The sequence below is a fragment of the Acomys russatus genome, chromosome 11 (assembly GCF_903995435.1).
Source record: "Acomys russatus chromosome 11, mAcoRus1.1, whole genome shotgun sequence".
Taxonomy (NCBI): domain Eukaryota; kingdom Metazoa; phylum Chordata; class Mammalia; order Rodentia; family Muridae; genus Acomys; species Acomys russatus.
Window position 1 is genome coordinate 39,880,437 of NC_067147.1, and position 102,266 is coordinate 39,982,702.

At 50.1% G+C, this 102,266-nt stretch overlaps 2 protein-coding genes across 2 annotated transcripts; one reads left to right on the forward strand and one right to left on the reverse strand.

Annotated features, from left to right (window-relative positions):
• Positions 1 to 975: 975 nt before the first annotated feature.
• On the forward strand, positions 976 to 15,759 carry Tacr2 (tachykinin receptor 2). Its single transcript, XM_051152596.1, has 5 exons — positions 976 to 1,607; positions 7,962 to 8,156; positions 10,914 to 11,067; positions 11,868 to 12,064; positions 15,466 to 15,759. Exons 1-5 carry the CDS (start codon positions 1,216 to 1,218, stop codon positions 15,680 to 15,682), a joined length of 1,155 nt encoding a protein of 384 aa, XP_051008553.1. The 5' UTR covers positions 976 to 1,215; the 3' UTR covers positions 15,683 to 15,759.
• A 13,229-nt stretch (positions 15,760 to 28,988) lies between these two features.
• On the reverse strand, positions 28,989 to 95,956 carry Hk1 (hexokinase 1). The gene is made up of 18 exons (XM_051153128.1): positions 95,635 to 95,956; positions 72,350 to 72,512; positions 65,212 to 65,360; positions 59,909 to 60,028; positions 55,988 to 56,083; positions 55,325 to 55,424; positions 55,046 to 55,229; positions 51,621 to 51,776; positions 49,034 to 49,267; positions 46,099 to 46,403; positions 43,859 to 44,007; positions 43,496 to 43,615; positions 40,213 to 40,308; positions 39,628 to 39,727; positions 34,356 to 34,539; positions 33,266 to 33,421; positions 30,289 to 30,522; positions 28,989 to 29,200 (listed from the first exon to the last, which is right to left on the reverse strand). Exons 1-18 carry the CDS (start codon positions 95,695 to 95,697, stop codon positions 29,056 to 29,058), a joined length of 2,754 nt encoding a protein of 917 aa, XP_051009085.1. The 5' UTR covers positions 95,698 to 95,956; the 3' UTR covers positions 28,989 to 29,055.
• Positions 95,957 to 102,266: the final 6,310 nt, after the last annotated feature.

Consider the following 102,266-nt stretch of genomic DNA (forward strand, 5'->3'; position numbering starts at 1 on the left):
GCAAAAGCAAAACAACAAAAACCCTTGCTGGGCAGTGGTGGCACACGTCTTTAATCCCACCCAGCACTCAGGAGGCAGAGGCAGGTGGATTGCTGTGAGTTCGAGGCCAGCCCAGTCTACAAATTAAGTCCAGGACAAGCAAGGCTACACAGAGAAATCCTGGAGAGAGAGAGAGAGGGAGAGAGAGAGAGAGAGTTAAACACCATTTGTCCAAGCTCAATGTCTGATTTTATACCCAAGGAAACTGAGGCTTGACATGAGAAATGGTCAAATTGTTTAGTCAGTCAAGAAATAAGGGGCAGAGCCAGAGGCCCAGCACCCAGCCCTCATCACTTAAGTGACACCCCAGCAAACTCACCCTTATACCCGAGGGTATTTCTGAACACTAAGATTTTCTTTTCAAGCAGGGTAAATGATTTACCCAGGGTTCCCAAGCCAGCTGGAGTCAGTCTCATTGCCAAATGCAAATGCCAGTGTACTCCAGTAGCTTCCATCCAGCAGAATATAAACAGTGAGGCTGGTACCCTCTATGCCAGCCCCATGCAAGCTGTGCCTCACTCCCCAAGGTCTCTCCCTGCTTCCCAGTGGGTCCTAAATCTTTCAAGAGATGAGGCCCAGCCATCCAAGTAGGAGGGTGTGTGGAAAGAGGGCGGGAGCCAAGGCCCTTGCCTGCAGGGAGGAGCTGGGAGCAGCCGCTGGGGGCTGGCAGCATTGGGAGCCTGCACTACAAGGCTTAGAGGCCATCAGGCTGCATCGTGGAATTGTAGGGCCCACCCCCACCCCCCAGACTCACCATACTGTGCAGAGCTCTCATCTGGAATGTACCCTGAATAGCATTAAGAGAGATCTGAATTCAAGGTCTGGCTTGTCACCAACTTCCTGTATGCCCACGGCTGGACATGGCCTCTCTCTGACTCTCAGCCACATTGTGGTATGAAGGAACGGAGCCAACATATTATCAGGATGCTTCTTCCTGTTCTGCGACTGGAGTCCTCATCTCCACAAGATGTTTGGACAGTCTGACTGGAACCCTGCTTTCTGCTCTGCCTAACTCATTCCTGCTTGAGCTGTAGGCGTGGTTCTCTGCCTACATGTGTCCGCTTTTGAATTGTCCTCACCACCCCACCTCCCCGTAAATCTACACACTGGAAGAGGATTTCTCTTCTGTGGCAACTCCAGAAAGCCAGTCCCTGTGTTCCAGGCTCAGAATCAGCCATGGGGGCCCGAGCCATTGTTATGGACACCAGCATCTTGTCTGGCCTCGAGAGCAACACCACGGGTGTCACAGCCTTCTCCATGCCTGCCTGGCAACTGGCACTGTGGGCCACAGCCTACCTGGCCCTGGTGCTGGTGGCTGTAACAGGCAACGGCACGGTCATCTGGATCATTCTGGCCCACGAGAGGATGCGCACAGTAACCAACTATTTTATCATCAACCTGGCCCTGGCCGACCTCTGCATGGCCGCCTTCAACGCGACCTTCAACTTCATCTACGCCAGTCACAACATCTGGTACTTTGGCCGCGCCTTCTGCTATTTCCAGAACCTCTTTCCCATCACGGCCATGTTCGTCAGCATCTACTCCATGACTGCCATTGCTGCTGACAGGCAAGAGCGGGCATCAGGGAAGCGGAGTGGGGGTCTTGTTGGGGGAGGGGCGGCATCCAGGGGACTTGCCTCTCCCAACTTCACTTGGTTCATAGTGAGAAATCAAGGGGATGTGGGGCCAAAGCTGGGAGAGTTGGGATTAGACACAGAGTGACTTTACCCTAGAAGGCTGCTCAAGACTAGAAAGGGAAGATGTTCCCAGCGATGTTTGGAGTGCAACTTTTACTTATCTTGCTCTCTTTACACAGGAAATCATACACATTGCTTTAGTGTTTAGAAAAAAAGGAGAATGTTGCATGAGGTTAGAATGCTGTATCTAATTAGAACGATGCTATTTTTTTATGATGCTAGTGTGTGTCGGTGGGGGGGGGGCGGTGGGTTAGCTATAGTGACCTTGAGGAGTGGGCTTAGGATGGGGTGGAGGAAGACCACCTTCTTCCTTGAGCCCTGAGGCAGGGCTGGGATTAAAGAGGACTCAAAAGCCTCAGGGAGCAAGAATCTGACCGGGAAGACAATGGGATGGGATGAGGCAGACACAGGGAGTACAGGAGAGACTGAGGCAGAGCCAGGAGACCCTCTGGCACTTGGAGTCCTGATTGTGTTGGTTAGATAGTTGTGACCCTCCCCATCTTCCCTCACCCCCACCCCTCCCAAGCCTCCCCAGCAGCCTTCATGCACAGCCTCTCAACGCCGAGCTTAGATGTTTTTTTAAATGGAGTTCTCAGAGATTTCCTGAGACAATGTTTCCTACTCATTAAAAAATGAAAAGTTTGACAGGGGGCTGTGGATGTAGTTCAGTTGGCAGAGGGCTTGCTTAGCGTGTTTGAAGCCCTGGCTTTGATCCCCCCACCCCCCAGCACTGCATAAATGAGCTATAAGACGGTAGTATATGTCTGTAATCCCCAAACTCAGGGGTAGCAGGAGGAGGGGCAGAGTCCAAGATCGGTGGTCACACACAAGGAAGTTTCAACAGCATCCATATGGGCCCAGCTTCTAACTTTACACCCAAGTTCCCTGGGGAAATCAGAATAAGTAGGGCTACTTAAGGTCAGCCACAGAGTCAGGGCCGAGCCAGGGGTCTGGAACACAGACAGCCATCTGGGTAGTGGTCTTTCTAAATCAGCCTGGTGCTCGCTGAACATCCCTTCCTCCTCCCCAGGGATGTCTGAATGTCCCCTGAGCACCTCTTTTCAGCTATGCTTCAATTTTGGGGTCTCACTGGGAGGTTGGGATCTGAGCAAAGATGAGTAGGAGATCAGGGTCAGCCTGGAGAACTCCATATGCAATTTTCTCTGTGTCAGGCACAGTTCCAGAACCTAGGGAACCCCCACCAATAGGGATGGGGGCAACTTTAGCACATGGATTTACAGAGCCTCCACTTCAGAGCGAGGCCACAGAAAGCTAGTGGGAGCCTGGAAGCCAGGCAGGAGACAGACAGCAGCTGAGATTCACCATTCTTTTAAAACATTTTTATTATACTTATTTGTTTGTTTGTTTAATTAGTGTGTGTTTGTGTGTGTGTGCGCGCTCGTGCTAGCATACACACTTGTCATAGTATACCTGGGAATGTCAGAGGACAACTGGTAGGACTCAGATCTTTCTAGTCCTTGTTAGGGATTTTGTCAGTTATGGGAATGGAACTCGCGTTCTCAGGCTTAGCAGCAATCACTTTTACCTACTGAGCCATCTCATTGGCCCTGTTTCTTCATTATTTTTTCACTCAATAAATACATACTCAGTGTCTGATGGGTAAGTATTGTTCTGGGTTTTAGGTGAGGAAAACCCATGTAAATGTTCCTGGCATGGTAAGAATTTAAATACTAAGCACATAAATAAATTTTATTTTATTTTCGAGACAAGGTCTCTTTGTGTAGTCCTGGCTGTCCTGGAACTTGCTCTGTAGACCAGGCTGGCTGGCCTTGAACTCAGAGATCCACCTGCTTCTGTTAAAGGTGTGCACCACAACTACCCGTCCAATAAATTGTAAGTTGTATTTTGAGATCACAAATGTTAGCTAGAGGGAAAGAATCTCCAGGTACCAAGTTGTGTGTGCCAGGGAGGGACAAGTGACAGGCCATGGTTCTTAACCTTCCTGACGCTTCGCTCCTTTAATACAGTTCCTCATGTTGTGGTGACCCCCAACTATAAAATTATTTTCATTGCTACTTCATGACTGTAATTTTGCTACTGTTACAAATCATAATGCAAATATTTTTGGAGACAAAGATTTGCCAAGGGGTTAGAGAACCTCTGGCCTACAGGCTTAAGCGGACATCTGGGTGGGTCTTGTTGGGAAGTTGGGATCGGAGCAAAGATAACTAGGAGATCAGGGAGTTGGGTGGTGGTGGTGGCGCACGCCTTTAATCCCAGCACTCGGGAGGCAGAGGCAGGCGGATCCCTGTGAGTTCGAGGCCAGCCTGGTCTACAATGCAAGTCCAGGACGGCCAAGGCTACACAGAGAGACCCTGTCTTGAAAAAACAAAACAAACAAACAAAAGTAGGAGATCAGGGTCAGCCTGGAGAAGTCTATAAGTCAGACACTCTAAACAGCAGATTCAATGGTGCCGTTCTCGGGGCTCAATTTAAACACCTCGGATGCTTTGGTGAGGACACCTCTATTCAGCAAACAGGGGAAGCATACAACTCAACGCCACCTTCTACAAGGTCCCGGCCTTGCCTCAGAGCTCAGGTTCCTCCCAGAGAGGAAGAGCCAGGCATTGCCCTTGACCAAAGCCGTCTCTGATGAATTTAAAACAACGAATACATAGGGATATTCTCATTTCTTGTGCTCCTTCCTCCGTATGACCCCCTAGTGCACGAATGACCCATTTTCACAGAGATGGAAATGGAGGGGCCAGGGAACTAAGGCTATTTGTTCAAAATCTTGTTGTCAGGAAGCCGTGTGGCCAGGACTCCTAGGACCTGACCCGCTGCTGATGGGGCACAACCCACTACACCTGGCCTCACATTAAAAGCTATTCCACCCTGGCAGTAGTGGTGCACACCTTTAATGCCAGCACTCAGGAGGCAGAGGCAGGCGAATCTCTGAGTTCCAGGCCAGCATGTTCTACAGAACAGGATAGCCAGGGCTACACAGAGAAACCCTGTCTTGGGGCACGGGGTGGGGGTGGAGGGGGCCATGTAGAGAGCTTACCCTGAGGTTAGGGAGAGAGCTCTGTCAGTGAAGCATGAACACCTGAATTCTATGCCCTGAACCTACGTGGACAAAATGAGCTATGGTAGCACACCCTTGTAATCCCAGAGACAGAGACAGGAGGATCTCCCAGTGCTTGCTGGAGAGTCAGCCTGGCTAAGCTGGTGAGTTCCAGACAGGCGAGAGACCCTGCCTCAAAACACAAGGTCCACAGAATCTTGAGGAACAACACCCGAGGTTGATCTCTGGCCTCCATACAGCGTTCACACCTGCGCAAACACCTGCACACACACAGATATTTCTGCTCGGCATGGTGGTGCATGGCCTAGCACTTGGGAGGTGGAGGTAGATGAATTGGAAAGCCAGTATCATCCTCATGTATATAGAATTTGAGGCCGGCCTCGAGTTACATGAGACACAGTCCTAAGAACCAAATGAAGAGCTGGGCATGGTGGTGCACGCCTTTGATCCTGCACTCAGGAGGCAGAAGCAAGCAGATAGATGTCTGTGAGGTGGAAGCCTGCCAGGGCTACATAGTAAGACTATGTCTCAAAAAGAAACAAACAAATAAATTAGTTTTAGCCAGGTGCCATGGAGCATGCCTGCAATCCAAGCACTCGGATATCTGTGAGTTTGAGGCCACTCTGGTCTGTACAGTGAGTCTAGGACAGCCAAGGCTTCACAGAGAAACCCTGTCTCTAAAACATACAAACAAATTAGTTAATCTTATTCTAATAAAGGGCCTGTGTACTTCATTATACGGCTCACAGACCTGTGACACTTAAGAGTCTCCAATCTAGCCCTCCTTTGTCCTCTGCTGAGAGAACCAAGCCCCAGTTAGAATGTATATAAGGAAAATGAGACTTCATCCTTGGTGGTTGGTGCCTTTGGGTCCGTTAGCCATGGAGAAGCAAGCAGTGGGTCTTCCTCAGTTGGGCCCTAGGCTGACGAGGCACTGAGCTCAGGGTGCTTCCACAGTGGCTGTGTAGGTCCTGGAGTACAGGGAGCAGGGTGAGCCAGGACAAAGTCAGTGCCGCCCATGTCTCCTCAAGTGGAAAATGGAGCTGATGCTCATGGCCAAGGCCACTGCACTTCACCGGGCTCGGGGATCCACAGCAGCTCAAGTCCCCGTGACACCCTCCCACCCCAGAGAGACAGCATCTGAGCCTGTTCTAGACACCTTCATCAAGAAGGTAGCCATGACTTCAGTGACTACAGGGAGGAAGGAGGGCCATGCCAGCTGTTCCTGGGTGTCTTAGTTAAGGTTCTCACTCCTCTGATGAAGTATCATGTTGATGTGATTATTAATACTTAATATTGATTCAGTATTTTAAGAAGCCAGCAGTTACTCCTTGACCAGGTATATACTCAAATAACCACACAGAGAGACTAAGAGATATTTAATTAGCCTAGAGTACAAGACTGAGCAATAATTACTCCATCTTAACCCTCCAAGCTAGTATAGTTTCCTCTCATTCAGATTTCCCACATTATACTTGCTTTGTCCTCATATCCTTGGTCCAGCTCACTCCTCCTGGTGCTTCCGGGACCTCTCCATGTGCATCCTTCTCCTGTCCTTCTCTTCTTTCTTCTCCCCTCCCTAGACCAGGATGTCCCATCCTAATTCTCTGTTTTGCTCAGCATTGGCTAGCTGGTTTTTATTGGCAACACAGAGAACAAATGGTGACATGTTTACAGAAACTTGCGACGGAAGATATTTAGACTAAACATCACAATGCAATGTCTGGATTGAAACCAAATAGTGGGGTAGAGAAATCGGCATTTGAGTGAACCAGGGTAAGTTGTACACAGTCCACAAGAACATTATGCCAACAGTATCGTGACCAAAAGCAACTTGGCAAGGAAAGGGTTTATTTCATTTTATGCTTCCAATTAACAGTCCACCACTGAGAGGAAGTCAGGGCAGGAAACTTAGGCACCAACTGGAGCAGAAGCCATGGAGATGCTGCTTGCTGACTGGCTTCCCATGGCTTGCTCAGCCTGCTCTCTTATACAACTCAGGACCACCTACCCATGGGTGACACCCCCACCATGAACTTGACCCTCCTGAATCAAATACTAATCAAGAAAATGTCCCACAGGTCAATCTGGTGGGGGAGGTTTTTTTTTTTTCCAACTAAGGAGTCTTCTTTTCAAATGCTCTAGCTTGTGTCAGGTTGAACAAACAAGAAGAAGAAAAGCAAGTAGTCAGGACACAGGAAAACTGTGAGAAGGGTCTGACCAAGCACTGGCCATGTGCAGAGACTGAAGATTCATACAGGATACATACATGCCTGCACATGTATGTATAAGGGGTTCAGCTGATAGAGTATACACCCAGCATGCTTGAAGCCCTGGATTCTATCCCCAGTACTGCATTAACAAAGCACGGCAGCACATGTCTGTAATTCATATACTCAAGAGGAGCAGGAGTTCAAGGCCATCCTCAGCTTCATAGCAAGTTCCAGGCCAGCCTGGGCTACAGGAGACTTTGTTTCAAAGAAAATAAAACAAATTTGCTCAGTCTTTTAAAAATTAATTTTTATCTTATGTACATTGGTGTTTTTGCCTGCATGTATGTCTGTGTGAGGGTGTCAGATCTTAGGGTTACAGACAGCTGTGAGTTGCCATGTGGGTTCTGGGAATTGAACCCAAGTGCCCTGGAAAAGCAGTGAATGCTCTTAACCACTGAGCCATCTCTCTAGCCCCAATTTGCTCAGTCTTAGCCGCACTGTCTGTGTTGTCTGCCATATATGGTGAGTGGTTACTAAACAGGACCCTGTGTGTTTCAGAGACATCTACTGTTGCGAAAGACTGGTTTGGTCTTTGTCTGGGAAATGGCTGTACCATGCATAGTGGTGGGAGGCTGGCTTGCAGAGTCTTAAATCGGACTGAGCTTCGAGCTCATGTTGAACTGTATCCCATTCTAGGTTGGGTGACAGTGTGGCTGTCTGAGGACCTGTCCACACCTAGTGGACTGGGTATCTGGCCTACATGCTGGGGTGTTAGTGTACTGTGGCTGGAGACAGGCAACACCTCCCCACTACCACCCTGATCCTCTGCAGATTGGGTGGGACTCCAGTAATGCCTATGGGGCAGCTGTGTGGACAGGAGCTGGAGGGCACGGGCCTGGCAGGAAGAAGAGGAGGGGCGTGTCTGGCGTGAGGATGCCGGCTGCTGATGCTGTGCTCTGCTTGTAGGTACATGGCCATCGTCCACCCCTTCCAGCCACGGCTCTCGGCCCCCAGCACCAAGGCGGTTATTGCTGGCATCTGGCTGGTAGCCCTGGCTCTCGCCTCCCCACAGTGCTTCTACTCCACCATCACTGTGGACCAGGGCGCCACCAAGTGTGTGGTGGCCTGGCCCAATGACAACGGAGGCAAGATGCTCCTACTGTAAGCTCCACGCCAGGGTATCTGTACTTGTATGTTCCCTCATGTCTGTGCGTCGTCCATGCCTTAGGGATGTGTACACTGCTCTGCAGGGACCTATGTGATCCTATGAGTGCAGGTTTAGACAGAGGCTCCCCAACTAACAGTGAGAGGCTCGGGGCGTGGCTTGGTGGTAGACTGCTTATCCAACCTCCAGGAAACCCTTAGTTCAATTCCCGCACCACACAAGTTGGGAGTGCTGGTCCATACAGTACTTGGGAGGTAGAGGCAGGTAGAGGTACAAGGCAAGCCTGGGCTACCCGAGGCCCTATTTTAAAACAAAACAACAAAAACTACAGGTGAGCCTGCACCCCAACAAACGCATTGTAAGTGGAAAATGCCCACAGTAGGTGTGGATAATGTCCTGGCGACTGTGACCTGCCTAACTAGGGGTGTCAGTTCACTGCCACTGCCCAGCTTCTTGATAGAAGAACACACAGAAAGTGTCATTAAATCAAAACAAAGGCGAGGACCGTCCGTACTAAATGCAGTGCCAAGTACCAGGCCTGTTGTAAGCACTTTGTATACACTGATGCTTTTTTTTTTTTTTTAAGATTTATTTATTTATTATGTATACAGAGTTTCACCTGCAGGTACACCTGAACACCAGAAGAGGGCACCAGATCTCATTATAGATGGTTATGGGCTACCTACCATGTAGCTGCTTGGAATTGAACTCGAGGCCTTTGGAAGAGCAGCCAGTGCTCTGAACCTCTGAGCCAACTCTCCAGGCCCTACACTGATGCTTTTAATTCTCTTAATGTTATGGAGCAAGTACTGTGACTATTGTGTTTGTTCATTCGTTTAACTTTAAACAATGCTGACCTTGTCCCCACCACACCTGCTTCATGTGGCACAGGGCATGGAGCCGAGTGTCTGTATGTCCTAGGCAAGCACCCTGTAAACTAAGCTACACCCCTAACTATTTGTTTTGGTTTGGAGGGGCAATCTCATGGAACCTAGGCTGGCCCAGACCTCTGATCCTCCTGCCCTCCATCTTACAAGTCACCGTGACTACCTTATGTATTGTATTTTTCCACCTTGTGGGTGGAGAGAATATTACGACATGATGTTCCCCCAACACAGTCAGTGACTGGTGAAGCAGGGAAACCAATTGCAGGCAACGCCTACCTCAGGGTCCAACCGCTCAGTCCGTCTGCCACCTCAGTAACGATGACCAGGGGCCATGTGCGCCTGCAGATGGAGTGTATGTCTCTGCAGGTCACACACATGCACTGCACACCCGGGTCTGCGTGTAGGCTAGTGATAGATGTGTGTGCCTAGGGGAGTGTGTGTGTGTGGTCTATTTGGAAGTCAATGCCAGGCAGCCATGACAGCCTGCCTGTAACCTCAGTGCTCAAGAGGTAGAGGCTGGTGATTTAAGAGCAAGGCCAGCGGGACTAGCCAAGTCAGAGAGCTCCAGATTCAAGTGAGAGGCCCTGCTACCTCAATATATTAGGCAGTGAGAAATCAAGGAAGATATTCCATGTCAACCTCTGGTATACACACACACACACACACACACACACACACACACACACACACACCTACCAACATGCAGATATCCATACACACATGCCTATCACACACATGTTTAAAAAAAAAATAGAAAGACACAAGTCTCATGGCAGAGGAGGCTCTCGGTCCCATTCCTTGTTGTTTCAAGGACCCGCCCTCAGGAGGCCTGCCTGGAAATCAGAAGGAAGCTTAGCCAGGAGGCCGTGGTGCCCTCAGAAATGGAGCCAGTAACATGCCTCCATGTCCCCTCCTCAAAGAAAATGATGAGCTTCAACACAGCCCAGACACCCTCCCTGGGGACACCGCTGTACAGTGGTATGTGGGCCTTGCTCAAAGGTGTTTGTTGACACAGCCATGTACCCAGGCAGTGTTGAGGGGCGAGAAGCAGAGAGCACAGTGGCTACTGGAGTGGCATTCTTCACTGCCCATCTCTGGGTTATGGCTCCCGCAACTCTACACATACAATATCATATGTGACCTACCTGCTTAATACATGTGTGTACTCACGTGTGCACATACCCATTCCTTCACACACAACATGCCCACGACACAGAGATGATTCTGGGAGAAAACATACACTGTGAGCAGTGGGAGGAGGGTTAACTTTTGTGCTTAATGGTATTGATTTGAAACACGGTCTCATGTATCTCAGGCTGGCCTCTAACTCACTATGAGCCGAGGATTCTCCTTGAACTCTGCATCCTCTTGCTTCTATACTTGGACTGTTGGGATCACAGGCATGTGCCACCATACCCAGCACACCCAGTTTTTAGTAGTTTATATAGGGTAAAGGTTTTTTTTGTTTTTTTGTTTTTTTTTAAATGAGTGAGACAGAGACAATGGCACACAATGGCCACCCCTTCAGATCTACCTGTGGCTTTTCCAAGGAGCCAACTCAGGTCATCAAGCTTGGCAGCAAGCCCCAATTCCCATAGAGCCAGGTCACTGGGGCTGGTGTTATATTTTATATATTAAACAAACAAAATTTGGTTAGCTTTTCCCCCCTGTTAGCCTTTTCCATAACATGGAAAAACTGGAGCTGATGCTGGTGACATTTTGAGAAGAAAGCCCAGCTTTGGCATATATGCTAGCGAATGTTGCCTTAATTTTTCTTTAAATAGAACCCCAAGGTAGGGCCTGCGGGGTGCGCGTTGGTGGATCTGGCCCCCTACTGCCCACCCAGGCTCCCGGCTTTCCCTCCAGGTATCATCTTGTGGTGTTTGTCCTCATCTACTTCCTGCCTCTCGTGGTGATGTTCGTGGCTTACAGCGTCATTGGCCTCACGCTATGGAAACGCGCAGTCCCCAGACATCAGGCTCACGGCGCCAACCTACGCCATCTGCAGGCCAAGAAGAAGGTGGGAGATGGCAGAGAGGGCAGGGTCTGCTCCAGGGAACCATCTGGGGGCCCAAAGCCTGCCCGCTAGGGGGCGCTGGGGATCACACAACTATGTCACACAGCATCTCAGAGAACCCTTTCGTGAACCACAGATCTCAGCAATCTGGCGACCAATGCTAGACCGATTTCTTCATATTCTAAGAGTTCTCGCTATAGCAGGCAGGGACATCTGTGTCCCTCCTACTGGGAAGTTGGTTTCCAGTTGCCATCTCCAGCTTGCCTTCCGGTCCTCAGGGATGCTGGGCAATTCAGGAGTGTGCCTGCAGATGCCAGGCATGGGAGGCGCCAGGAAGGGCTCGGGGTACTTGGCCTCTAGACAGAGGATTAGGGTATCAGGTTGGAACTTCACTGCTACATCGCTAGAAAGGCTAACACAGACAAAGATCCCAGGGAAGGGTCGCTTGCGTCCCAGAGCTTGGACCTCCTAAGAAAGGGGACAGGAGGGAGAGGTGCTCCAAGGGAAAGAGTCCTGGACACCTTATGGGAAAGTGGGCCATAGAACTGGGCAGCCACACAGGAGAATCTCAATGGAAGGACAGCAGTGTGAGCAGACAAACCTGCCCATGGCAATGCCATGAGTGGTGGGCTCTGGAGCATGTGGCAAATACATGTTCCGGGGGATGGAGGCCAGAGAAGCAGATGGGGTCTGACTACAGAAGGCTCTCCAAGCTGGGATGAAGGGTGCCCCACACTAGTTCCAGGAGGGTTAAGACTTGGGATTCAGAGGACAAAGACTGACCTAAGCCTCTCCCTGACCAGTTTGTGAAGGCCATGGTACTGGTGGTGCTGACATTCGCCATCTGCTGGCTGCCCTACCACCTCTACTTCATCCTGGGAACCTTCCAAGAGGACATCTACTACCACAAGTTTATCCAGCAGGTCTACCTGGCGCTCTTCTGGCTGGCCATGAGCTCCACTATGTACAACCCTGTCATTTACTGCTGCCTTAATCACAGGTGACTCCCACCCTGGCCCTGCCCTTCACCCACGGGGACTCTCCTGCGTGGTGAGGGACCTCCACTCTAGCTCCTGCCAGAGCCTGGAGCTGCTCCTGACCCCACATAGAAATACTGCTCCTCCAGATCAGCCCACAGCACAACCCTCCCTGTGGCCTGGATCTAGCCTGAGTCCCATCGTGTTCCCAAAGCCTTGTCCTTTGCGGGGCCACAGTGCCTATACTCTCTGTCTTTCTGTCTCCTCTGGGGTCTGCATCAGGGACAAGGGAGAAGGCAGAAGGGCAGGATCAGAGAAATAAAGGGAAGGAGAGAGTAGGGAGAGGTGGAAGGACAGAAAAAAGATGGTCAGAAAAAGAGATGCCAAGCCAGGTGTGGTGGCACACGCTTTTAATCCCAACACTTGGGAGGCAGAGGCAGGCGGAGCTCTGTGAGTTTGAGGCCAGCCTGGTCTACAAAGTAAGTTCAGGACAGCCAAGGCTACATAGAAAAACCCTGTCTCAAAAAACAAAAAACAAAACAAAACAAAACAAAAAAACAAAAAAAGAAAGAAAAAAGAAAGAAAAGAAAAAGATATGTCTTGGGTGGGGGAGTTGTTTTGGGTTGTTTTGTTGTTGTTTGCTTTTGCTTTTTTTTTTTTTAAAGACAGCTTTTTTGTGTAGCCCTGGCTGTCTTGGAACTCACTTTGTAGACTAAGCTGGCCTCGATCTCATAAATCTGCCTGCCTTTCCCTCCTGAATGCTGGAAATTAAGCTCCCCTCTCTTTTCACCATGTGGGCCTCTGAGACAGACTCAGCATACCAGGGTTGGCAGGGAGTGCCTTTCCCCACTGAGCTATCTCACCGGGCTCAAAAAACTGCCATTTTTAAGTGCCTCTTCCTAAGGATGTGCCTGACCTAGGTGGGTGGGTGTCAGGAGAGGCTAGGGGCTGGGCTGGGGAATCTTTCCTGCCCTTCCCTCTTCCCTCCCCCACTGAAGGAAGAGCTGGGATCTCACTCCTGGCTCTGGTGTTTCTGGGGTTCTGGAGACTGCAGTATGCTGGTACCAGCCCTGGGACTCTTGGTAAGGAAAGAGGTGGTAAGCCAGGCCGAATCTAAGTCCCAGGAGCCCTGCGCAGAATGAGCCTTATAGCCTGGGAGGGGGCAGGTGGGAGCCAGGAGAGGTCAACACTAAGTCAGCTTCGGTCTGATAGGTGTGAGCAGCATTAACTCCGGGCTCTCTTTATTCCTAACTTTTACCAGCCATCTACTCAGGTGTCCAGGCTCCACATAATACTATGGGGGTCAGCTGGGCATGGTGGTGCACACCTTTCATCCCGGCACTCGGGGAGGCAAGGGCAGGTGGATCGCTGTGAGTTCAAGGCCAGCCTGGTCTACAAAGGGAGTCCAGGACAGCCAGGGCCACACAGAGAAACCCTGTCTCAAAAAAACAAACAAACAAACAAACAAAAACCTGCGGCGGGGGGGGGTGTCTTTGTAGCTCAGCAGCCCCACCTACATGGGAGCACACGCACACTCTAGACTGCTTACTCGGTGCCTAGACTCTTTAGCTTCCAAGAGGTAAGTAGATGAGAGTGGAAGGGAGGGATTCCTATTAGATAGATAGAAAAACTGAGCCTAAGACGGGAGGACCCTCCTAACCCTACACAGGCAGTGGATGCAGGATTGGAATCCTGTGTATCTCCAGGGCTTCCCATCCTGTCCCCTTCACACTTGGTCATGGGATGGATGGGAGACCCTGGAGACTGCCCTGTCACACCAGGGAGGGAGAGAGAGACCAGGAGCACGTGATCCCTGAGTACCTGTCCTTCTTCTGTTGCGCAGTTACACAGTTCTTAGACACTGCACTACATTCAGTGCTGCATGCTCCTGAAGCAGCTTCAGAGTCATTGTGTGACGACACCGTCACAGAGGTCTGGACTCTCTGTTCAGAAAATGCTCACTAAGTGGCCACACGTGCCCAGTACTTTAACGCAAACATGATGTTGAAGGCAGGTGGAAAGAGCTGGTGATGGACTTAGATGCTGGGCAGAGGGGGTGCTGGAGTGACTGACTGGGCTCTGCAGCCTGGGCAAGAAGGAATCAACAGCCCTGAGGTTTAAAAAAAAAAAAAAAGAATGTAAAAAGAATCAACCCTGAGAGCTAGACAAGTGGCTCAGTAGTTAAGAGCACTGGCTATTCTTCCAGAGGAGCCTGGTTCAAATCCCAGCACCCACATGATGGGCCACAACCACCTGTAAATTCCAGTCCCAAGAGATCCAGCAGTACCTTCTTCTGACCACCTTGGGCACTGCATGCATGTGTCACTCAGACATATGTGCACACAAAATACCCACAGACATTAATAATAATAATAATAATAATAATAATAATAATAATAATAATAATAATCCCCCAAAAGACATGGTAGAGGTGATGGGAGCTTGCTTGGCAGGCACAAAGCCCCATGTCTCCTCTCTAGCACTCCATGACCTGGCATGGTGGTAAGGAGCTGCAAATGCCAGCACTCTGGAGGATCAGAAGTTCAAAGTCATCCCCAGCTATATAGGCGTCAATGTCACCACTGGGAAAGGTGGAGTTTTCCAACTTTTTTTTTCCTCCTCCTAGTACTGAGTATTAAACCTAGGGCCTCCAGCATGCTAGGCAACGCTCTACCGCTGAGCAACAAACATCTCGGGCCTCGTTTTACTTATTTTGAAATATGCTCTCGCTAAGCTGCCTGGGCAAGTTTCATGCTCTGCTTGCTTGGCCCTCCTCCCTCATTCTCTGGGTAGCTGGGATTGCAAGCCTCCACCCAGGTTTGAGTAAGAGCTGTTTATCTCTTTGAGCGAATGCACCCATACTTGGTAGCTCCAATGTGCCAGTTTCCCTTTGAAGCACTTCCTGGGGGAGCTTCCCCATTCCCCACACACACGGCCCGTGCCCCAAATCTGTCTTCCTAAGGTTCCTCTCTCTGTTAGAAGCCAGTTAACTCACGAGGTTTCTTTGTAATATATTTTAGTTTCTCTCTCTCTCTCCCCCCCCCCCCTTCATTCTCCCCTCCCTCCTCCTCTCTTTCTCCATCTCTTCCTTTCTTCCTTTTCAAGGCAGAGCACCACTTGGCTGCCTTGGACCTTGCTACCATTCTTCCCGCCCCTGGCTCGGAAGTGCTGGTGTTACTGGCACGAGCCACGTTCCGGTGGCATGAGCCACGTTCCCGGCATCTCTGGCTGTTAAAAACAAAAACAGAACAAAACTAAATCCATTCAAGTGTGCATCTCTCAACAGCCCTGAGTTGTCGGTAGGCTCTTCAAAGTGAGGCTCCTCTACACGAGGAGCTAGTCTACTGGAGCACGGGCAGCCATGTGGCAGACGGCTGGCTCCTACACCCCTGGCTGAACGGGACTCCCTCTCGATACCCCTCAGGTTTCGCTCTGGATTCCGCCTTGCTTTCCGGTGCTGCCCCTGGGTGACACCAGCTGAGGAAGACAGGCTGGAGCTGACTCGCACTCCATCCCTCTCCAGGAGAGTCAACAGGTGCCACACAAAAGAGACTTTGTTCATGACTGGGGACTTGACCCCCTCTGAGGCTACCAATGGGCAGGTTGGGAGTCCCCAAGATGGGGAGCCTGCTGAACCCTGAAGTCTTGCCCCTGCCTGCGAGGCCCAGGCTGAGCCCCTTTGAGAAGCAGCTGACGGGGAAAGCCCTGATGTGATAGTGTGTCCATTCTTCAACGCACCAACAGAGAAAAACGAGATGTGTCCGGAGTGTTACAGGCAATGCTGACAGATAAAGAGCTTGGAGCTCAGACACCCATTATATTGCAATGTATATAAACATTCCAGGCACCGAGGAAGGGGCCAGGAAGACTGGAAGCCAACACTCGGCCAGTTTAGGAGCTGCAAAGCGAGATGTCTCCCTGGAGTATAGAGAGAGATGGGAAAACTGGATCCCACCCAAGAAAACTGAAGTAATGAGAAAAGGCAGCCGAGGGAAGGGCGAGATGACGCGGTGAGATGGTGAAAGAGCTCACTGCCAAGCCTGGTGACCTGAGTTCAATTCCTGGAACACACATAGCAGGGAAGAACCAATTCCTGCAAGCTGTCCTCTGACCTCCCCAAGTGTGCAAATGTGTACATCTGCACATACATGCACACACATGCACACAATTTTTAAAAAATTACAAAGGGGGAGGGGGCAAAAGGAAACTCAGCTGCTTCGAGCTGGACCACAGTTGCCAGATTTTCCAAATAAAGCCTGAAATCCAAATGTATATATGGAAGCTCCCGCCTCCTAAATTTGGTTCATGAAAATGCTTAGCAATGCTGGGTAGGGCAAACAGAGCAGACAGGGCACAAACGTGACACCACCTTCCCACCAAAGACAAGACACAAAAGAGGAAGTTCTTCTGTTTGGCTGTGAGTGGATGGAGAGCTTCTCTGCTTTAGAATCTAAAAACTCAAAATTCAGCCCAAAGCAGAGGGCAGGTAATAGTCCAGAGGAGCCTCAGCTGAGATGCACTGGTGAGTCACCCTGTTCCCCTGCCTGATGGCAGGATTGCCATGAGGCTCAACGGAAGTAATGCCCTACCAACCAGCAGGTCACACTCAGATGAGCGCTCAGTAAATAGCTATCAGGGTTCTTCACACTGCTCACGCTGCGCCAGCTATGAAGACACAAAAGCCACCTACCAGTCAGGAACACAGCTCCCACTCTCACTTCCGCAGCTAGGAGCTGGCAGGCGGGAGCACACTGACTGCCCCAGTCCCAGCTCTGAGAATACACAGGGCCTGGCCCAGGCCACACCAGGGCTGTTCATCTCTCTGCTTGCTGGTGACTCATTCACCAGCCTACCCAGTGCCCTCCGAAAACCAAAAGAACGGTAAACATCTGTTCAAAGTTTAATGTCATCTGAGCTCTCCTAGAGATCACTGTGCCAGATGCTGGCTCACCAGTGCCCCCAATAAACCTGCAGTTATGATCCCGGGTCATCTCAGAGTACTCGAAAGGCACTCCTGGGGAATCCACCAAAGGGTGGGGATCAACTGTAGCCTTGGGATAAAAGCAGCGATCTCCTGAGCTAGGATGGGTAAAAGGACCAGGCAGTAAGGTCCCACAGACTGGGTGGGTCCTTAAGTCTGGAGATGGGGGCCCAGCAGGCACTCTCTCTTTGGACTGTCACCACATTCACATGCTGGGAGTAGAGGGCATGCCTCATCACTGGAGGCTGCAGGGAGGGAGGGGAGGCTGCTTGGGGTGCATGGGAAGGCGACAAAGAGGGGGATGGCACAGTGAAGAGGGGTTAGACTCGGAGGAACTTGGGTAGGCAGGGAAATCAAAGGCAAATTCTCTGAGATGGCGTCGGCAGCGGCTTGTTCCCAGAAGACACTAGCAGGGGAAAAGGGGCACATAGTCATGGGGGTGGGTATCTAAACAAGACCAGTTAAGGAAGGGGGAGGACCCAGGGCTTATAAAATAGCCAAGCCAGCTTCCAATTCAACAGCTGTCCAGCTTTACAGCCCCTCTGCTCCCAAAGTGGTAATGTTTACCTTCCTTGGGGCTTGACTTTCAATCTTCCTGAAGGCTTAGTTCTTCAGACATTTCAAATCTTTGTCTGTCCAAAGAAGTGAGCTCAGAAAGCCCACAGATGACTAACTTCCAACACCCCTGTTACATTTCTTGGGATCCCCCAAGGCCAGTAAATCTGACTGAAAACAGAAGAGGATTTGGAAGCAGCTGTGATGGTCCTGCACTCCTAGGACTTCTTCACAGGGAGGCCCTAACCCAAGCCCAACTACACCCAATCAGGTCCCACTTGTACCAGGAGTAAGGAGTATAGGAGACACTGTGAACCTGACCCTGGGGAACTGATCAGTACACTGGCGGAAGGCTGGGGTGGGGATGGGGGTGGCGCGCACTCCTCCATCCACACCTGGTCCTTTGGCCTATGAGCTGTTAATAGCTAAGTGTAGGCACCTGGGAATTATCTGCATAGGGAAATTAAAGCAGTAGGCAAACTCTGAAGTTTACTAAGCTTTCTTTGAATTCCCTGTGGTGGGCTTTGGGGATGGGGTGGGATGGGATGGGGTTGGAAGGGTGGAGTTGTCTCCAAAGTAGGAAAGCTTTGTTGAACGCTGGCACCCCTGAGGGGCTTTGGCTGTTTGTCTAGACCCCACAAGGTTACTCTGTTGTGGCAGGGCAAATGCCTTCTCCATATACAGCCCTTTCTCAGGCCCAGGCTGTCTTGTAATTTGGGCTCTGGCATCCTCAAGCTGATGGGGGACTGTGGTCCTCATAGGCTCATCTCTTTGAATGTTAGGTTTCCAGCTGGTGGACTGGTTAAGAAGGATTAGGAGGTGTGGCCTTGCTAGAGGAGGTGTGTCATTAGGAGTGGGCTTGATGCTTTAAGACCTCACATGGGGCCAGGCTCCTCTCCTCCTCTCTCTCCCTCTCCCTCCCTCTCCCTTTTTCTCCCTCTTTCTCTCTCTCCTTCCCTCTTTCTCCCTCTCCTCCCCCTCCCCCTCCCTCTCTCTCTCCTCCTTCTCTCTCCCTCTCTCTCCCACCCTCTTCCTCCAACCCTCTCCTCCTCCCTCTCTCTCCCTCCTCCTTCTCTCTCCCTCTCTCTTCCTCCCCCCTCTCCCCTTCTCTTCTCCCCTCCTCTTCTCTCTCTTTCTCTGCCCCAGTACCAAGCAACTCCCCGCCATGATGGCCATGGACAGACCCTCTGAATTATAAACAAGCTCCCAATCAAATGCTTCCTCTGTAAGTTGCCTTGGCCATAGTGTCTCTTCACAGCAATAAAACAGGAGCTAAGACAGGAAGAAAGAGTATGAACAATCGTGTGTGGGGGGCTGGGTGTAGGACTCAGCTATGGAAGGCTTAGCCGAACGTGCAAGAGACCCTGGTTCCATCTTCATTACTGGAAATTCTGTGCAGCATAGAATCAATCTGCCACTGATATCAGCTGGGGGCCAAGAAGCTCAGGCTGCTGGGGTGGGAGGCTGGAGATGAGGGGCTCCCCTGGGTCTTAGTGCCTGTGCTTTCCTCTCAGCATCTCTAAACCTGCTACTTTTGTTTCTGCTCCTACCTCACTCTAACACAGTACAAAGTCTCCACAGCTGTGAATGGATCCCGGTGTCCTGTGAACTGATGGATGATTTCACACTGGGAGGAAGACAATAGGTAGGCCAGTTTGCAGGCCCCTGTCTTTCCCTATGGGCGTCTCAATGTCTGCCAAGTGTTGTCAATGAAGGATGTACTTTCAAGGACTACCTCAAAGGGGGCACGTGAAGTGTTGCAAAACCCACCCATTCCGCAGGGGCAGGACGGGAGGGGCTTAGTCAGAGGCTCTGAAGAAACCGCTGCATTTCACATGGGTTTCCTTCCAGATTCTTGCTTCCCATGGCTAGAAGGTGAGTGTGGCAGCTATAGGGGTCTACTTGTTGCAGAACCCTTGGCCTCATGGTTGTGGGAGACAACCTGCGTTGTTGTTGTTGTTGTTGTTGTTGTTGTTGTTGTTGTTGTTGAACAGGTAGCAGTAGCCTGACCACAGACCCACCTAGTACCCGGCCAGTGTCTGAAACCTTACTCGCCACATGTTGGCCCCAGGAACCTGTTTCACTTGAGAGACCCGAGGCTCTCATGGATAGATCACAGGTGTGTCAAGAGTTGTCTCCCCAAAAAGGCGGCTTCTAGCCTGCTCCTCTGGGGACCAGAAAGGGATGTGATGGTCGGTAGAGGCAAGCCTGTGAGGGGAGACACACTGTGGGGAGAGGGTGGGGGGTGGGGGGGGGGTGAGAACAAGCCTGCTGTTGGCTGTGGCTCATAGTGGCCTAGTAGGTGGGCTTGTGAAGGTCCAGAGGGGAGCGAAGACTCTATGAGAGCCTTGTATGTGACTGAGCTGTTTCTGATTGTGACTGTGCATTGGTTCTGTCATCTTAGAATTAAAAAGTATGTAGTTCTCATGGTTGATCTGGGGGGGGGGGTCTCTGCAAATAATTCGGATTTCCCAGCTAGCAGTTGGATGGGTCCCAGGAGGAAGCAGATAAATCTTGGCTCCTGTGCTTTGTCCCAGCTAATGGGCTGCACTAACCATGATCTGTCCTCTCTAGCTTCTCTCTACTCGTCTCCAGCTGTGAGAACCTGAGTGACCTTGGGCTCCAGACTCATGCAAGGCTTAGGCAGAGCCATCTGCTCAGGGAACTCCGAGCTTGCGTAGCTTACCTAGAAAGTGGCTCTTTGGAGTTGGGCATGGTGGTGCACGCCTTTAATCCCAGCACTCAGGAAGCAGAGGCAGGCTGATTTCTGTGAGTGCGAGGCCAGCCTGGTCTAAAGAGTAAGTCTAGGATAGCCAGGACTAAAAGAGAAATCCTGTCTCAAAAAAAAAAAAAAAAAAAAAAAAAAAGAAGAAGAAGAAGAAAGAAAGAAAGAAAGGATTTTTGGGTCAAAAGCAACTGTTTTCGAGGAACTGGTGGCATCAAATATCTTGGAAAACGAAAGGAGGAAACCAGGAGATGGCAGAGGATGGGTAGATTCAGGATCCTACTTCTGAGCCTGGCTTCTCCCCTGGGCAGACTAGACAGCACTAGCTGCTCCCCACCAGCAGGCTAAACCTACCCATCCAGGTGGATGGTGGGCATGAAAGGGCTACCCTGGCCCAAGGCTTCTCTCTTTCTGACTCCGTCTCATTACTGATGAAGACTAACTGTGACTCTGAGATCCCTTCAAAATCACCACTTGGCTACCTTCCCAAACATAGGGCCGACTTAGACCCTCAGACTCTCAAAAACCCCTGATTTTGCATCAGGAAGCACTATCCCTTAGGTAATGGCTCTACTATTCCTTGGGTATTAAAAAAAAAAAAAAAAAAAAAAAAAAGCCACCTCAGGAGACCTTAATTATAATACTGTATTTCTTTGTATTTGTTTGGTTTTGAGACAGGGTCTCACCATGTAGCTCTGGCTGTGCTAGATGTCCTTCTGTAGACCAGACTAGCCTCGAACTCACAGAGATCCAGCTGCTGCCGCCTCAGCCTCCTGAGTGCTAGGATTAAAGGTGGCTATAATGATTTCCAGCTGAACCATTTCTTCAGGAGAGAATGATCTAAGGTTCCGTCATTCTAATTTATTTATTTATTGGTTTTTCGAGGACAGGGTTTCTCTGTGTAGCCTTGGCTGTCCTGGACTCACTTTGTAGACCAGGCTGGCCTCAAACTCACAGTGCTCCACCTGCCTCTGCCTCCCGAGTGCTGGGATTAAAGGCATGCACCACCATGCCGGGCCATTTCAACACTTTTTATACCTTTGAAACCACTCAGAATTGGCCCGCGGTTGTCAGCTAGGTCCTGCTACTTTGACTGTAAGGGGTTCAACTTTGTCTCCCCCAGAAATCTGCCCACCATATCCTTGAGGGCCTTGGGGAGTTGATCCTCAGGCTCCCTAACCCCCCTGCACACCTCCCCCCACCCAGGGCTCTAGGGATGTCTCCCTTGCAGGGGATGGTGGGAGATTTAGGATCCATCTAGGTTCATGGAGCCTGCTCATTAGCAGAACTTAAAGGTAACAGAAAAAAAAAGGAGGGGTGGGGGGAGTCAGGTGTGGTGGTGCAAGCCCTTAGTCACAGCACTTGAGAGTCAGAGTCAGATGGATCTCTGTGAGTTCAAGACCAGCTTGGTCTCTATAGTGGGTTTCAGACAAGACAGAACTACATAGTGAGACATGTCTCAAACAAAATAAACAAAAAAATAAAGCAAGAATTAAGGTAGTTTCACTGCAAATCCTGACCAGTGGTTCTTAACCTTTCTAATACTGCAACCTTTTAACTTAGCTCCATGTGTTGTGGTGACCCTCAGCCATAAAATGATCTTTGTTGCATAAATGTAATTTTGCTGCTATTATGTGAATCATAAATATTTGGGAGGGATAGATGTTTGCCAAAGGGGTCTCAACTCATGGGTTGAGAACTGCTGGTCTAAACAGCCTTTACTACATGACCCAGAGGGACGGCATGCTTATCTTAGATTAGACCTTGACCTCAGTGGAAAAACAGAGGGTGATGGGAAAGGAAATAGCCATTGGTACTGACTACTACATGGCCCAGGTGGAGACTCACAGGCCGCTTTGAGAGATCCATCCAGGAATGTCTGTGACATCAGCGGTCACTGGGAGAAAAAACACTATTGTATTTCCAGGGGCTTCAGGAAAGCCAGGATCCAACCTTTCAGTTACTCTCAGCTGATGGCAATTTACCAGGGAGGAAATGAATCTATCACCTTTCTCCAGAGATTAAAAAAGGCTAACATCAGAAAACATGCTAATGTAAAGTCAGACAGTCCTCGGAGGAGGAGTCTGAAAGACCAATTCTGGACACAGTCAGTGCCGATATCCATAGAGAATTGCAAAAGCCATTCACAGTGGTGCACACCTTTAATCCCAGCACTCACGAGGCAGCGGCAGGTAGCTCTCTGTGAGTTTGAGGCCAGCCTGGACTACATGGTGAATTCTAGGATAGTCACAGAGATGTAACGAGACCCCATCTTTAAGAAAGAAAAGAGTTTTGTTTTGTTTTCAGCATCTGGTGGCTGAGCCAGGCAAGAGCCCAGACCAACTGTTCTAGACAGAGATGCCTTAGTGTATTGTAACCTGGACCATGTAAGGAAAGAAAAAAGGACAAACAACATACTGAGCCACTGACTGCTAATTAGAGTCACCCAAAGAGGAGGCGCCCTGAAGGGCATGCTTCCTCTGTAGACAGTTAGGCAACTTCTAGAGGGAATGCCCCAAGAAGGAAAGAGCTAGAACCTCATCTCTCCCACAAGACCCTGACCCAGTTGTCAAGGCAATCCCCTGAACTGAGGGCTCAAGGTCACCTCCTTCATTTGCATATGGATGGGTCCCAGGGCCACCTTTCCAGGCTTCCATAAGCCTAGTTCAACATAAGGCACTCCAACATTACAAGTGGGACCCCAGTGTCCCCAGGGCCCCCAAACTACCATTTTTGTGGGGCATATCAGGCCAGCTCTGAAGAGATTTTTTTTTAACATGGCCTCTTGCCTGCCAGTAGGGGAGATTCCTATTCCAACACTATTTTCTGATTGTCTGGAGACTCCTGCCTCCATTTTGGACAGGGTTAGGCCCTCAGGTGGGACTTGTCCTGTTTCTGGGAAAGAACCTATGCTTGCCCCTCGTAGAAGTCGGTATAAGATCCCTCAGTATGGGCAGTGCAGGGACTATGGGTCATCTATAGTGCCTGACCTGCTCCAATGCACTTAAAAGGTGACACCCATTTTCCCCCACCAGAAACAACCCACTGAAGCGTAAAGTGACAGGCAGAGCCAAGCCTATCATCTCGGCCCTTAGTAAAACAGAAACTCCTGAGGGAACGAAATGTTTTCATCTTCTACAACTCACTTATTTGGAGAGACCTAATGAGTGGAAAGTTGGTGTAAGGCTTCGGTCTAATTGAGTCTGTGATCCCCTTCCTCCTGCGCTACCCAGTCCCTATACCCCGTGGACCCTGCTTCAGCCTTGAGTAACTTAGCATTCTGTCTGGATTTGAAGGATGCCCTTTTCCATAGCCCTCTGCACCTGGATAATCAGTCAGCCTTTATTTGCCTTTAGGGACCAAATTTTAAAGGCCAGACAGGTTGCTTGGATTGTCCTACACAAAAGATTAAGGGTCAGTCCCTATTCGTTTGTACTGGCATTGGCCCAGGACCCTGTAGATGTTCGAGTCCCCATATAACCTTGCACCAAGATGTGGGGGCATCCAAAGATACAGTCAGGGAACCGAGTCTCTCCTCAGCTCCCCCAAGCCCCCATCTCAACATTCTAGCCATAAGCAGGGGGATATATGATCTATTGAGAAAAGCCCCCAATTCGCCAATCTTGAGTCACATCCCTGGGGTCATACCGGAGGGAGAAAAGGCACAACCCGAACTCTGAATGGGTGGGTCCATCCCGTTCCGTGAGCTCCCCTCCTCACACTGTCGGGCAACTAAGCGTTTTCCCCAGGGCTAAGGGCTTCCAAAGGATATGGATTCCTGGATGTGCAGAACTGGCCAGGCCTCTCTATCACATCAACGGGGAGCCCCAAACTGTCCCTCAGACTCCCTAACATGGCAGTTCTGGGGTTACTCATTCAAGGATGTACTTACCAGAGCCCCCTACTCTGGGGCTGCCCACTTAATCCCAATTTTCATTGTGTGTTGCTTAAAGGGAAATGGCCTGCGCATTCTGACCCAGGCAATAGGACCTCGCCACAAACAGTGGGATACCTCAGCAAGGAGTTAGACTCAGTGACGAAGTGGCATCCAGTATGCCCAGGCAATTGCAGTTTTGAGGTTTCTGGTCCCAGAGGCTCTTAAACAAGCCCTAGAAAAGCCCCTCACTGTGCATTCTCCCCATGACATTGGAGGGAATACTTACTTCTAAATGACACTCGGAGGCTGTTGGTCTCCTAATGTCAGGCTCCTAATGTAGGGGCCAGAGTGACTGCTAAGGTCTGTCTTTATCTTGGCCCCACTACATGCCTCCTTGACAGGGAAAGTCATGAGCATACGTGCCAAGAGGTCTTGCTGGAACCCTTCACTGATGGGCCTGATTTTAAAGACAGCTCTGTCAACTGGTGGGAATTCATAAGGGAGGATACGCTATTGTAGCCGGATGGAACTCTTGGCTCAGGCTTCAGAGTTGTAGTGAGAAACGAAGGGTGAAATATCTACCTTGACTCCAAAGCTGCACATCTGGTTCTGCACGCTCATACAGGTATCTGGAAGGAATGGGGATTGTTAACATCTGGGACCCCCCCCCCATCTAGTTGAGGCAGTTCAACTCACTCATGTGGCAGCCATGCAGCAATGCCATGCGCATCAGAACGGTGAGGACTCGGTGACCTTGGGCAGCCACCTAGCAGGTTCTGCTGCTAAAGCAGTGGCATTGCGACCAGAGGGACTGTTTCTCTGAGCCAGCCCGCTTTATGGCAACATCACACAAGCTAGCATCATGAGGGGAGGAAGCTGCAGTTGAGAAAATGCCTCCCGAAGGTCCAGTTGTACGCAAGCCTGTAAGGCATTGCCTTAATTAGCGACCGATGGGGGAGGGCCCAGCCCATTGTGGGTGGTGCCATCCCTGGGCTGGTGGTCCTGGGTTCTATAGGAAAGCAGGCTGGGGCTGGAGAGATGCCTCAGTGGTTGGGAGCACTGGCTGCTCTTCCAGAGGTCATGAGTTCAATTCCTAGCAACCACATGGTGGCTCACAACCATCTATAGCGAGATCTGGTGCCCTCTTCTGGCCTGCAGATGTCCATGCAGGTAGAGCTCTGTATACATAATAATCTTTAAAAAAAAAAAAAAAAAAGGCTGAGCAAGCCAGTAAGCGTGAGCATTGCTCTATGGCCTCTGCATCAGCTCCCGACTCCACTCTGGTTTGACTTCCTGCCTTGGCTTCCCTCAATAGACTTGTGATTCAGGTATGTAAGCTAAGTAAACTCTTTCTTCCTCAGTTGCTTTTGGCCACGGTGCAGCAATAGTAGCTAAGACACTCTCCTTTGGAAAGACTCCCTCCCTCCAAACCCTATGAGGCCATGCTATACCACCCCTAAAATGGAAGAGGTTCCCTAAAGATGACTGTACCCTGGACCATCATGAATGGTGGGTTGCCCCCTAAGTCATGAATGGCTGCCTGCTTCCTTATAGTAAGGAATTCTAAAATCTCTCCTTTAATTATACCATCTAGGGAAGGAGAGATCCATCCGACTAGCAAAGGAAACGTTTATGGGAAAGGGAATATCAGATGTGATCATTCAATGGCTCAGAGATATGAGACAAACCAAAAGGACCAAATGAATCTGTCTCCCCCTGGTGCAGAAGCAAGTACCCAGTAGAGGGCCAGTGGGTCCAGGGGCACCAAAGACCTATCTTTCCTTGTATGTGTGGACACTTCCCCTGGCTGAGTTGAATCCTTAAGGTCCTTGTCAAATGGGAAAAGTGTGGGGAGGTAATAACTGTTTTTTTGTTTTGTTTGTTTTTAAGATTTATTTATTATGTATATAATATTATCTGCATGTACACCTGCAGGCCAGAAGAGGGCATCAGGTCACATTATAGATGGTTATAAGCCACCATGTACTTGCTGGGAATTGAACTCATGACCTCTGGAAGAGCAGGTAGTGCTCTTAACCTCTGAGCCATCTCTCCAGTCTGTAATAACTGTTCTAAATGAAGTAATTCAGAGGTTTGGGGGTACCTAAGAATATACAGTGACAGTGGATCAGACTTGAAGACAGAATGTACCCAGGACCTTGGAGATCCTTTAATCTCCACTGTGCCTGGTACCCACAGCCTTCTAGAGAGATACAGAAAGCAAATGTGAAAAGGCACGAATGCAAGAAACTCCAAACTCCTTGAACAAAGTTGCTCCCCTTAGGCCTGGCAACTTAAGGACAACTGGAATCAGTCCCTTTGGAAGCCTCGTATGATGAGCTTTTCCTTTCAAGGGATTTGTTGTCTGAGACTGAAACAAACCATCTGGTGACACTGACCATGCATGTCACCAAGGTCCAACAAATCCTTCCTGAATGTCAACAAGGAGGCTTAGAGTGAGGGGCACGAGACCTCCCTGACTGTGTCCCAGGGACCTAACTCCGGCCAGAAACACCCGAGTCCCAATTGGAAGCAGCCTTCTGCCATTTCATCCATGCCCATGCAAGTTAAGGTGGCTGGCACGGACTCTGGGCCCATCACACCAGCGACAAGAAGCGGCACCTAATGGGAAAGTGCCCCCTTTCCAAAAGGAGATTCAACTCCTGTGAGCCACGGAGGCCCTCAAAGTCCCAAACAATCCTGTCTGTTCTCCTCACTAGCCCCAATGAGATTTTATTGAGCCAACTGCCACCATGTGGGAATGGTCACTCTAGGCTGCCCTGTATTCATCTTACTGCGATGGCCTCTGCTGTTCTTGCCACTCGCTCCTTCAGCCTGCTCCTATAGCATCCTGGAGGGGGTGCATCGCTCACCACAATTTGACTACAGCTTCCCCTGAACTGACTTCAGAAGACTACCTCATGGGAGATTCTCCTCTCTCTCTCTCTCTCTCTCTCTCTCTCTCTCTCTCTCTCTCTCTCTCCCTCTCTCTCTCTCCCCCTTCCCTCCTTCCCTGCATGCCCCTACATATCAACTCCCCCTAAACCCTGCCCTGTCTCAGCATCTGTCAATCTCTGGGAAGGCGGGACTGAACAGGATTTAGAGAAACACACACCGGCAGGGTAAGTAAAGGCAGAGTCCCTGAGATAGCAGCTTCTAGTTCCCAAAAGTCATTGCCAGAGGAAGGCATGGGGCCACTAGGGAGAACGGAGGACTCAGAAACTCTATGGAATACACAAGCCAGTGTCAGCTAGGCCGACCCCAGTCTTAAGGACCCCTCCATTCCCAAAGTAACTGCTTTTACTCTCCATGGCTTTGTCTTCTCTCTCTCTCTGGTTATTCAATTGTTTTGTCTGTCCAAAGGACTGACCTTGACCTTGAAAACTCCTGGACAACCCCATTACCAAAGGCTGCATTGCCTACTCACTAAGTTGATCCAGCCCCAGAAGGTCAAGTTCACTGTCCTCCAAGGACTGAAGAGGACAGACATTATTTCTAGGCCATGAGGTTGAGGTTTAGGGTGTGGGGACTACAAGGCAGGTGCTGGGAGATCAGGCCAGAGGCTACTTCAGTGACATCCTGAAGTGGAGAAGCTCTTTTTTAAACCAACCCTAGGGGTTGAAGACTTTTCTTTCTTTCTTTTCTTGGTTTTTCGAGACAGGTTTCTTAGTGTAGCCTTGGTTGTCCTGGACTCACTTTGTAGACCAGGCTAGCCTCGAACTCACAGAGATCCACCTGCCTCTGCCTCCCGAGTTTTGGGTTTTTTGTTTTGTTTTGTTTTTTGGTTTTTGTTTTTTGAGACAGGATTTCTCTATGTAGCTGTGGTTGTCCTGGACTCACTTTGTAGACCAGGCTGACTTTGAACTCACAGAGATCTGCCTGCCTCTGCCTCCCAAGTGCTGGGATTTTATAGGCGTGGGTGTTTGAGCTGGGATCTCATGTAGGATAAGCTGTCCTGAAACTATGTAGCCAACAAGGGCCTTGAACTCCTGCCTCTGCCCCCATGTGCTGGGATCACATTTCTCCCCAACCCAAGGGTTCCTAAAACCCTTAGTCTAGCTGTTGCCATCCTAAGGTGCCCCTCCCCCACAGGAAGCAAGCACCACTCCGGCTTTTTGAATCGGTACAAAGTTTACTAGTCGTACAAGGCTCACTAAAGCGATGGGAGATCCCAATGATGGCGTTGTTTTGTGGGTTGGTTCCTTCTATCAAGGTGGAGACAAGATGCCTTCCCACAGTACTGCCCATCTACCTGCCCCCACCACCATCACCACGAGACAAACAAAATGCAAGACTGTCATAATGTGGCTAGGACTGGTTCCACGGACACACGATTCAGTGGCATCGGTACATCCAGATGGGATGGCGGGCTGCAGCGGGTGCTGGGGGGGAGGGAGGGGGTGGGTAAGGAAACAGCAGTGCCAATGTCCACACTTGCCCTTCAGGTCATGCCCTTGTGGGCAGGAGTCCGGCAGTGTCTGCTGGTGATAATACACTTCACACGAGGGAGGTGACTCCAAGGGTGGGCTTGGAAGGCCCAGAAGGCGGGTCCAAGATGGGGACTCTTTTTCTGGCTGGACGTCGGCAGTAGACGTGGGTGCCGCTACATTCACACATGGGAGATGCATGGCCAGGTCGAACTTGAATCATGCAGAGTGGCAGGGTAGGAGTGAGGGGTCCAGGCGAGAAGTCGTCAACAGCACGCGCTCGGTGTGGCATTCTATACCGTGCTCCGTTACCGCGGTTCCCTTCCTCCCTCTGCGGCATACTGGGTCTCCCAGCAGGGCTTGTTGGGTGGAACAGGGGCGGGGGTCATCGGTTCTAGAGAGGAGTGCTGGAAGGGTGCTGGGCTGGGGGGCTGGGAGGATCCTGGCTCCTAGGCGTTCATACCCTCTCTGAGCCGCACACCCACAGCCGTGATAAGGGCGGCCCCCTTGCCGCTGCCGTCTTCAGACAGGAGGAAGGACACGGTGCACTTTGGTGACAGTTCCTTCACAGTTTGGTGCATGATTTTGGAGAAGCTGAAAAGATGAGAGACAACGGAGAAGCTGGGCTTGACTCACAAGTACTGGAGAAAGGGGAGGGCGGGGGCTGCGGAAAACCAGCTGTGGTTGGTTGGGCTGCAAACTGGGCTTGCTTATTTGGTAGAGCATCTGCCCTGAATTTGATATCTAGTCCTGGGGAGGTGGAGGCAAAGAAGACCAGAAATTCAAGGACATCCTCAGCTATCAAGCTTGAGGCCAGCCTGAGCTAAGACTGTCTCAAGAATATATAACAAAAACCAGGCATGGTTGAGAAGGCTATGTTCAGGTCTGTTATAATAACAGCCTCCCACAGGGAGGTATGTACAAATACAGCCCTCAGACTCCCACCCCACATCTTGGTGGTCCTAGGGGACCTGAAAAATCTGTCTCTGAAACCTGGAAACAAATAGCTGGGCGGTGGTGGCGCACGCCTTTAATCCCAGCACTTGGGAGGCAGAGGCAGGCAGATCTCTGTGAGTTCGAGCCCAACCTGGTCTACAAAGTGAGTCCAGGATAGTGTGGTTACACACAGGAAGCCTGCGTCAAAAAACAAAAGCTCATCTTCCAGAGCTGGCACCCAGAGCCCACAGCAGAAGAGAGCAGCACCCATAGCATTCTGTGCTGAACACTGTTAAGAGTTAGGCTGAGGCTCTGAGCAATGGTTCTTGCCTCTGGTGGACACCAGCTAGGGGCCCCTACTTGAAACATAGCATTTCTAGCCCTGTCAGGAGCTAGAATTGGTGAGGGGTGGCAGTTCAGGGCAGCCTCAAGCTTCCTCAGATGCCTGGCTCGTGTTGTACTGGGGAGAGAACCCAGAGCTCCATGCATGCAATGCACACACCCCTACCTCAGAGAGCCAAAGAGAAGTAGGGAGAATGCCACACCCTGCCAGTGTGAGCTGGCCCAGTGAAACCCATCTCTGGCTTCCCAAAGTTCCATCAAACAGTGGGGGGTGGAGAGGAGGGGAGCAGGGCTAATTGTCTCGGGCTCCTGTCCCCAAATGCCCAGCCACAAGCTGCTATACCTCCCTGAGGAATTGTGTTGGCACCTTGTAACCCGACTGGCCAAGGGGAAGCCGTACTCACTGTGGGTGAAGTTTGTAGAGTGTCCCGTCCACTCCCACGGTCACATTCAGATGGTCTAGGCCTCTGTTCTCCCTAATCTTTTCCACCACAGCTGCCATGCCTGCACCACACAGCTGAGCCGCCCTCTTGGATACTACCCCACACACGGTCTTCACCAGGATACTGTCGTCACATGTGCTGTTTATGCCCAGCTGCTGGAGGATGGCCCGCACCTGGAGCAGCGCTAATCGGTCACTGGGAAGGACAAGAAGCCAGTGAGGCAGATGGAGCAGGCCCTTTAGAGCAAAGGACTGGTCCGATCACTCTAGCATCTTAAGAGATTGATTTCCCATCTAAATAGATTTTTAAAATTAAGTATATATGCACACACACACACACACACACACACACACACACACACACACACACACACACACACACACACACACACACACGTAGGTAGGTGTGTCTATGTGTATCCCACAGAGGCCAGAGGAGGGCGTCAGAGCCCCTGTCTCTGAAGCGATGACATGCTTGGTTATGCTGAGAGCCACACAGTGGACTTTCAGAAAAGGTGAGAGGTTTCAGGTGCCTGTGGCAGCCAGGGGCGTCAGGTCCCCTGGAGCTGGAGTCACAGGTGGCCTGTGAACTTGAGTGCTGGGAACCAAAATCATGTCCTCTCCAAGAGCAGTGTGGGCTCTTAGCCAGCGAGCCATCGCTCTAGCCCATGGCTTTAAATCCGTGTTTCTCAACTTGTGGGTCATAACCTTTTAAATAGGGTTGCTTAAGACCATCAGAAAACAAGGATATTTATATTACAATTAATAACTAGCAAAATTACAGCAATAAAGTAGCAATAAAAATAATTTTATGGTTGGGGGTCACCACAACATGAGGAGCTATATTAAAGGGTCTCAGCATTAGGAGGTTGAGAACCACTACTTTAATGTGTGTGTGCGTGCGTGTGTGGTTTTTCAAAACAGTTTCTTTGTGTAGCCCTGGCTGTCCTGAAACTCACTCTGTAGACCAGGCTGGCCTTGAACTGAGATCCGCCTGCCTCTGCCTCCTGAGAGCTGGGATTAAAGGTGTGTGCCACTACCCAGCTGCTTTAAGCTTTGTAATGAAACCAAATGCATTACATGCTACAGAATATAGAAAACCAAGAAAAATTAAAAAAGAAAAACTAAAATGATCTATTATCCAGAAAGTGCTAATAACTTTCTTAGATTTTCTTTCCCTCCTCTTTTTTTGAAAGAGACAGTTGCCCAAGATGTCCTAGAAACTCACTGCCTATCCACCTCACCACGACACCATCCAGGAAAGACCACTTTGAAAATATGTAAATTCCAGCCAGGCAGTGGTGGAGCACGCCTTTAATCCCAGCACTCAGGTGGGATCTCTGTGAGTTTGAGCCGAGCCTGGTCTACAAAGTGAGTTCAATATGGCCAGGGCTTCACAGAGTAACCCTGTCTTGAACCACCCCCACCCCCACTTTTTTTAGTAACTTCCTAAGATTGATATCAGGGCAGGTGGATCTCTGTGAGTTTGAGCCGAGCCTGGTCTACAAAGTGAGTTCAATATGGCCAGGGCTTCACAGAGTAACCCTGTCTTGAACCACCCCCACCCCCACTTTTTTTAGTAACTTCCTAAGAACGATATCAGGGCCTTGAGGTGGCTCAGTGGGCAAAGCGCTGGTTATGAAAGCCTAGTGAACTGAATTTGACTCCAGAGCCCACGTTAAAAAAAAAAAAAAAAAAAAAAAAAGCCAGAAGCACCCCCCACAGCAAGATGGGAGGGCCCGCCTGAAACAAGAGAGTCACCCCTCAAAAACAATGTGGGAGAAGGGAACTACTCCTGAAAAGTCGTCTGCCATGCTCACACTGTAGCCCAGCATGTCAGCCCACTCACAGTCACACACATGCTATTTGTTACGGCACCATGGTTTAATTTGCCTCCTCCTATTAGTGAGGATGGCCTTCGTTCCCTTGCTTAATGGTCACATGACCTACCTAGTGCACCCCAAGGCTTTCTGTTCTCCTAATAGACAGAGAGCTGAAATAAGACTGGCTAGCCTCCCTCAAGGACGTGCGTGGCATGGTTTTTAATACGCACTGCATGTACACATTCACCGCCTTGGTCTGCATTTGAGACAAGTTCTCAAATAGCCCAGGCTGGCCCCAAATGCACTAAGTAGCTGAGTGTGGCCTAGAACTCCTGATCCTCTGGCCTGGACCACTCACTACACACAGTGCTCGTCAGTCCCATTTTAAAGAGCAGAAAATGAGGCCCAGGGAAACTGAGTCACTGAAGCACATGGTCAAAGGTAGGGCAGATCTCAAGATCAGAACTGCAGGAATCTGCCGCCCCTCCCCCCATGCCATGCCATGCCATGCCTCTGCCTCTTGTCACATACAAAGCAAGTGGTTTCCTCAGTGTTCTGTTTCCCTCTCTCCTCCCAAACACTAACTTTAAAAAGACCTTATAGAACCTATATAACTCTGTTCCATTTTGTTTTCTTCCTTTGCTATAAGGATGTCAGAAACTGGCAGCTTTGAGTGAAGGTGCTGGGAATGTGGAAGAGAGTGGACATTTTAGAAATCAGTAAGGCAGTTCCTCAGAAAAATTTAAAATGTAATTACCGTAGGGTCCAACAAGTCCACTTGTGAGTGTATGGGTGAGAGACATAAAATCAGGGGCCAAATATTTACTCCCCAGTGTTCATAGTATCATTTAGAAGAGGCAAATGGAAACAACCCAAGTTGCCAGACTGTAGTAGAAGTGGGAAAACAAAATGGGATAGGTGCACCCAATGGAATATTACTCAGCCCTGAAAAGGGAGGGGCACAACATGGATGAGCCTTAAAAATGCTACGCTAAGTACAGCACTCCAAACAAAAGCAATCATACTGTAGGCTTCTACTTATGTGACGTACCTAGAATACTCAGATTCCTAGAAGCAGAAGGCAAAATAATGATCAAAACCCAACTCCCTACTCACCTCTCAATCTGAGAGAGGAACTTGGTCTCAAAGATGCCTCGAGTCTTGAGCGGCTCGGAGATCTGTCCCCGGAAGAGGAACCCTTTCTTGGTGAAGTCGATCAGGATGTTACGGACAATCTCACCCAGGTACATCCCACTGATCATCTTCTCAAACCTGGATCAGGGAGAAGGGAGGCTGCTGCACAGGGGGGACCACACTCTCAGCCCAGCAGTCACCCCGGACCTATGATTGCCCACCAAGGGCATGGGCACCGTCACGAGCCTGCCCAGGCAGAGAGGGGTCTAGGAAGCCCTCCATCCTCCCCACACAGATGCCTTCAGCAGTCACAGAAAGCTGTGTTAGGTGTCTTTGCCTATCCTCATCCTATTCCGCTCCAAGCCACAAGCCACACCCCAGGGAGGCCCACCCCAGACTTGCTCTCTCCTATTCCAGGCTCCCTCACACCTTCCCCTTCTACAGGGCACGCACAGACTCCCTTCCTCTCGTCGCCACGGCAGTGACTGGTGGCAGTAGGTGTCTCACTCAGCCAGGTCACAGTCCAACACAGTACACGGCCCTCAGCAAAGTATTCAGGACAGAGTTTCAGACTAAGCAAATGGCTCAGCTGAATCTTAAATGAACAGAGAAAGTTCTTTGCTTTTTTTTTTTTTTTTTTTTTTTTTTTTTGATTGAACACAAAGTGGGGTGGGCCACAACAGGTTCAAGTCAATTTATTTTCCAAAGGACATGACTTGGACCATCTCGTCCTAGTTATGCCATCCAACAACCTTCTTGAGAGACTGGGACCATCATCTCATTTCAAATGGATCCTGCCATTTCAGAACCAATCTGAGATCTGCACTGCAAAACCTGGAGCAGCCGCTAGGGGGCGCAGGAGCTTGCAGAGGGAAAGGCATCTACCTCACCCACTATAGAAAGCCCTCAAAAGCAGTCCCCAAAGGGGAAATGAGGCACTGCATCTACTAGTAGTCTCTGTCTCTTCTGGGAATAATCCTACACCGTGCTAGGAATCAAAAAACCAAGGCCCTGTTGCAGACGCCCTCTGCCTCCACCCACCTCTTTGCGCATGCTCCATCGGGCTGATTACCTTTGTTTCCCGGCGTTTAGAGAATATTCGTCCACCACTTTGTCAAAGTCTGTTCTGATGTCATCCAGACAGCCGCTGTCGCCAAAGGCGCCCCACTCCATGTTAATGCACATCTGTCCCTTGTTCCCCTCCACCATCTCCACGTTCTTCATCTCTTCCATGTAGCAGGCATTGCTGCCGGTCCCTAAGAAGCAGGGCCAGAGGTCAGTGATGGGGCCACACCAGAGGTTTCATGCCTGGCGCTCTGACAGCAGGTAGGGGTTACTATAAAATTATAATAGTCATATATGCATATATTTGGATTAAATATGTCCCATCCCCTACCCTCCAACCCCCCCCCCATCCTCTACCATTTTCCCCTCTCAGCTCCGTGTGTACCTCCCAAAAATACCCGCTGAGCCCAGTTAATGCTGCCAGCATGTGCATTAGGGTGGGACCATCTTTTGGAGCATAAGGAGGCTTCTCAGGGTCCAAATCGCCACAGAAAACTGAGACCCTGACTCTCTGCCCCTGCCCCATGCAGTAGCCATCAATGGCTAATAGCTCCTCAGCTAGGGGTGGGATTTCATGATGTCCCCTTACCACCCAATCTATGCTGGGATTTTGTCCGCCTTGACTTTGCACAGGTCCTGTGCCTGCAGTCCGAGCCTCTGGTTTCATGTGTTCAAATGTCCTGACACGTGTGCAAAAGACTAGTTTTCTAGAGTAGCCAACCACCTCTGGCTCTTATAATCTTCTACCCCCCTCTTCCACAGAGATCCCTGAGCCTTGGCAGGAAGGGACTCTACCAACTGAGCTACATGCCCAGTGAAAGAGAGGGGGGGGGGGGGGGAGGGAGGGAGGGGGAGAGAGACAGACAGTGTGTGTGTGTGTGTGTGTGTGTGTGTTTGAGACAGGGTTTCTCTGTGTGGCCTTGCCTGTCCTAGAACTTAATCTGTAGACCAGGCTGGTCTCGAACTCACAGAGATCTATGTGCCTCTGCCTTCCAAGTGCTGGGGTTAAATTAAATGTATGTGTCACCACTGCCCAGCATATATTTCTTTCTTTCTCTTTTTAAAAAACGTATATTTGGTGTTTGGCCTACATGTATGTCTGAGTGAGGGAGTCGGATCCACTGGAATCTGAGTTACAGCCACGTGGGTGCTGGGAATAACCCGGGTCCTCTGGGATGCTGAGCCATCTCTCCAGCCCTATAGCTTGTTTTTTGGTTTGTTTGCCTTGGTTTTTTTTTTTTTTTTTGGACATGGTTTCTCTGTGTAGCTCTGGCTGTCCTGGAACTTGCCTGTAGACCAGGCTGGCCTAGAACTCACAGAGATCCACCTGTCTCTGCTTCTCAAATGCTAGGATTAAAGGCGTGTGCCATCGCTGCCCAGCTGGGTGTATTTTTTTGAAGCTGAACAAAACATCTTTGTTTTCCTAGTGATTCTAGGACAACTTAAATTTAAATGACAAATCTGAGGTAAACTACAAAGAGGGATGAATTAATTTACCTTTCAAACAAACAAACCAACAAAAACCACAGTTTCTCTAAATAACCCTAGCCGGCCTGGCACTTATTACATTGACTAGGCTGGCCTTGAACTTGCAGCAATCCTTAAGTGTCCACCTCCACCTCCCATGACACCCAACTTTAACTAATTTACTCTATGCCTAAAGCCTCACCTACCTGTTCAGATAGGGCCTGTGTTTATGTTGGTAGATGCTCTTACAACAGAGGAATGCATTGCTAGTGGGAAATATTCAGATCGGGGGTAACAAAACACACACACACACACACACACACACACACACACACACACACTAGCCAGAGGACTGTTACTTTTGTCCCTCACCTGTTCACTTGTCTTCTCTTGTACAAAGAAGTCAGGGACTAGACCTAGTCAACAAGCTCCTGAGTGCTGGAGGACGCAGGCCACCTTTCTAAGCAACCGCTCCTTGACTTGCAGGGATCACAGACTGTCTTAGGTAGGGTTACCATTGCTGGGATGAAACACCATGTCCAAAGCAACTTGGGGGAGGAAAGGGTTTATTTGGCTTAGGCTTCCACATCACTGTTCATTATCAAAGGAAGTCAGGGCAGAAACTCAAGCAGGGCAGGAACTTGGGAAGCAGGAGCTGATACAGAGGCTACGGAGGTGTGCTGCTTACTGGCTTGTTCCCCATGGCTTGCTCAACCTGCTTTCTTGTAAAACCCCGGGACCACCAGCCCAGGGTTGGAACCATCCAAATGGGCTGGGCCTTCCCCTATCTTTTTTTTTTTTTAAGGTTTATTTATTTATTATTACGTACACAGTGCTCTGCCTGCATGTACCCCTGCAGGCCAGAAGAGGGCATCAGATCATGTTATAGATGGTTATGAGCCACCATGTGGTTGCTGGGAATTGAACTTAGCACCTCTGGAAGAGCAGTCAGTGCTCTTAACCGCTGAGCCATCTCTCCAGGCCCTATCAATCACTAGTTAAGAGATGCCCTACAGGCTTGCCTACAGCCTGATCTTCCTGAGACATTTTCTCAATTGAGTGAGGCTCTGTCCTCCAGGATGGCTCTAGCTTGTGTCAAGCTGACATAACCAGACTATCTGCTGCTTCTGAGACAAGGAGCATTCCTCAGGGCGGCGTGTGGTTCCCATGGCTTAGAAGCCTCTGGTTTCTATTCTTGAACTCTCTAGAGTGCATTCTTATCCCCTAGGACTGGGGAAGGAGCGCAAGTCAATGCAGTTTTAGCTCACAAGGGGTGACGTAAGCAAACTGGGAAATGCGCTTTCAAGCAGTTTTATAGTTATTCATTTTAAAATTCTGTGTGTGTGTGTGTGTGTGTGTGTGTGTGTACACACACACACACACACATGTATGGGCCTGCGCATGTGAGGGATTAGAGTTCAACTTGCAGGGGACTTCCGTTCTCTTGCTCTACTGTAGAGTGGACCTGGGGATCTGGCTTAGACCATGAGGCTTGGCATCAGGAACCTTTAGCCACTGAGATCTATGCACTAGCCCGGACAGTAGGTTTAAGGTCATGACCTCAGGCTTGTGGTCACTGGACTTAGTCAAGGAGCCCACATGCCTGGGAACCTGTGTTCATGAAGATCTTTGTCAGGTCTCAAACCCGCACAAGTCTCACCTGGTACTGTGGCTTGGGTCCTCCCACACTTCTCACCCTCCCCATAACCCTCCAACCCAGAGGCCAGGCTTCCCCTCCCCACCTCCACGCTTTTCTCTCCTGTATCACTCAGCCATCTTGTCAACGAGCTCTCTTGGGATCCTCTTCTCTCTCTTCCCCTCCTGCGCCCCTCATCCCCCACCTCACCTCTCATGGCCCAGTCTCTCTTCTGTTGGCCATGTTCAGTGTGGACTCTTCCAGATGCCTCCTGCCAAATTCTCCCTTTTTCTACCATACAGCCCTTCTCCTCAACCAGACCCCGGAGAGGTCATGTGGTCATTTTCAGTCCAGCTGGACTCAAGGGGTCTGGAGTGAGGCTCCCAGAAAGTCTGCCACCTATAACTACACACACCATAGAAAAGCCTTCAGGGATACAGGTCAGCTTTCACTCAGTTCAAAGGTGTAACCCGTGCCCCCTATCCCTGCTGGCCAGACCAAAGGCATAACCCATCTGAAAAACCTATGCAGGATTCCCAGGCACTCCTGATAATGCCACTGGATTGTCTGTTTTCTCAGTTCCCTTCTGTTCAAAGTATGAAAGGGGATGAGGGGTAGGAAGGAACCCTGGAAATAGAAGATTTAAAAAAAAAAAAGCCAAAATATGTAACCTGTATTTCTTGGCCATTAGAATTCTGGGCAAATAGGTCAATTGATGGTAGGAAGAAAAAACTGGTTGGGTCAGAACTGTGCTGTGTTGACCTGGACAGGCTAGAGCTCCCAGGCAGCAAGGTGAGGCCTGGCCCAGAACAACAGAATATGCCAAGTCATACTGGGTTTGCAGGTCCCATCTAAGCCCATTCACGGGCAAAAGGCTGGGCAGGGCTGGGTGGAGAACAGAAGGCATGAAAAAAGTCTCAGAGGTAGACCGCCAAATACCCTTCCCTGGATGGGCTGCCTGATGCCCTGTTTCAACACTGTTCAGGGTGGCTTAATAACAAGTACAAAAGCTTCCCTGGTGCCAGAGGGCAGCCTGTGAGTCCCATCCCAACCTTCGGACACTGGAAATGATCTTCACACAGGGGCAACACTGCAGATGTTGGTGACTAAGTGTTTTGGGGGGGGGGGTGTTTGGGGAGTGCTATAATTAACTTTAATTGTCAACTTGGCACAACCTAGAATCACCTCAGAAGAGAGTCTCAATGACAGATCATCTGCACTGGGTTGAAGGAATGCTAGTTGAAGTGTGAGGACCCAGCCCACTGTGGGCAGCACCATCCCCTAGGCATGGGACCTGAACTGGTTAAGAGGGGAGGAGAAGTCAAGTTGAGCACAAGCAAGCAAGCAAGCAAGCCAGGGAGTCTGTGTGCTCACTTCTTTCTGCTCTTGACTAAGGATATGATGTGACTAGTTGTTTCAAGTTCTTGCCTGTTTGTGACCTGAAATTGACAGCTAAAATAAATCCTTTCTCCCCCCAGGTTGCTTTTGTTAGGCTATGTTATTAAATCAGCAGGTGGAGGTGAGGACATCCAAGGTTATTCTTAGACCTCCACGCACACCGTGTGCACATGCATTCCTGCAAAAACACTGTACGTACGTGTCACACACACACACACACACACACACACACAAACACACTCACACGCAGGCACACATGCATACAATTTAATGCTCTTGAGCTCTAGGTTTGGAACACAAGGAAACAACCAACATGGCTGGGGCCACTTTGACAGTGGCTATCAGCAGGGAACGGTGCTGTGGAGCATACTGGCCCCACTCAGCTAGAACATGGTCAGGAGCGAAGATGGTCTCTGCTTCCATTTCAGCCAGAGAGTCTGCAGCTTGGGGCTCCTCACACACACAGGCTGGTCCCAGGCATCCCACTCCATCTAGCCAGGACACATAAGGGTTTTTGTGGCCTGTTTCCTGGAGAGCTCACTGACTGACAGCACATCATAATTGATGTGCAGCATTGTGGGGTGTTGGTACGGGAAGGGACCTCTACAACCTTCCCTCCAATACAGAATTCTAGAGGTGGTAAAATAAATGGCACCAAGAGATCAACTGCCACCCCCTGTCCTCGCCCCACTAAGGACTGTGCTGCAGAGTCCCTACAAAACAGAAGAGGCCAATGTCCCCTCCCTGGAGAAGGCAGATACCCCTTCAGGACACTTACCTACGATGAGTCCGACTTCACAAGTGGGCTCCTCATAAGCGCAGGTCATCATGGTGCCCACAGTGTCATTGACCACAGCCACCACATCCAGGTCAAATTCCTTCAAAAAGAAAGGGGTGTGGATCCAGGGAAGGGCCAGCTTGACCTGCCTTGAATCCTGCTAGTTCATGCTCTGGCCTGGTGGGTGCTGGTTTTCTGACTCTGTTCTGCACTTGAACACAGGGTAGCAACACTGTCTAAGTCTATTCTGGCCCAGCAGGGCCATGCATGGCTAATGCTTGCGTTCTGAGAAGCTGGGTAGTGTCTGATTGTATGGGCTGTTAGGAACTGCTTCTCTCGTTCTACCCCTGTGAGTCAGGACTTTACCTCTCTCTGAGCGTATCATCCTTTTCACATTGGTTTTGTGTGTGTGTGTGTGTGTGTGTGTGTGTGTGTGTGTGTGTGCGTGCGCATACACGCATGTGTATACAGTGCCACTCTGAGGCTGGCGGTGACTGCGGAACATGTCCATCACCCCAAATCCCTTAATTTCTGTGATTCCCGCCCCCCCCCAAGGCAAAAAATATTTTTAAAATATTAAGTTACCTCTCTCCTTTTCACCGCGTCCCTTAGTAAAGTGGCTACATCGTGACCCTCGCAGTCACTGGCCTTGAAACCCTTTGTCCACGTGATCAAGATTCCCTAAAACAAGAAAGGCCAGAGAGCTTGGGTGAGTATGCTTCTAGTCAGGAGAATTTGATACTCTCCCTGAAGGGACTGTAGCCAGCTCAGGCCTGGCGAGCATGGCTCTGGCTGGCCTTGCCCTTCTCCCCCATCCCCTCTGCCCTTGCAAGAAACCATCAGATTACACTCCTAAAGCTAACCGCCAAGGTGTGCCCTCTTATTTGGCCACTTCCTCCTCCTGAGGCTGACTACCAAGGTCCAGCTAGCAAAATATTGAAGTCCAGCAATCAAAACTCCCTCTTTGGTTCACCTCATAAACATCCCCAAACAAAATATACCATTGTATCCTAGCCCATTCTGATATGGGCCTTCCCTTTTCTCAAGAATTACACTTGCAGGGTCATTGGCTGCTGTTTTTCTGAGTCAAAAAGCAGCCGCTTTAACTTGTCTGCCCCCACTTAATAAAGAAAACAGGTGTTTGGGTATGGCTTGTCCCTAATCCAGGCTCTGAAAGGGAACCGACCACCTTGTGTGTGTTTGGGGGGGGGGGGTCTCCTTCACTCCTTCCCAGGCCATAACCACGGAGGCTGTGTGTCTCGATCCCGTGACATCACACTCAAACAATAAAGCGTGAGTGGATCCCTGCGGGCTGGCCCCTCCCACCATGCTCACGGATATCTGCTCTCTAATCGCACTTCACAGATGGAGAAACTGAGGCACATAAGGTTAGCTGCTGACTGTGTAACTGAAGAAAGGAAAAACTGTGGTGACACTATTAATCACAGGACTAATGTTATGCGCTACTGGGAGGAAAAGCACCACATGTGTGCTCATGTGTGTGTGTGTGTGTGTGTGTGTGTGTGTGTGTGTGTGAGAGAGAGAGAGAGAGAGAGAGATGAGAAAGAGAGTGGGTTGGGGTGGGAGGTGACAGTATAAGCAACCCGCTTCAGAAGAGTCAGCCTGCTGTATGTGGAGGCTCACACCCAGATTCTCAGCACTTGAAAGGCTGGAGCAGGAGTTAGTTCAAGACCAGCCTAAGGTATGTAGTTAAGTTCTAGGCTAGCCTGAGTTATGGGAGAGTGCTTGCCCAGTGTGCACAAAGCCCCAGCACCAGCCGCTAACACAGACCACGCTTGACAGCACACACTCATAATCCCAGCACATGGGAAATAGAGGAAGGAGGATTAGAAGTTCTAGGCCATCCTTGGCTACACAAGGAATCTGAGGCTAGCCTGGACAATAGAAGACCCCGCCCTTAGAACTCTGGTGTTGCATATTTGGCCATGTCCCCTTGATGGGGAGGCCTGATGGCACTCGGAGGAAGGATAGCGGACTACCAAGAAGAGACTTGATACCCTAGCACCATATTCAGGGGGAGGAGGTTCCCCTCAGTCACAGTCATAGGGAAGGGAAATGGGGTGAAAGCAGGAGGGAGGGAGGAATGGGAGGATGCATGGGATGGGATAGAAAATGAGAGGTGATATGAATGATTTTATTTAAAAAAAAAAAAAAAAAAGACCCCTGCACTTAAAAAAATTTTAAAGAGAGTCAATTGCTGATATTTAAAAAGGCTTAAAAGGACGTGTGTGTGTGTGTGTGTGTGTGTGTGTGTGTGTGTGTGGCTTTTGATGTGGCTTGTCTGAAGTTATTCATTTCCTGTGTTTTCAGGGCTGTAGTTAACCTCCTTGGGTTGAAGTTTTTCTGATGACATCACCTTACTTAGCTCTCCCAGTGCTGGCAATCAGGCCCCTCCCTCGCTGGCCATGTCTCCGCTTGTGCCATGCAGGGCTGCCTGCATATCTTCCAGACAGGCTGGCTGGATCCTCCCCCCAGGGATTTGGCAAAATTCCTCTACTCACAATAGTCCCCCCCCCCCACCCCTGGCCCTCTCTGTACAGTGGCTGAGAGCTGGCACATGGGTCTGATGTAGGAGAGTCCCTAAGGACAGAAATTGTAACTAGATGAAAAATATGAAATAAAACGAGGAGGACATGATGACCCCTAAGGTGTGGAGAGGATTCTTATTGTAGATATATAAGGGAGAAAGCAGACAGAAGGAGAGAAGAGTCCAGGTTGAACATGGTTAACAGACTTAATGGGACGATGAGAGGAAGAAAGGGAAGGGAGAGCAAGAGAGAAGCCACCAACCCAAAGAGGAGCCTGGCACAGCCAAAATGGCTGGGTTATATAGGGATCAGGCTTGTGGAAAAGATGAGAAGCCCAGCCCCTGGGAGGGAGGGGTGTAGGGTAGTGGGCGGGGCAAGGAGAGCTGGGAGGAGCCACGGGTACTGAGATTTGTCCTAGGCTTGGGACCTAACAGTAACCCTCCACCTGTACCCAAGCTTTAGTGTGCACACATGCCCTGTCTGGGACGCTTTTCATCCTATAGATTGAGCAAGCATTTACTAACAGTCTCTTCCAACAGAGCAGTGTGCCAGGGCCTATGGGTACCCAGCTCCTGGCCATACAAGCAGCCAAAAAGAAAGCTACCAAGGGCTGAGGATGTGGCTAGTTGGCAGAGGACTTGCCTAGCACATGCAAAGCTCTGGGTTCCACCCCAGCACACAAAAAATCCAGTGTGGTGGTGCACACTTGCAATGACAGCACCTAGGAAGTGGAGGCAGGGGGCCAAAAGGTCGTGGCTATGCGGCTACATAGCAAGTTGGAAGCCGGCCAGGCATAAAGAAGTGGGGGGGAGGGGGGGGATTTAAAAAGAGAAGTGGGGTTAAAGGAGGAAGGAAAGAAAGAAAGAGCTAGAAATTTTATAATGGAGGTCATTCTTTGTGCCTGGAGACCCCAAAAGTTCTCAGAAGTCACACAAACCTTTTTTGTTTTGGTTTTGTTTGTTTGTTTCTTGAGACAAGGTTTCTCTATGTAGCCCTGGCTCTCACTCTGTAGAACTCACTCTGTAGATCAGGCTAGCCCCAAACTCAGAGATCTGCCTACCTCTACCTAAAATCAAAGGTGTGCACCATCATCACCACAACGACCACCATCACCACCACCAGCACCCGGCGAGGTGGTCCCTTTCAGCGAGGGCAGAAGAGTCGAGCGTTAGGGTGTTCCGGGTGGGAGGGCGGGGTGACCTATGGGACATGTAAAACTGGCCCCAGACATCTAAGGACAGCACTGAGGTCAGAGGAAGTCCTAGCAACATGAAGTCAGTGCTCTCAGAGGTCAGCTGTCCACAGGACAAGAGACTCACACAGTCCAGGCTCTTCTGCTTGCAGGGAAATGAGAAGGTGAAGCCCAGAGGCATCCGGGGGCCTTTGATGCCCATGTAGTCCAGGAAATCGGAGATGCAGGAGACGATGTGGTCAAAGAGCTTCAAGAGAAAAGGGATGGATGGATTACCCAGGCTCTCTTTGGTTTCACACTTTCAGCATGCACACATGCACGCATTTTTAGGAACTTCCCAGCCACTGGATTATCATGGGCAAGGTATGGCTCAAAGGACCTGATGCTTTAGGGCCACAGGGCCATAGCTACAGTGTCCCATGGCAGATATTGGTTATCTCATGACCACCAATGCCACTGGCCAGGCATGTGACGTGCCCGCCCACCTTACCTCTTCCCCGGTGCCTTGCATGACTTCTAGAGGAATGGAGTAGATCTTGTTATGCATTTCCACTGTCCTCTTCTTCCCACTACGGATCTTTACCAGTAGGACTCGGAAATTCGTTCCTCCGAGATCCAAGGCCAAGAAGTCGCCGTGCTCTGCCGCAAGGGAGAACAGAGAGAAAGCCGCACGTGGCTGAGTCCATCTCGGTGACCAGTAGTCCCCAGGCAGGCCCCGTCATGCATTACAGGAGCTGCTGGATGTGTTGAGTGCTCCCTGTGGTATACAGCGTGGGCTCCGAGGAGAAGCCAGACCCTGAGTCACAAGCTGAGCTGGCATCAGAATGGTAGCCTCGGGATAGAACAGTGACGAGTGAGTCACTAAACCTCACCAGGGTTACTTCAAAGCCTGACAACAATAGCTTTAGTGACTCTCATATAAAAATGCATTATTTGTATCAACATGAATCCAAGAATGGCCACAGCCTTCCCTTCCCTCTTTGCAGGATGGGTGTATGGTTCTTTGTTGTTTGCTTTGCTTTTGTTTCAAAGCAATGTTTCTCTGTGTAGCCCTGGCTGTCCCAGAACTTGCTCTGTAGACCAGGCTGGCCTCAAACTCAGAGATTCTCCTCCCGAGTGCTGGGATTAAAGGTTGTGACACTACCGCTCTCCTTGGGCGTATGGTTCTTGCCACTGAAAAATAGAAGGACCTGTTGCTTTTCTTCAGGGGTTCTGTGACCCAAAGGGTGTGGCATGAGCCACATTGGGCCAGGCCCGGCCTTGGTCTTCAGATCTTGTTTCTACCCAGTGACAGAGCACAGTGACCCCCTGGTGGGTCAGCCAGCCACCCTGTACGCTGGGTATACAGAAAAGATTGGGGTTGGCTTCCCAGCTGACCCTCAGGGGAGACCAGCAGGGCCTGGCCCAGATGGGCAGAATCGGCCAGCTGACCCACCAAATAGTGGGCAGTAGTGAATAGTAGTTGGTTTATGCTACTAAACTTGAGAGCGGTTTGTAGTAAAGCAGTAAATAAATTATCTGTAAGATGTGTCTTCTCCTCTTCCTCTTCTTCTTCTTCTTCTTCTTCTTCTTCTTCTTCTTCTTCTTCTTCTTCTTCTTCTTCTTCTTCCTTCTCCTCCTCCTTCTTTTTTCTCCTTCTCCTCTTTCTTCTTTTTGGTTTTTCAAGACAGGGTTTCTCTGTTTAACAGCTCTAGCTGTCCTGAAACTCGCTCTGTAGTCCAGGCTGGCCTCGAACTCACGGAGATCTTGTAAGTGCTGGGATTAAAGGTGTGCGCCACCACGGCCCGACAAGATGTGTTTTCTATCCCAGTCATTAGTCTGACTATCCACCCAAGACGCTCTTCAATATTGCCATAGAACTAGCCTCCATGAGGGGTGAGATGCTTCTCCTACCTGCCCAGGTGTGCAGAGCCCCAAGTCTGTCTCCCTCATACATACCCTGCCACCACTTAAAAGATGAAGACTGTGTGAATTCTTCTGTCTCATATAGCACAGGCAGGCCTCAAACTCACAACGTTAGTGAGGCTCAAACCCTAGAGCCTTCTGAGTACTCAGATTACAGGTGTGTTCCACTATACCTGGCTTCCCAGTTTCTAATTCTGACATGATTTTACAGAGCACTAGCCTGGGAGGTCCCACTAGAAAAACTGAACTGCTGTAGGCCCTGAAACACACACACACACACACATACACACACACACAAAGCTGGGTGTGGTGGTACACACCTGTAATCCCAGCACTTAGGGAGAAGAGGCAGGTGGATCTCTGTGAGTTCGAGGCCAGCTTGGCCTGGACAGCCAGAGAAAGCCTGTCTTGAAAAACAAAAAGCCAGGGCTGGAGAGATGGCTCAGTGGTTAAGAGTCCCGCTTGTTCTTCCAGAGGTCCTGAGTTTAAATCCTAGCAACCACATGGTGGCTCACAACCATCTATAATGCGATCTGATGCCCTCTGCTGCAGATAAAGTACTCATATGCAATAAATAAAATTTAAAAAAAAACAAAAACAAAAACAAAAAACCAAACCAAACAAAACCATAGACACACACACACACACACACACACACACACATACACCACAAACTGGGGTGGGTAAGATTCCAGCTCTTGTGAAATTAGGCATGGCCAATGCAAAGGCATCCTCAGGAGAGCCCAGTATGTCCTCCACTCATTCCCATCCCTAACCCCCCCTCCTTCCTAGGACAGAGGTGTGACAGCCCCAACTGGTCCTTACCAGTCCCATCTGGGATGCTCCGGACAAAAGAAGGTAACATCTTGACAGTAGCCTTGGCGTTCGTCGCCTTCTTCAGCCCCAATTCCATCTCAGCCCGCATCCTCTTCTTCACCTCCATCAGTGTCTGTTTGGTGAGGCGGAAGTGGGCCAGGGTCTCCTCAATCTGCCGGTGCTGCTCAGCCAGGCGGTAGGCCACAGCCGTCACCATGGCAGCCCCCTTGCCACTGCCGCTCTCTGAGAGGAGGAACCGCACATCCGAGTCGGGCACCAGGCGCCTCAGGGTCTTGTGGAAACGCCGGGAATACCTGAAGGGGGAAGGTGGGAATGGGTGTGCTGCAACAGCTGGACTGAGCGCTACCTGGTGGAGCACTGTTAACTCTCCAGTCAGCGTGCTTTAATACAATTCTCTATTGCTGCTCTTTCCTTACGCACCCCGCTAGAGAAATCCATAAAACACATACGAGGAAAGGAAATTATCCAAAACTGCTTATAACAAAAACAACAACAAAATGGAGGGGCATCTCATTGTTTTATAAGTATTACCAAAAAAAAAAAAAAAAAAATTGAGGGTCAAAACCATCTTGTCTGACGCAGGACTGTTGCTAGCTCCAGACCAACCTAGGCACGTAGTCAGTTCCAGGCTCGCTGAAGCTACATAGCAAGACTTTGCTCCAAATGAGCAAAAAGTGTGTGTGTTGGGGCATTTCTGTCCTCAGCTGTATTACAGTGCCACAGCAGCGAAAGGCAAGTGCTTCAAAGTCATAGCCAAGACCAAGGGTGAGGGAGTGTTCCTGCTTCTAAGACAAGCGACCTTGAGTCAGTGTTGACCTTGAACTCAGTGGAGACCGTGTCTGGCAGAAGGCAGTAGCGTGCTGGGAAAGGAATGGGTTTAGTGAGGAGCTGACATAAGGAATTAGAGCTAACGCAAGCTCTCAATAACCCCTCTTGTTTTTTTGTCTTTTGGTTGTTTTGGGTTTTGATTTTGGTTTTGGGTTTTGGTTTTGTTTTGTTTTCCATTTGGCTCTTCTCCTCCTCCCTGGAAGAACAGCTTAGGCCACTGTGAGATACAGAACTTGTGGTCTGCTGTATGGAAGGCCACCTGCCAAAGGAAACAGGAAAAACCACTTCCCAAAACACAGGCAGCCACTGCCTCCAAGGAACGGGTTAAGAATGCCTTCTATTCTGTCTGAAACTCTTGTAAATGGTCGCGAGTTTCTAGTCATTCTGAAACGAGGAAAGTTCCAAGTTAGGCTCTGTTTACGCATGTGCTCTCAGATAGGTGCACATATGGAGGTATACATGATTCCACACGTGAGTGTGTGTGTGTGTGTGTGTGTGTGTGTGTGCACGCGCGTGCCAGGGGTTAACATCAGGGGTCTCCCTTAATTGGCCTCCAGCTTAGTTTTAGTGACAAGGTCTCCCGGGAACCTAGGGCTCACCAACAGGCTGGACTGGCCAGCAGGACCCAGGGTTCCTCCCATCTCTACCCTGCCCTGGGGTCGCAGGTGCTCACTGTAATCCCGTGCCCCTGGCGAGGGTTGCGGAGATGTGAATCACGTGTCTGAACTTGTGTAACATGCACTTTCCTGATTGAGCTACCACCCCAGGTCAAAGTGACGCTTTAAAATATGAGGGTGCAGGGGCTGGAGAGAGGGTTCAGTGGTTAAAAGCACTGGCTACTCTTCCAGAGGACCTGAGTTCAATTCCCAGCCCCCGCACAGTACCTCAAAACTGCCTGGAACTCCAGTTCCAGGGGATCCCACAGACACATGTGTAAGCAAAACATTAATGCTCATAAAATAAAAATAAATTATTCTTTTTTTTTAAGGGGAAGGTACAAACGGAAGGCGTTCTGAATATGGCTTTTGTACAGCATAGGAACCTGCCAACACCACGGCATGTGGATGCCCCCAATACCACCAGACTGTATACTGAAAACGAGCTATGGTGGGAAAGCTTGTGTTGTGTGTATTTCACTGCCTAAAGGCATCTTGCTTCTGGTTTTTAAACAGAATCTCACTATGTACACAGACTGGCCTCAAACTCACAAGTATCGGCCTGCCTCTGCCTTCCGAGTGCTGGGGTTAAAGGAATGGGCCACCATGCTCTGCTCTAACAAAGTTTTAATGTGGCATTATAAATCCTTAGGGTTTCTTGTAAAAAGAAAAAAAAATCCAAGAATTCCACAGGAAAAGCTGCACGCAGTTGCACAGACCTGTGGTCCCAGCCACTCAACAGCTAAGGTAAAAGGTAACTTGAAGCCCATGAGTTCAGGGGAAGCCAACACAATGAAAATCCACCTCTTAAGAGGCACAAAGGATAAAGAAAGAATGGTTCATTTTCTCTTTCAAATATCTTTTTTAAAAAGATGTATTTATTCATTATTGTGTATACATGCAGTGCTCTGCCTGCATATACACCCGCAACCCAGAAGAGGGCGCCAGATCTCATTATAGATGGTTGTGAGCCCACAACGATGTGGTTGCTGGGATTTGAACTCAGGACCTCTGGAAAAGCAGTCAGTGCTCTTACCTGCTGAGCCATCTCTCCAGCCCCTAATATGGCATTCTTAAGAATGAAAATAGGAAAAGTAACAAAACTGTGACCTTAGAAGATAATAATCACCCAGCTAGCCTAATGCTAGGCCCTTGGCATCCCGGAGCTACTTCAGTGTAAACCAGCGTTTGTGCAAGTGAAGGTTGAGGGCTTGCAAATGCATGCGTGAGCTTAGGTCCTGAACTCACACAAAACACCGGGCCACGGGCAGAGACTGTTAAGCTTCAGAGAGGACTAAGAGTATACTTGCAGCCATTTATAAACTTTCAGCCACATTTTCAAAGGCCACGGAGACAGTTGAAGCCCAGATGAGCTAGAATGGGGCAGGGCCTCCATCTCACCTCGGGGAACTAGCAAACACAACATAGGGTGGACTCACTGTGGGTGGGTCTTGTAGAGAGAACCGTCCACACCGACTGTGGTCCGCAGCCTGGGTGTGCCCTTGTTGTCTCGCAGGCGGTTCAAGATGGCACCGAGTGTGGCAGCCACTAGGTTGGCCGAACGGAAGGACACAATGGTGCATACGTGCTGGACCGATACACAGTCATCGTCAGACGGCTCCACTCCCAGGCGGGTTAAGATCTCCTTGGCATTTTGAATGCCCTCCTTATTCCTGTGAGGTGAGAGGTCAAAATTTAAGAGTTTGGGATCAAGCCGGGCTGTGAAGACCACCAGAACTGGGAGGCAACGCTGAGGAAGGCAGGACCCACCACTCAGCCTGGCAGGGAGTAGCACTGGGAAATGCCTGAGGTGGGTGTTAAGAAAAATCTGGCTGGTGGAAACACTACCAGGCCCGGTATGTCATGCCAGGCCTCGGAGAGGGGAGACTGCACACATGGCCTGTGAGCAGGTGTTGAAAGAGCTGTTTCCACCTGGGGGGTTAAAGGTTATGGTGAAGGGGGAACTGCCCTTCATGGAGGGTCTGAGTTGCTTACACATGTTCCGATGTTTTCTGTGAAACTCTAATTTGCTGCATATGTGTTTTGTGTATCTTTTGTTGGTTTCACTCAGGGGTACTATGTAGTCCTGTTACGATACATCATTAGTTTTTAAATTCTCTCTCTTTTCTTTCTGTGTGTATCTCTGTCTCTTTCTTTCCCCCTCCCTCCCTATCCCCATGCCCCGTCTCTCTTCTGCCCTCTGTCTCCTCTCTCCTCTCCTCTTCTTTCTCTGTCTCTCTTCTCTTCTCTCCTCTCCTCTCTCCTCTCTCTCTCTGTCTCTCTCTCTCTGTCTCTCTCTCTGTCTCTCTCTCTGTCTCTCTCTCTCTCTCTCTCTCTCTCTCTCTCTCTCTCTTTCTCTCTCTGTGTCATTACAGTTATGGCTATCAGTACCCCTAGACCCAGTGGCAGAAATAGGCCAAGATGAAGAGGCAAGCACTTTCTTGGCCTTGCCAATAGCTCTAAAGTTAAGTTACAGCACACATATGGAATCGCAGGGCTAGGTCTGAAGGAGAATGATCCCGTGACAAACATGTGGCCTGGGCATTAAAGTCCAGGAAAGCTCCCACCACCCCACCACTGCACCACCTCACCACCCTACCACCCCACCCGCTCTCACCACCCCACCAACCCCAGCCTCTTTCTTTAACCACAGAGACGGTTGTGCATGTGCTGTCAGGGCCGAAGCAAAGCTCCACTGGCCCGATGTGACGATCCAGGACCAGTGAAGGCTCACTGTAAGGGATGGATGGCGTGGAGCAGCCAGCTGCCTCGTGTCTTTGCTGACGGCCTTTCATGGCTACATGAAGCCTCCTGAGCCAGGATTAGGGCCCAGCAGAACACAGAAGCCGGGCATAACACAGGGGTCCTTTAGTTAGATTCGATGCTCCTGGATGGCACCATATTGTGTGCCTCTCAAATTGAAGGCCTGTGACTAAGAGTCAAGATGGTGGCTTGAGCATCCTATGGGATGCCAGAGGGCAGAGGGCAGAGGGCAGGATGCTGTCTGGATTTTGTCCTTCTATATCTATCAACTAGAGTTGATCAAATGTGAATTTTAAGGAGCATGGTTGCCCATGGGCATATTCTAAGGCAGATGGAAGCAGGGAGATGTTTTGGGCTCAAAAAAAAAAAAAAAAAAAAAAAAAAAAAAAAGGTTTTGGGGAATAATGGGTTAATCACGGCGGATCAGGTCTAATTAATGAATACTATGAACTAGGATTTCCCACAGAACCATCCAGGCATTGGCTGGACACCTCTAGGTCCCCTAGCACGCAGTTTGGAGAAGGTCATGATATGCCAAGAGGGAATTCCAAGAATCCAGGCCCAGGTTTGGTCAGCCCCTTGCTCAACACTGGAATCATCTGCTTCTTCTACACAAATCTTACCCAGAGAGAGTAGTGAGTAGTGTGTGCGTGTGTGCGTGTGTGGGGGTGTGGGGGTGGATGTGGAGTGAGTATACGGTGTGTGTGTAGGTGGTATGTTTGTGCATGTATGTGTGTGGTGTGTGCGTTTGTTTATGAGTGTTTGTATGTGTGATATATATGTAGTGTCCATGTGTGTGACTGTGTGTGCTTGTGTGAGGTGTGAGGGCACTGTTCTTGAAACTACACACACACACAAAATCATGCATAAAATACTTGTGCTAAGTTTTTTCCTCTTTTCTTCTTAAGATTTATTTATTTTGATGTCTTTGAGTGCTTTGTATATACATGTATGTCTGCATACCACATGCATGCCTGGTGCCTGCAAAAGGCTAGAAGAGTGTGCTGGTCCCCTGGAAATGAGAGAGATGATTGTGACAGCCACATGGGTGCTGGGGACTGAACCTGCTGAGCCACCTCTCTAGGCTGTCCTTAATGACTGTACCAAAAAGAGTCCGTAGGATGACCAGCTGGAGTGCCCTTCTGAGAGTGAGGGGAAATGGGCCCAGACAGCCCGGTTCTTGGGGAGAAGAAGCTCTCTGTGTTTGGCCTCAAGAGGTAGCAGGCCCCATGCCTTCCTCCCGAGCCCCTGGATGGTACGTACATTTCGATGGCGGACACGTCGCTGGTGTTGAACTTGCCCCTCGTGAGCAGCTCTGGAGTGATGCGCCCCTCAAATAAGAGGCCTTCCTTGGCCATCTTCACCAGGATCAGCCGGACCAGCTCCCCCATGTACATGCCGCTGACCATCTTCTCGAACCTGCAGGAGGGGAATTCCACGTTATCTGAGTTCCCGCTCTCCTCCGAGGCCAGTGCTGGCTCAGCAATCAAGGAGGGGACAGCAGAAACGCAGAGGGGGCCCCACTGTGTCTCTCAAGCACCCAGTCTCTGTGGTTGACAAGATCCCTTGGGTGATTCAACAAGGAGGGGACATGGGTGCTTATTATAGACAGGGTGGCCACCTGGGAGGACACTGAAGGGTAGGGACAGGTGAGGAAGGATGCTTGGAGGTTAGGGGAATAGGAGGTTTAGATTAGAAGTGACAAGTGAAATCTGTTACACAGGGCTGTCATTCCTATCAGTGAGCCATTAGGGATGGAGGGATGGAGGTAGACAGGAGGTACCCAGCTTACAAGAGGGAAAATGTATTCTTTTGGAAGATGGGGAAAGCTGTTCTCCATGAGGAAGGAGGCTATTTGTGCATTTGGTCTTTGGATACAATAAAATTTAAAACATTTTTAATTGTGTGTTGTGGTGTGTGTGTGTGTGTGTGTGTGTGTGTGTGTGTGTGTTATTGGTGTGCTGGAGTATATGTGCCCACACAGGAGGGTTGTGAGCCGCCCAACATGGGTCCTGGGATCTGAACTCAGGTCCTCTGCAAGAGCAGTATAGCAGTACACACTCTTATTTGCTGGACCATCTCTCCAGGCCCTGTGCATCTGTTGATCACAACCTTGGTGCTTGATGGTGGTGAGGAAGACACTAGTGATGAAGATGGAGATGACAGGTGTCAGGGGCTGCAGTAAGGACCTCAGTGCAGGGTAGCCTGGGCGCTCCCAATAACATGGGGCCTGAGGGTCTTTCGACCGTGGGGATGCTGGAGCTCAAAGAAGTCAATTCACCTGTTCATGGAAGAACAGCAACGGGAGATCTGAGTTCGGATCTCAGCCCCTTCAGCTCTGGAGCCCTAAATCTTCACTTTAGGGGTGCAGGAGCTGGTAAGTAGCTCAGGGTTAATAGGATCAACTCGGTGTCCATCTCTATTTGATGGTTTTGGTTCTTTAGTCTTTTCTTCTTCCTCTTCTTCTTCCTCTTCTTCTTCTTCTTCTTCTTCTTCTTCTTCTTCTTCTTCTTCTTCTTCTTCTTCTTCTTCCTCCTCCTCCTCCTCCTCCTCCTCCTCCTCCTCCTCTTCCTCCTCCTCCTCCTTCTTCCCTCCTCTTCTACCTCCTCCTCCCCCTGAGACAAATTCTCACAAAGCCAAGCTCATCTTAAATTTGATATGTAGCAGAGACTGGATGACCCTGAATCTCTGATTCTGCCTCTACCTTCCTGAGGGCTGGGATTATAGGTATGTGCTATGAGGACTGGTTTATACAGTACTTGGGTTCCAACTCAGGCCTGTGTGCCTGCTAATTAAACACTGTTTCAACCCTGCTACACCCCCAGCCTCTCGTTTCATCATTTGCCAGTAAAGGACCACTTTGCCCTTTTGGGGACTATGTACTCCCTCCCCACTAATGCCCAGGGGTGGACTTTGAGGAGCTGGGGGTGGGGATGGGGGTGTCCAAGCACCATAGGGGAGCCTATGGATGGAAACTAGCCCACAGAAACACAAAACAGTCCAGGGCCTCTTGGCACTTAATACCGTATTTGAGTCAGATTCAGACCCAAGTATGACTGATCAGGAACCCGGAAGGAGCCTTAAGCCAGGCAGATCAGAGGCCTCCTCTTGAGGGTGGCTGGTTGGCTGGCACTCCCAGAGCTGGCAGTGACACAGCAAAACAATGTGTTCCAGGCAGAGCCACCCAGTAGCCAAAGATGCTGCCGGGGCCCCCAAGCGTCCAGCCCTGGCCCCGTCAGCACAGTACATAGCTTTCCAAACACAGTCTTCATTGTTCCTGTCCCTGACAGGCCCAGGCAGGCCTCCCCAGCTCTAGAGAGTGGCCGCTCCCTGGCAGGAAACCACTGTCTGTGGCCTAGCTGTTCAGCTACTGCCCAGGATCCTGTGGGAAGAGCCCTGTGGAGTCTAGGCTGGAATCCCCGAGCTGGCAGAAGGCAGGCCAAGTTCATATTGATTCTGTCGCCATTGTACCCGTGCGGGCCACAGACTCCTCATCTGTGTAATGGTAAGACAAGGCCTTCCCTCAAGGTTCTACAATGGGCACATGGCTCATACGGGACCCGGCCATGAAATCTGGCTACTATGTGCTTAGGACCTTGCCTGTGTCTGGATCCTCCTAAGAGATTTATGTATACATTTGAGATAAGAGTCCCACATGGCCTAGGCTGTCCTTGAACATGCGATATATAGCACAGGATGACTCTGAACTTCTGACCCTCTTCCATCACCTACTGATGATAGGAATATGGTATTAATGCATCATTGCTCCCAGTTGTTTATGCCTGGCAAGCGCTCTACCAAACAGACTGTTATTTAATGTTTTTAATTACACTATTACTTCACATGTACGGGTGTTTTGACTGCCTGTGTGCCATGTGTGTAGAGGTCAGAAAACAAGATCGGATTCCCCTGGAACTAGGATTATAAATGGTTGTGAGCTGCCATGAGTGTTGGGAACTGAAACCAGGTCCTCTAGAAGAGCGGTCAGTGCTCTAAACCACATAGCCATCTCTCCAGACCTAACTTTTTAGATATGATGATGATGATGATGATGATGATGATGATGATGATGATGTTGTTGTTGTTGTTGTTGTTGTTGTTGTTGTTGTTATTATGTGTGTGAGTGTTCATGGGCACACATGCCATAACAAATGTGAATGTCAGAGAACAACTCTGCAGTCTCAGTTCCCTCCTGCTACCTTTACTTGGTTCCAGGGATCAAATTCAAGTTGCCAGGCTTACCCGCTAAGCGCCATCACCCACTAAGCCATCCTGCCTTTTAAAGGCCCGAACTCCACAGCTGTGCATCTAACCAAGCAATAAGTAGAGTGCGATTGTGCAAATCTGAAGTAGGGGGCAGACTGGGAGTGCAGGCCTGTCATCTCAGCTACTCAGGAGGCTGAGACTGGAGGATCCTAAGTTCAAGACCAGCCTCGGCAACTTTGTAAGGCTCTGTTTCAAAATAAAAACATTTTAGAGGCTGAAGATGTGGCTCAGGGGTAGAGCATTTGCCTAGCATGTCTGAGGCCATGGGGATCCACACCCAGTGCGACCAAAAATAAAAAATTAAAAATTAAAAATAAATAAATAAATGAAATCAATGGGTGACAGCATTTCTGACTACCTGGTTTTCCTATCCGCCTCTCCCAGTCAGTCAGATATGTAGCTAGAAAAGGGAGTCCACTCACAACTGCTTCCCAGGATTGAGGGATCCTCGGTCTAACTCTCTGTCAAACTCGGTTCGGATGTCTTCCAGGGACCCGTCGTCCCCAAAGGCTCCCCATTCCGTGTTGACGCACATCCTCCCCTCGTCACCTTCCACCAGGTCAATATGTCGCAGTTCCTCCATGTAGCAGGCATTGGTGCCAGTGCCTGGGAGAGACAAGGTGGGGAGCTGTGACCACCCAGGGAAGAGGGAGGGCACCTCAGGGGCTGAGCAAAAGGTGGGGCTCAGGGGGGCACCCTACCAATGATCAGGCCAACTTCGCACTGTTGGTCATCGTAGCCGCAGGTCATCATGGTCCCCACTGTGTCATTCACCACAGCTACAATGTTAGCGTCATAGTCCTGGGGGAACCAATAATGAAGAGAATGTCACCGTTAGCTCCCCACGTAGGTGTAGAAATCCCAACCTCAGGGCCGGCTTGGCAGGCATGCTCCAATTCTTGCCTGCCATCATGCTGTGGGAGGCGCTGGCTTCTCTACAGCCAGGACTCAGTTAATTGGATTAGAGAGCGGTGATTACATTACGGGAACGGCAAGGTCCCCTTAATTATCTGGCTGAGGATTCTTTGGGGAGTGGATTTTACTCATGGAGCTACATTCCTCTGCAAGCCTACAGAGGACAGCCTAGGACCACAAGCACATGCGGAGAAGGCAGTGCCTCCATGCTCTTAACCTGCAGGTTACACCTGGATGGTCTCTGCTGCAGACTAGGTAAGTACCTTCGGGTGGCACTTCTGAGAGGTCACCTCTGACCTACTCCTCTGGGCTGGGATTCTTACTTGTCCCCAGTCAGAGTATTCAGACCACAGCTCTCTGTGTCCCTCTATGCCCCGTAACATGAATGTTAAGCCATTTTAAAATGGAGATTTTCTCCCCACGCCCCCATAGAACCCAATAGAAATTACCCCTCGCTTCTTAATGGCTTTATTCAGCAGCTTGACCACATCCGTCCCTTCCACGCCACTGGCTTTGAACCGCTTTGTCCATGTGATCAGTATAGCCTGCAAAAGAGAGTGGAAAAGTGGACTGAGGGCAGGGAGCCTTGGCACCCCGGGGACCTTGGGGGCTACTCCAGCACAGAGACAAAGCAAACACCCTCAGTCACAAGTGGCCTCTACCAGCTCATACTGGAGATGAGAGCCAGATCTCTCCACCACCCCTTTCTATCCACTTAATGGTTTCTCTGAGGAAACTGTTTGTTTGTTTGTTTTTGGTTTGTCAAGACAGAGTTTCTCTGTGTAGCCTTAGCTGTCCTTGGACTCACTTTGTAGACCAGGCTGGCCTCGAATTCACAGCAATCTGCCTGCCTCTGCCTCCTCCAGTACTGGGATTACAGGCGTATGCCACTGTACCTGGCTGGAAACTTTTTTTATAATCATGTATTTATTTTTATTTTATGTGTCTTGGTGGGTTTTCCTGCATTCATGTCTGAGGATGTAGGATCCCTTGGAACTGGAGTTACAGACACTTCTGAGCTGAAATGTGGTTGCTGGGAATTGAGCCCAGGTCCTCTGGAAGAGCAGCCAGTGCTCTTAACCACTGAGCCATCTCTCCAGCCCTTCTGGTGGAACTTGAAGGAGAAAAAACAGAGTCACAATCCCCAGCTTTTATAGGGTTAATGTGAGTGGCAAGCCACTAACAAGAGTGCTCCCAGCCTGTAGCCAGGCCCCATTCAGAAAAAGCTGGATAGATGGCTCAGCAGCTAAGAGCAGAGGACGGAGTTCAGTTCCTAGCACCCATGCTGGGTGGCTCACCAACACCTAGAATTCCAGTTCTAGAGGATCTGACACCCTCTTCTGACCTCTGTGGGGATAGTCGTGTGTGTGTGTGTGTGTGTGTGTGCGCGCGCGCGCGCGTGTGCCCCCACCTAAAATAATAATAATAACAATAATAACGGGGGAGAGAGAGAGCAAGAGCAAAAGAAACCAGTAAGACCTGACTATTCACCTTAACTTTCCAGCCAGGCCTCAGTGTACAAGCTAAACAAGACAATCAAGTGCTAAGAGAACTCTTGCAGGGCTGTGGGGCTGAAGGAATCCTGTTGGCTAATGGGACCTGTGCCTTCTGGGACCTCACACTCCTATCTGTAAGAGATGTGTCCACCCTTTGGATAGTAAGAGTCCACCTTGGTTTGCACGTTGGTGGAGCAACATCAAGCAGGAGAGACCCTGGCAAGGCTAAATTCCCAGGGACTGTGCCTGAGTCTGGACTTAGCTTTTGTATTACACTTTCTATTAATGGTTTATACACATCGCCTTTTAAAATAAAACAGTTCTACTTGGCTTGCTCTTTCTCGGGGGGGGGGGGGGGGGGTTGCTATAGACACAGCAGGTGGAGGTTGATGGCTGCCAAGCCCAGCCATCCTCTTAGGGCTAATGTAAAAAAGAGGGGCCTGACCTCACACCGAGAGCCGTGCAGAGCCAGGAGTGGGTGAACCCTGGTTGAGTTTTTGATCCTTCACTCTGAAGCAGCTATGACTAACCCTGGACGCTGCTTTCTTCCCCTCGTGCCCCCCCCCCCCGCCCGCCCGCCCCCATGAGACAAACAAATGTGGTATTGTGGGAAGAACATGGACTAGGTGGCTCGAGACTCAGTCCTTTCTCCAAGCTCCCGCTTGAAGATGATGGAGTTGCCCTAGATTTGGGCAATGGAGGTCCCAGCCTTGAACCCTTCCCCGTGAGTGAGTCACTGCTGGTAGGTAAGCCACACGTTTGGCTCCTCCTCTGCCCACAATGCCCCACCCCCACATTTGTTTCATCCTGCAGGCTCCTGCTCCCAGGAGGATGTGTCTCCTGCCACATCTTCCTCCCACCAAAGACTGCTTTCTGGAAGCCAGGTCATATCTGCTAGCCGTGCTAGCCACTCTCTCTCAGGGCCTGGCCCGGTGCCTATTAAACACTTAGTCATCATGTTGGTCACTTAGTGGCCATTTCGGTTATTTGATCAACTGCCAGGTCTTGAAGAGTAATTGACTTTTTGAGACAGGGTCTCATGAGATCCACTTTGGTTATGTAACTGAGAATGATTTTGGGCTTCTGATCCTCCTGCCCTCACCCCCACCCCTGAGTGCTGGCTGGGTCATGGCTATGGTGGGCTTACAGGCATATGCCATCACACCCTACTTATGTAGTGCTGGGGGTCAGACCCAGGGCTTTGTGCATGCACGCAAGAACTGAACTAAGTCACATCCCAGCCCAGCGATTTGGGATTTTTGAGAAGCTATCATCACGTGACTCTTATTATAGTAAACTGTTAAGATTTGCTCCATCACTAGTTATAGACTTAGTTAATGTGCTAAATGTACAAACTGAACTTTATCAAAGGTGTGAACATAAAGGAGAAAACATATATGTGCATAGTTCAGCATGATCTATAGTTTTAGGTATCTTCTGGGGGCTTAGGACCTTTCTCCCACACTACCGCAGCACAATGACGAAGCTTCGAGGAGGGGCTGGGAGAGGTACTCTAGAGAGGCCCACCTGGTCTGAACACCTTGAAGGTGTTGAACGGTCAGATATCTCCGGTGTCTAGATGAGATTACTTGAGTCTCAGATAAAGAAAATCTGGGACAGAAACATCTCAGAGGCACTCAAGGGAGCAGGCGCAAAACACAAGGTGAGACCCGGTTTACTGCTCCAGGGTCTATCATGCGTAATCTCTGTCAGCCTATGGAGGCCTCTGCTCTCCACCCTAAGATGAAAGGCTTGATCTCCGGGCTCTGCAAACCCTTGCTGCTGATTCCGCAAGTCACACGTACATACAGCCACCCTCATCAAGAGAAGCAGCCCCGGCAGCGATTCAGACCCTATCAACAAAGGGACCGCCTACAAGTATGCAAGACACCCGGAGCCCAAGTACTGCAGCAAAGTAGACTAGTGTGATAACACATGCTCTGCTGCCTCCTGGGCTGCAGGCAAGCCTCAGTTTCTCCATCCATAAGTGGGACTCAAAAGCACTTAACTCACAGAATGTCGGGTTATGTTTTAGCTGTGCCCTGCATATAAAAACACAGCCTGTTGGACCCTCAGTGCTATCTCTGAGCATTCTTGGTGTTTGTTTATCCATGGGTGTAGGGGTGGCGGGAGTGGGAGGTTCTGTCTCTTCACACAGAGAAAGGAATAGTCTACATCTATTTTCTCCACAGCCTTGCAGCTCTCTGAGGCACAGGATTGTCATGTGGCGGAGCTGAGAGCATCCTTTCCAAACAGATGCAGGAGTGAGCAAATGAGTAATTAAGGAAGGTTGTGAGGCAAGTCAGGGACCTGGTGAGTTCAACGAGGGAATCCAAGGCTTCCCCTGAGGCAGAAAAGAGCCTGATTCCTGAGGTACGGCACCTGCCCCGACTCGCAGTCGCTGTATGGCTTCCGGGTTAACACACGCCTCAACCCCGATGAAGAATCACAGCCATCAAGTCTCATCTTGCTCAGTTATGACGGCTCCATCAATGGCTCCTTCTAAGTGGTGGCTACGAGCACCATAACTGGTCTCTAAAAATACACCGGTCAACTAAAGTAATTGACACTAAAGGATAGGCTGGGGACATGGCTCAGCCAGGAGGAGAGTGCTTGCCCAGCATGCACTAGGTCCTGGGTTCGATCCCGGGGACCACAGACACCAGGCATGATGGTGCACATCTGTAATCCTAGCACTGTAAAGGTAAAGGTAGGAGGATCATGAGTTCAAAGTCATCTTAGGCTACCACTCAGAGGGTGGCCTGGGATGCATTCAACCCTGCAAATGATTCCAGAAGCCATGAGGCTTGGGAGCCACTTATAAGCCAAGGGAAACGTGAGAGCCTGACCGCCATATTGCCAAGGCATCCTTACCTCGTCTATTTTGGATTGCCGGCAGGGGAAAGAAAACGTGAATCCCACGGGTAATTTCTTGTCCTTGATCTTTCTTTTCTCCATGAAGTCTCCCAGGCATTCAGCGACGTGATCGAAAAGCTAGAAGGCACAGAGAAGGGACGTCAGGTTGGGGGTGGGGGCAGGGGAGGGGGAAGGGACTCTGTTCCCAATCATGATGTGATGTGTGCGGCTCTCGCAGAACATCTCCAGCCCTCCAAAGGACATGGGCCCTCAGGTCATGACACTGGTCATCCAGGCACTGAGGGAAACTTAAGAGACACAGAGAATTAAGAGAGTGTCTTCCATGACACACTGGCCATAGGTTTCCATCAGCTGTCCAGGAGGAATGACCTGGCGGCTCCTTGAGATGACAGAGTATATCCTATGGCTGGGGGAGATGGCTCAGCGGTTGAGAACATCAGTTGTTCTTCCAGAGTCTATGCTAGGAAATCTTTTGGCAGCTCCATGGCTAAACAACCATCAAAGCATTGTGGTTTCGCTTTACCTGCTGAAGGAAAAATGAACACGCCCTAAGATGCATGGATCCTAAGTGTGGAGGTCACAGGGCTCTCACCAATAATACCCTGCCAAGAAATACAAAAGTTGCCAGGCGGTGGTGGCGCATGCCTTTAATCCCAGCACCTGGGAGGCAGAGGCAGGTGGATCGCTGTGAGTTCGAGGCCAGCCTGGTCTACAGAAGGAGTTCCAGAGCAGCCAAAAATAAAAAAGAACGGTCTCTGGTCATCACTGTACTACTGGATGAACACGCCATGTTATGAATAGCCCACAGGGTACATCCGACACTGCCATGCAAGCTTGCTGGCTCTGACTCATTAGGTATATACACACTGCAGGAAACCACTAGAAAGAACCAGAAGCCTATCTCCTGGCTTCTGCCTGCACACTCATGACAGTAGTGTGCCTTTGGAAACACAGCCACAGAGTTCAGAGTCCAGAAGAGGACAGTGTCAAAGTGCCAAACCACAGTCACCTTGACCCAACTTTAGAGGGGACCTGACTCACTGCTGGGGCTAGGGGGACACCCAGTCTGTTCTGACTTGGTCCTGAGTCACTATTACTCGGGCTATGCTGCAGCAGTATCTTTGACTGAGTCGACACGTGACCACCCTCCCTGGAGAAACCAGGCTAAGCTTCCTGTGACCTACTTCAGATGGGTACAAACCCATGACTAAGTCAGTCCTCCAGCCTTATGCCATCTGCACCTGGGGCGCCAGGCACACCTGTTGTAAGTGAGCAGAAGGAAGGGCAGGCAGGGTGTGGGGTCTCAAGTGGCTGGCTGCAGCAATAGGACCACACCAGTAACCCACAGATAGCCGGACGCATCCCTGCCACAGCGGCTGAGCAGGCCAAGCTGCCCTGGGAGGGTACCGATGCACACCTATGACCTATGACCTTAGCTGAGGGAGGAGGATCCAGAGTCTCAGGCCAGCCTGAGCCACAGTGAGTTCCAGGCCAACCTAGGCATCTTAAGAGAGGCCCTGTCTTCTAAAGTAAAAAGAAATGCCCTTGGGATGCAGCTCAGTGATGGAGCATTGTCTTGCATCTCCAATGCCATGGAGTCAATCCCCAGTTCCACAAGATAAACAAATGGATGAATAAATAATTCCTACCATCTTCCTGACAACATGCTCACTATTTTTAAAATACACACAGAAGCTGGGTGTAATAACTCATGCTTATAATCTCATACTTAGGAGGCAGAGACAGGATGGGGAGTTTGAGGTCAGTCTGGACTATATTGCAAGGTCCAGGCCAGCCTGAGCTAAAGTAAATAAACAAAGACACATTTCTCCGCCAACGAGATGGCTCAGCAGGTCCACACTACCCACTGAGCCTGACAGCCTGAGTTCAACACTTGGGACCCACACGGTGGAAGGCAAGACCCAATCCTCACAAGCTGTCGTCTGGCCTCCACATATGCACACTGTGACATGTGTGTGCCTACACAGAAACACACGCACATACACCAAAGAAAAGTAAATTTTTTAAGGGGTGGGGAGATGGCTTAGTTGGCAAAGTGCCTTCCATGCTGGCATGGGACCTGAGTCTGGAGACCCAGGTGCGGATGAACAGCAGCCAGGCGAGGTAGCATCCTGCAGCCCTGGTGCTGGTGGCGAACAGAAGAGACAGGAGCAGCTTCCTAGCCAGCCAGTGAACTTCGGGTTCAATGAACCCAAATCGGTCTCATACAAATAATGTAGAGAGTGTTGGAGAAAGATCACTGCTTGACATCAAACTCCGACCTCTATACTTGCGCTCTCACACATGTATGAGCACCCACACAACTTGTACAATACACATCACACACACACACACACACACACACACACACACTATAGACTCAGGACTCAGTCCTACTAACTAACTAACAGGACAAATAATGGAAAACAAAACAAAACAAAAACCAAAAAACCTTTCATTACTATTCAAAATTCTAAAAACTATTTAAGTGTGTGTCTCTGTGTGTGTGTATGTCTATCAATGCGTGTGTCCCAGTGCTCATCAGTGAGGCCAGAGGAAACTATCCAGTGTCCTGCTCTATCACTCTCTGCTTTATCCCCTTGAGACAAGGCTTCTCATTGAATCTGGGGCTGGGCTGGTGACCCTCAGGTCAAGCTCCTGTCTTCGTGATCTGAGAGTCCTGGGGTTGTAGCCATTGGACAGCCGCACATAGCTTTTTATGTGAGTGCTGGGATCGGAATTCAGGTCCTCACGTTTGTGCGGCAACAGCGATTACTGCTGAGCTGTCTCCCTAGTTACCTGACTCGTATTTTAGCAATGTTGCCTTGTAGTTGTTGAGATCATAAAGCTTAAAACTGCAGGAGGCTTTTGAAATACCGTGTAGGGGAGAGGGGAGAAAGGGAGGCCGGGGTGGGGGTGGGTACAGGGTGAACAGAGCATGTGCTCATCTCTTAGGTTAACATCTATACATCACAGAGGGTGAGAATCCCACAAGATTCAGACCCTGGAGACTTCACTGTTCCTAGCCTGTGAGTCTGAGCAAGCTTCCCAGTAACATGAGGGCCTGGGTCACCACGGAGCTCCATGGAAGAGGTGGGTCAGGGATCTCAGGAGATGGGCCACTCGATAGCAGCCGACTGCTAACTCCAGAATGCTGCAGATGTTCGGACCTCATCCCTGTCCATCTTCCCTCCCTGCTCACACCCTGAGCTAAGATCCTATCCACCACCACATTTTCTTATCATTAAAAATCTAAACTGGAGGCTGGGCGGCAATGGCGCACACCTTTAATCCCAGCACTTGGGAGGCAGAGGCAGGAGGATCAATGTGACTCGAGGCCAGCCTGGTCTACAGAGCAAGTTCCAGGACAGCCAAGGCTATATAGAGAGACCCTGTCTTGAGAAAACAACAACAGCAACAAAAACAAACCAAAAAAAAACCCACTTGTTGCTCTTCCAAAGAACAGAAATTTGGTTGGCAGCATCCATATCAGGAAGCTCCCAACACCTGTAACCCCAGTTCCTGGGGCCCAGTACCTTTTTCCTGGCCTCTTAGGGCACCTACACACACGTGCCATATGCTCACACAAGCCACACATTTACACATTTAAATTTTTTGCTGGATGTAGTAACGCATGCCTTTAATCTCAGCGCGGAGAGGCAGAGGCAGGAGGATCTCTGTGAGTCTGAGGTGGGCCTGGTCTTCAAAGTGAATTCCAGGACAGGACAGCCAGAGCTACATAGTGGATCATTGCTTTAAAAATAAATAAGTAAAGAAATAAATTAATTAAATAATTTTTTTTTTTTAAAAAAGGTTCTAGTAGCTGAAACTGTAATTTCCAGTGTGAGACCGCCTCAGAAATGTCAGAATTTGTACAGCTGCTGAACACCTTGCCTATGTGTAAGATGGACACAGCAATATCTACTCCGCAGGGTTGCCATGACGACTAAGTGAGTCACTACATATGAAGCGCTTATACGCCAGCTACTTGCACATAAGCATCTCACCCCCACCGTCGTCTTTTTAGATGACTTAGAAGGGGCGAAGGGACAAATGGCCAGAAGCAAAATGATCCTGGGAATAAGCAGGGAAACTGGGGACAGAGGCAGAGGAGATGCATCCTGGGAGAGAGGCACCCCTAGACAAGTCCTGCTTCTACAAGGCCCAAGGGAGAGGCAGGAGCAGCTAACGAGTGGCTCGCCTGCCTCCGTGGCTAGCCAGAAGGTGGCTTTGCCCACTCCAGACACGGCGTCCTTCCTTCCGGGCCCACTGTGTTGTTTTGGGAAAGAACTCTGAATCCGAGGAGCGGAGTTTGAGGCCAGGGTTGGCGATTATCTGGGTAGGGTGCTCCAACTCTCACCCACAGTAACGTAGGCACCAGGTAGAATCCTACAGACAAGGCCTCTGGGCCTCAACCTCACGATCCACTCCGGAACCACTGCTTTCTCTAGAGAACTCGAGAAACCTCACCATGAACCTACACCTTCCCCAGCAGAAATCTGGCAAGTTTTCGACAGCACCAAGACCATGATGGCCCCCGCATGGAGTGTGGGTGGGCGCACAAGTGGGATGTTTCTCCATAAGAGTAATGGACATGTGACAGGCTGAGGGAAACCCAGAGATTTAAAAAAAAAAAAAAAATCCTGAAGGTACTGCCTGGACCTATTAGTTCCAGGGTCCTGGGGAGATTGGTAACCGCACCACACATCACAAAACAGGTCCTCTCCAGGTATACACACGTCCTTTGGTTGGGAAGGATGACCCTTGCTCAAGGGCCGGGGACAGGAGTAAAAGCTTCGTGTGAGAATGTGAAGAGAGATGGCCAGTTCCAAAGCAAAGTTAAGTCTGTGGTGTTTGTTTGCTGTGCCAAGGGTGTGTGCACACCATTATGTCAGAGTACGGAGCTCCAGATCTGCCAATCTGAGAGCCACTGCACAGGGCCTGGCCTCCGGTGAGTGGGCGAAGAAGCCGGTGGCCTGAGAGAGGGGCATTCCTACTCACAGGGTGGGCTAAGCCTGTGCTGAGGTTGCAACCTCCCCACAGCCTTCACACATACCCCACCATCACCGCTACGCTGCAGCCAGATGTGTACACCGCAGCCAGATGTGTACGCCTCTTCAGGCACAACCCAGACCCAAACAGCTGCCTCATCGCTCCCCTGAGAGCCTTTTACAATCGACACTCTTATGACAGACCTGCCAGGGCCCAGGACACCAGTTTTCAGAAGTCCTGGCCCCTGCAGGTGCTCCAAGGGATCCTTGCTTGCCGGAGCGGGATGAGGAGGGCAAGGAAGGACCCACCTGGCTTCCACTGCCGTGAACGATGCTCTCTGGGGTGTCATAGGCCTCGGACTCCATGTTGACATTCTGGTTCTTCTCGTGGTTCACCTGCACTCGCAGGATTCGAAAGGAAGAGCCGCCGAGGTCCAGGGCAATGAAATCCCCCTTTTCTGACGAGGGAGAAAGCAGGTGTCAGAGTCAAGCATGAGAAGACCACGGGAGGTGCCTATCCTCCGGATCTGGCCCTATCTGTCCCCGTCCAGCATCTTAGGCAGAAAGCACGCTCCCCTTGCCTGGCCCCGGACGAAGAGGCACTGAATGAGCCACAGAGCTCGATCCCGCCTTCTGCATTGCTACCCATAAATAAAGACCACACAATATTGGCTTTTTCATTTTGTTGAGGGGGTGGGGGGGTCCTCACATATAGCCCAGGCTAGCCTCAACATCACTAGATAGCTGAAGATCACCTCAGTCTCCTGATCCTCCTGCCTGAGCTTCCTAACTGCAGGGATTAAAGGTGAGTGTCGCTACATCCAGCTTGCACAGTACCTCAGCACGGAGAAAGCCTGAGCTGAGGTCCATCCGATGCCCCGGGGTTCCTTCCATGTTGGCTCAGATGCCAATCACTGCTTGCCCAAAGCTCCAGTTACTCCTTGTTGGTTCCCCCCCCCCACCCCCATTGCTCTGGCAAGACATACCAAGTGTGAAACTTAGCACTGGGGCCATCTTTTGAATGCAGCAAAAGAAACGAGAGAGATGGCTTCAACAAGATACCAGGAGCAAAAAGACTCACAGAAGTTGTCCTCTGACCTCCACAAGCATGTTATGCAGTAACTAATTAATTGATTGATTGACTGATTAATGCAAGGCCAGGGATGAGGCTTAATAGTGGAGCACTTGCTTAGTTTGCCTGAGGTTGCCTTAGTTACTGTTCTATTGCTGTGAAGAGACACCACGACTAAGGCAGCTCTTATAAAAGAAAGCATTTAATTGGGGCTTCCTTACAGTTTTAGAAGGTTAGTCATCATAGCAGGAAGCAAACAGGCATGGCACTGGAGCAGTAGCTGAGAGTTTTATATCTTATCACTAGGCAGCAGGCAGAGAGAAGACTGGGGCTTTTGAAACATCAAAGCCCACCCGCAGTGACACGCCTCCTCCAACAAGGCCACACCTACTAATCCTTTCTAAACAGTTCCACCAACTGGGGAACCAAGCATTCAAACACTTAGGTCTTTGATCCACTTGGAGCTAACGTCTTGTATGTGGTGATAGGTAAGGATACAACTCGGTCTTTGTGGACACTCAGGGTCCTTGCCTCGCTGCCCAAAGAGACTCTTTTTCCTCACTGAATAGCCTTGGCACCCCTGCCAGAAATCAACTGACCATGAAAGTATGTCTCTGTCTCCCTGTATATTTATTTGTTTTGCATTTTCCTTTGTTTTGTTTTGAAACAGGGTCCTATTGTGTAATCCTGGCTGGCCTAGAACTCTTTATGTAGACCAAACTGGCCTTAAACCTAGAGATCCACCTGCCTCTGCCTCCTGAGTGCTGGGATTAAATCTGTGTACCACCATACCCAGCTTTTGTTGTTTTGTTTTGTTTTTGAGTTAGGGTTTCTCTGTGTATCCTTGGCTTTGTACGCCAGGCTGGCCTCAAACTCACAGTGATCGCCTGCCTCTGCCTCCCGAGTGCTGGGATTAGAGGCTTGCGCCACCACGCCCGGCTTTCCCCATACCCAACTTTATTTTTATTCTTGAAGTAATTTTTCTTTCCTACCAAAATATAATATTCTCTTTTATACAGTGAATATATACTTATATTTGAATCATTATCAACTGTTATCATTGGGAAAATTCTTAGTTGTCAACTGGGTCTCATGTAGAGACGAATAAAACCAAGTAGGGTTCCTGTCACTGACGCCCCAGTGGTGGCTAAGAAGAAGCCAGGCACCCTGGGCTGGCCCACCCCACCCTGTCCTGCTCTCACCCCCATCTCCACTCAGTCTTTGGCTCAGGTCAGGAAGGTTCCAGGCAACTCAGCTGAGAGAAGAAAGGATGACAGTGACACAGCCAGGATAGAGTTTAAAAAAAACAAGCTGGATGACAGTGATGGATTTGTGAGGTACCTCACAGGTGGCTGCTGAGAGAGCCAAGGGGTCTCTCTTGAAGCAGGATCCTCCCTAACTGTGGTGTACCCTGACTCCATCTGAACTGTGTTGTGTGGTGGCTGAGGAAAAAGAGGTCACCCCACCTATTTGAAAATCACTTTGACAGCCCAGGGAATGCTGGAAAAAATTTTAAGTCCAAGCCACAGCTTACAGAGAAGGAAGCTGCAAGCAAGCGCTCCTACCAGTGGCCAGGGGGAACCCTTCCTTCTCACATATTTGATGCTCACTTGTTTGTTTTTAATGTCTTCTTCACCTGGGTAAATGGTAAGCAAGCTGGAAACAGGGCAATTTCACCTGCTTGCCCTGTTTAGCAGAGACTGCAGACAGCAGACAGTTGGAGTGGTTTGAGCTGGTTCAGCTGGTACTACCTAGGTCACTCACAAGGTCTATTTACTCTCATACTCTGCCAGGCCAGGAACAAAGAGAAATGACTTCAGGTAAGTGCCACAGGGCATTTGGTAAGCTCTGCTGGATGCCTGGCATTTCCTTAGCTTAGACTCAGTATCCTCGTGCTTAAGCCTCTTAAGTAGCTGATTATAGGCATGCACCAGCCTGCCTGCCTGCCTCTCTGTCTGTCTCTGTCTGTCTGTCTGTCTGTCTGTCTGTCTGTCTATCTACCTACTTATCCATCCATCCATCCTCTCCTCCCCACTCGCCTCTGACAAGGTGACACGCAGCACAGTCTTGCCTTGAACTTGCTCTGCAGCTGAAGATGACCTTGAACTTCTGATCTTCCTGCCTCCACTCTGGTGCTCAGACTCCGGAGCACTGACAGGCCCATTTCAGACTCACCTGGCCTCTGTGACCAGTTGGGAGGGGTGGAGGTGAGAGGCTGTTGGCTGTGCTTCCCCCTCCCCCTTCCTCTCCTTCCACAACACCAGCCATACCAGCCACCTCTAAAACCACTTTCAACCTACTTCCAGGGGTTGGGCTTACACTGCCCCACGACAGGGTCCCATAGCTGGGAACGCTGCTTAGAAAGGCCCTCCTGATTAACTACAGAGCATAAGGGCGATGCCTACATGCTCCAAGGCCCTGCCCCCCAAGCCTGCCTTTTATGAAGCAGTCAAATCATGCCCTCCATTTTGTGTTCATTATTTTATTTGGTTCAATCAATTTCTTCTTCTTCTTCTTCTTCTTCTTCTTCTTCTTCTTCTTCTTCTTCTTCTTCTTCTTCTTCTTCTTCTTCTTCTCCTTCTTCTTTGGTTTTTCCAGACAAGGTTTCTCTGTGTAGCCTTGGCTGTCCTAAACTCGCTTTGTAGACCAGGCTGGCCTCGAACTCACAGCGATCCAGCTGCCTCTGCCTCCCAAGTGCTGGGATTAAAGGCGTGCGCCACCACGCCTGGCCCTTTTTTCGTTCGTTTTGTTTTTGTTTTGTTTTTTTTAAGACAGTGTTTCTCTGTGCAGCCCTTGCTATCCTGGACCTCGCTCTGTAGACCAAGCTAGCCTTGAACTCGGAGATCCACCTGCCTCTGCCACCACCCCTTAGCTAATCGGTAATTTTTTTGTTGTTGTTGTTTTTGTTTTTTTGTTAAATAGAGGAACTCATGGCAATTCTCCTGCCTCAGCCTTCCCAAATGCTGGGATTGTAACTATGAGTCATCAGACTCCCTCATACCCATTTTACAGGGGAGGCAACAGAGCCTGAGGCTGAGGTAATATCTCCAAGGTCATTAGAGTGAGTGAGGATGCTGGAGACCTCTCCACTGGCTTGGATCTTATTTCTTTTGACCTCCTCCTACTTCAAGGCTCAGCTTCCTGCACCAGCAGCGGGCTTCCTTCCAGCTACTTCTTTGTATCTTTAGTTATAGATCTGCCTTCCCACTGCAGGGGCCTCCAACTCTAACCCCTCCCGGCATTCCCCGCCGTACTGCTGGGAGGGAGGCAGGCTTCAAGAGAAGGCTCATTAAGCAGAGCTCTGAAGGGTCCCGCATCTCATGCGCTTCTAATGATGGTCATTATTACCAGAATATAATGGAAAGCAAACATGGGGGCAGGTGCCTCTGAGCCCCAGCCTGCGTTGCAATACAAGACAAACAGAAAGCGCCTTCCTGAAGTGCCCTGCTCTAGGAAGTGAGCTATAGGCCAGCCAGCCCCCACGGCAATCTTCATCCTAAACCCTACCCCACCCCAGAACCAGCTGGGAAAGCTGGGACCCGCATGGCACCCGAACTTCAAGTCACCCTCAGATACAGCTTCTAAGGCAGCCAGTGCGGTCTCAGACACTCTCTCAAAAAGGAAAGGAAAGAGCATGTGCTAGCTCTCACCTTCAATCCCAGAACTGGAGGCAGAGGGAAGTGGATCTTGTGAGTTCAAGGCCAGCCTGGTCTATATAACAAGTTCCAGATCAGCTAAGGCTACACAGTGAGACCCTGTCTAGATAGATAGATAGACAGATAGTCAGACTGACTGACTGACTGACTGACTGACAGACAAAGCTATCTTTGGGAGGAAAAACCCACAGGTTCATGGCGTTTTGAATGTTTGTGTTCAGGGGTCAGTGCTGCCACCTGTGAGTAGGAGTCAATGTGGGAATGGGGTCTTTGTGATCAGAAGGTCACCAGTGTGGGGCGCTAACCCAATATGGCCGGCATCCCTTAGGACAAATGACAAGGACTGGTTCTCAAGTCTTTGTCGGCGCCTTCTCCTCTCCTCTCTCTTTTTGCTGTCAGTACTGACTCGTGCTCCTCAGAGGCCCCAACACTTGATCCCATCAGCACCAGAGGAAACAAGGAAGGGACAAAGGACGCCTAGGGCCCAGGCTGCTGGCTCAGATTCCTCAAACCCTGCAGCTATGTCCTAACATGGGTGCATAGCTGTGTGACTCGTCACACTTTAAAGATACCATTGACTTTGAGACTCACCATTATTTGATGAATCATTAACGAAGAAAAAAATGCCACTGGGCTAATTATAAGTTGCAAATAACAGAAAGGAAAAAAAAAAAAAAAAAAAGATGGGAATGCTGTACAAAAAACAATGTAGTTTTCAGACTTTGAAAAAAAAGAAAAGAGTGATTCCACATGAAAGAACCTTGGAAGCAGATTTGGGGGAAGGCGGCTGTACTAAAGCAAACAGATCCTTTTCATGCAGGGCTGCTTAGGGCTTTTAGTATCTACCTTGGGCCTCCAAGGGGGAACTAGAGAATGGGGTTTTTCCAAATGAGTGGCCTTGTCCGGAAGCATATTAAAGGGGGGAGACAGCTAGGTTACTAGTGTCCCACTGTGAGACCTTCAACCCTGGAAATGGATGGTGAAAAAAGTGGGGAGGGGTATTGCTTGATCTAAAGGTACTGAAAAGGTGTTGGTGGGAGATGCAAGTTCAGAAATAAAAGTCAGAGACATTTTCTTCCTCCTCCTCCTCCTCCTCCTCTTCCTCTCTCCTACCTCCTCCACGGTAACACAGGACCAGGTGACCTTCCAAGTTCCCAAGCCCAGGCCACTTGCCACTCCCTCCCTTCCCTCACCACACTAATGTGAAAGGCTGCACTGAACTCGGCTCATACAAGGGAGAGATCCTTTGTGGGTCCATCGAGGACTAAAAAAAGTGAGACTGAATATAAGGGATTCCTTTCCCCAGCCACAGGCACCGCGACACACTCAGGGCACAGGAGCCAGGGTCATCAGGCCGGCCAGAACCACTTCGAAAGCTCGACTGTGAGTAACTAGCCCTTGACGAGAGAAATGGTCCTGAGTGGAGACAGTTCAATTCCTGAACAAAGAAACATCTGAGATAGAGAGATGCCAGTGTGTACATAGTGAACCCCACCTACAAAACAGGACAGACGGCACAAGTGGTAAGTGGGCCCAAGACTCACTGAGGACATCCCCAAGGCCATCTATGGCCAGGACTATCCCAGCTCCAGCCAGATTGCACACACAGCAAGGCCAACCCTTGCCCTCTGCTGGGAAAAACAACTGTAAAAGATGCGGCTTTGCTGACATCAGCACACAAGCTGCCTCTTAAAGTCTCCAGACAAGACTGAAAATCTGGGCCTCCAGAGCAGGAAAGCAATCTCGGAAGTGTGGAGGCCACACTCATAGGAGTAAACTCAAAAAAGAAATGACTTCCGGTGATATAGCTCCCCTTGCAGCATAGTGTAGGTAAACCCCATCCCAGTGCTACGGTGGCTTCAGCATCCACTCACGCAAACTAGCAGTTAACTGAGAATTGGCTGGGCAAAATTCTCTGCCCACTGAACAAATGAGGCTGTGGTCGCCCAGCTTCCACTTGGCCAGTGAAGAGCAGTGAAGAGCAGACGCCAGTTCCCTGGAGAGCAGCGCTGTCAGTCCTCAGGGAGTCCGCCAAGGGAGCCACAAGACTGTAGTCTGGGAGGAGACTTCTTGGGGGCTAGCTTCATTTATTTGTAGGGAATTTGTTCAAGCGGGGAACTGAATGTCCCACCTCTGAGTCCAAGACTAACCTGGCCACTGGGCGTGCTGCTTATCTGGGCCACCAAAGGGAAGACTGTCCTAGCGCTTGCGATTTTCCTACAACGAACCATTGGTTTCCTCTAGAGATGTAAAATAATCCACACAGCCCCTGCAAACCCCAAATGCAACACTTTCAAAATGCCACGTTGCCCTGCCCATGAGGGTAGGTCAGCATTGTCCAAAGTGGTATCACTGGTGCCCTGGCACATGGTAAATGCCCAGCAGACATATGACAGATGGTTGCTGTATGGATAGAGGGAGAAGGAGGGAATGGATGGGCAAATGGGTGGGTTGGTGGGTGGGTGGAGAGAAAGGAGGAGTGAGTAGGGAGATCAATGAGAGGACACATGGGTGAGTAAGTAGGTGAGTGGACAAAAGGATGGAGGGAAAAGATGGATCAACTCGAGAACAACCAGGCAAGATGGCAGACAGATCAGTTGGAGAACAGATGGACTGAATGGTGAAGGAGTAAAAAGGACCAAATGAGCAAACACCCATTGGAAGGATGGTTTCCCAGGACGACGTCCAGCCCACGGAGCCTGACCTCGCAGACACTCACCTGAGCCATCAGGAATAGACCGCACAAAGGTCGGCAACATCTTGACCGAGGCTGTCGGATTGTAATCTCGGGAGAGGCCATTCTTCATTTCTTTCTTAAAACGCGTCAGGATATCTATCAGAACTTCGTCAGAGAGCCGCATGGCATACAGGTACTTATCAATCTGCGAGGGACGAGAAGGGCAAAAAATAAGGCTGAGTGCAAGGCAGGTTCAGTTCAGCTCCAGCCTGGCCGGGCGTGACAGGGCCAGAAGCCGGTGGCCTGGACATCTGGACCCCAGACACGCTGGAGCAGCCGAGAGGGAGCATCACACCAGAGGAGGCTGTTTAGCTCCCTCGACCATGACATCCAGAGAAATTCCACCAGTGCTTCTCACCTACAAAAGGAACAAGACAACTCTAAGGCCCCTTACAGTCCTGGGATACCACCTGGCACATAATTTTCTTAAACGTTATTTATTTTTATTTTATGTATGTAAGTGTGCTGTGTTATGTGCCTGGTGCCCACAGATGCCAGAGGAATGTATTATATCTCCTAGAATTGGAGTTATAGATGGTTGTAAGCCGCCACCACGTGGGTACTGGCAATCAACCTAGGGCTTCTGCAAGAATAGTAAGTGCTCCTCACTGCTGGGCCATCTCTCCAGGCCCAAACGTAAATTCTAAGAAGGCAGGGTGGTAGTCAAAGAGCTAGAGCCTTTCAGATAACACCAGCAGATGTTCCCAAGGGGAGACGTTGACTCACTCCCAGGGTCCCCTGCCCATATGTGGGGACTCTGCACCTTACTTAACACACTCACAGCTCCAAATCCACAGGCCCCTTAATTGCAAACTCCTGGGTGGTCACTGATTGGTTTTTTTCTGTTTATTCTCTCAAAAGGCTGGCCTCGAATTCACAGCGATCCACCTGCCTTGCCTCTGGAGTGCTGGGATTAAGGCGTGTGCCACCACGCCTGGCTTCTGTTTATTCTCTCAAAAAGTGTTTTCACTGGCATCTGGGGGTATTACTCCGTTGGTAGAGTGCTTGGCCAGCATGCATGAGGCCCTGGGTCAAACCTGGGTCTGGCAGCATATGCTTGTAATCCTGGAACTAGGAAGCTGGAGGCAGGAGGATGAGGAGGAACTCAGGTCATCCTTGGCTGTATGGACTGTATGAGAGAGACCCTGTCTCAAACAAAATGCAGTATTTACCAGGGAGCTGGTGGTGTGTAGCTCAGTGGCACAGTTCCTTCTTACCCCCCACAAGGCCCAGCACCACAGTGGGGAGACGTGTTTACTGGCACTTCCTGTCCTTTGGTGCTGTACTGTGGTGTCTACCTGGCATTTCTGGGGGGTTCACCATAGCTCTCTTGACTTCTCCGCTACTTATGAGGAGGCCCAGCTAACCATGAGCAAACAATACTGAAGAGTCTTTCCACTCTACCCACTGCCGTGGGAGCCTCTCACAGGGCAGGCCTGGTCACTTCGCTCCCTCTGTCCCTCAGAACTGCCTCCCTGTCCCAGAGGCACCCGCTCTCAACAGCAAGGCTCTCTGCTCTCTCCCTCACCCGGCCACGCTCCCTCTTGTCGCTACTGCTGCTTCTCTGGTCCTATGGTCACCTCACCTGATATGGCGTCCACCTCTTCCCAGCCGTTCAACCCTTCCCAGCCCCTCAAGCTCAAGGTCAGGTGTCACTTTCTCATGAAGTCGCCCAAGTCCCCCAAGGCTGAGGATGACCCCTCCCGTGCTGCTGAGCCTCAGCCTCCCCAGTGCCCGCTTTGGGTCCTTGCACACAGAAGGCTGCAGGCGCTTGTAGCCAGATTTATGACCCAGTAACCCTGACAAGACCTTGATGCTGATTGGCTGCGGAGAATGGCCTCTTATACTCACTGTTCACAATGGCTGGGAGTGTCCTGACTTGAGGACAGAGTCCCTAGGCCAGGTCACTTCTGCATGTCTGCTCTAGTCTCCAGGCCCTGCGGTCTCCTGTCCCCATCTTCACAGACGACCATGGTGCTAGGAGTCTACTAACCCTCTGTGGCCAGAGGGGATCACTGTCCCCTTTCCCCATCATCACCCAGCCAGTCTTTCTCCTTCATGACAAAGCCACAAGAAGGACAATCAGAAATCAGTTAGAGAGCAGGATAGAACTTGCCAGAAGCATGACCCTGGGTGCTTCTACCCCAAGGCTGGCAGCACAAGCCTCGGCATGATGCCCTCAGTCCGGCGGCATAGACAAAGGTCACAGTGCAAGCACGCTAGAGAAGTCCTGAGGGGTGCCACCAGGAAATGTGTCCAGGCACAAGCAGATGCATGCGTAGCCAAAGGGGAATGGAAATCAGTTTGGTGTGGGTGGAGCAGACAGTACAAGAAGTGAAGAAACCGAGCCAGGAATGGTGGCACAGGCCTTCAATCCCTGCACTCGGAAGGCAGAGGCAGGAGGGTCGCTGTGAGTTCGAGGCCAGCCTGGCCTACAAAGTGCATCCGGGACAGCCAAGGCTACACCGAAAGACAGAAAGACCCTGTCTCAAAAAACCGAAAAAAAAAAAAAAAAAAAAAGAAGTGAAGAAACCAAGTGGACCATCCAGAGCTAGCTGCATCACACAGGGTCCCCAGAGCCACACCAACAGATACAGACCTGATCCCAATTCATGGCAAACCCAAATGTGTCAAAGAGGACCCGACAAGATGATGGAGCTTCCGAAGGGGCAAGGAGGTGTCTGCAGGCAGGAGGAACCTGACCCTCCAGAAATAGTCACACGGCCATCCCAGCCTTCTGAGCACGCTTCAAATGCCACCTTTCTCACACAACGTCCTGACTGACTGTCTGTTGATGCACACAAGCCCATCCCTTCGGATACTGTGTAGGTGCCCCCAGGGAAAGGAAGTGTTGTTGAATAGAGTTTTGCAAGTCGCCTGGCACGGAGAAGCAACTCGGATGCTGCTGGCTGCTGTAATCCGTGTGTGGTTTCCACAAACCAAATGCTTTCACATCCAGTGTGACATTTACCCTTCAAAAAGACCTTGTGGGGGAGATGTTCTTAATTCCTGTTTTACAGCTGCGGGGGGGGGGTCCCCCCTCTGCAGGCAGCTAAGTGATCTGTTCAAAGAGCATGGCCAGGGGAGCGCGACCTTACGCCAGCTTGTCTACAGCCCACCCTGCCACCATCCTTGCCCCTTGGGGACTGACCTAAGGAGAGATGTAGAGATCTTCCCCAGCTGTGTAGGAGGAAGCTTCTAGAAAAGGCAGGGCTCTCTGAAGCTCCCCAGGTATCCTGGATCCTAACTGGAAGATTATCTCAATGCAGATACTACAGTCATGAGTTGCAACATTTTAAGTTGATCCTGGCCCATAGACAGGCAAGAAATTCAAATGAAAAAGCAGGTTGAGGAACCTTCTCTCCTGCTCAGGTGTGTGAGTCAGCATGGGACGGAATCCCTCTCAGAAGAGACATGGAAACTAGAAACCGGCGGCCATCCTGGAGTCACTAGGGTCGGGTTCTGGCTGTGGTGGCCATCTGTCCTCAATAGGCCAGTAAACAGACAAGAAGTAATGAAAAGCAGAAAAAGGAGCTTTAGTCGATATGGCCACCTTGAAGGGGAACAAACAGAAAGACACCCCTTTGGGGTCCTGACATGAGATTCAGGTTGAAATAGCGGGTAAAAAGTATGCATAGCCAGGCAGTGCCTGTCAAGTGTGGTCTTTCCCACCATGGGCCCATTGTTATTGGACCTAGGTGGGTCCTGCAGGTTGTCAGCACCAGATGGAATCTTTTCCCAGGAAACAAGCTCCTCCTCTGGCTGGTAGCAGGGCTCCAGCCTTTTCCTTCCACAGTACGAGACTTCCGGGTAGGGGTAGGGAGTTTCAATTCTATAGGGTTCGCTGTCTCCAAAGGTCTAGTTGGGCAATGCCTCCCATTAGCACATCTTCAGTCCTGCCAAGGCAGTCACGGCCCTAAAGCTCCTTTGCTTTTGTCCTCCTCCAAATGCTGTGGTTGCTGTAATATAACGGAAAGAGAGATTTATCCTGGCTCGCAGTTCAGGGGGCGGGGCTACAGTCCATCGTTGCTTGGAAGGCATGGCAGCCGGTGCATGAGGCAGTGGGGGCTTACATGAGTCAGCAGAGAACTCTAGATGTTCCCTTCCCTCTCAACTCCTCACTACACACACACACACACACACACACACACACACACACACACACACACACACCTGGGATTCAGCTCCCATCCACTGTTGTCTTGGTGCTCTGGCTAGGCACAACCATAGACTCTCTCCTCTCCCTCCACTGATCACAGGGAGGGCTCAGCGCAGCACATCTTCAGGTGGTTTCTCTCACAAGTCTTTGGAACACCTTGCCATAAGACAGGGACTCCCAAGAGCTATGACAGAAGCTCGTGGCTGTCACGTGCTCACTCTGGTACACAGTACATCACATGAGTCTACAGAGACCTACTCAGGCAGACAGAGACATGGGTACCTCAAGCCAAACCAGGCCCGTAGCTCATGCCTGAGCCAGATCAGACTCCAGGGCCTAGGCCACCATCCCATGTGGTCCTACCCATGAGGAGGACCCTCAGTATTCTTCAGTGGGGACGAAGAAGGCCTTGATGCTCAGCACCTCCCACGGATGAACTCAGGCTGAGGCAGCAGATGCCATCAGCAGAGAGAATGCCACCTTGCCAAGTCCCCTAGCCAAAATCTCTATGTCCAGTGAAAGAACTGGTGGCCTGGCACTGGGCCTTACTCACCCACATGGCTGTGCCTGACCCCAGTGCCACCTCCTGATCCCAAAAGAACAAGCACAAAAAAAAAAATTCAAGACTAGACGTGCCCAACTGAGCAGGCCGGGCATGGCAGGACTGACAGAAGCCACTGGCAACGTGGGCATTTCTACTTACTATGGAAGGGTGTGGTCGTGGAAGTTTTCACTCGTCCCATTCACTCTCTTGAGAATGAGACGGCTGGAAGTGGTAACACACACCTGTCATGCCGGCACTTAGGAGGCTGAGGCAGGAGGATTACAAATGTGAGGCCAGCCTTGTCTATATAGTAAGACAATGTTTAAAAATGAGTGGATCTGGGCTAAGACTCCAGCTCAATTGCTAGAGTAGTTGCCAAGCATGCAGGAAGCCCTGGCTGCCACCCATAGCACCACATAAGGCAAGTGCAGTGTGTGGTGTAGCATGTCGGAGCTGGAGATGGGGGGGTAGGGGGCACAGAAGGCAGGGTTGGGGCTGGGAAAATAGTTCAGTGGGTAAGAGCACTTGCTGCAAAAGCAAGAGGACCTGAGTTCAAATCCCCAGCACTCATGTAAGAGTCATACATATTCTATATACCCCTGTAATCTCCAGTGTTGGGAGATTGAGGCAGGTGGATCCCATAAACTCACTGACTAGCTAGTCAGATGGGGAACTTGAATTACATGAGAGAAGATCACAGTATACACACATGGTGGAGAGTGATTACACTACATACATGGTGGAGAGTGATAAAGGGAGGTACCCAGTGTCCTCCTCTGGCCTCCACATACGTATACATGTGTACACACACCTACACACAAATGTATGCATATGGCATACACCATTCACAAACACATGCTAAAACGTCCAAGGTCGCTCTCATCTACATAGTGAGTTCAAGACTAGCCTGAGCTACATGAGACCCTGACTCAGAGATAAAAAATAAATAAATTAAAAAATTAAAAATGAGGCAAAGCAACAGATGCCTGAAACTGCTCATGACAATCTCTAAACCGAGATTTCCAAGTAAGGCATTTCATAGGGCATCTGGGAGCAAAGGGTTACGCCATCATTGGCATTTGGGGCTGGAGAGACTGCTCAGCGGTTAAGAGCACTGACTGTGCTCTTCCAGAGGACCTGGGTTCAATTCCCGGCACCCACACGGCAATTTACACCTGTCTATAACTCCAAGATCTGACCCTCACACAGACACGCATGCAGGCAAAACACCAATACACGTAAAATAAAACAAAATAAAATAAAAAAGACGTTGGAATATGTACAGATTTCAACACAGGCTCACTTCCCTTTTCCAAGAGACTGACAGGGGGAGACAGGAGGCCAGGTGCTGATTAGGGTCCCTGGCACTAACCTTTGCTGAGAACTCTGTCCTTTACATGAGACAGGGGCTTCAGTATCCTGCTTGGTTATCTCCCTGTCGCTATGCTAGGTAAAGCCATCAGGAAAGGCCATTGTCTCCACGTTAGAGGAAATTGAGAGCTACAGCTCCCAGGCTCTGCAAAGTCGCAGGGCTTCTAAGTGTAAGCAGCAGCTGGACTCTAGCTAGTGTTACCCCCACTTCTTCTCCTTCTTCTCCTCTGTGTTAGGAAGAACATCTGGGCTGTGGGCCACCAGCTGGGCTAAGATTAAGCTCAGCTCTGCACTTGTAGTAAATTACCTAGCCTTTCTCGGTGTTTGGGGACAACGCTACACGGAGAAACCCTGTCTCGGAAAAAAAAAATTTTTTTTTAATGATTTTTATTTTGCACACATGGGTGCTGGCCTGTGTGCATGTGCACTGCATGCCTGCCTGGTGTTCATGGAGGCCAAAGGGAGCACTGGATGTCACCACATAGGTGCTGGGAACTGAACCTGGGTCGCTGCAAAAGCAGCAGGTGCTCTAACTCTCTGAGTCATCTTTCCAGCTCCAACTTTGTAGAGAACTTTAACAATGTGACACTATGCCTAAAAAACAGGGCAAATGAGAAGTTCTGCCCAAATTTCCCAGAGCACTTACAGTTTTGTTGCTTGAGTACTAACTTGTACGACCACTTTGGAAATCAGTATGATGGCTTCTCTGAAAATTGGTAATCGATTGCCCTCAAGACCCAGCTAAACCACTCCTTGGAGTATACCCAAAAGATGCTCTGCCCACAAGGATACTTGCTCAGCTATGTTCATAGCTGCTTTATTCATAAAGAAAATGGAACCCAGGAGGCAGAGGCAGGCGGATCGCTGTGAGTTCCAAGCCAGCCTGGTCTACAAAGTGAGTCCAGGACAGCCAAGGCTACACAGAGAAACCCTGTCTCAAAAAACCAAACAACAACAACAAAAGAAAATGGAGTATTACTCAGCTGTTTAAAACAAGGACATCTCTTGAAAGAAACAAAAAACAAGGACATCATGAAATTTGTTGACAAACGGATAAACTAGAGAACATTACCCTGAGTGAGGGAGCCCAGACCCAGAAAGACAATCATGACGTGTACTCACTTATGACTGGATATTAGCCCTAAAGTAAAGCATGGCCATGCTACGACCCACAGACCCAGAGAAGCTAAGTAACAAGGAGGGGATGCGTGGACCTCTCTGTGAAGGGGAAACAGAATAGATGCCGTGGGTGGGGTGGCCACGATGAGTGGTCCAGATTGAGAGCCACGCCATGAAAAGGAGCCCACCTCTGACACTGCCTGGAGGGCCAGAACCCAGAGGCTGGAGAGCCCGGAGACTAGGATAGAACCAAACGTGACTGACAAAATAATAATAATAATAAAAACAACAACAATGTCAACGGAATGATTCTTAATGATATTCTGCTATACTCATAGATTGCTCTCTAGCCCAATTGTCATCAGAGAGGCTTCATCCAGCAACAGATGGAAACAGATGCAGACACCCACAGGCAAACATTAGGCTGGAGGAATCCTACAGAACAGGGGAAAGGAAGGATTGTAGGAGGCAGAGGGTTCAAAGACACCATAAGAAAACCCACAGTATCAACTAACCTGGGTCCATACAGGTTCTCTGCACATACGTTACAGTAGAATAGTTTGGTCTTCTTATAGGACTTCTAACAGTGGGAGCAGGGGCTGTCCCTGACTCTGTTGCCTGCCTTTGGGAGCCATTCCTCCTACTGGGTTCCCTCATCTAGCCTTAATAGGAGAGGACGTGCAACTTGATATGCTATGGTTGGTTGCTAGCCATGGGACGCCTGCCCTTTTGTGAAGAGGAATAAAGGAGTCGGGGAGGGGAGGGGCTGTGGTCAGGATGTAAAAAATATTAATTAATTTAAAGAGGTGGTGACAAGCCAGCACCTCGTGTCATCCCAGCACTCGGGAGTCTAAGGTACGGGGATCAGAAGTTCAAGGTCATCCTTGGCTACACAGAGTTCAAGGCCAGCCTGGGCTACACAAGACTCAATATAGATAGATCAATAGATGGATGGATGGACCGTCACACAGAAAGGAAAAACCAACAATAATATGTGCTTATTTTTTAGACTAGTCAAATACATTCTTGTGCACCAAAGTAAAAAGTGTGAGTTCTCACCCACCCCAAGTGCTTTTGCAAGTGCACAAATACACATGTGGATGCTGGCTTCTAAATTTTGCTTTATGAAACTGGAAATACACCGCAGCAGTGCTGGCTCCCAGCTCTACCTCCCTCTCTCCTCTGTGAATTGCCTCTAAGCTCTCCCTGAGTCACACTGGAGCTCTGCTAGGGAGGGACTCGGGCTGGCTAAACACAGGACAAAGATGGGATGACGCCTACTCACAGGTTACTCCTCTTGGCTTTGTGTTCCTGGCAGCCCCTCAGCCTCCCTACCCTTCCCACCACCTAGCCTATGGGTGTAGTCAGTGACTTTCACCTACAAAGGTCTCTACTGTGCCGGCCGTTTCACAAGCTGCTGCACACCATAATGTCTGGAGAACATAGAACATGTTAGTTTCAATGCCCCAGGGAAAAGGTACAGGTCGGAGAGGTTCCTCACCTGGCCAGGGAAGGACAAGGATGAAGAGCATCCCAGTGCCCTGTCCCATCTTTGCCCCTCCCTCTAATCCAGCTGGGTCCAATCTTCTGCAGCATCAGCACGTTGCTGTCTACAAAGTTCTCGGGTGGCGCATGCCTTTAACTCCCAGCACTCACTCAGGAGGCAGAAGCAGGAAGATAGCTGGGTTCAGCCTGGTCTACACAGTGAGTTCCAGGATAGCCAGAGATGGTGAGACACTGTCTCAGAACCAAAACCAAAACAGAAATGTCTTGCTCGAAAACTCAAATCAAGTTTTCCTTTTAAAAGGTAAAAAAAGAAAGGCAGTAGTGGCCCACACCTTTAATCCCAGTACTCTGGGGACAGAGGCAGGCGGATCTCTGTTAGTTGGAGGCCAGCCTGGTCTATAGAGCGAGTTCCAGGACGATACAGAGAAACCCTGTCTCAAAAAGAAAAGAAAGCCGGGCGTGGTGGCACACGCCTTTAATCCCAGCACTCAGGAGGCAGAGGCAGGTGGATCGCTGTGAGTTCAAGGCCAGCCTGGTTTACAAATCGAGTCTAGGACAGCCAAGGCTACACAGAGAAACCCTGTCTCAAAAAGAAAGAAAGAAAGAAAAGAAAAGAAAAGTAAAAAGAAATCTAATAATGCCCTAAGTAACTATTTTATGTTGGACTGCATTCACAGCTACCCTCAAGACCCAGGACGGGGGCTTCTGGGGACCATGAGATGAAGAAATGCAGATGGCATCACCACCACAACTCCAGCCAGCCCACAAGACGTGGGCCTGCTGAGCTTTGCAGAAAGCGCAGCACCCCTATGAAATATTCCAGGAGACCCAGGTCATTTCCCAGCGGGGGCTGGCTGCCAATGTATCCATCCCTTCTCCAGGCATCATGGGACAATGTTCAGAAGTCACAGCAAACCTGGGAAGGCCCAGGCCCATCAGACTCTCACTTGTGGTCGGTGCTGTCTCAGGGCCAAGCCAGTATCTCCCACTCTACTTCCTACTGCACGTGGCTGCCTCAGCTGCCCGCCCCACCTCACTGCGGCAGATGGCGGCTGCCGTGTAGGGAACTATTATCTTCCCCACTGTTGGTAGCTCCATAGTGAGGCCCTGTCTCAAAAGAACAAAAAGCAGAACTCACAGAACCCTAGCTGGCCTGGAACTTGCTACACAGATCAGGTTGGCCTTGAACTCACAGAGACCTGCTTGCCTCTGAGCGCTGCGATTCAGGCATGCGACACCGTGCCTAGTGACCCCTGTTTCTCCTTCTTCCATGCTACCTTCAAACTCACCTTCTGCACAGGATATGCCATGATCCACCCGGCCCCACGCCGCTGTCTGTTCCTCTCTTCAGCATCCCCCCAGCCTTAGGTGTCCTCTATATAAAGGTCAGCTGGCCACAGTGCACATGTCATGGTGTGTGTCTTTCCTGATGCCACAGGAACGTGTGCACGGTCCACACCTCTGCTGGACTGCTAATGCCTGAAGCGTAGGTGTCTAGTCTTCTGCCCTCTGTGTGTCCCTAAGTCCTCAGGCTGGTGCCACGACGCGTGACTCCTCGGCTGGGTGGGAGGGAGGCCTCTGGTGACGCCTAGTCTAGGGAGGTCTCTGAGGGTTTGCTGGTTTAGATAAGGCCTACTGTCTCTCCCTCTCGCCAAACGGCCCAGCGCTTCTGTCCCATTGGAGTTCTTGGCATTTCTAACTCCCTCTGCCCCTCCGCATATATCTCCCTTAATTGGCTGAGGCCCAGAACACCAGGGCCTTAAAGCTAATCAGATTGTTAAGTTCCTGGAAGAGGGTACTGAGCAATCTGCAAGTCACGAAGGGACCGGAATATGAGGGCATGACTCGGGGAAATTGAATTCCCTTAAAGATCTGGCCTCAAGTATCACCAAAGCAAAACTACAACACAAAGGTCCTCGCTCTTTCTCCAGGCTCATGCCCAGCCCTCCTGCATCAGTAAACATGGGGGAAGCCCAAGGATTCTTCATACAACTCTATCCACTCAAGAGGAAAAGGAGTTCCCCCATTTAGGGAGGTGTGTGTGTGTGTGTGTGTGTGTGTGTGTGTGTGTGTGTAGCTGTTTGTGTTCACATATATGCACACACATGTGGAGACCAGAAGTTAATGTTAGGTCTCCACCTTTCTACTTTTTATTTTAAATGTTTTTTTCATGGGGGCTGGAGAGATGGCTCAGCGGCTAAGAGCACTGGCTGCTCTTCCAGAGGTTCTGAGTTTAATTCCCAGCAACCACATGGTGACTCACAACCATCTACAGTAAGATCTGGTGCCCTCTTCTGGTGTGCAGGTGTACGTGCAGGATACTGTATACATAATAAATCATTTTAAAAATGTGTTTTCATCTTTATTTTTGAAGAGAAAGTTTCTTTATGTGGCCCTAGTTATCCTGGAACTCAGCCTGTAGTCCAGGCTGGCCTGCAACTCCAAGATCCTCTTGCCTCTGCCTCTGAGGGATCAGAGACGCACACCAACACATCAGTCTTTGCTCACACTGAACCTAGAGCTCACTAGTTCAACTAGACTGGTTGTTCTATGTACCATATGCATACCTCATGCTCACAAGAGGCAGGAGGAGGTGTCAGAGCCTCTCAGGCTGCGGTTCTCAGCCTTCCTAATGCTGTGGCCCTTTAATACAGTTTCTCATGTTGTGATGACCCCTCAAGCACAAAATTATTTCCTTGATATTTCATAACTGTAATTTTGCTACTGTTAAGAATTGTAATGTGGGGGCGGGGGGCTGGAGAGATGGCTCAGAGGTTAAGAGCACTGACTGCTCTTCCAGAGGTCCTGAGTTCATATCCCAGAAACCACATGAATGGCTCATAACCATCTATAATGAGATCTGATGCCCTCTTCCGGCGGGCAGCCACCCATGTAGGCAGAACATTGTATACATAATAAACAAATAAACTGTTTTTTAAAAAAAGAACTGTAATGTAAGCCAGGCGAGGTGGCGCATGCCTGTGATCCCAGCAGTCGGGGAGGCAGAGGCAGGCGGATCTCTCTGAGTTGAAGGCCAGCCTGGTCTACAAAGTGAATCCAGGACAGCCAACGCTACACAGTAAAACTCTGTCTCGAAAAAACAAACTAACAAAGTGGGGCAGTGGTGGCGCACGCCTTTAATCCTAGCACTTGGGAGGCAGAGGCAGGCAGATCGTTGTGAGTTCGAGGCCAGCCTGGTCTACAAAAGAAAGTCCAGGACAGCCAGGACTGTTACACAGAGAAACCCTGTCTAGAAAACCTAAAGAAAAAATAAAGAAAGAAAGAAATGAAAAACAAACAAACAAACAACAAAAACAAAACAAAAAAGGACTCATAATGTAAATATCTGATATGCAACCCCTACGAAAGGCTAGTTTGACCCCAAAGGGGTTGTGACCCACAGGTTGAGAACCACTGCCCTAGAACCAGAGTTACAGACAGCTGTGAACCACCTGGTTGTTCCAGGAACCAAACCCGTGTCCTCTGCAAGAGCAACAAGTGCTCTTGACCACTGAGCCATCTCTCCAGCCCCTGTGCCCAGCTTTAATACGGGTTCTGGGGGCGCGTAAGCTCAGGTCCTCATGGCTCACGTAGTTTCTAGCTTCCTACCTGAGCCACTTCTCCAGCACCATTGATTTTATTTGTTTTTAGATTTTTAATTAGTGTGTGGATGTGCCCAGAAGAGGACATGAGATGCCCTGATTGTGAGCACCCTGACACGGGTGCTGGGAACTAAACCTCATTCTCTGGAAAAGTAACACCCGTTCTTAAACACTGAGCCACCTCTGCAGCCCCAACGATAGCCTGGAACTGGATATGATGGCCATCATGCTCTCTGGCCTCAGTTTCCTTACCTGCCACATGAGGTAAATGATTTCTGCCTTGTTACTTGTCCACTTACCAAATTCAAAAAACAACTGTGGACTGACTTGGAAAGCTCGGAGATGCTACAAATACCTGGTGGGGTTATTGAGGCTCACCCAGAACCCCCGCTCCCCAGGCCACCTTAAGCAGCCAGGTGTGGAGCCAGTGGTCTCCTAGGCCCCAGGCCAGAATCTTGGCCGACATCTGCCTTGGTCTCTAATCCACTAAGAACTTGTGACCCTAGTGAGTGTCCATGTTCCCTAAACATATGTTCAGATAAAAGCCATGATACGTATCTGAAATGCCTACACTCTGAGGCATCCCTGTTTCTGTCATACGTCATTATTGCTATTTTATGGATGGAGATGGGAGTGACATTTCGTGGTCCCTGGCCCCCACCTTCCCCCCCCCTCCCAGCCCCTAAAGGGCTGCTGACTCAGGGATTTCCATTTTTGACCAAACCACCTCCTTCCACTGCAGTATCCTAAGAAAGAAAACACCGTCCACAATCCAGGTGTCACCTTTGTCTTGGGAGCCTAGGAGTCTGGGGACTGGTTCCCTCCCTCTCCAGCTGGCCACAGGAAGTAATGACTGAGCCTGCTGTTCCTGTCACACTGCATTCCAGGGACACTGTCTTTCCCAGAGGGCACGCAGCCGCCTGTATTTTTAGTTGGTTCAATGTGACGGTTTTGTTCTTTTCCTGGGCACATTCTTGACCATTCTCCCCAGCCAGCACTAGTTAATAGGTGCCAAGGTCACTAGCGGGGACCTTGGGCATGACCTTAGGGTATTATCCTGGTCCTCCTGGCTAGGGGTGTGAGGAACAGGGGAAGGTGTCTTGAGTTTGTTGCTGTTTGTCTGTGTTGCCCTGGGAGCCGAGACAATTTCCCTGTCTGTGAAGCCTGCAGTTTTCCCAAGTACACTGAGGTCATTAATGGCCGCACTGAAAGCCATACAGATCAGGGTAGGTTCTCACTTCTAAATACTCAGCTTCCTCAGTCACATGGAGATTTTTTTAGCTGGGTGCCATGGCACAGGCCTGCAATGCCAGCATGCAACCCAGGCTACACAGCAAAACTCAACATAAACAAATTAGGGGGAGCTACTAGAGCTTTGTTTGCTCAGACTAACTGTATGGTGAGGGTGTCTCTTGTTTCAGTGGAATGTCAGAAAAATACTTTTTGCTTTTCAGGCATTATTTTGGGACGGCTTACCCAGAGCCTCATCAGTGGCTTCTGGGAGCCCTAAGTCCTGGATCACAGTCCGGGTTCTGTATATACAGCGAGAGAACAGCCTCCTGCGGTGTCAAGGACTCCCTGGGTCCCTGCACTGGCTTGCCTGCTTTCTGACCACCTAGATCACACTTCTAGGACCTCGTCTGCACGTGACGTAAAATGTAGGAAGAAACATCTGCTTTTAAGTTCACTGGAAGGATTCAACCAAACCAAGCATTTTGTTTAATCAAGTACTTTGAAAATGGGACAAAACTTTGCCAAGCAGGTGGTGTATCCTTATTACGGTGGTGGCCCTGGTCTTCCATTCCACTCACCCCACCCATCTGGACAGGGTCCTGGAAGGCACCAGGGCCCGTGAGAGAAATGAGGTCTGGGGCAAGTCGTGTTGTGCCGAGGGCAATCTGTATGTGTCAATCAATGGTGGCTTATTGCATTATCCTGCAAAGGTCAATAGTGGTCCTTCGCAAACCACCATACACAGACCTACTGGACCACGGAAGGCACCCTTCAACTCCGAGCAATGGATGGCAGAGGTGGGAGCAGGGATGGTGACACCACACCGCACCACACCACAAGCACAAGGTAAAGAGTAAAGCTGGCATTGGGAAGGAGTGGACCTGGGTGGCCCCAAACCACCTCTGCTTCTTCCCACACATCCTTTCATCCTTTGGACCAGTTTCCCTAAACTATAGCGTGAGAGCACTGGGTGTAATCCAGGGACAGAACACCCCTGAGTCAGGGGATCTGTGGCTGGGGACACGCCTTCCCTTAACAAGGAACCTCGCCGCTTAGGGGGGGTCTCAGTTTCCTCATTTCAACACGGAGGTGTCCTCCTTCCAGAGTCTCACAACAAATTCTATTCCTGCGCATGCAGACGAGAGACACACGGAAGCAAACGTCCATGCAAAATTGTGTTCCTGAATGTTCACTGCGGCATTCAAAGGACAGCCAAAATGCCCATCGACTGACAAGTGGACAGACAAAAAGACTGAGGCATGGGGTTAGCAGCACCCTGGTAAGTGCTACAGGATGCCTTCTCTGCAGCCAAGAAGGTGAAGATGGCACAAACCTGTATTCACAGCAGTTGGGAGGTTCAGCCCACCGGATTATGAGATCAAGGCCAGGCTGAACAACATAATTCCAGCCTAGCTAGAACCATATCTTTAAAAGACAAACCAAGGCTGGGTGATGACTCTGGCTGTAAAATTGCATAGTGAACAAGCATGAGGACCTGAGTTTGAATCCTCAGCTCCCACATGAAAGTTGGGCATGGCAGCACCTGTCTGTAACTCCAGCACTGGGTGGGCAGGGGAAGGGCAGAGACAGGTGGATCCAGCCAGTCCAGCCAAATTGGTGAGCTCAAGCTCAGTGAGAGACCCTGTCTCAAAAACCAAGCTGAGGATGACACAACTTCTGGCCTACACACACACATACACACACCTACATGCATGCAAATGTGTACACACACACACACCACAATTTTTTTTTAATTTAAAAATGGACGGCATATAGTAGGCACAGCGTGATTCCCACCCCATACACACCCCTACTGGACCCCTCTGGCCTCCATCCCAGAGGGAGGCTGCCTGCAGGTGTTAGATTCTGAAGCCTAGAATCATCACGGACTGAACTGAGCCCGCCCTGATGTTTTTTTTTTTCTGTCACACTGGGCAGGCTCAGTTACTGTTTGCAAAGGGCCAGGCTTCAAACTCCACTGTTCAGTTTTCCCTGAAATGCAGGGCACAACCACCCTCTCCTTTTACGGAAAGATAGCCAGAGAGAGGCTGCTGGCTTAAGTTGTGGCTGAATAGGGCCGGGTACCTTTAGGAGACAGATAAGTCAACTCTGCTTCCGGCTGATCCGCAGAAGGCTGGGGGAGCTCGGTAGCCACCTTGGACCGGGTATAAAAGGCTCAGCTTCAGCAGATGGAGGAAGAGGGGGTGGGGTGCACACGACTCACACCTAGAGTGGTCAACTTCACTTGCTGGGACTGTGAACAACCAAAGCATTTGATAAGATAAATTAGGAAACAAGCTGATTTCTACTACAGGCTCCAGGACTGAGCCTCAGGTGGAGGTGACTTGAAATGCTCAGTTTCAAATATGCAAAGGATTAAGGACCTCGAGGTGACTCAGAGGTAAAAGTGCTTGCCTGCCGTGTAAACCTGACAACCTGCGCCATAGCACACGAACACAAACAAATAAATAAATTAAATATAACACTAAAACAGCTAAAATATCTGTCTATTCCAAGGGAATGCTCACATTCTGCTGGGAGTGTGACGGGCACACACCATCAGGGCCAACAATTCAGCAAATCTGGTAAATGGTAAAGTGGAGGTAACAGGGCCCCTTAAAGTCTACAGAAGCCTGCTTGGGAACTTAAGGCATTGAAAGAAGCCCATGCAGATACTGTTCTCTAAAAAACTAGAAACGCAAACACCTGTCAAAAGAATGGCTGAGCCAGCTGTGGTGGCGCACACATTTAATCCCAGCACTTGAGAGGCAGAAGCAGGGGGACGGCTGTGAGTTCCCGGCCAGCCTGGTCTACGATGAAGTTGAGTCCAGGACAGCCAAGACTACACAGAGAAACCCTGTCTCGACAACAACAACACCACCAAGAATGGCTGAGCTGGCTGTAGAGAATTACACACCGTATGAGCACATGGAGGTTTAAATAAATACAGGACGCTGAGCAACATGAAAAAAGTGCCCCCCTCCCCCGAATAGAACGCAGACCTGCAGGAAAGAATTTGGCAGGGCTCATACAGCAGAGCACCACTTACAAACATTTAAAACCATACAAAGGAATGTCCCAAGTACTGCTTGAATTCAGGTGGCCCAACTGCATCTATAGTACTGGACGCTGTTTATGGACACCTCTGGTACAAACGTGAAAGCACGCACGGAAATGACAAATGTCAAGTTGAGGAAAGCAGGGCTAGGGAGATGGCTCTGCCATCAAAAAACACTTGCTGCTTCGCTTCCAGAAAACAGGAGTTTGGTTCCCAGCATCCGTCCTGGGCAACTTATAACCACCTGTAACTCCAGCTCCAGGGGGCTCTCACACCCTCTTCTGGCCTCCTTGGGCACACAGGCATACACACAGGCACGCACACATGCACGCGCGTACACACCCACGCACCCTCGCACAGAGGGCCTGGAAGGATGACCCAGTTATTACAAACACCTGCTGCTCTTGCAGAGGACTCGGGCTCTGTTCTTGGCATCTACATGGCGGCTCTCAACTGCCTGTAACTCCAGTTCCTTGGGGTTCCTACTCCCTCCTCTGGCCCTTGCGGGCACTGCACCCATGTGGTACACATACACAGATGAAAACAAAACATTCATATACATAATAAAGTAAAATTAAAAAATAGGAGGGCTGGAGAGATGGCTGCATGGTCACGAGCACTCGCTGCTCAGATCCGGTTCCCAGCGCGCTCACGGCGGCTCACACCACCTGTAACACCAGAGCCAGGGGAATCTGACACCCTCTTCTGTTCCCAGGCACCAAGCGCACATACAGTGCACATACACGCATGCAGGCACAAACAAAAACAAAACAAAACAAAAAACATTTTTAAAAACCCTCATACACAAAAAAGAAAAATAATTATAATTTTTAAAAATGATGTTCAAATAGACAGCCTCTCAAAAGAAAAGAATGGGATCCAACTGTGTCTGACTTGTCAAGCTGAGGGGTTAGTAGATGTACATTAAGTCACATGAGCCTCAATATTTTTATGTGCCTCAAATACTTCCTAATAAAAACAATTTACACTTTTCTGTGAGACGGCAGGTTCTGAGGTAAGCCATTAAAATAGATAACCGTGAGTTTTTCTCCTAAAAGAGGGAGAGAGCTTTGTGGATTCCAGGAATAATTTTATCGCAACCTGGGGCGGTAGCGAGCAACCCCAGTTGCTGGGCAGGGACTCGAAGCCCTTCCTCCTGCAGCACACAGGACGTCCTGAAGGAGGGGGTGGCCTAGAAGTGCAGGTGTGATACCTCCTGCCCCGAGGCCTAGCTAACCCATTTGTTTGTGGCTTGGCAGTGGCAGGAACTGAACCAGGCATCTTGCACATGCCAGGAAAAGGGGCTTCCCTTCTGAGCCCCAGCCACGGGCCTCTCCGAGGTTCCTGAAAGACCAAGTGAATGCATATACACACATAGCAATATTTGCGTTCGCAGCACTCATGACATTGTTTCAGTTGTATTTCAGTGGCATCTCATATGACACAAGGTCATGTCAGGATGCTGGGAGCAGAAAGACCATTAAAACAAGGGACTTAAACGATAGGATGGCTGCTGTCCATTGGACTCTACCTTGCAAAGTGTCAATAAGCTTGTTTGTTCAGCTCATCAGAAACCAACGCCATTTTCAGAAATAAAAAAAAAATCTATCTGTTAAAAACTGCTTTTACTGGGGCCGGAGAGATGGCTCAGCAGTTAAGAGCACTGACTGCTCTTCCAGAGGTCCTGAGTTCAACTCCCAGCAACCACATGGTGACTCACAACCATCTATAATGTGTTCTAATGCGAGCTGTATATATAATAAATAAATCTTTTTTTTTTTTTTTTTAACTGCTTTTACTGGCTGGGCGCATGCCTTTAATCCCCATGTTTCAGAGGCAGAGGCAAGAAGATCTCTGTGAGTTCATGGCCAGCTTGGTCTATAAAGCGAGTCCAGGACAGCTAGGGCTTTACAGAGAAACAAACAGGAACAAAAAACAAAACGCCACGGAAACCAAAACCCAACAAACTGAACAAACAACCCTGCTTTTACTTAAGATCAGATATGGTGAACACAGCTGGAAGGCGGTGGGCACCTGTTCTCCCTTCCCCAACCAGCTGAATGCCCACCTTTCCCCAGGTTAACACACAGAGCCCTGGACCTGTTCTCCCTTCCCCAACCAGCTGAATGCCCACCTTTCCCCAGGTTAACACACAGAGCCCTGAACCTGGAGTCAAGGAGCAAGTGGTGGTGGTTTGGCCACTACTAATTCCTGCACACAGATGCAGGGACGTGGCTGCCTCTCACTTGGAACATCTCAGTTCCTCCTCAGGCATCGCAGAGGTGGCTCCAGAGAGCAACTCCATCAGCCAGGAAACCCTGGGTACAGATAGATCCACAGCACTCATGCAGGCAGACCACCCCGCCATGCCCAGACTTTCAAGGAGAAAGCTGTCCACGATTTCCCCCAGGGTAACAGCAGGAGTGTGGGCGGAGGCACCACACGGCATGGTCTGATGAGGAGGCCACCTCACAGCCAGCTGCTTGCCTCAAGGTCCTTCCCATGAATGATGGGCCACCATGACAGCTATGGCGGAGGGATCAGAGAATACAGCAGACCACTCACCAATGCTGGTTTAACTGTGTACAATTTTCACAGTTTTCTTTTTGTTTTGTTTTGTTTGAGACAGGGTTTCTCTGTGTAGCCTTGGCTGGCCTGGACTTATTTTGTAGACTAGGCTGGCTTCAGACTCACAGAGAACTGCCTGCCTCTGTCTTTCAGAGTGCTGGGATTACAAGCGTGGGCCCCAGACCCAGCTCATAATTTTCTTTTTTAAAATTCAGTTTATTGATAATATTATTGCTATTGATGTGCATGCAGGCACGCTTTTGTCAAAGTGACAGGACAACCTGTGAGAGTTGGTTCTCTCCAACTGTGGGGTCCAGGGATCAAACTCAGCTCCTCAGGGCTTGTGAAGTGAGAACATTAGCCACTGAATCATCTCACCCGCCCAGTTGTCATAATTTTCTAACTCACTTCCTTAAGCAATAAGGAACAGTTTGGCTTTGAGACTGGGTCTCTGGGTATACCCCAAGCTACTCTCAAGTCTTCCAGCTGCTTCTTTTTTTGTTTTGTTTTGTTTGTTTTTTGGTTTTTTGTTTGTTTTGGTTTTTCAAGACAGGATTTCTCTGTGCAGCCTTGGTTGGCCTGGAGTCACTTTGTAGACCAGGCTGGTCTCGAACTCACAGCAATCCACCTGCCTCTGCCTCTCGAGTGCTGGAATTAAAGGCGTGCACCACCATGCCCGGCTCATGTTCCAGCTTCTTTACAGACCATTTTCTGATACTCCTGGCTCCATCTTTCTTTTATATTATATTTTATTTTCCTTCTGTCTACCGCTGCCTCCCAAGTGCTGACATTAAAAGCACACCACGATTGGTCTTTTCTAAATTATGTCTGTGTGTGCCCTATCCAAGGAGCCCAGAGTTAGGCTCCTTCTGGAACTAGAGTTACAGGTGGTAGTGAGCCACCTGATGAGGGTGTGGGAACCGAGCTCAGGACTTCTGCAAGAACAGTAGGCGCTCTTACCGACTGAGCCATCTCTCAGACCCTTCATTTTCCTGTCTAAACAAACAGCACACTGTGCAATCCTCCACCCTCCAGGTCGCTCACGGCAGCGACACACAATGGAGGAGGCAGGGCAATGCGAGGCCATGTTAAAAGCCACTTGGAGGGTAAAAGGGCCCCGCCTCCAGCCTGCAGAACTAGAGGATGCCTGGCGTTCGGATGAATGGAAGTGGTCACAAGCACACTTGCGTAGTTCTTCCTCTTAAAAGCATGAGACGAGTTGAGGAAAATGTATGTATGTGTGTGTTTTATGCCTCTGCCCACCAGGTCACCTTTTTTCATAGCACGCTTTAACCAACACTATGCAGAAGCAGCCTGGAGCCCAGGGCTGTGAGCTGACAAGTCAGGTGCTCCAGCCAGGACATAGTCTCGAAACTGGATTCCTGATGCCTCCCTCCCAGGCAGTGGAAGGAAATGAAAGCCTCTCTTGGGTGTTTCTGTATACGGAGCTACCCTGAAAACCTTCCCCAGGAAGATCTAATTTCCTTCCTCTTAGCAGAGAGCAAGGTCCTGTCAATTACCAGAGGGCACCAAGCCTGTTTCCAGAGACCTACACACTGTCTTGGGCTGGGGAGCTGAATCATCATGGCTGCCCACAGTGGGAGAGTCTGCACTGGGTTCCCTTTAGGGTAGCGCACAGAGCCCAGTCCCACAAAAAGAGCAAGGTTTGGAGGCCTGCACTCCCAGGCAGCCTTTCTCATGACAGCAGTGGGATGGGAAGGACAGGCAGCAACAAAGGACTGAGCCCTGGAGGTACTCAGCAGCAGAGGACACTGACTCATCGGAGCAAGCGAGCCCTATGAGCTCAGGGATGCTCCTGGACCACACCCACGTACGGAAGCCCACCCTACAGGTAAATGTCCTAGAAGTCCAAGAAGCACATGAAGTTATGACTGAAGTGCAGGAGGGAGTTCTTGATGTTTTTTGTTGTTGTTTTCTTTGTTTGGAGAAGGCGTTCTGTTTTGGGGTGTGTTTTGTTTTGTTGTTGGGTTTTTAGACATTGGGTATTTTGTGTTTAGTGTAGGGTTTGGAGGGGTTGTTTGTTTGCTTGTTTTTGCTTTGTTTTTGTTTTTGTTTTTGTTTTTTTGAGACAGGGTTTCTCTGTGTAGTCCTGGCTTCCTGGAACTCACTCTGTGAACCAGGCTGGCCTTGAACTCACACACAGAGAATCTGCCTGCCTCTGCCTCTGCCTCCCAAATGGTGGGATTGAAGGCTCCCCGAAGCCCAGCCTGGAGCTCTTGTTTTTAAGGATCTCCTATACAAACACAGCGAAAGGCTCACCTCAGGACCTTCTTCCAGGAAGGTGCTGGGTTAGAGGTGGGGGATGGGACATCACACCCTCAGTGAGGAAGGCTTTAGTTAGGCACCATTTGAACCAGAAGTCACAGGCTCAAATACCTACAGGGGCCTGGCAGTTAGATTGTGATAGAGGTGAGTCAGGCCACTTGCAGTGGAGAACTCTGGTCCAAACCTTAGTGCAACTCTGCCACTGGAGGCCACTCAGCACCGTGTAATGGAGCAGCCAGGCAGCTGGCAGCCACACAGGTGGCTGTAGGTGTGATGCTGGAAGCTTAGTTTACAAGGTCATTGGGCCTCCACCCCGGATCTGCCTGAGCCACAGAGCGTATCACCGAGTAGGAGGAAGGCTGTGAACTCTTGGTTTAGGAGACCTATTCTAAGTATGCTCTGCTGGGCTAGGACTTCTGTCTTCTCTTTGCATGGGATGAGTGTCAGCAGTCTACATCACCATGGAAGGAGCTCAGGAATCACACACGAGCTCATGCATAAGTCAGGTCTCCTGGGACGGATGGATGGTGAGGTTGGTGGACGTGCACCCTGAGGTATGACAACCCTAGCTTGTGGCAAGTCCTGACTACCCTGCTCCTGGTCCCCACCCAGCCTGAGATCCAGGACAGGAGCAGCACCTCCAACAGCCTTGTCTCTCAGCACGTCCCCTTCAGCTGACATCCAGGAGTCCCGGTCAAGGTCTTGGGTGGAGGGAGGTTGGAGCCCCGCCCTGGCCCCACCTCTAACTAGCAGTGTGTCCTTCAGGAGGTCACAGTCTTCCTCATGAGTGCTTGATGAGAAAGCCTCAAGTGGGAAAGGATCAGGCCCTAGCCACCTCTGCTCAAAGTCGGCTTAATGATAATATCACCTACCCTAGGGTTGCTAAGGCATACTTAGAACACTAATTTTTTTTAAAAGTGTGTTTCCCTACTATCTCAGACTATTTCTAGGAAAAAAAAAAAAAAGTCCTGCCTAAAGTGGCAGAAAAGTGAGATGCATCCTTAAGACCCACCAGCAGACGGCACTTTCCACTAGACAAACCGCCCCTAGGACCAGGCGTTAAGTATGCAAGAACACCCATGCCACAAGCAAGACATGCCGACCCTTCCAAGTTCTTCAAGTGACTAAAGTGTCTTATTTGAGCTCCTGGGCTGAGACTGCCTGGAAACTACATCTTTAAAGGAATAAAAAATTCCATTCAGGCATGCGGTTCCAGACTTGAGGCCTATGAGCAAAGTTTCCGGTGGCTTCTGCTCCCCTCCCCACACCGGAAAGCCAGGCGGGTCAACCCGTCCTCAGATTAAGGAGCAGCTGCAACAGCTGGGGGAGCCCACTGACAGTTTCAGGAGGGCATCACGTTCTCCAGAGGGGAACCCCAAATATGGGATGCCTGGCTTTCAGCCAGCACCCCTACCAGCTGCTCACTCACCTCCCCAGCATATCTCAGAGATCACACCTTCCCCGCCCACGGCGCATGGACCTTTCCAAACAGGCCTGCTGGTCCCCCCCAGCCAGGTCCCAGCCCGGCACTGCGTGGGTACCCATCTGACATCCATAATCCTTTTCAAGGACACTGCAGTATGCAATCCAGCCTTAGTAAGGGAGGATAAGGAGGGTGGTCTTCAGCCACTGCCCAGCTCTTCAAAGCACACGCATGCTCTCATGCCGACAATGCCCTGGTGAATCCCAGAACGAGGCCGGTCGCCTGCACCCTCTAGTCCAACCAGATGCTGCCTGGGAGAGGCCGGGGGAGGATGCAGGCGGTGGCGAGCGGATGCGGGAATGCAAGGCTGTGGCCAGGGCGGCGCCGGCTGGACTCACCTTTTTGACTTGGTCATCCTTCAGCTCGGTGAAGTAATAGGCCAGGAGCTGCGCGGCGATCATGCTGGCGGTCTAGGATGCGGGGAAGCAGGTGTGGGGCCAGTGGCTCCTCCGTAGCCCTGGTGAGCAGTGGTCCTCCAGTGGCGGATCGGGGACTCCTCCTCCTCCTCCTCCCTTGGCTCCTCCCCCTCAGTCCCCGGGCGGGGCATCAGCCTGCACGCTCCAGACCTCCGAGCTCCCGTCCCTGGGAGGGTGACAGCCACCAGCCGGCCCACTTCCTCAGTCCCCATTGGCTGCAAGGCGCCTCTACTGCTCTAGGCTAGGGCTTCCTACCCAGAGCGGGAGAGTGACGGCCGCTCCCTCCCGCGCCGGAAAGGAGGCAGCACCCTGCACGTCCCCCACGTAAGGAACGCCCGGTCACGCGTGGTGGCACAGTGCCATGCCTGAGCGGGTGGGTGTGAGAAACGATCTGGAGGGGACCAGAGGATAGATCCTGGAGTGTTGCCCCAGGACACCGCAGACCGACTAACTGGAGCGGGGCCACACCCCTTCCTTGGAGATTAGGGCTCGCCCCCTCCCATCCCCTCGGTTAGGGGAAGCACACAAATGGGCGTGGAAAGCGAGCGGAAGCCGAAGCCAGGCGGCTTCACTGATCCTGTACTGGGTCCCTATGCCTGCCTTCCCTTCAAGATTCAGGACCTAAGGATGATGCTTGGCGGCGGTGCCCCACCTTGGCCCACCAGGCCTACATCACAGACTGCTACAGAGTTCACATTGCTAAACCCCAACCGCCTGCCCCTGTGGCTCCATGTAAAAGCTTATACTCCGCCCCTACACCCCCCCCCCGTGGAATTTGGGCCATAGGCCCCAACCTGTCCCCATCCTTCCAGCCTTCTCTGGCTCTTGGGCACCCTGAGAGTCCAGGCTGAGGACTGAAAGGAAATCGCGCTTGTATCTTATGACGCACGTGCGTAAGAGCTCAGACATACAGAAGTGACTAGCACTCTGATTTCACAGGTGAGGCACCTGAGGCGACACTTGACATTTGCCGTTCAGGAGTAGAGCTGGGTTTGCTGATCTTCAAAGCTGATGACCTCACAGTCAAATGCGGCTTCTCTTAGGAGCTGCTTTTGCAGGCCATGTTCCTGAGACCAGGGCTGCAATGTCGGGTGCCCTGAGGGGACTATAGAGTCCACCTTCTATCCCACACCTGGGGGCTGGGAACCCCCAACTAAGCCTAGCATCCACGGGGCAAAGATACTCATGCTCCAGGACACCCCTTCAAGTACTCCAAGGCCCTCACAGCCACCACTCACTGACTGGAGGCCTCCATCCTGAACGCATCCCCACTCTGCCTATGACAGGTGCAGATGTGCCCTAGGTCACCCCTCAGAGTCTCTTTCTTCACTCAAGATGGAGCTACTAATGACAGAGCTCCCCACCCCACCCCACCCCGTGTGGCTATTGTGAAACAGCATGAACACCTGTGTCTAACACAATACATGGGCAGTACTATCATGGATTTGGGATGGCTACAGGTGGCACCTGTCACCCAATATGTCATAAATCTCAAACTACTGCCAGATAGCTATAAATCAGGAACGGGTTTTCCAGCTGATGTGAACACCACCAATATGGCCGTCAGGACAAAATGGTTCTTCTAAGCAGCATTTGAATCTGCAGATGTTCTTTTGCCAGCTCTCAGGGCTAAGAACTCTTTGAGGATAGAGGGTTGTTTTTGGTTTTTGGTTTGTTTGTTTTCCCACCGCCTCTCTGAATCCAGTGTCAGGGTCACCCAGCCATCACTGTAATCTGTTCACCATTACAACCCTTACCCAACAAGCCAGAGTTGGGGAAAAGCCATGCTTATAGGCAGGTAGGTACCTCTGTTGTCCCTTCCTCTAGCCCCTGTACCACGGTGACTTGGTACACAGGCACATACACACAGCCGGGCACTAAGGCCTAGCATTATTTCCCAATACACATCTCTAGGTCAGACCCACTGCTGCTCCCAGCACCTCACCCATCCCAGCTCTTCCTCCTTTCGAGCCAGAAATATGACAAGAGCATTTGAGGTATCTTTCTGGTGGTTGGTTGTTGGCTACTGGCCATCCAAGCCATTCTGTACTCCAGGCCACATTAATCCCACTGAAAAGCAACCTAATGGCATCATGCCTCTGCTTGCTGTCCCTTCTGGGCCGTCTACCCTGATGGAGCCATTTTAAACACGTTGGCCCCCGGAAGCCGACCCTACTCTTTCATCGACCCTGGCCATGGTAGGGCTATTTCCCACTGTCCTCACCGCCCCCCCCCACACACACACACAAGTCCATTCCATTGTGTCCTTAGTACCTTGCTCACCCAGCTGACCCAGCTCACACCTGCCCAAGTTCCGACTTCACCAAAGGCCAATTTCCACCCTTCCTTCCCTAGGCAACCTCCCCTGACCTCAGCTACTCACCCTGGCCTCCCAGGCCCCAGCACCTCCACAGGACACACTCGGACAGGGCTCACAGTCCATGCAAATGGAGACCAGGGCTCTTCTCTACAGACAAGGACCCGGATGTACAACTGGTGGGCCATCTTGCCCAGTGGCGGGTTGCGGTAGAATTTGGAGCCAGGACTCAAACCCAGTTCTGATGCCCAGCCAGGACTCGGTCCATCCTACCCCACCACCTCAGGCAGCCTGGGCCCCAGATAAGCAACACTGAGTCAGGACTGCCTCCCTGATATGGGTGACTGTCTCTTGGAGGCCTGGGCTTATCTGCTAGGGCAGTGCTGCATCTCTTCTCACTTGAGCCACAGATCACCTCATGTGTGTTTCTTGTTGGGTTTTTTTTTTTTGTTTTGTTTTGGGTTTTTTTTGGGGGGGTGTTGGGGGCACTGAGACAGGCTTCCTCTGTGTAACTCTAGCTGTCCTAGAACTCACTCTGTAGACCAGGCTGGCCTCAACTCACACAGATCTGCCTGCCTCTGCCTCCCAAGTGCTGGGATTAAAGGTATACACTACTGTTTTTATTTTTTTTTAGATTTGTTTATATATGAATATTTTGCCTGTATATAGGTATGTACGTGTACCATGTATGTGACTTGTGCTCAAGAAGGTCAGAGGAAAACATCTGATCCCCTGGAACTGGAGTTACAGACAGTTGTGAGCCTCCATGTGGCTGCTGGGAATTAAACCCAGGTCCTCTGCAAGAGCAGCCAGTGCATTTAACCTCTGAGTCATCTCTCCAGGCCCCCAGGAGTGGTTCTCTTTTTTTTTTTTTTCTTCAAGTCAGAGTCTCTCTGTGTAGTCCAGGCTGGCCTCAAATACAGAGATATACCTGCCTTTGCCTCCCTAGCACTGGGATTAAAGGCATGTGCCGGCCACCCCCACCCCCACCACCCATGTGCCCACCAGCATGCATGGCTCTTGTTATTCTCTTCTCATTGCTATGTGTCTTTCCCCCCTTACTACCTTACCCTCAATTTCTGTTCTTTTTGATAATGTCTCATGTAGCCCAAGCTGGCCTGAACAGCTAAGAATGACCTCCAAATCTTTTTTTTTTTTTTTTTGCTTTTTGCTTTTTGCTTTGTTTTGTTTTTTTCAAGACAGGGTTTCTCTGTGTACTCCTGGCTGTCCTGGACTTGCTCTGTAGACTAGGCTGGCTTTGAACTCACAGAGATCCACCTGCCTCTGTCTCCCAAGTGCTGGGATCACAAGCGCGCACCACTACACATAACACATACTTGGGATTAAGGCCAGGGCGTTGTGCTTGATGGGCAATGGCAGTACAGTGCCAATGGAGTTTCACCCCCAGCCCATGCTACGCAGGTCTTAAATCCTAGCTCAGCTGCCTTGATTACTCCAGGACCCACAGGAGGAAGTCGACCCAGAGAGTCTCAGGCCTCTGGGCAAGCTGCATCTTTCACTCAAGTCTGCTGAACTCTCAGTTCATTCACTGTAGCTCTCCTGGTACAAGTCGTGGGCAGGACCAAATGTCAGGCTGCCACCCTACCAAACACAGAAGACAATACGGGCTGAATGCTTAGGACACCTATTCATTTCCATCCAACCCACAGTTCTGGGTGTCACTCCATGGTGATCTCCGACAGCCTGGTTGAAAACCCTGGCACCTGGGAGCTCCCTCCTACCAATAATTGTGTTTACATAATGTCACCAGTTTACAGAGCAGTTTCTCATGGATTGCCTCATTTCTCCTGATAACAGCCTGGAGAGGTTACGAGGACAAATATCATTATGCCCACTTAACCAATCAATGAAGTGTGAGAGAGAGAGAGAGGAGAGAGAGAATGAGAAAAGAAGACACAGCCAGACACCCAAGTGTTCCTATGTGTTGTATCGCTGCTTTGCAACCTGGCTAAAAACTTGCCCAATGAGAACTGCTGATTCAGACCCTGGATTTCCATAGGGACAAAGAGACCTAGTGACTTCTATAATGAAGCCCCAAGTAGTGCTTTTTTCTAAAATAGCCTATCACCTACAGCCTGTAGGGGATTTCTGATGCAGAGTACCAAGGGGTGAAAGTTCATTGAGATCTTTAATTAGCTTTGTTCCAAAAGCCACCAGCACCTCTAAGCACCACCTGTAGTGGCTGGACTGGTAAAATCTCATAATCAGCTGCTTTCTCTCTGACTAGCCTAAAGCTCTGCCCTCTAACATGGTAACAGGGTCAATAGGCGGGCAACTGCTAAGCCAAAACTATACCCTATAATGTCTTGTTTAGCCCAGCTAGTGTTTGTTTAGTTGGATTTTTTTGTTTTTGTTTTGTTTTGTTTTTTGAGACAGGGTTTCTCTGTGTTAGCCTTGCCTGTCCTGGACTCACTTTGTAGACCAGGCTGGCCTTGAACTCACAGAGATCTGCCTGCCTCTGAGTAATGGCATTACAGGCGTGCTCCACCAGCTGGGCTCCAGCTAGTGTTTTATAAATACCAGCTGACACTTAACCATTATTAGACTTCACCGTGAAACCCACCATTTCTGGCATCCAGGGTCTAGCCACACATGTTGATAATTATATAGCATGGAATGGGCTAGACTCAAGAGCAGCCGCTACCCCCTTGAGCCCAAGGCAGGCACCTGGAGCCAGCCCAAGCCCACACAACACACCTACTCCCCTGAATGACACACCTATGACACCTGTAAGGCATTGCTTGTGCCCTAATGGATGGGTCTTATAAGCAATGGGCCTGGGGGAACTAGGGCCAGGGTTGAGATGAAGCAAGAAGGAAACAGGGTGCCTAATTTAAGTTTTGCATGAGAGAATTTTGTACCCCGTTATCTCTCTAGTGTTCCCCCAAACACCTGCACCTTGGGTATTATAGCTTTTACTTGCCTGCTTGGCTCTATTCTGATTGGCTCACTGCTACTGGGAGAGAGAGCTAGACTTCCACAACCTCAGGCTCTGTCCCTAGGGGGCTGGGGAAGACCTGGCGGGGGGGAGGGTTAAACTGAGGGCCTGAGGCACCTGTCTGTCTGTTTGCTTGCTTGCTTGCTTCTCAACACAGGGTTTCTCTGTGTAGTCCTGGTCATCCTGGATAGACTTGCTTTGCAGACCAGGCTGGCCTGGAATTCACAGAGCTTTACCTGCCTCTGCCTCCCCAAGAGCTGGGATTACAGGCATGTGCCCGCACGCCTGGCTCGAGGCACCTCTTTTAAGCATCTAGTCTTTATCTCAAGCCACGCCTTCCCCACTGGAAGCCCTTATCTTATTGGTCCTAGCAGTTGCAAGTGGCCAGGCTGACCACCCTGACTGTCCGGGACTTTGTTGCCCAGTTCTCACACTTAAACCACCTTCACAGAGCCAGCAGAGGTGGCCACCACCCAACTGCCTTTGATTTAGTGCTAAACTACACTAAGAAGAGCTTACACACACCGTCTACATCCATGCCTAGACAGGGTTCCCAATGAGGGGAGCTCAGAGGGGTTCTAACATACAAGCAACCAGAAATTAAGTACTGACTTAGTATTTTTCTAAGAAAAGGTCTTTTTAAAGTTATTTTATCACCTAGTTTCCTAAAGGAAAAGATATTTGAGCTCAGAGAAGTAAAAAATAGTTGTTTTTTGTTTGTTGGGTTGGTTGGTTGGTTTTGTTTTTTCTGTTGTTTGGGGGTGGGTGGTACGATTTGTTTTGTTTTGAGACAGGGTCTCACTATGTCACCTTGGCTGGCCTGGAACTCACTCTGTAGAGCAAGCTGGCCTCCAACTCGCAGAGGACTGCCTGCCTCCTGAGTGTTGATATTAAAGGTGTGCGCCACCACGCTCAACCATAAGTCACTTTGAAAGTAAATGCAATTTTGGCCTCATGGTAGTAACAGGTAAGGCCTAGGTAGAGCGTGCCATGTACCAGGTATTCTGGATTCTCTGCGGCTCAACGGCAGAGGATATGCTCAGCATCTTGTACGTTATGAACTGCGGTGTTTTTGTTCCTCTAGCAACAATGGTGCAATTATAGAAAACAAGAAGCGTAATGTCTTCCTGGCATCATTTGTCAATCTCTTCAGGCTGCATTGCATTCAAAAGTTTGGTTTTTTAAAAATGTCTTTTGAGAGCCAGGTGTAGTGCACATGCCTGTATTCCCAGCTCTCTAGGAGGCAGAGGTAGGTGGATCTCTGTGACTTCAAGGCCA

Coding starts and splice junctions, on each gene's coding strand:
- Tacr2 (XM_051152596.1), top strand. CDS start 1,216: ATGGGGGCCCGAGCCATTGTTATGGACACCAGCATCTTGTCTGGCCTC. Junction 1,608..7,961: donor ACTGCCATTGCTGCTGACAG/GCAAGAGCGGGC, acceptor CTCTGCTTGTAG/GTACATGGCCATCGTCCACC. Junction 8,157..10,913: donor GGAGGCAAGATGCTCCTACT/GTAAGCTCCACG, acceptor CTTTCCCTCCAG/GTATCATCTTGTGGTGTTTG.
- Hk1 (XM_051153128.1), bottom strand. CDS start 95,697: ATGATCGCCGCGCAGCTCCTGGCCTATTACTTCACCGAGCTGAAGGAT. Junction 72,513..95,634: donor AGGATGACCAAGTCAAAAAG/GTGAGTCCAGCC, acceptor CGTCCCTCGCAG/ATTGATAAGTACCTGTATGC. Junction 65,361..72,349: donor GTCTATTCCTGATGGCTCAG/GTGAGTGTCTGC, acceptor CTCCCTCGTCAG/AAAAGGGGGATTTCATTGCC.